Source organism: Arvicanthis niloticus, chromosome 20 (genome assembly GCF_011762505.2).
Source record: "Arvicanthis niloticus isolate mArvNil1 chromosome 20, mArvNil1.pat.X, whole genome shotgun sequence".
Taxonomy (NCBI): domain Eukaryota; kingdom Metazoa; phylum Chordata; class Mammalia; order Rodentia; family Muridae; genus Arvicanthis; species Arvicanthis niloticus.
In genome coordinates this window covers 35,059,869-35,178,544 of record NC_047677.1, presented here as the reverse complement: position 1 = coordinate 35,178,544, position 118,676 = coordinate 35,059,869, and the positions used below count along the sequence as shown (strand labels likewise).

General features: G+C 47.1%; 1 protein-coding gene and 1 long non-coding RNA gene across 2 annotated transcripts; one reads left to right on the top strand and one right to left on the bottom strand.

The window, feature by feature from the left end:
• Positions 1-9,471: 9,471 nt before the first annotated feature.
• On the bottom strand, positions 9,472-107,527 carry Ccdc6 (coiled-coil domain containing 6). Its single transcript, XM_034524492.2, has 9 exons — positions 106,798-107,527; positions 62,006-62,155; positions 47,737-47,865; positions 36,003-36,106; positions 33,743-33,903; positions 27,715-27,871; positions 19,738-19,838; positions 14,771-14,895; positions 9,472-13,664 (listed from the first exon to the last, which is right to left on the bottom strand). Exons 1-9 carry the CDS (start codon positions 107,077-107,079, stop codon positions 13,464-13,466), a joined length of 1,410 nt encoding a protein of 469 aa, XP_034380383.1. The 5' UTR covers positions 107,080-107,527; the 3' UTR covers positions 9,472-13,463.
• Positions 107,528-110,175: 2,648 nt separating this feature from the next.
• On the top strand, positions 110,176-113,818 carry LOC143435203 (uncharacterized). The gene is made up of 3 exons (XR_013105293.1): positions 110,176-111,382; positions 112,525-112,634; positions 112,745-113,818. It is a non-coding gene; the product is annotated as an uncharacterized LOC143435203 (long non-coding RNA).
• The last annotated feature ends 4,858 nt before the right edge of the window (positions 113,819-118,676 follow it).

Below are 118,676 nucleotides of genomic sequence, written 5' to 3'. Positions count from 1 at the left end.
GACCCCTTTGGGGGGAGGGTCAGGTTTCAGACATCCTGCATATCAGATATTTACAGTGTGATTCATAACAGTAGCAAATTTACAGTTGTGAAGGAGCAATAAAATAATAATTTTATGGTTGGAGGTCACCACAAGACATTTTTTAAAGAGGTGGAGCGTTAGAAAGATTGAGAAGCACTGCTTTAGACAGTGTCTACTACTTTTGAGACTAGGTCTCTTACTGACCTGGGACTTGACAAGTGTCCTAGAATGGCTACAGAGTCTCAGCAATCCACCTGTCTCTGCCTCCCCAGTGCTGGGAATACATGCACTGCCTCACCCCTGGCTTGTCCACGTGTATTCTAAAGACTGAACCTCAGGTTCCCGTGGTCATATTGCAAGCAGTCCACGGACTCAGCCATCTGTCCAGCTCTGTTATGGATTGCTTGAAGTTTGTTTACCCTCCCATCGGGATCCCTAAACAATCCTAAAAAATGTGTATCATAGTATTTGAGGTGAGGGAAAATGGATCTTGGGGAGGGGTGACACTACACCCACAGAGCAACTTGTAGAACTGATATGGTCAGATGGAAACAGACAAGGTGTGGCTTCTGGCTTGAGAGACTCTCTTATTCTGAAAATCTGTATTTCATGAATGTCCAGATGGCTCCTCTAAGCCCCTCACTCACAGTGGACATCAGATCCTCCAGATCAACAGCAGAGCAACTTAAGACCCAAGTTCCATTGAACACGACTGTCTCGAGTGTTAAAGGAGAACTTGCATTTACCTAACAGTTACTAGAGTATATTACTGCACTGCACCCATCTTTGGGGGAGTGTGCAATAGCTGCCTCATTCTTAAGGTTCCAGTTGTCTTTTATCCTAGCTCAGACCCCACAAACAGTGTGACTCTTCTGTTACCAATTTGACTGCACTTAGTGCCACCTAGAAAACATACTTCTGGCCACGGCTGTGAGGGAGTCTCTAGAGAGGTTAAACTAAAGTGGAACAAACCTTACTTAAAGTGAGGGATACCATGCCATGGTCAGGGCACACTGGACTAGAGATCAAGGGAAAAGAACAAGCTAACATCAGCATTCAGCTCTGGGCTTCATAACAGCGTATCCATCATTCATTGTGACCAGTCATTTCATGCCCCCGTGGCCATGGCTTCCCACCCTCTGTGAGAAACAAAACAGATACAAGCTTTCCTTAAATTGCTTTTGTTGACTAGTCTTTCTTTTTCCAACCAAAGTCTTCCCTATCAACTAGACACTATGTCAGGACAGGTGGATGGATGGTTTACTATAAACAACTCTGTGATAGCTGTTAGGTAGACACGTCTGGGTTCTGAGATTTCAAGTTTTCACACTGTGATCAGTTTAACAGTTATGAGCATCCATTGGATGTTATGTATAGACAGCTGTGTGTTCACAAAAGATGAGGTACATTGTCAGGTGATTCTGTTGCCAGTATACATGGCAGAGATGGCACTTACCCAACCTAACTGGGATAGACCAGTCACTCCACATAGCATCTAGATTTCTCAGCAAACATACATATTTTGCCTCTAGGGTTCACTATTGTTACCAGGGACAGCTCTCTCATTTTTTCCTTAGCCCCACCCCCACCCAAAGGAGTATTAGGAATACCAAGAATTATGTGCAATTAAGGATGAAAGCCATTTTCAGTGATTTCCCCCTCATTATTTAAAGATGTTAATTATGTAGTAATAAGCTTGGTGAATTTTGAATGAGTCAGCGAACCCACCCAAGCAAATCCTCAGGAAAATTCGAGATCCAAGCCACTCCTTCCTTCTCTCAGAAACCTCAGACTGGCAGAGAGAAAGTTCCCATGGCTTTTCCCAGACAGCGGCATCAGAGCTGGAGGCTTAGTTCAGGTGTCTCCTTAGCTGAACTCTCATGTGCAGAAGCCTCCGCTTGAGGAACAGACAGGCCTTCTGCAGGAAGACGATTAGCAGAATATGTAAATGAACATCTTTCACAATAATATTTACCAGGAAACCAACTTCCTGTCCTTAATCAACCTGATTATATATATACATTTTATAGTGATACAATCATCTTTGGGAGGTCGGGTACATAGTGATGGAATTTTAAGAAGTCTAGTGAAAGGCTGCACCTATTCCCTTCTGTCTTGTTTGGCTCAGTCTGGGCCCTGTTATGATGTCTGTGCCCATGGGGGAGGGGCAGATGATGGAAACATGGCTGATGGAAACATGGGCCTCAGGGATGAAGTGTTCTGCTCTGTTGCTAGACCTGAATGACAGTCATCTCATCTGTATAGTGGGGACTTGGTGAGTTAATCTTTTGCTAAGATTTTGTTAAGGCAAAGCATCCCACAGATGATACAAGATGAATACATGACATGTTATCTTCTTTTCTGATTTTTTTTTCCTTTTGTGTGGTAGAGTCTTTCTATGCAGCTGAGGCTGACCCCAAACTCTCCATCCTCCTGCCTCAATCTTCCAAGGGCGGGGATTACAGGCATGTACCACTGTGCACAGCCCAAAACGAAAATTATTTTCTTTGTGTGTATACAGAGGCATGTGCTTATGGTTGCCATGCCAACCTTTACCTCACAATCCTTTACCAATAACATCTTTCAAAAGAATAGAAGAAAGCTTTCTGGGTTCTTATTTGAAAGGCAGGTACAGTCCCATCATGGAGGCTATGTTATGGGCACAGGCACGTGTGGTGACTAGTCACACTGTGCCCACAGTCAGGATTCGGGGACAGATGCCCGCTGGCATTTCACTTCCTCTTTTTAATTCAGTCCAGGCCCTCAGTCCACGGAACACTGCCAGCTTTATCTAAGATAGGTCTTCCCTCTTCAGTTAAACCCTTCGGGAATCGGGAATTGGAATCAACCTTGCAGACACACCCAGAAGTGTGTTTCCATGGCAACTCTAAATCCCACCAACAGCAACAGTTTCCAAGCTTTGCATTGGATTACAGGTGTGCATCACTGCACCCAGTTGGAAAGAGAAACAATTCTTTAAAAGTTCTATTATTAGCCGGGCGGTGGTGGCGCACGCCTTTAATCCCAGCACTTGGGAGGCAGAGGCAGGCGGATTTCTGAGTTTGAGGCCAGCCTGGTCTACAGAGTGAGTTACAGGACAGCCAGGGCTACACAGAGAAACCCTGTCTCCAAAAGCCAAAAAAAAAAAAAAAAAAAAGCTATTATTAATCTCATCTGCAATATTCTATGCAGTGCCGAGAAAATCAGGCCACTGTTGAAGAACAGAACTATCTTTATGTTTATTTGCAACTTCATTAAAACTGAAAGCAGAGACTCAAGCTGCTATCTTGGGTCTGGAGAACCAGGGAGCACGGGTGTATCTACAGTCTTCAGTTCAGTCTAGAGGAATGTCACTCAGGGTGACACACATAATCCTTGCACAGCCTGGTGGAGAAGACAAAAAAAACAGATTCAAAGACACAGTGACAGAGGTCACATGCTCCTTTGGTTTTGATGGGACAAGGGACTGAGGTGCAGGCTTAACATATCAAAGCAGACCTGGCCTCTAGATTCTCCCAGCATCCCTCACTTCCTACCTGGCATACCCTGCCCCAACCCTGAACTTTCCAACCCAGGGGTTGGGCTACCCTTTCCTCCAGAAGCTCCTCCCTATATAATTCAGACATTTTGGTCTCTCCCTCCTTTTCTTCAAACCCTTTCTCTCCCCTATCCCCTGCCCCCATGGCCAGTCCTTTGGCCTCAATCCTTGGGGCCAGTGAATGCCCCAGAGAGCAGCTTCCCAATAAACCTGCCTTTAATATAATCTAATCTGTTTTGAATTGGCTCATTTCACCGGCAGAGAAATAACCTGTCGTCAGCTCTGGTAGCAGATGTTCTGGTCCCAAGAACCACGTTCCGAAGTCCAGGCTCTCAGAATACTCAAGTGTGTCTGCGGCAAAAGCATGCATCTTGGTGGTAAGATAGGGAAAAAGGGAAGGCAGGGAGGGTGTAGCCAAATGAATGGTGTATTCTGGTGTTTCTTGAAACAGAACCGAGGACACCAGATCCTGCTGAAATCCGTCTCACAAAACTAACTCTAGGTGCTTGGCATCAGTGGAAGGCACGTTCCTTTAGAGACATAACTAGGCCAATCCCAGCTTGACCAGAAATCCATGGATTCTCCATAAACAGACAAAATGTAACTCGGGACACAGGCTCATACACATTCTAGTTCAAGCCTGGGACCCCTCCCTTGCTTCAGTCTCAGAAGGAGGGGGGAGGGGTCTCTGTATAAAATGACCTGATAATATGAGTAGCCTTTGCTCTCTGAATGGCAATGAAATTTGTTCTTCCAACTGAGGACCTTATCGCCAATTAAAGCAACCGGTTTTTCCTAAAGCACACATAGTGTAGCATAAAAATTTTATGTTTCCTTTTTAATTGTTTTACAAGCGCATCTGCTCCTTCCGGCTTGGGCTGTTTGACGTGCCCTCCCATTAAAACAAGTACTGAGGTGCTGGGTTGAGAAAGAGTCTGAAAGCAAGGAAAACCAAGAACTTTTCTTCAGATTGTGAGGCAGAAAGTGACCTAAGAATTCGGCTGGGTACTTTCAGAACCCAACGAAATCTCCTCTCTGATGTGTCAGGTGTCAAAGCCTGTGGATGGTGAGAATGGCAGAGACTTGGGTGTGTGTGTGGGGGGGGGGAGGGAGCTGGGGGAGGTCTCCAAGAGACTTGGGGGTGAGGGGGGAAGGGGGAGGTCTCTCTGCCTCCAAGTTCTCCACTTTCAGTTTGCTAAGTTTAAGGACTAAGATGAAAGGTCATTGGATCCACACAGAACAGTGTCTCAGGATGTCAAAGATGTGTTGCCATGGGTGGGGGGGGAGGTAATTTATCGGGGGACAGTTCTTGTTCTTTGAGTGTCAAGGATCTGCAGTTGGATTTCCCAAAACACACAGACGTAGTAGTGTCTGTCTGGGTGACTCCAATATTTCTCTGAAAAGACGGGAGATCTGTGAGCACTCACAAGACAGCTAGCTGGGATACACAGTGGGGGGGGGGGGGATCAATGAGACCTTGCTTCAAACAAGACAGAAGAGGAAGATCAACATCCAAGGTCGTTCCTGAGCCTCTGCACACGAGATAGGGTTGATTTAAAGGAACGTGCTGCTGACATAATGTGACCAGTTAGCAAACGTTTCCACATTATTCTTCTGAAGTACTGCCCTAGGGGATACCGGCAAGAAGGTAGAAGACACTACAAGTGTCTGATGTGGCCAGCAGGACACTAAGTGTACCTCAGAGCCACAGCATCAGAGGGCTGACCTCTCACCCTGCGATCTCACCTAGACTGGTTTTTGTGGGTTTATTTTGCTCTTTAAATGGCTAAGATCATGTCTCTGGAACTGTTTGGCTTGGCCAAATGATCCCAAGCAAGTCATTTGAAGTCTGTGAGACGCAAGACAGAGAACAGGCTGAGGAGCTGCCAACACCATCCAGAACGTCTCAAGTCCAGAGCTCCTCTGACTTGCCGGTTAATTAATGTTCCTGCTTCAACAGCTCCTGGCCTCTTGTCCTGGCCGAAGCACAGGATGATGGGAAGGGAAGAAATAGGCAGGCAGTGTGGAAAACTGGACGTGAAAACCATACTTTGACACACAGCCAGAGGGATATCTTTGCTCTTGGTACCCGAGACACTTCCCACATGACAGCTGTCTCAGGGTCCTGAGACTCCCAAGGGAGTCCCAGTTCCCTGTGTGTCCTCTGCCACATTCATTGCTAGGCTTGCTCCAGGCCAGCAGCTGTGCTTGGGCTGTGTTAGCTTCCCATATAAATCACTGGCCCCCAGTCCTCCAAGCAGTGTCCAGAAAGGGAATCACCAACCATCAAAGGTTACTGCATGCCCAGACTTTGTAACATCATGGTGTCCCTCCGTCATCTATGAAGTGGACACTTGAGAACACTGCTGTGAGGACACAAACCACTTCCCCAAATGAAATAAAAAAATCATGCTTAAAGAAGTTTAAGATTTTCTGTTGGGCTGCATTCATAGCCATTCTCGGTCATATGCAGTCACATGTGGCCAGTGGGCCAAGAGATGGACAAGCTTGCTGGACAGCGGAGCCTCTACTGACCTTAAGCCCAGATGTGCTGGGACGAAGCCCATGAGAACCAACTATTAGCATCTAGGAACACAGTGATCTGGCTGTAGATCACATAAACACTTGAAAATTAAATTATAGGATAAAAATCACATACTAGCCGGGCGGTGGTGGCGCACGCCTTTAATCCCAGCACTTGGGAGGAAGAGGCAGGCGGATTTCTGAGTTCGAGGCCAGCCTGGTCTACAGAGTGAGTTCCAGGACAGCCAGGGCTACACAGAGAAACCCTGTCTCGAAAAACCAAAAAAAAAAAAAAAAAAAAAAAAAAAAATAACATACTAGATAATGATGATCCTCAAATACCACACTTTTTAAAAAATTTATTCTACTTTTGTTTATTTTGAGACAGTGTCTCATCTATTCCAGGCTGGCCTTATACACACTACGTACTGAAGATAACCTTGAAGTCCTAACCCTTGTCTGCTGCCTTCTGGTGCTGAAACTGTAGACATGCATAATCACTTCTGGTTTTGGGGGACCGAAGGGGATGGGGGACCCAAGGCTGTGTGCAAGCTAAACAAGTACTATACCACTAAACTACACCCCCAGCTTGTCTCTTCTCATGTTCACCAAGTTATTTACAGCTTACATGGCCACACGGTAAATAAAACTATGGACCCTTACAGCTTGAAGTCACTCCTGAATAGAATTAATTTACACCGAAGAAACTGACAATACAAATCAGGGCCGTTCTTATAGATGGAAAACTGAGACAGGGGTCTCACTGCACAGCCCTGGCTGGCCTGGAACTCACAGACCATCCTTTTGCCTCTGCCTCCCTCTAGTGCTGGGATTAAAGGTGTGCACCAGAACACTCCAGAGAACCGGGACTTTTATAAACAAGCTGTTTTTGGATTTCTCTATAAAGCTAGACCCGTCTCAGTTCAGCCTTCTGAACACACACACTAAGTTAACCATCTTGCCAACATATGGAACACATCAGATCAGTGGTTTTCAACCTCCCTAACGCTAAGACCCTTAAATACAGTTCATGTCATGGTGAGCCCCCCTCCAACCCTAGTTATTTTTCTTGCTACTTCGTAACTGCAACTGTTACTGTTATAAAATGTAACATAAATATCTTGTGTTTTCTGATGGTTTTAGGTGACCCTTGTGAAAAGGGTTGTTCCACCTCCAAAGGGGTGAGGCCCACAGGCTGAGAACCACTACAGTAGACGATACAACAGCTAAGAGAACTCGGGAACACCTGTTCTACTTTGTTCTACTTTGTAACTTGAGACTCGTTTATCAAGGTCCTTCCTTCCCCCCCCCCCCCCCCCCCCCCCCCCCGGTACGTTTAATTCTCTGATTATCTGTTACAAGTTCAGGAACTTCTGGTATATGCCTCTCTTCACACCAGGCTCTTATTTTTGCTCCTCTTTCCTGGGAGCAAAGACAAGAACTAGCTGGGCTGGACTTCCTGTATTCATCGTGTGCCTTCTCTAAGTAGGTCACAAACTCAAAAGCCTGCAGGTCCATGCTTCAGCAACTACAGTGGTGGTCAGAGGGGCTGGGAAGAGGGTTAGGCACATCAGGGCCTCAGCCTGGGATGACAGCACAGCCTTCTAGCATGTAACTTTTTCTAAAATAATAATAATAATGATAATAAATAAATAAATAAATAAATAAAAAACAGGAATCATTTTTGGTCGATGGTGGGATTGTTACCCGCCACCCCAACTATCTGACTTCATGTGGTGACGTGTCACTTGCCATAATCCCTCATAAAGCATGAAGTAGACATTCATGGCTTTGCCACCTCACAGGACTCTGGAAACAACACAAAGAACCTGCATGCGGATGGAGAAACCTTCCCAGAGTCGCCTTTATCCAACGGGTCAAAGGACCAGGTGGCACTGTCTCCCTTGGGAATTCCCACTGGGTATCACCCATATAAGCAGGCAATTTGCTAACCCTGTGCTGACTTCCTTTCAACCATGGACCACTTCCTGAAGTCACCAATTGGGATGGAGGCTCCACCCACCTGTTCTAAACTCTGCCTAAAAGTCAATTCTCTGATCCAAGGCATATCCTCGTATTTTAAAAATCGGAGTTGGGGAGGCTGGGATAGATTTAAATGACTTGACCCACTGAAATGGTTATCAGGAATTCCTAAAGACTACATTCCTTAAAAGATACCACTACTGTGTAGTGTCAACCCCAGCCTTAACAAAACGCAGAGGACAAGCCACACACCCAACACATGGGACGCTGACCCCAGATATTCCTACACAGATCATCCCAGGTATTATTTTTCTGACCTGCTGAAGCAATGCAGACATGAGTTTACCAAGGCAGCTGCTGCTGTCATACAAGCTGTCATTAAGAATAATCTTGTTATTACCTTTCATTAATTTTGTGTGTGTGTATGTGTGTACTGAAGGGCTGTGGAGGTCAGAGGACAATCTGCAGGAGTCGGCCCTCTTCCCATCACACAGGTCTGAGGGTTCAAACTCGTTGTCAGACCTGTAGCAGATACATTTATGTACTGGGCAGCATTACTCGTATAAGGGTAAACTTTTCAGTAAGTAGGAATACATTTATAAAATCACCAGTGACTACATACAAAGGATGAGTGTTTACATAGGGTTGACGTCATAGGCTGATCCAGACCAGGCTACATACATGACCAACATACAGCATTGCATGACAGCCTTGCTGCCCAGGTTATTGTAATCCTCCGGGGCGACTCGTGGACTTCATTATCCACGAAATGTCCTACGGCACATGCCTGTGCATATGAGACATTTTGGGGTTGTAGCTTCCATTTTATAACCCCCTAGGTTTACTGTTTGAACTTGAAAACACAGTTCCATTACAAGTTCAACATCAGGGTAGGTAGCCAGTGGACCGGAAAGCCTCAGTGGACCTGGATTCAATTTCTAGTACCACACGATGGCTCACAACCACCTCTATCTACAGTTTTAAGGGATCCAATGCCCTCTCTGGTTTCCATAGGCATGCATGGTACATAGACATATACACAGGCAAAAATATCCATACATTAATCCCAGCACTTGGGAGGCAGAGGCAGGCAGATTTCTGAGTTCGAGGCCAGCCTGGTCTACAAAGTGAGTTCCAGGACAGCCAGGACTACACAGAGAAACCCTGTCTCGACAAACAAAACAAAACAAAACAAAACAAAAATCCATACAAATTTTTTCTCCTTATTAAAAACAAACAAACAAACACACAAACAAAAAAACAGAAAAGAAAACCACACTAGCCCTATTTACAAGCACTTCCTCCAGATGCCTTTAGAGTTTGTAATGGAATTTGGTTTTGTCTGTTGGAACCAACACCATCACCAGGGACCAGAAAAAACGAGACCAAGTTGATGGTTCAAGGAGTGCGTTTTAAAAAATTATCTTTATTTAGGTTTTTCTGATTCAGCACATGTATTAAAGACTGATCAACATAAAGTAAATAAGACATTAACGGGACGTCTTACATCTCTCTAAATTCAACAGAGAATGTCAGGATTGCCACCGTTACCTGAACTCCAAGCTAGTTAAGCTGTAGACGAGCTACCTGAACGACACACGGAGCACACACATATGCAGAGGCAGAGGGCATGCTAGCATTTGGCTCTCCCCTCTTCCTTGTCGACATCTGCCCAACTGACAGTCGGCTTTCTTTCCAAAAGAAGTCCCAAATAAAGTCCGTGGAGACATCTCAGGGTCCATCCGAGCAGACATTCTTCCAAAGGAACGCGTTTCAGCCTGTGCTGCCTGCAACCTTTTTTTTTTTTTTTTACCAGAATGAAGTTCAGATCAAGATGCACAATACAATCTGATGATGGTGAGGACCAAGTCAAACAGCATAGCTGAGCAGTAACCCAAGTTTAAGGCATGAATGCACACACGCACACGTGCACACACACAGCACCCATGCTAGCACGCACAGAGGGTCCCACTGATCACTCCAGAAGAGGTGACCTGGGTGTGACCAGTAATCACAACTGCTGAGCATTCTGGGAGATGCTCTCCAACACATTAGGCTAACACATTTTTATAAAAAACTGAGAGAGAGAGAGAGAGAGAGAGAGAGAGAGAGAGAGAGAGAGAGAGAGAGAGAGAGAGAGAGATTGATTTAAAAAAAAAAAAAAAAAAAAACCCTAAGCATCTTTTAGTCTCTCACGATGGCTCCTGAGGAAGAACCATGGAGCAGCATCAATGGCTGGCTCTTTAATAATTTGGAAATAGAAGGTTTACTATGCATGTCTTTGGTAGGCATCGCTACAAGCTCTCAGCATTGGTTAACCTATTAGACAAGTACTAGACAGAATATCAAGTCACAAAGGAAACTTCCTGCTGTGTTTTAAAAAATAAACTTTACGAAACGCGCTGCCATGCTTTTTCCCCCCCCGTCTTCCTAGACAATCTCTATAAGCAGGGCTGTGCACAGACTGAGCAGGTTCATGTCTACCTAACAACAGGGGAGGGATACACATGTTTTCCTACAACCGAAGGGTCAACACAAATTCACATTATGAGTTATTTCCGGTTTGAATCAGAAGCCAATGATGAAGGCACAGCAGCATGAGCCGTCAATACACATTCTGGTCACCCCGGGGTCATGAGGGGGTAGCTCAGGAATCTCAGAATCTCAAAGTCCTTCTGGTCAACAAAGACATTTAAATAAAATCTTAAACACTTCCATGTCTGCCAAAGGTCGAGAATTCTGTCTAGGATGCCAGCATGCCTGAAGAGAAAAAGCAGTTCAGAGCCCAGAGGTGCTGGGGTGCCGGGTGCATGGACTTGGTTCTGTACAAAGGCAAAGTCATGGGGAGCAGATCCCTGGCCCTGATTAGCAGCACAGTGGTACCCGAGGGTCTCTGTCAACAAGACAGGAAATGAAGCCACTGAAGGTACTGTTGCTCTCACTTGCTGAGGATGGCTACTGATTTTAATCTAGCGTTAGCCTGTGAGAGTAGGAAACTGAACCTATCGAAGCCACGTCCAGCCCATAGTAATGGGGCTCCCATCCCTAGGGGCTCAACATCTGGTTCTCTTACCTATCAATACGTGCTTCAAAGTGACACAAAACACCCTACGTTCAAGATCCTAGTGTTTGTTCTCTTGGTTCTTAAGTCCTGCAGGGACCGGTAACTGAACCGTACTGGAAAGAGCTGTTAGAAAGAGCTGGGTTTAAGGTGAAATGAAAGCTCTACAGGAATCCAGGAATCCAAAGTACACTTTCCAGGACAAAGTCTGAATGTCAAGGGCCTATCTCTCAAAGGCTCCACTCACTGTATGCAGGTGCTTTTACACTTGTGCTTCTAGGAGGTAACTTAACTGATGGATAGTGGAGGGAAGAACTTTCCAGAACAGACTTGTGTGCTGGAGGATAAAGCTGCTAGCAAGCAGTACTGAAATCTACAATTCCAGAAAAGATTCTTGTAAACACATACCGTTTTTCTCTCGAAAGGGGAAAAAAAAAAAAAAAAAAAAAAAAAAGACTGTACCGTGAAGGAAGAATTCTTCTGTCTAGCCTCAGAATTTCCCTGGAATGGTCGTGTACCAAGAGGGTTGTGGAGCTGCTGGACACACCCAGGGTTTAGTCTGACACTGAAAACCTAACGCCTTGACAGAGGTATCAGATGCTATATCCCGCGTCTGCTAACCGCACTATGGCCTGTACACCACACAGCTTATAAATAAAACTTTTATAGGCCGACAGTTTCTTCCTGGTTGCTGGAGAATAGCATTCTCAGTTTAGGGGGTGAACAAGAAGAGTGGAAGGTCCTATGGTTGTTCTTACTCTCAAGTTCTTAAAACGCTGTCAAACACTATTATCTGATTAACACTTTTCCATTCTGTTAACTCTTAAATATGCATTTGAAGGCAAAAATGGAGGTTTCTAGACTGTACAGTATTATCTACAATGTCACCAGGGTTTATTCCTTGCTCTCGGGAGTGTGTCCCATGAGGAGCTGCTGTCAGGGATGGTTTGTCACAAATGTGAACTCTTAAAAAAAAAAATTACCGATAAATTAATTTTTCAGTTCTCTGATTATATCCAACAGAGTCACGCTCCTCATCATAAAATATACATTCTCTAGTAAGTTATTTCCATCCACGGCATGTATAAATATGCAAACACGGGCAGGGGAAGCACTTGACTACTAAAGCACAAAGTAACGGCGGACAGAGACAAAGGTCACAAAAGAGCCACTCCGTGTCCCCACCCTACCCCACCCCCACCCCGGTGAAACTGAAACGAAGGATTTCTTTGTGCAGAAATGAATGGCGATTGCATTCAGAACCTTCTTGGTGCTCTCCCTGCTTAAGACAGGCAAAGTGAGCACCAGTCAAGGCCAGAGAGCTCCTTTGCTTGGTACTTCGATCTGCTCCTCAGCCGTCGTCACACTGGGGTGTCTGTCGCCTACGCTTCAGATGGTATTTCCTGACAGCATTTTGCACCTGGAAGATACTTGTTCACACCCTCAGTCTGGGACAACACAATGAACGGAAGGAAGCACTGGCTCTGTTACAATCTCACGGCCCCTGCAGCAGAGATCTAAGCCTTCGTTCTGGTTAGCCGTCAAGACCACTGGTGGGAAGGCATCTATCCACCCACGTCAGAGGGCACTGGCTTAGGTGGATTAACATTGAGGAAAATAAAAAAAAAAATCACATCTTAATAGGCAATAATTCCCGTCCCACGCATGTGGGGGAGATAACAGCTGTGTGATTTGTTTCTGTAGGCTGTTTTACAAGGGACGCGGTGGTGGTCGATTTACATCAGAAAACAATCTGTAAAAAGTGTGTCTGTAGAAAGCTCTGGACTACATGTTGTGGGCACCGGTTCATCTAGCTTCCGATCCTACAGTGAGTTAGGTCTGCAAAGGTCTGGACTGTAGTGCTGAATTCTTGGTATGTTCGGTAAACGTCACTGACCTGGAGAAGGAGGGTTTCTAAATAGCTCAGTAATTTTCCTGCAAATTCACAGAGAATACTTATAAAAAAAAAAAAAAAAAGATTTCCCTTCTTATTTTTACAAACCTAAAAGCCAAGAAAAAGCAGCCCTGGGGCCCTGGGGGGATAGGGTTTGCACACTGCTGCTCATTACCAGATACCAGACAGCAACGTTCCAGCCAGGGAAGGACAGACACGGAGATTCAAGTAAAACACCGGTGGAGAAAGTCGTCTGGTTAGTGTTGCGGACCCGCAAGATCGGCTGCGTTTCCGACGGACATTCACGACACGATGAGGAGGGAGGGCAGACAACCTCAGTGCAAACGCATCAGATCCAGATACGCCGGGAAAGAAGCCTTTGGCGTTGAGAAGGTGGCTCCATCAGACGAGTCCCAACTGGAAATTCTGACTAAGCTCATGCATTAAGGCTGGGAGGAGGGTTGCACCGGATGCTGCGGCTGCGAGGGCGGGGGCTGCGTGGTGGCTGCCGAGGGGACCGCAGGCTGCATGGGGGGCGGAGGTGGCGGCGGAGGAGGTTGGACCGGGCTCTGTGTGTTGGGAGATGGAGGTGGCGTGGGCCGTTTAAACTTGTCAGGGCTGCTGCTTCTCCGTGGCGATGGCCTCTGAGGGGAGACAGGGACACGGGGTCAGCTTGGGACATTGGGTCAGCTCCAACAAAGCATGAATCAGAGAATGGAACCCACACCAACACGGGTGAGTCCCTGAACTAGTAGGGGAAAACGTAAAGGAGACTGTGTTCACACCCAAGCCTCTAAAGATGTAATACAAAATGAAAATGCATCCTTCACAGCCAATAATGATGATGATGTCACATTATCCCTACTGGTGTGTCCCCAATCTCCCCCAACATTCAGCTTGTTCCTCATTCAAGAAACGTGATAACAACATTTTCTACCTTGACATCTGGTCCTTCCAACTTCCAAGACTTACAAGGGCACCCCAAGGAACATCACAGAGCAAGGCTCGTCTTTGAATCTTCCTCTTTACCATATTCCTATTTCTTGCATGTCTGCCTGTTCTCTCAGGCAACTGCACCGTCAAGGGTGCAGGGCAACTCTCCTGAGGAGACCTTGATGTATTTATTTTGTGTGTGTGGATATTTTGCCTGTAGGCATAGATAATACATGCAGACCATGCATGACTGAGGGGTTGGATCCCATGGAACTGGAGTCACACACAGCGGTGAGCCATCATGTAGGTGCTGGGGACTGATTCCCTAAATGATCAGACCGTACTTTTAACCACTGAGCCATCTCTCCAGCCTCCCTGAGGAGACCTTGAGAGCTGGATAAACTTGACTGGACCCTCCTGGATCCAGGAGAGGAAATCAGGAGTGGAACAAGAAGCCAAGGCAACTTAGGAAGGCCACCAAGAATCAGCGGTGAGAGACATTTTCAGATGCCATTGAAACCCCCATAATGCTTTATGGAAAACAGCTGGCCACAGCTCAGTGAAGACACCATCCAGACATCAAATTCCATTTCAGAGCAGGCGATGTCTGTAAGTGAACCTGAGTCTCGCGATCCAGGGGCATGAGTTTCAACACCAGGACTTCACGTTAAACTCATGGGAACAATCCATACTTGGAGAGAGGACCCAAGACACGAGGTGGCAAACGGCCAACAGCAGCAGTCCTCAGCTCACCCGAGAGAACAGCTAGTACCGAGTCGGAAGTGAGGTGCTGCCCGCTCCCGACGAGGACACTTACTGTGATGCCATGGGAGGCCCCCATGTGCTGAACGTGGAGGCCGGGAGAGTTGTAGTAGGACATTCCAGCTCGAGTCAGAGACGTTGGTGGCGTGAAGCCGACTGTGTGACTTGCGTACGAAAGACCTGAAAGAGAAAGGTGGCAAGGTTCGGTATTGTTTGCAGCCTGACCATCTGGAATCTTCAGCCAGCTAGGAAGATTCCAAAAGCAGAGGGTCTTGGGTGCACACACAAATAAAAACACACAAGCAGAGGGGTGGGTCCACTCAGTGGCATGCTGGATAGCAAGGGGCACAAAACAACAACAACAACAACAACAACAAAATCAAGCACCGGGGAGGTGAGGACAGCTAAAAGGCAAAGCAAACCAGGAAGCTCAGAAATGACCTTGGTCATATTCCATCGAATGACAAGAACGGTCTCTCCTCAATGAATGGTGCTGAGAAAACTGCAAATCCACAGGCTAACAAACCAACAGAACCCTTTTATGTTACACCAGACACAACCATCAAATGGACTATAGTGTTGAAAAGAATATTTGTGTTCAACAGTGAGTAAAACCTGCAGCGTGTAAACAACCTACCTGCTGTGTGCGCACATGTCTGTGTGTACGCACGTGTCTTTGTGCACAGGTGTCTGTGTGCATGCACGTGCCTATATGCACCCGTGTCTGTGTGCACAGGTATCGATGTGTGTGTACACGCATGTGTCTGTATGCATGTGTCTGTGTACACGTGTGCACTCGCGGTGTCTATGTTGTAAGTATGTGTGTATGCAAGCTTTGCAAACTGATTCAATACAGGAAACAAGAACCACACACACACACACCAAGGTTCTCTTTAAGGGCAATCAACCCTCTGCCTACTGCCAAGTTTGGCAGGCCCCATGTAGGAAGCGGGCCTCATATTTCCATAGTGCTTTACACACTTATCAGGCTGAGGAGACGGCTCACTCAGTGAAGTTCTTCCTGCACGTGCGTGAGCATGTGAGCTTGAGCCCATCAACCGTAGAACGTGCCAGGAAGGATTCCCTGGGATTTGGCTATTCAGTAAGCCTAGCCGAACTGGCAAACTGCAGGCCAATGAAAGACACTGATTCAAAACAAGATGGACAGCTCACTCCTGAGGAATGATGCTTGAGGCTGTCCTCTGGTTTCCAAGTACGTGTGCCCGCCCACACATGTACACACATGTACGCACACACACAGAGTGCACGCACACCACAGATTCCTATTAGATAGGCCTGGGGTAGGGTCTAATTACCCGTACTTGAAATATTCAGAAGTGAAAGCTGTACTGGTCTGCACAAATCCAGCTTTACACCTTGGACTCCTAAGCATCCAACTAGAAAAACCTCAAGGGTAGGTAGGCTCTGGCTGTGGCTTCAGTGTGCAGTGTGCACCTCACCATCAAGACTACAGATGCATGTGCTTGAATCTTAGTCTCCAACAGATGGCGCTGTTTGGGAAAGCTGTGGGGAACACTCCTCCCCCCCCCCGCCCCCCCCCAAGAGGTAGGGAGGGGTCTCAGAACTGAGTAATCAGAGGGGGACCTGACCTGAGGTCTCACAGCTCGGCCTCACTTCTGATGGGTACAATGTGAGCAGCTGCCTCAAGCTCTTGCCGCCCCCCAAGTTCTTCTCTGACAAGACAGGCTGTAGCCCACCCACTCTCTGCCCTTTCCTTAGGCTGCTTCCTGTCAGGAGTTTGCTCATAATGGTAACTAATATGGAGCCATACAAGTGGCTCAAGTAAAAAAAAACTAATAGAAAAAGGCTTGGACAGGGGCCAGAGTCACCACCTTCTTTTGAGGACCTGCAGGTGGCTAGTGGCCAAGGTGTATTAACTGTTTATTGCTACCTTGAATTATATGGGAACAAGAAGCTTCACTGTCTGTTTACATAAAGATATACTGAGAACCTCCTTAGAGAACCTTCCTGTGGCCTCCATACCAGATACTGAGGACTTATCTCCTGGCTCGATTACGTCAGTGGTGCTTTTTTGCACGATACATTTCCCATTTCCAATAGATTTTTTTTTTGTTGTTGTTTTTTGACTCCAGTTTACAAAGCAGGACTCTGCCTCGAAAAGCCAACCTCTGAAACCAAAGTGGTCATTTAATGTATTGTTTATTGATTAGCTGAGATTGGAGAGCTTGTCTTCAGGTAACAGGCTAGGAGGAGGAACCCTAACTCTACTTCTGAGGAACGTGAAAAGGCTTTGGGGCAGGGGCGGGGGCCTGTCTACAGGCATAAGGCCTGGCTCTGAACCCCACCACCAAGCAAAAACTAAACAGAAAAGCAAAGGAATAAACACACACTTCCCACTACTGAAAACCCAAGATGCATTTAGAAGAAAATGGTGCCTTAGTTTTAAAGAGGGTTCAAGAGATTGCTTTGGGGGCTGGAGAAATGGTTCATGGAGCACTGGTTGTTCATGTAGGAGTGAGTCCCCACACTCACACGGTGGCTCATAGCCTAGTTCCAGGGGACCCAACAATGACACACATACATGTATGCACGCAACGCATTCACACACATAAAAATATAATGCTTTCATGAAACAAAAAATGCCAGCCTATTTACTAGATTAATTTTTTTCTAAAAAAAATTTTTTTTTTTAAATTACGTTAAGTCGCCAAGAATCTTCAAATCTCTATTGCCCCACACTCCTCCTGATGCTCTAGGCCAACAATTCTCAGCAGTGAACATCAAGCCCTATGACTCTAACCCCAAGCCTGACCCTAAACCAAATCAATCAGGGGACCGGTGCTCAGGGGCAGCCCGTGGTGACAATCTCCGATTGCAATTCTGAGCCACAGGATAAATGACTGAATCTCATGTGCTACAGAGCCCACCGTTAGCAAACAGGACCGCTGTAGCATCCTCGGAAGATCACTGCAAGACTAAGTGAGTTATTAGTGTGCCTTCTTTAACTCTCTTCCCCAGGCCCTATTGATTATAATCTTCTATAATCTTGGTGGTCTAATTTTTATTCTTCCTTAAATCTTAATTACCATGCATTTCACCCTTTATCCTAGGGCGGGGGAAATACACACACACACAGAGAGAGAGAGAGAGAGAGACAGAGAGAGAGAATAAACAATAGTGAACTTTCTTGGAACTGGAAATCTGCATCAACTGCCTGCTAAACAGAACTCATTTGTCATGGCTTAAAGACAGGGACACTTTTTAAAAAATGTGTCCCATCAGGAATTTCAATGTGAGATAACAGTGTCCCCAAACAGCTAGGGGACAATACCACTAGGCAGTACTGTGACAGGAACATCACAATGCAGATAATTATATGGCTTTTATTGGTCACAGGGTCCTAGCTTTGGTACCCAAGGCTCCTGACTCTCTGTCATATCCTTACCATTGTGAAACCTCGCCTCTGACTGCAGGATTTTTTTCTGATCCCTTGGAAATGATATTTCTCTAGAAATTTTGTTTCCTTTAAACAGACTAAATAAGGTAGAGTTGCACTCAACATGACCTGGCTTTCCTACCTGTTAACGCTAACCCTCCCACTCTTACCCTGACTGAGGCCCTCTTCTTACACCAATATGTCAGAAGGTGAAATGAGACCATGAAGGGAAGAAGGGGGGGGGGGCAAAAAGTCTATCTGCAGCTTGTTCACCAGCAGGCACAGAAACAAAAGCCTCCAGATGCAAACCTTCTCTTTCTCCCCCACCACTCCTGCCTGCCTCAAGCCTCTGCCCCACTTCCTCCTCACCCCTCACGGTGGGTCACATACTCGCCCATCTACACGGGAGACCCAAGTACCACTGGTGCAGAGCCTGGGACCCTGAGGAGTATTTTGAGGTCAGATGAAGACAAGCATGCTGGGAAAGGAAAGGCCCTGGATAACAAAGGCAGCAGTGGAAGAAGCTAGCTGTCTTGCTTGCACAGGCAAGTTACCAGGCCAGCGAGGCTTGGCTCACAAACCACTGCAAGGATCAGGAGGCAGCTCGTGCTAGGGGGAGGGAACACTGGTTTTGTATAAAGAAGCCGGGCCTGGCCTCTTCTTGGCCCAGTGACCCAGAGCTAGTAACCCACGAATGATTACTGCTTCTATTTCACAGGGGAAGAAAATGATGCCCAGGTTATTATGGAGAGCAAAAATGAGATTAAGGCAGTTGGAATGAAGCGAAGAAACCCATAAAAGATACGGAAGACATCCTGGAAATCAACCCAGGGACCATGTCCATCCCTGGATACTAGTCACACACGCAATCTTCTAGAAAGGGGGTTTGAAGTCAAATTGAAGTTAACAATAATAATTATCATCTGTGCCTAAGGCTCATCGAGGAAGAGAGTGGCAGAGAAGATGAAATCCTCAAAAATGAAAGTTAAAAGAAATAAAATAAAACATTAAATAATAAAATAATAATTAAAAAAAAAAAGCAGAGTCTTTGTGTTTAAGGTCATCAACCAACACTCAGTACTGATGATGACTTAGATATAAGAAAACACAAAATAGAAGGGAACACAACCAGAGCTGCTGACTAAACATACCGGAAGAACTAGCTAAAAATCAGCAGGGAGCATTTAGCTAAATCTGTGTGGGCCCTGGGTTCAAATCTCAGTGTCACACACAGACACAAACAGAGAAACAAACAAACACAAACACACGAACACACACACACGCACACACACACAGAGCCCCAACAGCCATACACGGCCCCCTGCAGCCCCCCACAAACACACACACACAGCCCCATATACACAGCTACATATGCGTGCGTACACACACACGTGTGCACACACACACACAGCCCCAACAGCCATACACGGCCCCCCTGCAGCCTCCCACAAACATACACAGCCCCATATACACAGCTATACATGCGTGCTTGCACACACACACACACACACACACACACACACACACACACACACACTGCCACACACATGCAAAGTAAACAGCTGGAAAACAGTCACACCGTGATAGCCCGCAGAGGCACTCACCGGGTGATATAGGCCTGCTTGAACTGGGAGAAGGTGTGTAAGGGATTGGGCTGGACACAGTGCGAGGTCTTAATCCTTGTGCAGACATCTCATTAAAATACCTGAAAGGAGAGAGGAGGAGTGGTTTAAAGACCCATGTTCACATGGTCCTTAGAAGACACCCTACGAGTGATACTCTGAAGGCACAACCTAAGGTCAAAACCCCGGGAGTCCGAGAGGCTGGACCCAGGTGACATCTCTAGTATTGACTCCTGAGTCACACTGCTCCAATCTCACAAGCATCACAACCCCCAGAGGCTTGTCACAGCCATGACATCAGAAGGGACCTGTCCCGAAGTCCTGCCAGGGAACTCAGAAGCACAAAGGTAAGTATCTATGTTTGAATTGTTATTCGAAACTCAAAACCAACAAGCTCACTAATACTTAACACATTGAACGGCAAATATGGCCCTGGGCTGAGTGCCACGTCTTCACAAGGCAGGCTCTGCTTAAGACATGGTCACGTTAGAATTTAACAGAAGACACCGGTGCTGGGCACCCTGGGTGGGTCACGCTTGGTCACACCGGCCGAGTCTAGCTCACATCAGGCGAATGTGCTGAAGTGTGATAAAGGGACCACCAGGCTTTCACTCTGTGAACCGAGTACACAGTGCCGATGTGGGGGGAATTTCTGCTTGACAGACTTCCTGACAAACCGTCCTCCCTGGTCTTAAAGCTAAACAGCCATGAACTTTGACCTCAGAGCATTGTCAGCTCTGGCGTTCATTCACTGAGGGACTAACGCAGCCACTTCCAAGCAGGTTCATAAAGACTGACTGACACACAGCCCAATTAGATGCCTGTCTTTGTCTCCTTCCCTTCTTTAGGACAGCCCACCACAGGAACACCAGGTGGGATGTTTCCTTGTATTATACACACACACACAGGTGGTTTAAGATCATCCCTTACTGTCTCAAGTGTCTGATATTTTCTTTCCCAGAGATCCATCCCACTGGATCAGTCCTGGGGTGCAGAGTGCTACTTAATCAGGTACTTTAACGACTCCACGGCACCTTGACTCATTTACAAAAATAAATAAAGACAAGCAGGCTGGGGATGTGGCTCAGTTGGGGGAGCGCTTCTGTAGCACGCATGAAGGCTCGGCTTGTGCCTCCAGCACTCTGGTGGCATGCGCCTCTAATCCCAGCAATCTGGGGCAGAAACAGGAGGATGAAAACTCAAAGCCAGCTTAGGACTACAAGAGATCCTCACTAAAAACAAATAGAAATAAACAACAGAAAGAAAGCAAAACCTGCACAGTGGACAGCAGCTCTGGAGGAGGCGACCAGCCATCTGGAAGTGTGAGGGAGCCATATCTTCCGAGGACCTTTGAAGCCCAGCCTTGCTGCTTTGTACCCTAGCCTGGGTCTCCCCTGAGTCTTACAGTAGTTAAGAAAATATCTTAGTGAACTGCTTTGTGTTTGGGCTGACATTTTCAGTCAAACAATTTTTACTGAGAATGGGAAACTGTCAAGAACAGACTGAGAAACAAGGATCACAATTATACAATACAGTCTTCTGAGGAGAGAAAACCTTTTCAAGTAAAGGAAGCAGAGAGATTTTAAAGCGGAAAGCTTGTCACTCTTCTGTGACTTTTAAAGTCCCATTTATAACTTGCCATTATTTTAAAAATTCAGTTTTCTTGAAAGCATCCAGAGGTGGCGGTGGGGAGCTTTGGCGGTCCCCTTTTCTTTAGTGGACAGAGGCAGAGGGCTGAATAGCTAGTCACATTTTGTCCTCAACATATGGTACTCTCACAGATGTGATGATTTGAATATTCTTGGCCCAGAAAGTGGCACTATTAGGTGTGGCCTTGTTGGAAGAAGTGTGTCACTATTGGGATGGGCTTGGAGACCCTCCTCCCAGCTTCCTGGATGTCATTCTTCTCCTAGCTGCCTCAGGAACAAGAGGTAGAAATCTTAAGCGCCTCCAGCCCGTCTATCTAGAAGCTGTCATGCTCCCAAAGTTATAATAGACTGAACCTGTGACCCTGTAAGCCAGCCCCAATTAAATGTTGTCCTTTATAAGAGTTGCCTTGGTCATGGTGTCTGTTCACAGGAGTAAAACCGTAACTAAGATACCCCAGCTGGTACCCTAGGTCTCACACAGTGGGTGCCCAGGTATCTGAGGAGGCTCCATCTATCTTTCACAGTGAGATATGGCCCATGCCTGTCCAGAAATTTCATAGCTGCTGCTCAAATGGGTCTCTGTTTTATTTGGATCTGTTAGTTATCATCATGACTTCCTCATTCTCCAGTGCAGAGGAGAAGATAAAAGGAGAGGATATGACAGAGGTACCCATGCAGAGACCAGATGCTCTAGTTACCCACAGGATGCTCATTCTAGCATAGGAGACAGTGAAGTGCAAGCTAAAGACATAAAAAACACATTTGGTAAAAGCAACGCAAAGTTTCCCAGAACTAGGGGAAGAAAATGGTCACCCGGATAGAAGAGGCAAGATGAAAAAACAAACAAATGAACAACAACAACAACAACAAAACCCAAAACAAGACACCAGAAACACAGAACAATGAAGTAACACCAATGCTTGCATAAGACGAGCAAATCACAGACGGAGGAAACCCATCAGAAACAGCAGTCTATTCAAGAGAAACCCTAAAAGCCAGAGAAGCATCCAGCAATGTATCCCAAGCTCTGAAAAACATTAGCTTGGCAATCCAGATTAGACCAGCAAGACTACTCTTCATGGCTGAAGGAGAAAGAAAAGTTTTCCTTATAAACACAGACTAAAGGAATTCATAATCGCTTCTATGTAGCCAAGAGAAAGACAAAAGACATTCATGAGGCTCGGGTGAAGGGTGGTGAATGTACTAAATCAGCAAGAGAACAGACTGTGTGTGTGTGTGTGTGTGTGTGGAAGGCACAGACGCCTTCTAACCTTCAACTCTGAAGGTTAATAGTTGCAATTGTCAAAGCAGAAGACGCACTGGGAGTGAGCTGGATTAAACAGCAGGAGCCACCTGTTTGCTGCCTACAAGAAACACATCTCACTGGCAAAGGCAGACAGAGGCTGGGTAAAAAGACAGTCTAGGAAAATGGAAGGCCGGCACTGCTGTGTAGACATCTGACCGATGCAGACTTCAGGCTGAGAGTAGGAGACTACGATGCACCCAGTATCATCAGTGAACACCACGCGGTCTAAAAACACAGACTTAAAACACTGTAACAGGAGACCCCAGTCTCTATACTCCAAGCGACAGGCCACCCAGACCGGAACTCACAAAAGTATACCAGAGTTAGGTAACACAGACCAAATGGTCTAAAGAGACACCTAAGACGATCCCACTCAAATGGTGCAGGATGCATATTCTCAGCAGCAGCTTGTAGACTTTCTCCAAAACGGACCGCATCTTAGGACCACAGCAAGTCTTAACAGCTTAAGCTTAACTATTTCTAACATTCTACACCTGGTCACGCCGGAGCAAAGCTGAAGGTCAGCAGCGAGAGGGATCTCAAAACACAAAGAGCCGTGGAGGATAAACAACACGCCACTGGATGGTGAGACAGGCCGTGGAAGTCAGCAGGGAAATTAGAAATTCCTGGAATTTAATGAAAATGGGAACAAAATATGAGGACCCAAGGGGTGTAATCAGAGTGTTTCTAAGATGTAAGTATACAGCTACAAATGCAGAGAGAGAGAGAGAGAGAGAGAGAGAGAGATAGATCACAAATCAATAACTTAAAAATGCACATATCAAGGGTTTAGGAAAAAAGAAAACATGTCAAACCCAAAAATCAATAGATAGAAATACCAGACAGAGGCTAATAAAATGGAAATAATCATTAATAATAATAACTAATATTTTTATTAATGATAATAACCAATGAGAAAGTTGGCTCTTCGAAAAGATAACTCTGACATAGCCTCATTAGCCAAACTAACCCAAAGATAGACACCAATAAGATTCAGAGGATCCTCATGGCATAGTGTGAAAAACCTACATTCTAAAAGCTTGGAAAAGAATCTACAAGAAATGGATATGTCCTTTGAAGCACATGGCTCATCAAAATTAAATTGAGAAGATATAAGCAGCGTATGGACAGAGTCCATTACAAGCAATGAGATCGACTTAGTAATTCAAAATCTTTCAAAACACACACACACACACACACACACACACACACACACACACACACGGGGGGCGGGGGGGGGGGGGGAACGTCCCAAGGCCCAGGGCACTGCTGAGTTCTATCAGACCTCTAAAGAGAGGTGACACCACACTTCTTCAAACTCCAGCATGAAGCAGGAGAAGAACACGGCCACATTCATTTTTGAGAGCCACCATCACAGATACCAAGCCAGACAAGGACCCCGCAACAACAGGCAATTAGAGGACCATCTCTCTGCTGGACACAGATACAGAAGTTCTCACTAAAAGAACTTGCAATTGGAATTAACTACACGTTAAAACCAGTGTTTCCCCTGAGCTAATCAGTTTCATTCTAGGGATGCAAGGACGGTCCCAGACACTCCTGTCATCAAATTCACTGGCAGACTCCGAGTAGGAATCGCTTCTGCATTTCCACAGATGCAGAGGGAGTTTGACGGAGTCCAGAGTCCTTTCATGATAAAGCCCTGAAGAAACTATGGAAGAGTATACCTCATCATAATAAAGGGTGTATACGGCAAACTGACAGCCAAGGTTATACTGTGGGAAATCGTCAAAGCATCAGCCCCTATAGCAGGAATGTGACAAGATACCCACCTCCTCCACATTACTCAGTATGTCTGGGAAGTCTTTGCCAGGAGCAGGTGGACAGAAGAAATACAATGGTTACAAATAAGATGTTGAATAACTCTCATTTGTACATATGGTTTTATTACATTAAAAAAGGATCCTGAAGACTCTTAAATCAGATAAGTAATGAAGTGCAAACTCAACATCTAAAATGTCAGATTTTCTATATACCAACCTCGAAATTGGCAAGAAATAAATCATGAGAATCAATTAAACAGGGATAAAACTAACTTAGGAATAAGTAAAAGATCTTAATGATGATAAACTTAAAGACGGCAAAGTGGGGGGAAAACTGGAAAAGACCTTGAGATGGAAAAAACTCCCATCAGCATGGATAACTAGAATTAGTAGAGTGACTGTGGTCTCCATCACAGTTCCAAAGACAATCTTCAGAGACATAGGAAGGAAAAACAAAACAAAACAAAAACACTCCTAAAATTGATACCAAAGCACAAACAATTCCAGACAGCCAAAGCAATCCTGAGCAGAAAGAACAGAGTTCAGAGAGCCGCGGTGTCTGATTTAAGCTATACTACAGAGCCATGATAATAAAAACAGCACGGCACATCCACAGAGTAGCGGCTGTGGAATTAATCCATACAATTCCCTGACTTTTTGAGAAAAACACGAGAGACAGACTGGAGAATGGACAGACTCCCTGACAAACGGTGCTGAGTCCAAGGGAGAATGAAAACTGTACAGAGATCATCTCAAAAGGGACCGAAGACTCTGATGAGGCCCAGAAGCTTGAGGCTGCTGGGGGAAACGCTTAAAGATACAGGCGCTGGCAAAGGCTTTCTGAAGATAATTCCAATAGCTCAGGAAATCATACCAAGAACTGACAGGTGGCACTGTATGAAACAAAGGAGCAAAGGAGACAGAAAATGCTGAAAACCAATGGTCCTCAATCTTCCCAATGCCGTGACCTTTAACACAGCTCCTCGTGTTGTGGTGACCCCCCCCCCAACCATAATTTTGTTTCTACTTCGTAACTGTAATTTTGCTATTATGAATCAAAATGCAAATATCTGATCTGCAGGAGATCTGATATGTTGAGCCCAATGGGGACACGACCCACAGGCTGAGAGCCACTGCTGAAGAGGAAGCTCACAGAATGGCAGAGAATCTTTGTGGACTACAGACCATTAATAATACGCAGAATATATAAAGCCCATGTATAAACGTGGTCTTATAGCTTTAGGCAGGGCACTGAGAAGGACAGAGCAGAAATGCACGATCTGGCTCCCTCCCTTGTGGGCATGGATTTTTAAACCTCATAGGAACGCAAACAGAGGTGGTAGCAGGCAATTTAAAAAGGCAATACTAAAACACCAAACAAGTCCATCAATAAATGGGCAAACAGCGAACAGAAGAGCAAACAGGATGGATATGGGGGCACACGCCTTTAATCTCAGCACTTGGGATGCAGAGGTAGGTGGATCTCTGTGAGTTCCAGGACAGCCAGAGCTGCATGGTGAGCACATATTCTAAAAAAAAAAAAAAAAAAAAAAAAAAAAAAAAAACAAAAAACAAAAAAAAACTTAATAGAAAAAAGAAAAGAAATAAACTTACAAAAAAAAAAAAAAAAACAACAAAAAAAACAACAAAAAACTTTCAACATCCTTACGTATCAGAGAAATGCCAGTCAAAACTATATTGAGATTCTCCCCCTCGTTTGAACGGCAGCTATTAAGGAAACAAGGAACAAACGTTGGTGGGGCTGTGGATAAAAAGAAGCCCTCTCATGCTGCTGGTGGAAACCTAACTGGCCAGGCTGCCATCGACATCAATATGGAGGTTTCCAAAAAAAAAAAAAACTGGAAACGTCGTATGACTCAGACATGCCAATTCTCGGTTGTAAGGTACCAGAGGGCTTTAAGCCACAGAAGTACAGGCGCCTGTACAACTTTATTGTTAGGGGTCTGCTCCCTGCTCCAAACAGCCGAGTTGTGGGTCCTGCATGGAGGTCTGTCCACGAGGCACACGTGGTGTGCATATGCAATGGAACTTATACAGTTGAAAAGAAGACGGGAATGATGCTATTGGCTGGAAACCAAAGTGAGCAAACTGAGCCAGACTCAGAGACACGGATCACAGCGTCTCTCGTTCGTGGACTCTAGGGTTTGTTTTTCTTTTTTTTCTTGCAGGTACGTAAAGCCATTTACACGTGCACACACAGCATGAAGTCAGAAGGGAGGCTGAGGGATGGAAAGATGACGGATCTGGTGGAAGAACACAGAAAGAAAGGAATGGATGCAGGCGAGCACAGTCAACACACACAACAGACTTCAGAGGCCCTGTCTATGAAGCCCAGCACTATGTCAAGAAAAACAACAAAACCACACCAAACCCCAGCCATTACTCTGTAAGTCCTACCGCCTGGTGTCTTTCTGATTAGGATTGTGAGGAGAAGAGTTATTTCCAAAGGATTATCGATGCAGACAAGATAACTGGTAAACTCAGTGGGGTTTAAAACAAAGACATCAGAGTAGGATTGGCTGCTGGAAAGGAAAGACGTTTGGGGTAGAGAGAGCTGAGTCATAGGATAAGAAAAATGACCTAAATTCAATATAGTCATATTGAAATTATCAAGGAAAAATTTTTTTTGTCAAAGCTTGGCGTGGATCACTGACAAATAAGATAAAATTTTTTAAAAAAAAATTCCTAAAAGGGGGTAAAAAAAAAATCACTTGAAATGTTTGCAATTCAATTAAAAGCAGATTTGGAGAAAATCCTGCTAAATGTGCCCATGATGTTGGTATCCAAGTATGCGAGCTAATTTATTCCCACTACTAGAAATACGGGTGGCAGCAAATATATATTTCTCTAGTATTTTTGCTTACATTCCCTTTAAACATCAATGTTAAAAATTTAAAGGCAAAACAAATGTCAGCTCTTCCTCTCCGGTGCAAGCAGGGTGTTCAATCTCGTACATACCCTGCTGTGAGCATGCATTCTAACTTGGGAGATATTCTTCATCACAGTCCCAGTGATAGTTAAGCTTTCTCCTTCAAGGACAAATAAATTTTAATTTATGTGTGTGACTCTTCTGTCTGCAAGTAGGCCTGTCTACCACAGACATGCTGGGCCTCTGGCCGGAAGCCAACAAAAAGGGCACCGGATCCACACTGGAGTCATAGAGATGGTGTTCGTGGGGACAGGGGGGATGGGTGCAAACCTCTCATCATCCATCTCCAGGCTGGACTCGCTCTCGGAGAGCTGGCGACACAGCGCTTCCCTCCTCTCCATCTCCCTCTGGAGCTTCCGCTGCAGCCGCAGGTTCTCTTCCCTCATGTGCCGCTCCTCCTCCAAGTACTGGGCCATCTTCTCCGAATCTGGAAAGCCAGAGCTGGCAATCAAACTGTGCTTCACGCAATCATTACCCCACACTGCCCTTGCCCTACCGCGTGAGACCCCAGGATTTAAAATTTAGCCTAAGTATCAAGGTTTACAGGTGAGTTACAGTTAGCAAATATAATCTAACAGGGGTGGGGGGGTAGTGGGGGGCAGGGGGGAAGCATCTTCAGCCCATTCCGTTGCATTCATAGGTCAGGGGCTCCAGCTCCAGGCCCATACATGACACAGTTGGAGCCGAGTTTCATTGACTACCTTGTCAGACTTCCTTCTCCATCCACTGTGGGGGCTGGGAGAGAGCCCAGTTAGGGAGACAGACTGGCCCTCTGGTTTCCCTCTAGGCTGCCCGTCTGCTCTAAACAGGGTGGGGGTGGGATGTCACCCTCGTTAGCACACCCACCATGCACAGTGGAGTAACTCTCAGAAGTAGTGTGCCAGCGGACTACACTCAGTGACAGGTAACACTCTTGTAAAACAGGGTCAACAAAAACCCTTTCCCACCAAGTGCATGTAAGCCGTGTGTGTGTGTGTGTGTGTGTGTGTGTGTGTGTGTGTGTCACACACAACCTCTGCAAATGGTTTCACTCCTTCTGTCATATGGGCTCTGGGGGAATCGAACTCAGGTCCTCAGGCTTGGTGGCAAGCCTCTTTGCTCACTGAGCCATCCTGCCTGCCCAATAACTTCTGGTGACCATGACACTAGTGGACAACACCCAGGGAGGCAAGAGGACTTCCAATCCTTCCTGCTGAAATGACAGCTGCTAGGAATTGAAGATCCCCCATGTGAGCAGTAAGTAGCCTCAACCACTGAACTGTCTCTTCAACCAGAACTGACTCAGAAATTAAAATGCTCAGATTACTAGACACTATTATGTAGATTAAATACTACATCTCTCAGCTGTTTCGAATGAAGCTGGAAAACCCCAATGCCTAATCCACATGCAAAGTCTTTTTATTTGAAGTGATAGGGGCAGGGCCAGATACTTACAAAGCTCACTGTTAATATCAACAGCTTAAATTAAGTCTCCCCAAGTATACTTGTGCACATGATTGTTCAACAGGAATCACCAGGTGGCCCTGGGCAGACCTATTGTTACTCAGAGTCAGACAGCGAATACAGAGCAAAAGTTCCCAGAACTGAGGCTCCCAAAGGCTTCAAGAACAGTAATTTAGGAGGAAGCATTACATTTTCAGAGGAAACCGCCATTCAAATTGGACATGGGATACACGCCTATTCCTAGCACCTGGGGGTGGGTTAAGGCAGGGTGTTGAGAATTCGAAGTCTGCCTTGGCTACACAGTGAGACCCTGTCTCCAACAAGAACACACCGTAACGGAAGTCCAAGGAAAAGGTAAGTCGTTAGCTATGGAGACGCGGCAGAGGAATGCTAAGACAGTAACTCTGAGATAAGAATGTCACCATTAGGCCAGGTAAAAATGCAGGGCTTCCAGTGTTGGGACCCAAACATAGGAGGCTGGAGCCAAGGCCTCTCTTGGGCGCCCTCTGCTGGTACACTGTGACCCTCCTCTCTCACACAGCTCTCTGGTCCCCAGAGGCTATCATCACCCATATATTCCGCTACCTCCTGAAATGTAATCAAGTTGCCATCCGGTGAGGGTGCCATCAAACCAGCTCCAGAGTGACACTCTTATTCATAAGCAGGCTGTTTCCTGTCCCCTTCCTAGCACAGACCACATGAGGACTGAGCCCCATGGCAGAATTAAAGGCTCAACTTGAACTCAGAACTCTTGAGAGTCAGGGCTGGAGGCTGAGGGGCTCAGGAGAAGGAGGCCAACTGATACACCAAGTTGGAGACCCCAGGGAAGACGAGATGAATAATTAACACAGCTTCCTCCAAGCCAGCCGTCCTCAACCTATGGGTAGAGACCTTTTTTTTTTTTTTTTTTTGGAGGGGGGGAGGAGAGGGATGAATGACCCTTTCACAGGGTCACTGAAGACTGTCAGAAAACATATTTACATTAAGATCCTTAACGGTAGCAAAATTACAGTTCAGAAGTAGCAAGGAAAAGAATTTACTGGTTGACGGTGGGAGGTCGCCACAGCACGAGGAAGTGTATTAAAGGGTCGGAGCATCAGGAAGGGTGAGAACCACCGCTTTAAGCTTTATTGAAACCAGCTGAAGGATGCTGATGGCTTCCTTGAGCCATCCTCTTCTGTCCCGGGGCGGAGAGATCACCCTAGCATCCACAGCCTTTCCAAGACTAAGCCATGTGAAGTGCCAAGGGAGGAGACTAAAGAACCCTTCCCTCGGAGCCTCCTAGCCAAGCACATATGAGGAAGGAAAGGGAGCTGGGCTGGCCTGGGAAGAGGTGGAAAGAACTGCCTACCCAGCCCCAAACAAACTGGCGTTGCTCCAGAACGTTTTGATCTAGCTCACCCGGTTTCACTGAGCATCTACAGGCGGTTACCTAAGACACACCTCAGGATTACTTGGATTTAAAAAAACAAAAAACAAAAAAAACCAAAAATAACATTTCAGAGGACTACAGTCTAGTCCTCAGAGGATTGAGAGAACCACCCAGTGCTGGCAGCCAATGGTGGTGCCTACAGACTTAACACAACAAAGACAAAAAGGGATTTTGTAGGTGTGATTATGCCAAGGATCCAGGGGTGGTGAGATAATCCTGGATTATCAGGGTGGGTAGAAGATATGGGGGTGAGTCAGAGTGAAGGTGGCCAGAACTGGAGAGGACATGGGAGTTACATCCCCACAAGGGAGAGACACAGCAGAGGCAGGGATGGAGCCTGATGCTGCACACAAGATGGAGGCTCCATGGGTCAGACCTCTGGCCTCCAGAGCAGCAAGATAATGAATGAACTGTGTCTATGCTTGTTACAGCAAAAGAAAGAACATGTCATACTTTTGAAGCCTCCAGGATCTTGATATACCATCCAAGAGAGAGCACTCAACTACTAATCGGAATGCACCTTCAGTGGGAGCCTCAGACCATTGGTATATGGTCTACTGAGTGGGCTGCCCTGCTCAGGGATCTGCCTGAGGAACCTGTGCATAGAGAGACTCGTATTTAAGCTCGGCACAGCGACTGGGACACATCATCAGATGAAAAGGGTCCTTTGGAGCTGGTGAGATGGCTATCAAGCCTGCCAGACTGATCTGGATCCCCTCAACCTACACGGTGAGAGGAGACAACCTATCCCCATAAGCTGTTCTCTGACCAACACGCGAGCACCAGGCTGTGCGCACAGACGGTAAGTGAATAAACATAATTAGAATGTTTTGAAAAGGGATCCTTTGAAGGGACCATTTCACCTATGGGATAGTCGGCCTTTACAGAGGGTCCCAAGGTAGCTGTGTCGACAGCCTGGAGAACAACTGCGCGACGAGCCGTTTTTAACAGTGTTTTCAAGAGAGAATCATGTTCACTCTCACGGTGCAGCTCTCGGTACGGAAACAATTCTGCATGCAGGCAAACATCTGCGAGCACACGAGGTGCGCCTGCGCAGACTGCTCACCTGGCAGTAACGGAGAAAGGGAAGATCTTCCCCGGACAATAGTACCTCAAGGGGGAAAAAAAAAATGTCTGCAGCCAAACATCTGAAGCACAGCACACCCCTAAAACTGCAGAGAAACCTAGACAAGGCTCAGAAACCCAGAACCTTGATTGCTACAACACCTTGGCCTTTTCCGAAATATTAAGCATGAATTTCGAAAGCATCTGTCAGGCAAATGCCATGTGCAAATGTCATCGAAGATTAAATTCAGCAGGAAGGAAGGAAGCAGGAAGGCAAACACCCTTCACGGCCCTCCCTTCGTGGGGCCAAGGTGCAGGGGGGGGGGGAAGCGCTCCTGCAGGGGTTCATCAACGTCATACAGATAAACATGATCACAAAGGTCACCGAGGAGCCTGGTGACCAGTTTTAATTGTCAATTTGATACAGTCTAGAACTGTAACGGGCAGAGATGAAGAATACTCTGAAGAAAAACACTTTTGTCTTTTATTCTCTACCAGACTACCGAAGCAGTGGACACTGACAAAGCTATGACTTCCCCAGGAATCTCAGACTGGGAGAAGGAGCTGGGAGTAGGGGGTGGGGACCAGGCAGAAGGAACCTGTATCCCTGGAAGAGATTTCAGGTATACAAGCTGAGACTGAAATCTGGGCAAAGATGGGTCCATTGTGGGTGGGCGGGTCCACGCCTCCACCAGAACTGCTTGGATGTGCAAATCCTTGGCCCCTGATATAGACTTCTATCTCACTTCAGGACTGGAGGTTCGGTCTGTTGCTACTTATTGTGCTGCCAAATTCTATATCTGAAGATCTTAGGCCTACAAGTGAGTTCTCAGGTTTACAAGCTTGCTCCTTAAAACTACCGGTTAAATAAAAATGACTACAAGCCAATTGCTGGAGGGATTAAAGGTAGGCAGGATCTCAGTGATCTGGTCAAGGGTGGAGTGGAGAAGACCACGAGAAAGAGAGGAGGCATCATGAGAGATGTACCATGAGAACATGGCCAGGAGAAACAGCAAGTAGTTGGGGAATAGTGCAGGGGGTGGGGGTGGGGGTAGCCAGGTCAGCAGTTAGAAAAGATTAGGGGTTACACCCCACCCCAGTAATCGTCAAAGCCAAATAAAATAGCCACAGTCTGAGTCACATATTTGTAAGCTAGTCAGGGATAAGATTAAGTTGGTTCTATTAGACAGGATGAGAAACCAGACTAGAGGGGTTGCTGGATCTCTCTGTTGCCCTCTTCCCAGCATGGCCACTGACTAAACTGTCCTCTTCTGCTTTCCACTATTAATCTGGATTTTTTGCTGCCTCAGAGGACAGGCGGTCAGGCTGGGGTTAAAGTTTGTGACCAAACTCATCCAACTCCACCAGCCATGTCAGATAAGGGGATCACGTGGAAAGGGGTATAGGAGAGATTATCTCGACTGATGTGGGAAGGCATGAGCTCGCCGTGAGCAGTCCCATTCCCAGTCAGCTTTCCTGAGGGACGTGGCCCACGGCAGACGACTCTGCTGCAGTAGACAGGCCCACGCTTGTACACAGACAGCACAACTGGGCTTAGTGAACTAAGTAAGAAGCAGACTCAAAGCTGGGAGTGTAGTGGTAGAGAGTGGGCGTGGGAGGGATTAGGGGGAAGGCTGAACGGTGAACATAACCAAATACATTATATGGAATTGTCGGGAAAGGCACTGTATTTGTACATATTAATATATACCAATCATTCATATCTATATAAAAGTTATGCTGAATAGATTCTGTTAATAAGGTAATAAAATATGTAAATTACACTAAGACAAACTACATATACACATGTATTACATACAAATAAATATGTATATATACATGTGCATGCATATGTATGTGTGTATGTATGTGAATGTGTATATGTATGTGTACACAAAGACACACACAAACACACACGCACACACAAAAGCTAGCCAAGCACAGGTATCCACTCATCAACTGTTCTCTGTTCTCAACCATTGGATGTGACGTGACCAGTTCTCTTGACTTCCTGCCTCTGTGGCCTCCCTGCTAATGATGGGCTGTACCCTGTGTGCCAAATAAGCGTGCTCTCCCTTAAGTCAGGATTTATCTCAGCAATAGGGGGATGTGAGACACCTGGGCTCCTGCTCATTCAGGGACTCCCTGAGATTATCAAAATTATCTTCGGGAAGCATTCTAAACTGTGGGCCCTCCCGCCATGATGTGTCTGTTCTAAAAATATACCCCAGAGTAACGGACTCGTGTGCAAACGTCCATGCGTCACGAGTGACGCTGTGACTGTGGCTACTGCAAGTCCCTTAGTACAGCACAGGACTGACGTGGTCTGGTACAGGGAGGGGATGGGGGGCCACGTACGCTGTAACTGGGCGGCTCGCAGCTGCTTCTTCAATCGCTCCACTTCATTCTTTAAAAACCTGATATGCCTCATCATGTTCTCAGGAGAATCGATCTCCATGGAGATGTCTCTAGGCGATGGCGGTGCAGACACAGGCTGGTCTAATTTCTCCTGTAGGATTCTTCACAGAAAAGGGGAAGTGGGGGGAGAATACAGTAATGAAGAACAGTTTGCAGTATTAGAGCACACAATATCCAAGCTCAGGGCTCGCCTGACGAGTGTCCGAGGGACTGACTGAAGCCTCTGTCTCGCAACCTCTCAGTCCACCCTCGCTATTGTCACAGGTCAAAGGGCCGAGTGGCGAGATCTCATTCTTTTTGTGTTCTTTGTGTGACCGTCTGTCAGTCCAGGTGCACACAAACCACCCACACGCGGAGGTCAGAGGATAATCTCAGGTGTGGGTCCTCCCTTCTCCCTTCCCCGTTTGCAACAAGGTGTCTTGCTCTTGGCTGCTAAGCAAGGTAAGCTGGCTCCAGCTTCTGGGATTCTCCTATCTCGGCACAGCGATCACAGGCTCAAGCTTTACATGGGTGTTGGGGATCTGAACTCAGGCCCTCACATCTTGTGCAGGGAGCAGTACATCATCCCTGCTCCTTCTCTCTGAGTGACCCTGGCAGTCAGTTCTACCTGTGAAGTCTGTGTAAACACGTATCTGGTTACCATGCCCAGAGTCCAGCAAATACTCAGGCTAGGCTGACGACGTGGTTAGCAAGCCGGTTGCAGAGGATGGAAGGTAAGGAGAAACTCTACTCTCTTGTTGCTTTGGGTGAAATTTAGAAAGTGCTAAAGATTGTCCTGGAGGATGAAGTCACTTACAGACACTTTGAAACCCGAGCTTTGGAAAACCGGGGTTAATGAAACCGAGGTTTGGAAAACTGGGGTCAATGATGTAATGTTAAAAAAAAAAAAAAAAACCGATTATTAGGTCAGGAGTATTTAGTCAATAACTGGTGCACCCACCTTCCCTACCGATTCTCATTCAGGTAAAAGGCAGAAAACGATCAACAGCCTTTTACCTACGGAATGGCCATTTGGTACAGCTACACTCAGTAACTTAACACAACTGTTATGCACATAAAGCCTTCAACTGCATTGCAAAAAGGCAGGCCACCTGCAACAACTTACCGGTAGCTGTACTTGAGACAATTAACAAGTAACTACAGATGTGGTCACAAAATGACTCTATAATTCAATTTATTAGACCTGCTACCTTAGTCCTGTAATCCATGCTGGCTGGCTGACTGACTGTGGCTGGAGGATGTCTCCTAGACGTATCTTTGGTTTGTCTGCTGTTTGTAATTCTACACGTGAACCAGAACAGAGCAGAACTTGCACATCCAAGTGGACGAGAGAGAACACAGGCTGCTGGGAGGCAAACTCGAGATTCTGGGGCAGGGAAGTGACAAGCACCTTCAGGGGAAATTCCTGTTTACCACACGAAGCTCGGACAGAATGTTCCTGCCTCTCTGTCCCTGCCAAACCGAAAGTGCCAAGTGATTTAAAAACAAAAAACAAAACAAAACAAAACAAAAAACGAGGCCTGTGAGTGTCTGTGACGAGGTGACTTAAGGAACATTTGCTGTGGGGTAACACTTTACATCTGTGCCTGTAGAAAACCCAAGTATTGGAATACACAGATATTTGTTTACAGTCGGTTTAAAAGCAAACAGATAGTCACTCTTCTATTAAAAATCACCTAACTAAAAAGAAAAAATAAAATAAAATAAATTAAATTAAAAAAAAAACCCTAAAAAAAAATCACCTGAGTCAGCAAACCCTAGGGGTGAGCAGTAGCTGGCAGGTTGATGTGGCACCAAGGGTGACTCTGACTCGGCTTTGAACTAATAAATGAAAACAATCTGCGTTTGAGGGAGGAGAAAAGCCAGGCACAGAGAGAAGACTGCTGCCGGAAAAGTCAACACTTTTCCTTTAACAAGTTAGGATGGGGGACGGAGGGGAGCACTGACTGAGCTCTTCCAGAGGTCCTGAGTTCAATTCGCAGCAACCACATGGTGGCTCATAACCATCTGTAATGGGATCTGGTGCCCTCTTCTGGTGTGGCTGAAGACAGCGACAGTGTACTTATATAAACAGAAATTATTTAATTAAAAAAAAAAAAAAAAAAAAGTTAGGATGGTATGTGTTAATCAAGCGATTCCAACGCCCCAAAGCCATCCCTAGTTGACAGACACGTGCGGGCACACGCTCACACCAACAAACCTCTTCTCAGCTTCCAGCTTATCCATCCTCTTCCACAGCCGATTTACCAGCGCCTCCTGTTCCTGCTCCAGTGTGTTTTCGAGGTCAATCTTCTCCCGTCTCAACTAAAGGAGGGAAAGAGGAACAGCTTTACTGAGAATGAATGCCTGGGCACCGGAGCATCCTTGACTGGCTCTCACCGTGACTGTGAAAAGAGATGAGCAAAGCTGGCCCAACAGCTTTGGAAAGACCGGACACTGGATCAAACCATTTCCTGCAACGGTAACCACTTCGGCAAGACAGCGAACCCAGGACCGATCGCTTCCATAATCAGTGTCTCTCAAAAGGCCACTAAAACTAAGTACTTATGCATCACAAACCTTGAGTCAAATACCTGGGTTCGAATCCCAGCTCCGCCAAGGGTTAGCTGGGAGAATGGGAAGTTACCAGTCACCACTTGTAAAGCGGAAGTGTACTTCTGACTGAGTTTAAGTGCCTTACCTCAGGCATCATTAATATGTGGCACTTAGAATGTTGTGCTCAACACTTGTCTCTGTCTCTGGTTTTATCCTGTTCCAGCCATCTAGGACATAACTCTCCAGGCCTCTATCCTCTACCCCCTCCAGTAATGTCAGTATCTTGGTTGTAACAGCATATAGACCTCTGTGAGAAGCTAGTTCCTTCACTTTTATTAGCCAAATACCTTATTACAAAATAAGGGGCTTTATGATGGTATCTTCACACCTGCGTGTGATATGCTTTGACTGTATGCATTGCACAGCACCACCACCCCTTCAGTCCATGCCTCTCCTCTCCCCTGTGTCTAGATTCAAGAACACGTCATCAGTTCTGGACAAGTGATGGAGCTGGGCTCTACAAACAGGAAGCATTCCTTTTGCATAGTGGGATGTGGGATTCCCTGAAGAACAGCTCAAGGGCAAGAAACAGCTAGGTAACTGAGTGCGAATACTTCAGAAGTACTTGGTGGAACAGCAGGGAGCTTTGTGAGGTCCAGGGTGTCTTCTCTGCCTGCTAAGACTGGCTTCTCAGTCTGGAGGGAGGGAGGGAAGGAGGGAGGGAGGGAGGGAGGGAGGGAGGGAGGGAGGGAGGGAATGTCCAGAGAGGGTACTTGTCACCTGCTCCCAGGCACGCTTCAAAAAAAAAATACAAACACACTAGTCTGCCTCTAACTGTCTCCCTCATGTCCCTCCTTCCTCGGTTTGTTTATGTAGTCTTGTTTTAAATTCAGAGTTCCCTCAACAGGGACCCTCTCACCCACCGCCAAATATCTAAGTGTCAGACTAATCCAACCACCAAACCCCTGGTACGCCACCACCACAGTTACTCTGCAGCCTGCAGGGCCCATGGGTACAGCTGATGAGCAGAGTTCATTTCCAAAGCTGCTCTCTAATTAAGTCTTTCAGTGGCAAGCCCAAGTCCTCCCTGGTGTTCCGTGGCGCGGGCTCTATTCCTTATTTTGGGTTAATTAACGTCAGACTCAAGAGTCCTACCATACATCCCAATTAAGCCTGGAACTTCCTCAGACTTCCTTGGTGGATAAACAGTGTATCCCTGGGTCAGTAGACCTGTGTCTGCAGGCAGAGAGGCCCAGCTCTGCCTTGCCTCCCTCTCTCTGTTCACTTCCCCTGTTAGAGCTGACGGAGCACACCTGTGAGCCCAGCACTCAAGAGGCTGAGGCAGCAGACCCAGGGTATGAGAGCCAAACGGAAATAAAACAGGACGGGGAGTAACAGGAGTCTGGGAAGGGAACTGGGGAGGGGACAAGGAAATCGGTGACACCCCCAATAAGAATTCCACCCCTCCCATCAGGCTCAGCTGTGAGACTCTCCGGAAAGTTGTTCCAGTGCACTTGCAAAGGTTTATAGCCTGAGCCCAATTTCATCAGGACCACTAAGAGAAAATACACTTTGAATTCCAGAGATCAGACGACACCCCCCTCCCCCCATAATGTTGGGAAAGAGGCCCTTGAGAAACCAGACATTACCAGTGTACACATAACAGAAGAAGCTGACAGGAAGGCTCCCCTACAAGGGGTTACAATGGAGCTTCTCTCAAAGCCACCTGGGGGCCAGCAGGATAGAGGACAAAGATGCTTGCAGCCAAGCAAGAACCTGGTGCTTCCAGGTTCACTCCTCTGGACTCAAATGTCGTAGGAGAACTGATCGGTAGGTTTTTGTAGTGACTGCCACGCACATGCCATGGCACACGCTAGCTCTCCTCAAATAAGAAAAAAATTGTAATTTCTTTAAAAAGAGGGAAGTTGGGGCTGGAGAGATGGCTCAGCGGTTAAGAGCACTGACTGCTCTTCCAGAGGTCCTGAGTTCAATTCCCAGCAACCACATGGTGGCTCACAACCATCTGTAATGGGATCCAATGCCCTCTTCTGGTGTGTCAGAAGACAGCAACAGTGTACTTATACATAAATAAATCTAAAAAAAAAAAAAAAAAAAAAGAGAGAGAGAGAGAGAGAGAGAGAAAGCATTAAAGGGGCCGGGAGAAGGATATTTGACTTCAGGGAATACCACATCCGTGCAACATGGCGGTCTACCTGTAATCCCAATGCTTAGGCAGTAAGGGAGGAGGTCCCTGCAGCAAGCTGCCTAGCTAGACTGGCCAAATCAGCAGGCTCCAGAATCAGCAAGAGGGCCTGCCTCAGTAAACACAGTGGAGAGTGGCTGAAGAGGACTCCTGATGCCAACCTTTGGCTTTTACACGCACACACACACCCCTCATGAGGTGTGAGGTGTGCACCGGTGTGAAGCCATCTGTCACCGCATAGCAAGAACCCACCCACCCATGCAAAGGATATAGGGAACATAGTCTCTTCAAATATAAACCCTCCGTCAACCAAACACTTAGCCAGGATTCTTTTATTCCGGCTTACTGAGAAGACGACAAGGACTAAACAAACAAGAGGGGATGGGGGTTGCCACCCCCAAGCTCCCTGAGAGTGGTTCTATCGGAAGGTCGTACGGGCTCAGCCCGTTCCTATCACTATTCCTTCTAATATCATGGATGACCAGGTATCCACAACGCTGACCTGGCGGTAGATCAGAACCACCTGGGAAAGGAAGTGCAGCGGTTAGAACAGAATCCACGCAAACCAGGCACGAGCTGTGTGCACCTTCAGTGCTCGGCCCGGGAAGCTAATCCAACCTTTGCATACACATCAGAAGAATGTAGCTCAGAGGACTCAGGAGGCTACAGAGGAGGCCTTGCTCTGCCACATACCCACCCCTCATGGTTTAAACCTGCAGAGGCAGCCAGAACCCAGGCACAGCCTCTGCGGGAGTCTGCCTGATTACTCAGCACTGCGACTCTCCTAGCTGGGAACACCTCTGGCCCTTGCTTTCTGTAAAACAGTCCTTAAAATTTTTTTTTAAAAAATAAAATAAAAAAACAAAACAGAAACACAAGCAGTCCGTTTGTGTTAGGCTGGATTAAGGTAGTTTCCCCAACCCCAGGTGATTAAGCCATCAGCAACTGCTTTCAGAACTAAGGACAGATCCTAGGGTGTCCCCCTGAGCTCACACATAGAAGTCAGGCAGCAAAGAGATGGAGAAGGGAGGATGGTCACTGTCAAGTCCCAGAGGTTATAGCTTACATACGCCAGAAACTGGAAATGTTTCTGTACTGAGGGGAGGGGGAAGAAAGAAAGGCTTGGGAGGGGGGATGTAAAGAACAAGTTATGTAGCATGATAAATAGTCTTCTGGATAAAATGGCTGTCCCCCTGCCATTTCCTGCCTTACCTGATTTTTTTTTTTAATGAACATCTATTTTTTTTTTTTTGTCATAAAAAAAAAAAAAAAAAAAAACCTTTTAAAAGCAGTGGTGGCAAATGCCACCCACCGGCACTCAGGAGGCAGAGCCAGGCGGATCTCTGTGAGTTCAAGGTCACTCTGGTCTACAGAGCAAGCTCCAGGACAACCAGGGCTACAGAGAATGACCCTGTCTCTAAAAACCAAAAAATAAACCCAAAAAATAAAATAAGAAAAAAAGAAGGCATCTAATTTTAGAAACCTCTAATTTCATCATGAAGTAACAACGCAACCACCATAGCAAACCAGTAATAAACCGGTATTAATTTATGTGTACTAGGCACCTTTAAGGGGATCAATCACTTCCCACAAGGATTAAAACTGAGCAAATATTCAGCTCCCTGGGAGATATCAAAGGAGCCCAAAGTTAGCCTTCTATAATGTAACCTACATCTCTTCTTTTAAAAACAAAAACAACGCTGGCTTCTGCCTTCCAAATGCTGGTGTTGAAAGCATGAGCCACAATCAGCAATGGGAGCGTAAAAACAAGAGTACTGACAGACACACAGATCTCCCTTCCTCTCAGACATGAGCACCCTATCACACAAACTAACACGCTGGTCCTAATTCTCCAGGATGCCCCCACCCCTGGACTACGTAATTACTGTGGATGGTAAGCAGGTTACAAAGCACTGGGTACATGTATGTACGTCAGGAGGGGCAGGGACCATGGCTCAGGTATAAGGGCACTTGCTACTCAGGCGTGAAGACTTGAGCTCAGTCCCCAGCCCCCATTTCTGATGGCTCACAACCCCACACCTACAGCTGCAGGGGATCCACAGCCCTATTCTGGATTCTGTAAGTCACTCCACACACGTGCGCATAAATAAATTTAAATCTTAAAAAGTCCTCAGGGAAATCACATGAGTAGGTATCAGTTCATTTTGTGTTGGGGGCTGGGTATCAAAGGACAACTGGCAGGAGTCCCTTCACCATTTAAGTCTGGGGGTTTAACCTGGGTCATCAGTCTTGGCAGCCAAATCCTTGTAACTGAAAGCGAACTTGCTAGCCCTAAAAATAATGTTAAGAAAATAAAATCCAAGGGCTAGAGAGATGGCTCAGCGGTTAAGAGCACTGGCTGCTCTTCCAGAGGTCCTGAGTTTGATTCCCAGCAACCACATGATGGCTCACAACCATCTGTAATGAGATCTGGTTCCCTCTTCTGGTGTGCAGGCATACACACAGGCAGAATGCCGAATACATTAATAAATAATTTTTTTAAAAAAAAAAAGAAGAAAAGAAAATCCAAGATGCACTGCATCCAAAACTCAAGTTTCATTTCAAATAAAGCCGACTGTTGCCACACTGGTCCCAGCACCGTGTGTGGGGCTGCTGAAATCAGTCCTTTGTTCCGTTACTGTGTGCTTCTCTAAGCCAGCCGACATCATCCATTGCAAGGAATCTCAGCAGATACTTGATGCGCTCAAAGGATAAGCAGGAAATCTGGGATTGGGGGCTCTTTTACAGCGTTCAGCACAGCATCTCAGTGTCACTTAATGGGCAAAGTCATGCCCCCCTGGCCTGCCCAGACAACGTACACCGCTGGATGATGGGACGCAGCTTTTCCTATACTGGACAGATGCTGTCATGGTCCACTGTGTAACAGCACCTGCATGAATTAACCCACATGGAAATGTCACCCAATTCAAATGAGGACTGCAGCCGAGTTTTTGTTCTCCGTTGAAATGCAAGTGCATTGGGGGCCAGGTGTCCCTTTCAACTGCTACAGGGCACATGCCTCTCCTCCCAGACTCTCTGAGGCAGGGCCTGGAGACCTCCCAGTTGACATTGCGACAACTTGGCAGCTCCAGGGGACAGAACTAATGAAGTTACGGATACTGCCCAAGGCTTCTTGAGAAGTTTGCCTGCATCCAGGGCACCAAATCCTACGTATTCTCCAGCATGGCTGAAGGCTTCTTCCCCAAACCTCTCCTGAAGGAGCAGTGAATGGGTTTGTCTATTGTGGCTAAGCTTTGGAAATAACTGAGATAGCCCCCCCAAATTTGCCATCATCCAACTTCAAAATGATATGCTATTGCTTTAGGGAGGAAGGAGGAGGAAGAGGAGAAAAAATTACAGCAGCTGGGGCGGGGATGAGACAGAGGTGGGGGGGAATGTACACGTGCAGTCCCGGTAATATTTTTGTGTTGTCATTATGTTTTTTCATACCCGTTTTCCAAATTTTCTTGGGAGGGCAATGGATTGTCATCCTAATGCAAACGCTGAGTTTAATGCAACGCTCGAGACAGCCACTCTTTGTGCTATCAGAGCACACAGCAAGCGGCAGATGCCACGGGCAGGCTCTCTCCTGACAGGGTCCCTTCCAGCTGCTGGAATCCACAAGGATTCAGTCAGTGTGAAAGGATCCTAAGAGACCCCGAGTGGCCCTATGGATCCAAGAAATACTTTGTTCCCCACCAACCAAACAACAAACAAACAAAGAAACAAAAAAGACTCTATCCGCTCTTGTGTAAGTCACACGGATGTGCTGGCCTCTAGGTGGCTCGCGCTACAAAGCATGCACTCTGGTTGGTAGGTGTTCGAGTCCTGGGGCGGCCACTAGGTTTTTACTGTGACCAAACTGCCTTCCAGACAACATAAAAGGTGGTCCAGGGCGCAGGAAGAATCCCAATACCAACAGGAAGAATCCCAAACGTAAACTTAAAATCTATTAAACATAACCTGCTGGGTTCTATACAAGAAATTGGCCAAGTTACAAAAAAATCAATAAAAAACACTGAAAACAAAACCTTTTCCCAGGAACTGAGAGTCTGTGTGCCACACTGGCCCAAGCAGCTTTCTGTAACTGGCACAGGAGGCTAGGGCACTGTCCTTAGAAGCCCCTGTGAGCCACCTGCTAGGACTAGTACCATGGGACATTGTTAGCACAGATGCCTGGCCAGGCCCTGGGACAACTAAATGATGAGCAGTAAAGACAAGCCTATGCCTTCTCAATCCTGCTGCCTCTCCTGGGAGGAGAGGAAGAACCCATTTACCACCTTCCCCAGAATCTCTGTTATCAGTGTGGCTTTGCAGAGCCTGCTGACACTCTGGCCTGGAGTATCCTCTCCCACTTCTGCCTGCCAACTCACCTCTATTTCCCTGAACAAGGCTGGCCGTGGGTGTCTCTGCCATCTTTCCTGGGAGACACTGAGTGATAAACACATGAATTCACACAGGCTCATGCTGTCCAACTAGCACATTGCGATACAGGCAAAAACAAAGTACGAGGAGACAGAGCCAGGTCACAGTGACCTACCAGGAGAGAACTCTTAGAACGTGAAGCGTGGACAAACAGGCCGAGGAAGGAGCGAGGCATCTGTTGTTCATGTTCCTGGAAACATGGAGCCCCAAACTCCCCAGAGGCACATGTGATAATATTTTCCTTTAAGAGTCATTTTATTATGTGCGGCTACTCTTACGTCTGTGTGTCTGTGTTGTCGTACTGACCTTCGTATGTGTGGGTGTCCATAGAGGCCAAAAATGGGTTGCTGGATCCCTCAGCTGGGGGTACAGGGGTTTGTGACTTAGTTGCCTTTGTGGGTGATGGGATCTGAACTTGGTCCTCAGGATTAAGCAGCAAGGGCTCTTGACTGCTGAACCCTCTCTCCCTCTCATCAACCTTGGTTGTTTAAAGGCACCTGCTGTGATTCCTGGAGGGAAATTGTCACTGCAATCCCTGGATGAGTAAAGCCACTGCCCCCTTGACACTCTATGGAGCTTATGCTACAGAAACAACTGAACCAAATGAGGACTGTTACAAGACACCCGGACAGCACATGCAGACGCCTGCCGGACTGAAGAACAGACAGGGAGGCCTGACAGTGTTCTCTGCAGAAGGAAGAGGCCCCTGAAAGTTCTGGAAACAGCTTCTGAGACACCAGGGTCCATTCTTCCACCTGTGGGTCACAGCCCGCTGCTGGGTGGTGAAACTGGTCTCATCTTTTATGACCCGTATCTTCCAGAAAATGAGGCAGGATTGAAGAACCAACACTCACACTCCAGGCCCTTTATTGGGTTTATTGGGTGAACTAATTTCTCCTGCATTGGGGGTAAGAGAGTCTCCATCCACAGGGAGTGCGAGAGAGGTGGCGAGCGGAGTGAATGCGCCCCTAACCCTATGAATTAGATATTACAACTATTTCACAGAAGGGGTCAAACTATGTGCCTGGGGTTACAGGGCCCATTCCAGAAGGGAAGGTGACTGGACTCCAGAGAAAGTCTGTACGTTACTTTCAGTGGCTGGAAAAGCTAGTATTATAGATTAATGTTAATGAAATCAAATGACTTTATCAACCCAGACTCCGCCCTTCTCATAGAGGTTTTGACAGGGTGGAGACGGCACACATAAGAGGACACTCAGAATCCCATGAACCACCGCTGGAATTGCATGGGGCCAACTGTGGGAGGGAGGGAAGGAGGAGGGCAGGCAGGCATGCAACTGTGTGTCAGTCAAGTGTGAGCAGAGTTGCATGACTATGAATTCCCTCCACTATTTCCCTGCTTTGTTAAATGTCCACTCTGGCTGTTGAGCAGCCGCTGTGTCGTTTGCTCTCTTTGACTGGTCTGTTTTGTGTTCCTGTAACAAAATGCCCAAAACTATGGAGTAATGAGTGTTTATTCAACATACAGTTTTGGAGGCTAAAACTCCAAGACCAAAGAGGGCCTCCTTGCTTACATCTTAACATGGTGCAGAGCATCATGGTCGAAGGATACAGGACAGAGAGAGGAAGCCAGAGATTCAGGATTAGTACTCGTCTTGCTGTTTTGTAACTTGGTCTCTAACACAAGAACCACACCACTCTGAAGGCAATGCCCCCCAGTGACCTAAGTCCATCGTACCAGGCCCCACCTCTCGATGCCGCACTCCTAGGTGATGGACCACACCCCCAGCACTGCGTTTCTTATGACACTGACACGGCTTCCCAAGCTAAGTACAGAGAAGGCCCCGATAAACTGGGGAGCTGGGCTTCATCTCAACGGAACTATGCCTAAATGGGGGTGGGGCAGCCTGGGATAGCTGTGCCCACTTAGGATGCAGGAAGCTGACTGCAACAGCATCCCATACCGACAGACACTCAGGACCCACCACAGAGCTTCTCAGGGGATGCCACGGAAACTCAGAAGGAACCACAACATCCCTCCAAACACCGGCTAAGAGTATATGTCGTGAAAAAAAAAAAAAAAGATACAGTATGGTTCCTCACACTTAGCCTCCCAGACCTACCGGGACCAATGGGAGAGAATTTATAACCAATGTTCCATTTCTCTACCTTAATTAAAATATAATCCTGACATGTCTCAGCTCAGACTCCCTCCCACCAAGAGGCTCTGAGGAGAAGGCACACTCTATTGGAGGCTCCTAGTAAGCTGCATGTTCACAGAAAGAATGTGCACCTTGGTCTGTTACTAAAGTATACAGAGTCTAGTCTGATAGATGGTGGGTACCCTCATCCCTGCCCATCCCTGCTCCAGTCTTGCCTCCCTCAAACCCATTTTTGTCTAAGTTTCCTCAAGGATTGAAATATTCCATCCTCCAGGAAAGCTCTTTAAGCACGAACTTAAGCAAACAACTCAATAGTTTCAGGAAGTCCCTGAAACTGACCCCACTCACTCCCTATCAGAGTAAACAATGGAGAGTTCCCCTCAGAGGATTCCCTCTCTAAGGGAACCCTGCTTCAAAGAAGACTTGAGACTAGTCCAGATGTCTGTAAGAAGCAGAAAACTGCTGACCTGCCTGGGAGAGGCAGTTTGGATCAGAGTCACTTGGAAAGAACAAGCTGCAAGCCTGTTGAGCTGCCTGCAGACTGTCAGTGTGCTCCAGGTTCCCAGCTTTTGTGAGCTGTCACCCATGCTGGGGTAAATCTTGGCGATCAAGCTGTCTTTGAGTTATTTCTGCTCCCATAAGTAACCCCTCACTCATAGTCCTGTAAACAACTTCTATAAAATTCAGTAAGCCACCAAGGTGGAAGCTGGTAATATCAGTGTTTTGGTCTGCCCTGAGTTCCCTATCTGGGCTAAGTGGACAAGTGTGTTGTGTCTCCATGCCCTGGAAGAGGTCTGTCACACAATACCACTTTCTCCACCTCCCCAGAGCCTGTGAGGCCACAGCCCTTTCAGGCTGAAGTCAGCTCTCCGTCTCCACCTTGTGGCCACAACTGGAGAACCAGGTCATAGCCTATAAACACACAAAGGGCAGATGCTGCTTTAACATCATTCAACATCATAAAAGACCAAGTCTCAGTACAATACAAATACAGTGAGCCCCCTGCTGAGCCCCCTGGTGTCTCTCAGTTAAATGGCTTAGACGCCTGGAATTTGTATCAAGAATTAAAACACAAATCCTCACAGGTTTACCTTGCAGGGTAGCTTGTCTTATCGACAATGCTATATAGGTGAACAGCAGAACCCAGCATTTTCAAATTGGGGAAATGAATTTTCTAAAACTTACATATTGCATCTCAGTTTGAAAGATGATCAAAAGAAACAGAGTGCTCTAGGTGCGCTTACGAAATAACTAACCCTTGGAAACCCAATTTAACACAGAAGGGACAAGGACATTTTAAAAGAAACCATTCAGTACCACACAACCCAGGGACAATCAGTCTCCTCTGGTACCTTTGTGTGTGGATAAGAAGACAATACACCCAACCTCCCATTCCCAGCCTGGTTTCAACTCAGGCAAACTGTTCTATCTAGAGCTACAGGGGGCTGGAGAGATGGGTCAGTGGTTAAGAGCACCTGTTGCTCTTCTAGAGGATCTGGGTTCAGTTCCTGGCCTGGCATGATTCTTCACCATCTATAATTCCTGTTACATGGACACAATGCTCTCTTCTGACCTCTGCAAGACCCATGCACATGAGCAGCACAGGGACACGCATGTGAGGAAAACATCCCACATGAAGTAAGACAGATGAATATTGAGAGCTACAGTGGATGGAGTTGGCACAGGGATGGACAAACAGAAAAGACATTAACTGAGATTGAAGTGCTCACTCAAGAGGGCCTCGCCAAATCATTGCATGGTACCATTCAGCATCATGGACAAAACAGAGTTGCGATGTCTTAACCCACCTGCTCAGCTCCATGTGGAAGCCCGCAGCCACACACCACAGATGGCCTTTAATAATTCATCTTAAGGAAATGTCTTTTGAGGCTACTGAGGGAGAAAAAGCACCAGAGATCACAATCCCAGGGACACTGCAGCCTCAATGGAAGAATGATGGCCGCCACGGCTATGTTTGACAGGAGTGGAAGAACCAGTGTGTGCCTCTGAGGCTAGCTCCGGAACAGACACCCACACCAGCTTGTCGGGCACACTAACGCTGGAGCCTGACTAGTTTTGTACCTCCCAGTCTGCCGCCCCCAATTTCAGTCCTCCCTGTTGTGTTTGCCAATGGAGACTTATATCTCAGAAGAATGACCACAGCCCCATCGGGTCACACACTACATAGACTGACCCTGGTAGGAACAAGTCTACTGCTTCATTATCTGTCTCTACAAGGCTGGCTGAGTGGAGCCTGTTCCCGTGACAACGATGTGGGAAGATGCCCATCACTTCTTCTGAACAACCCTTGAAAGAAGCTTTTGGTCCCTACAAGCTTGCCGTTATGTAGGACTGACACTGAAAGCACTCTGGGGTTAAGACATTCCCCACTTTCACCCCCTCAGTCACTTTGCAGGAAAAGATTTCCCGCTATATATCAGAAGCTCACCCGAACAGCTCCTGGAACACCGACTGTGGCTAAAGACAGAGAGTGTGAGAATAAACAGGGGGCTCTGTGAACTCACCAACGCTCACTCGGAAAATACAGTCCCAGCTAAGGGAGGGAAGAGCAGGAAGGGGTCTCCCCCTTCTACCCCCTGGTGCCTCCCAAAGTGGCTTAAAGAGGAAGCCGAGCTCCCTCTGGCTCACCTGCTCTAAGGTGAGTTGCTTGGAGATGGTGTCATTCTCTAGCTTTTTGATCTTCTTCATCAGCTTGTTGACCTGAAACTCCTGTTCCTGCTCCAGGTGCTGCTCCAGCTCGGCTTTCTCATGCTGCAGCTGGAACAGAGGAAGGGAGTGGACAGTGAACGACCCAGAGACCACCAATGCTGCTGTGCGAATCCATGCTTCCAGAGGCTGCACCACTAGGAAGCTGCTCATAATAACAGCAGCGCCCGGCTTGTGCTCGCACGTGAACAACTGGTGGCTGCTTTCGTATAAACGGCCGGCTTCAAAGAGCAAACATCAAACCATAGTTAAACACTGATATCTATTCTAGAAGGGTTATGGGGATGTCTCTTCAGAGAGGAACTGGGAATCTGGGTAACGGGCAAAAGGCACACTTTGGAACACGCACTGCGGTCTCTTTTAAGTTACACACCACGGACAAAAAGACTAAGAAGTTTGGGCACGCGCATGTCAACGGCGTGTGGAAGTCAAAGGACAACTTTCAAGAGAAGGTAAGTTCTCTTCGTCTACCTTGAGGCTTTGGGATGCAGTGACATCACCTTGCTTTTGTGACAAGGGCCTTTTGCCCATTCAGCCACCTCAGGAATTTTCCAGGTTGAAGCTTCACACCGCCAGTCATTAAATTAACTGTGATCTACTCGGAGCTGCATCATGCCTGCAGGACGAGATGCCACAACCCAAAAATACACTTAGCAAATTATTCAGAATTATGCCATTTCCCAAGGTGTGTGTAAGCCGGTGTTGGCGAGAATCAGCAATGTTGGTTCTCTTTGCATAATGAAATCATCCATCATGCCGCCTCCTACCGTCTTGCTGAAGAACGGGGGGGGGGGGGGGGGGGGCAGAACCTCATATATGCAATTAAAAATTAAACCTATGATGTTACAAGTAAAAAGTTTACATAATTTATATATGAAATCAACTTTCAAAACCAGAAGGAAATTAGAGAAACCGAGGAAGTCACAGGGGAGGCCAGGGTTCTCACTAATAACCAGCATGATTTCCAACTAATAACCAGCCATGTTTTCCCACCCTCTTGTGGGGGTGGGGGTGGGGGTGACGGGACACGGACACTAATCACCAGTGGGAGTTTGCTCGCTGCTTCAGAACTCAGGAGAGCAGAGAAAAGGGGGATAAAGGCAGTGAAGTCCACAGGTTTAACTTTTTCTTTCAATGTACAGTACATTTTGCAGAAGTGCCTGTCACGCTCACCCTTGTATACAGAACACAACAGCCCACCATTAGGAGGACAAAACACTGGAGCACGAAGGAGCTTGGGAACTGTACTCTGCTCGACCCCAGACCCTCAGCAAACCTGAGACAAACCAGGAAGGCTGTCCCTTGATGCTGCCCCCAGCATGGTGCCTACTCCAGAGTCAAATATTAAATCCAAGTAACAGTAGGCCAGTCGCCCTCCCTCAGGAGGGGGTGGTGGGTGACCCTAGCCAGATCACCCCAAGCGGATAGATGTTCATCTTTGGCAAGAATTCTGCTACTCAGAGTGTGTGCTCTGTTTAAAAGCACCTTTCATCCTGAGGTCATCTTCTAGCATGGGACATGTTGACTAAAACAGCTGATGTACCCCCTCCAAAATCAAGCTGGTCACCCTTGCAGAGACCCAGACACACAACAGAAGGAAGATGTGAGGAGTTGCTTACAGTGATTGGTCTATTTTTAGCTCTTGAAAACGCAGGTTCTGCAAGGCCATTCGGTAATTAAAACTACGGGGGGGGGGGGGGAGGGGGGGGACGGACACACGACTCAAGAAGAGCATCTGAAGTTGGACCCAGAGGAATTCCTGAGCAAAAAATAAGCAAGGGCCACCTTCACCAAGAACTACCATTCTGGGGATGTGTGGTGTGCAGGTATGATGCCGGTGATAGGTAAGCCCACCGTTAAGGACTAGCAACATTAGGTTTGTCTATGAGTTAAAGGCAAGAGGCACTTGAGTTGTAAGCCATTAATCTATTTGCATAAAGGTGTTTCTAAATATATCTTCCGACACATTTTCAACTGCCAACATTTTATTAGCTAGAAACGGCTCCTTTTTCTTTTCCTTAAAATAGAGAGAGAGAGAGAGAGAGAGAGAGAGAGAGAGAGAGAGAGAGAGAGAGAGAGAGAGAGAATGAATTATTGCTTCTGCCCCAGGTCATTTAAAACAATAAAGAATGGAATCTAACTCGGGAAAGGATTCTGGCCCAACAAGAATCATCTGTCAGAGAATGTTAATCCGAGAACAGAGAGGCTCTGGCTGACAGCAGGAAGTCGTATTTAGACAGATGTTCTGCTGCTGCCAATAACCGGGGAGGTGTTTCCACTAACAACTGCGGTGGACTGGGGACAGAGGACGTGGTGGCTGTGCAGCTAAGAGCTATGCCCTACGGAAAACAGGACAAGGTCCTCAGGTTGCAATGACCATTCGGAAGCTGTTGAGCTACCCTGGGCTGAACTGTCACTGTCCCCCAGGGAGAGAGCAGAAACAGCGGCCTGCTTCGGCTCCCTTCTGTCACCTCTCAGGTGAAGGGCAAGTTAGAGCAGGGCACAGAGTTTCTCAGTAGAGAAAATGGGAGAGAAAATACAGTCAAAGAGAAGCACAGGAATGTCCTATACCCTGATGTGATGTGGGTTAAGATGAAGTGGGGAGAAGGGAGTGGGAGAGGAGGTAGCAGGGAGTGGGGAAGGGTACAAGGGGGGAGGAGGGAGCAGGGAGGGGGAGGAGGGAGCAGGGAGGGGGAGGAGGGAGCAGGGAAGGAGGAGGAGGGAGGGGGAGGAGGGAGCAGGGAGGGGGAGGAGGGAGCAGGGAAGGAGGAGGAGGGAGGGGGAGGAGGGAGCAGGGAGGGGGAGGAGGGAGCAGGGAGGGGGAGAGGTGGAAGGGGTGCAGGCAGTACTTCTAAAGCACTACAGTTTGCCTCAGATAATCTGCCTGAGATAAAAGTTATAAATTCTCTGTTTCAGGCACATTCAGGCTGAGTACTACCAACCTAAAAACCCTCAAATTCTTCAAAATCTGAAGTTGAGCGCTAACAGAACCCTACCTGTAGAAAGCTTCATATCTGCCTCACATCAGAGCAAAATCACAGGTTTACTAAACACTGGAACCACACGCGAGCTGTGTGTAATGTGCACACCGTGCGAGGACAATTCAAGGAGTCTTGTGTTTAGATGTGCGTCCCCATGTCCAAGAATGCCTCCATGGGGTGTAATCAGATAATCCAAAGTCCTAAATGTCTGAAATTCCCCCCACTTCATCTCATAAGCATTCAGGAAAGAGACACCCAACCCACCTTCCTCACGTCAATCCAAGCCAACCTGGGCTTGGTCAGACACCCCAAATCCACTGCTGGTTCAAACCATTGCCCAGGACACTACCATCACCACTTCCCCCTATCCTCCCAGAGAACCCTGCTGGAGGCAGACCTGAGACCTGCCACCAGAAATAAACTCCAGGGTCCTCTCTGTTCTGTCTCCAATAAGGGCGAAAATTTCAAATCCATCCTTTTCATTTCTAACCTGATGGAGCCCTTCACACATTGCTAGTAAGGTGGGCAATTCTTACCCAAAGATAAAACAATGCCAAGAGAAGTTAGCAGGCGAACTCTCCGAGTGCCTGCTTCCTTAATTCATCTCTACTGCTAAGAGGTTGAAAAGGGTCGTTTGAAGTTTAGAGGCTGAGACAGCACAGCAGTTAAGACCGCTTACAGTTCTTACAAGGACCTGAGTGAGCTCTGTCCCCAGCACCCAAACAGTGGCTCTGAACCAACTCCAATTCCAAGGGATGAGGTGCCCTGTTCTGACCTCCCCAGGTTACGTGTGCATGTAATACACATGCACACACTCAGGTGTGTGCACACATATGCATAAAGCAATTTTTCATGATCAAGGGTTTAAGTAGACTCTGTATAAGGCAATCCCAATGATTATGGAGTAACTCATAACACTTAGTTGTGGTGTATACTGTTAATACTGACAAGAGCAAATCTATGAAACTGGAATCACAATACATACGAATGCTTGCCTTGCAGGTTCCACGGTAAGATAGGGTCCCAGTTGCTCAGGTCAGCTTTGAACACGTAAGCCTCCTGCCTCAGCCTCTTGAGGAGCTGGGTGACAAGCATGCACAACCTTGTGCTCTCAGAAGAACTTGCTGCAACAGGATGAAAAGCTGCAACCACTCCTCCTGGGAATCACATGCCACACGTGTCCACACAGGCTGCAGCTGGCTAGCCCTCTATGTGACAGTGTTCTCAGCCAGGTCGAAGGCTGCACAGCAGTGATGTGGGTATCACCCTGTCTCCAGCCTTCACCAGCACCTGAGTGCCACCCAGCTTCCTCAAGGAGACCTGAGGTACCACACTCAACGGGAATCCCTCCGCTTTGTGTACAACTTCCTGTTCCCTACCAATACAGTGGGCTGGGCAGATGGCTTCGTGGCGATGCAGTTCCTGCCCAAGGGTGGGGATCTGACATCAAATCCCCAGAACCCATGTAAGGCCATCAAGTATGAGTCTCCAGCTGTAATCCTAGTGTTCCTGAGAGAGGTGGGGGGCAGATGCAGGAAAGCCCTGGAAATTCAGTGTACACAGCAGCGGACAACAGAGACCTTGTCTCAATCAAGGTGGAAGGCAGGGGGCAGTATGTACACACACACACACACACACACACACACAGAGAGAGAGAGAGAGAGAGAGAGAGAGAGAGAGAGAGAGAGAGAATATAAAGAAAATGGAGAGCTTTTGAGGGAAGTATCAGATATCTAATGGAGACAACCCTGCACCTGCACATACATGTACACATGCATATACATGTATCCAAACACACATACACAGAGGCGAAACTTCCAGGTCTTTTCCTGTAGTCCACATTATAAAACTGGTCTGGTTAAACACTCTTGGAGTTCACTCAGGCCTAGAGGTAAAGGTGGCAATGTTGCTAGTCACACAGGCCAGTTCCTACCCGAAAGTGGCTCCACTCTCACCCCAAGTACCTGCCACCTTATCCTTTCCTGCAGAACATGACTCCCCCATGCCAAATCAGCAACACCGGGGGACGGCTCGACAGACTTCCATGGTGCCTCCCCACGTGCCCCCTCCTCGCCCTGCAGGCAGCACACTAGCTATTCCGGTGTGTCTCAATGACAGCTGGTGTCAGTCTTAGCACACATCCTTCTCGAAGCAGGGAATCTGCATGAGGGCGCCCTCACATCCTGACTTCCTGGGTAACCTGCTCTATTTATTGCCCTCATTTGGCTTAAGAACTGTGACCCTGAACACTGCACGGGATGGAAGCTTGCCTTCGCTGGCAAGCAGACAGCCAGAAGCCCTGCAGGTAAGGGGGAAGGAAAGGCAGGGTTCCAGGCAAGGGTCTCTACCTTCAAACCTTTTGCCCTTAGCCCTGGTGTAAGGCAGTGATTCTCAACCTTCGTAATGCTGGGACCTTTTAATACAGCTCCTCGTGTTACATTAAACCATAAAACGATTTTCACTGCTACTTCCTAAATCTAACTTTGCTACTGCTATGGCTTATAATATCCTGATAGGCGGGATATCTGATATGCCACCCCCCAAAGGGTGATTGATAACCACTGACATAAGCTGCCACCTGCCCTGTGTACCAGCCTTCCAGGACTGGACGCCTGCAGACCGGGACTCTTTACTCCAGAACACCTAGAAAGCTCACACAGTGGCCGTATGAATGGTGGCACCTCCACTTTGTGTACCTGTCTGCCTTAGACTAAGCCTTAAGATTGAGTTCAACAACTCGGTCTGTACGAAGGACACCATAATGAGGGTGCCAAATCACTACCAAGAACAAGATGGTGGTGATGGTGTCAACCTTCAATTACACAGCGTGAGGCTCACGGGAGTCACTTCCTGTATCTATTCATCTTTTCTTTTTTTCTTTTTTTTTTAATGCCTGTATATATTTAGATAGCAGCTTTGCCTGACTCTGTGCTCTTTCTACCCAGCTTCCTCTGCTCAATGTACTTATGACGAGTTAAACCTCGGCTCTCATGTCCTCATCACGTTGAGCGGCAACTCGCCGAGTAAGCAATCCTCATCCTCTGCTGGTCACAAACACCGAGATCCTCCTGGTGGGTGGACCTCAGGAGAGGTAGACAACAGAACCTCTTCTCCGGGGCTGGAGTAAACACACCGACACGTGCAGCCCCCAGGCAGGAACAGGCAGGAACGTAGCTGCTACCATTGTAGGGAAGTGAGATTTCCGGCTTATTTAGGAAATGCAAATCCTTTCCAAAGACACCACAGCGGTTTCCCTACTCTGCTGGGTGGAGTGAGATATGAAGTTGGCATCCTTTCCTGATTACCGGTGGGTTCAGGACTTTCTCACTTGGGACTCATTTTAGCTGTCTACCAACGAGAGCACTGTGGTCCAGTTCCTTGCTCTTTCGCCTCCCAGCTGTCTGTCTGTACTGCAGTTCCACAACAGCTGTGTGTGTCAGACACCTTGCCCCCCACTCTGTGGCTTTCCCACTTTATCTTCTGTGGTCTTGGACCCTCTTCTCTGGGCACATCTCCTAGCAATGGTGTTGATTCCTATAGTAAGTTCTAAGGACAACAACCCCGCCCCTTCCTTACTGTCTCTCGGCCAGATGTCTCCACTGAGCCGGGCCCTCTGCCCAAAGGCCTGCTCTGTCCATCCAGAGTCTAGACATCTCAACTCTGCTTCCCACCTTCTTTCTACGTCAACCTACTCTGCCAGCTGCATTCCCACTTTCAATGACAGGAACTGCTTTTCCAGCCATAGGGGCCTGTGCCTGTGGGTCTCTTGGGAGCCTCTTTGTTTGAAAGGTGTTCCTACTGACCGCTCAAGCTCATCCAGAGACGGGTCAACTGTCTGTCACGACACAAACTTACAATTTCAACTGGGAATAATGATGCTTCCCGCCCCCTCCTGAGTCCAGCAAGCTCTTGCCCTGGCTTTACCTAATAATTTTTAGTTTCCTTTGAACCTTTATTTCACCGCTGAGATCTACTCTACCTCATATTTGATGTCGAAGGCGGCACGGAGCCATCTGACCCACTTGGCGACTCACCGCACGCGTGAAGACACATGCACAGACTTTCAGGGAAACCTGTCCATGTTGGGTTTTTCATTTATTTACGCGTTGTCAACATGTGTGTATATACGCATAACACATGTGTTCAGTGCCTATGGAGGACAGAGTGAGTTAGATCCCCTAGAACTGGAATTGTAGGTGCTTGTAAGCCACGATGTGGGTGCTGGAAATCGAACCCAGGTCCGCTGGAATTGCACCCAGCGCTCCGGCCACTCTGCGATGCTTTATTACTTAAGAGCTTTGTCGGTTTCTCTAGTCCTGAAGCTGATCCCATTCTGCTGAGAGCTGCCTGGCATGCTATTTACAGGGGAATTAGGATTTATACTTTGGCCACTGGTGGGTCTGTGGCATTTCAAATGCAGTTTAAACAATCCGGCAGCTCCTTGCAGCTGTTTTGTGAATGGAACGTATTTTAAAAAAAAAAAAAGACCTTCGCTCCATGGAAGGAAATGAAAACCAGACAGAGCGGAGAGTCCCGGAATGGGAAGTGACTACGAAAACAAATCTTCCAACTGTTTTGCTATAATGTGAAAGCAATCTCCCCTTGGTCAAGTATTATCTCTGAACACCACTGGGCACAAGGACCATGGGTCCAGTCCACTTAATGAAAGACATACATCAAGGCTTCTTCTCCTCCCTCACAGGAGGTGAAGTTGTCATCTGAATGGATGCAAAGACATTCTTGACCTTGGTGACACTGAAATTAACAAAACAGTTTCCTGTAAGCATCAGTCTATCGTGCAACTTAGCTGTCTGTCTGTCTGCAGGAACCCAATGGAATGCATGACCACCTTCGTGGAGCTGGCAGGAAATGCCTCAAATCCTGGTGTGCATCTTTGTAGAGGACGGGCTGGAGTCTTTGCTCATGCCCAGTGCTTGTGGACACACCAGGCTATTCAGAGGCACAAGGGTTCTGGAAAAAAAGAAATACACCCATCTGGTGGCGCTGGAAGGAGACACAGCCTCTCTGTGGGGGAGAGGAAGGCATGGGAGCGAGCCCAACCTAATGCTTTCTTTTGTAAGTTGCATGGGTCACGGTGCTTTGTCTCAGGGGTGGGAAAGCAAGTTGCCTCTTCTCCCTCTTCACAACTTGTCCCCAGCGACACACTTCCTCTAGCCAGACCGCCTTGCTTCCCAAACAGGTACCAACCAAGGATCAAGCATTCAAACATAAGAGCCGATGGCGGCCATTTTCATACCAGCTGACACAGCAGTGCTATCTGTGCCAATGAGAACTCCTAGGTACTTCTGTCTCCTTCCCATCTCCGTTCCCTTGTAAAGACAATGGAAGGATGCTGCGTGGTGCCAGTCTGAAGTGCTCTGGATCCATCTTCTGCATGGTTACCGTCTGAAGCACTTGCCACCATCTTCCCCGAGATGTCCATCTGAAGCACCTGCTGTCAATCTTCTGTGAGGTGGCCACACCCACCTAAGCACTTGGACAACCTCCTAGTCCCGGAGGCTTCATCATCAGTTCTGCATGAAACTTTCATCCATGTTCCTAGAGATGACAGGAAACTGCTTCTACTGCTTTACTTCTGGAAGGTATTCTAAACTCAGGGACCAAGTCGGTAACAAAATTGACATATCAGAGGCTGCAGAGATGATGGTTCAGCAGTTAAGGGCACCCCCAGCTCTAGCAGAGAACCCAAGAGCAGTTCCCAGCACCCATGCTGGGCATATTCACATGCACGAACACGCACTTAAAACACACATATACAGACGTGATTAAAAAATAGAAAGACTATACAGTCAATTCTAGCTAGAACACCCACACTTCCCCTGGGCCAGATTCTATTTCAAGTGCAGATCAAAGGTACAAGACCATAAACCTATTTGTTATTTTAAAGTATACAACTTGAAAACTGCAATAGGTCTTAAAAACCAAGGGTGTCATGGTTTGTATATGCTTGGCCCGGGAAGTGGCACTATTAGGTGTGGCCTTGTTGGAGTAGGTATGTCACTGTGGGCATGGGCTTTCAGACCCTCCTCCTAGCTGCCTGGAAGCCAGTCTTCTGCTAGCAGCCTTCAGATGAAGATGTAGAACTCTCAGCTCCTCCTGCACCATGCCTGCCTGGATGCTGCCATGCTCCTACCTTGATTGATAATGGACTGAACCTCTGAACCAGTAAGCTAGTCACAATTAAATGTTGTCTACGAGTTGCCTTGGTCATGGTGTCTGTTCACAGCAGGAAAACCCTAACTAAGACAGAGGGATATGTAGTATGTAGCATTCCTTACTACCCTCAATTATTCTATGGTGAAGGACCGGGACCCGAAATACTCTCTGACTTTTTGTAGCATCCTATTTACAGAGAGTAGTGAAGGCAACAATCAGAAACAGGGTGACAGACAGACAGACAGATGCAGACAGACAGACACAAGCATACACACAGGAAATGAACCTGATGCATCCGGTGGGAGAGTTGCTAAAGCCAAGCCAACCAGGGCAGTCAGGAAGTTTGCTTTTAGCAATAGAGGATCAGCCGAGTGAATCCCACCAGGCATTCCGAATACACTCACTCTTGATGATGGGAGCCAAGTGAGAACCTTCTACTGCCCACGAGCCAGCCTGACCCTGGGGCCTCAATACAACTCCTGACCTCAACAGCAGGGCTCTGAGGGCTGAAGTCAGGGGGCAGGAGGAGTTTTCAAAAGGGCCAGGACATGCAGCTGACCGAACTTTTAAATCCCGTTCACAAAGTGTCTAGCTACAGAAATGCATGTAGCTCGTATACAGTAAGAAAAGACGCACACAAGCGATGACTATAGTCTAGCTGGGTATGGTGGTGCGTGCCCGTGGTCTCAGCACTTGAAGGCTGAGGCAGGAGAATCATGAACTGGGGTACAATCAAGACCCTCCCTTGAAAGTTATCAAATTAATAAATAACAGACTGTGTGCTCAGCACCCAGCAGAGGTACTGCTGACATTTTGGAGAACTGCCTTTTATCTAGCATAGCTCATATCAAAGTCTGGCCTAGAGTTTGCTCATGAGAACATTGTAAACATTTTAACTGCAAATATTTGACGGCCCCTTTCTGAGGGCAGCAGAGCAAATTAACTCTGTATCCTCCCCCAGATTACTTTTCTTATAGGTCAGTCTTTTACGGATCAAAAAGCCAGTCCCACACTTTGGGCTCAGGAAGATGCAAATTTCCTAGAATAAAGCTTTCACAAGATGTGGCAGAGGTTAAAAGCACTTGTTGCTCTGACAGAGGACCCAGGTTTGGTCCTCTGTTAATTACAGTCACAGGGGATCTGGCCTCTGCCTCTCTCACCTCCCCAAGAGAAAAAGAGCTACCTGCTGCAGGCTGTGTGTGTCATGTGTAGCTTGCTTTACTGAGGATTTAGCTTTATCTGCTTTTCCCAGGTTGGTAGTCTCAAGGGCTGTCACCTACAATTACATGAACTGAATTTTGTTTTTAAAGGCATCTCAGGACCAGATGTAGTGGTGACACTCCCTTCAACCCCTGGAGGTGAGGCAGAGGCAGGCAGATGGCCACTGGACCTCAACTAACAAGTCTCTTTTGTTCTCCGGAATCTCTTTGAAATATGAATTTTGAAAATGTCCAATCACCACAAAGAAGCCACACTGTCCCATAAATGGGTGTCAAGTGGCCTTCGGTGAAACACACTAAGCACAATAAATTCTGCCATGCGTCTGTCAACGGCGCCGACACCACCATTCCCCTTAGCCAGCTTTTTATTTCAAAAACACCGTCAACAGAAGTGAACACCTAGAAAGCCATATTAAATTAATTACACAGTTGGAAAAGCCTACTGGCATCAATTACCCTAAAAAAACTTCCAGATGGAAAAAGTTGTTTCCACATTGGGTGGTTTCAGAGTCTGCGGATTCCACAAAGGACCGGTTGAATCCATTAGGATAATATGTGCCAAAAGCCTGGAGAGTGGGGTTCAAAGCCAGGCAGCACTGTCCTGTAGCTATGAATCCGCAGAACGACCAACCATGGAGCAGGTTCTTGGGCATCTGTGTGCTTTGCTCATTATTTGCTATGATGAAACGCCTGGCTCATGGTTTGAGGGAGATCCGTCCATCATACTGAAGGGTGTGGCAGTGAGCGTGTGGAGAAGCTACTCCCGCTGTACCTCAGGTAGAAAACAGATTTAATCTGCTACTTAGTTCACTTTCTCCAGGCCCATGGGGATGACGCCAACCAATCAGGGGAGGTCTTCCCGCCTCAGTTAAGCCTGTGTGGAAATGGTCTCACTGAGTATCTCCTATGCTCATTCTTTTAAAAATTACTTACTTATTTTCTGCATGTGAGTACACTGTAGCTGTCCTCAGACACACCAGAAGAGGGCATCAGATCCCATTATAGATGGGTGTGAGCCACCATGTGGTTGCTGGGAACTGAACTCAGGTCCTCTGGAAGAGCAGTCAGTGCATTTAACCGCTGAGCCATCTCTCTAGCCTCTCCTATGCTCATTCTAAATCCCGTCAAGTATTCAACTAAGACCAACCATCATGGGTGATGTCTAACAGGACAGGTTTTTAAAAAACCATAAAATGAACCCCACTTGGAGATGAGCCAGAGGCATCCACCATCAAGCAACAGGCTACTCAATGCCTTCAAAATCCCAAGAGCCGGAAGAGGCTGAGGCAGTATGGTTCATGGGTTAGGAGTTTCAGTTTGAAAACATTCTGGAGATGGAGGAGACTGATGTTGTGGGGTGCTAAGGTGTGCAACGCCTCACAGTGTTGTTCACAACATTAGGCAAGCAGACAACAGACTGCCAACTACAGGTCTAAAACCCAGGCCAAAAGCTCTTGAGAAAGTGTCTAGGAACATGCTAAGTACCTCTCCAGCCAATGGGAGAGTCGGGCAGTGTGCTCTGAGACATATCTGCTGACCACGCTCTGCTGTGACTGAGGGTGGACGCCAGACACTCCCATATCAAGTCTCAGGCCCCACACTACTTTGCAGGGCAGACAGCATCAGTTCTGGGGGCATGGGCTTAGTTTCTTAAGACGTGTGTATTTAGATTGAAGGATTGTGAAGACAATCACCACCATTCTCTAGGGTAGAGTTGAGTTTGTAAAACGCTGGGAGGTCGTGTCTGAGGTCCAAGCCATTTTGTGCCTGGCGTCCCACTATGGCCGCTTCCCACGGCTCTTATATTTACTTTTTTTTTTGTATCTTGTCTGAAGAGCACTAACGTTACCGGAAAGGCAGTGAGCTGTGGAGGGTCAATAGGAGGCCAATTACAAACACAGACGTGAGTATCTTTAGAGAAAACAAACTCAATAGCCAGCTTCTCACTGTTAACACAAGTCAGCCAAATTCTAACAGTGTAAGTTCAGTAAGAAAGTGGGCTTCTTGAATTGGTAAAAATGGAGACGGCTGACGGACACAGCTAAACACAGGAGAATCAAACTGTAACCGTGTCCCTACACGTCTAGAAACAGCATAAAGGATAAACCGTCTACTATTGACAACATGGGTCACAGCAAGTCAGATTAAACTCCCCTCTCTTCTATATCACGATGCAAATGAATAATGTAAGAAAAATTGTGCAAAACATTCTGCTACGAGCATCTGCTAGTCACTGTTCCTTGGGTATCTGTATCAGGCCCCGATCAACAGCTACCACTGGAATCAAACTGTAGCATTGTCTTTAATTGATGACCAGGAAAGAAAAAGCAAGAAAGGGATTTCCCGGATCTTAACGCTGAAGCCTCTGCACACCAAAGCTTCCTGGAGGAAGCTCTGTGAGGAGGTAAGAACCCAGCAGGGTGACAAGCCACCGAAATCTTCTTAGGGAGGACCTCGCTTGAAGCACGCTCTCCGTCTTAGTGAATGCAACCTGCCAGTGGTGCTGGTGAATGGGAAATACAAGCATGTTCTATTCCCTGTATCTCCACATCTTATGTATTCTTTTATTCTTTTTCTTTTTCTTTTTTTCTTTTTGGTTTTTCAAGACGGTTTCTCTGTGTAGTCCTGGCTGTCCTGGAACTCACTCTATAGATCAGGCTGGCCTCGAACTCAGAAATCCACCTGCCTCTGCCTCCCAAGTGCTGGGATTAAAGGCGTGCGCCACCACTGCCGCCACCACTGCCCGGCCTTATTTATTCTTAAACTAATAGGAATTAGCATACACACTGTCTCCAAAGAACAGTGGTTCTCAACCTTCCTGATGCTGTGTGTGACTCACTGATATAGTTCCTCATGTTGTGGTGACCGACACCCCCCCCCAACATAAAACTACTTCCTTGATAATTCATAACTGTACTTTTGTTACTGTTATGAACAGTAATGTAAATGTCTGGTATTGCTGGTAGTCTCAGGTGACCCCTGTGAGAGGGGTCGTTCAGCCACAAAGGGACCCCCACCCACAGGTTGAGAACCATAGTGGGATCAGTGCCATAGAGTTTTAGTTATATTCTGGTAGTAACTTCTGTGATACAAACAAGCAGGGAGGCGGAGGAGTTCCTAAGGCAGACCCAAACCCACGTGTGTGTTGTGCGTGGCTTCACTCTACGACTAACAGCAGCAGCATGACCTGATCAATAACCCACAGCTCACTGGGCGGTGGTGGCGCACGCCTTTAATCCCAGCACTTGGGAGGCAGAGGCAGGCAGATTTCTGAGTTCAAGGCCAGCCTGGTCTACAGAGTGAGTTCCAGGATAGCCAGGGCTATACAGAGAAACCCTGTCTCAAAAAACAAAAACAAAACAAAACACAACCCTCAGCTTGCCCCTTAGAACACGCCCTCAGTTCCTATCTGCATATCTGAGTACAGAAGACCTTAGGCTAAGGAGACCTAAGGCTAAGTAGATGTCTGTGAATCAACTGTAGACGCAATAGCAACACAGAAAGGAATCTTCCCATGATGCTGAGCTCCGCAGTTCCATGACACCACACACTACCCATGCTCAGCCTCACCTGTACTTAGCTGGTGCACACAATCTTGTGAAGACTCAAAAGAACACACTCCCACCCTTCCTGAGCAGGTGGGCTCCAGAGCCACTGTCTGAAGGATCTACTCCCTGGTATTTCGAAACTGCACCAACCCAGATGACAACTGCGCCGGCACATGTAGATCGAAATGCTCTATGATGCCGCTTCTCCTGGAGAGGGAGAGGAAGGCAAGCGTGGGGGGCAGAGAAGATCAATGAGACCCTTTACCTGCATCAGTTTCCGGGAGAGCTCATTGGTTAGAAACTCCTCTTCCTTCTCGTAATTCACGGCGAGGGTTTCTTTCTCCTTCTGCAAGGCCTGGATTTTCTTGAATAACGTGTTACTGATGAATTCTTCTTCCTGCTCAGCCCTGGCTTGCTGTTTGGAAAAAATTAAAAGAACAAAACAAGAACATGGTGAGAACACAGAATTTTCCCGAATGTAGCACACAGCTCTTATTTCCAGAGGTGCCTATTTTAACGAGAGCTCTATTTTTAAATGTGAACCTCCCTACAGACAGAGCAGAAGACTTCAGCAGAGGCACCAGGTACAACTTCACTAGGAGCCCAGGGGCCTCCGTGGAATGCGAAGGATCCTTCTTCAAAGCAGCAGGTCAAGTTACCAAAGACTGGATTTCACGAAGTATCCCAAGATCAAAACACAAACAGGCAAAGTCCCTCCTAACAGCCTGTGCTGTGCCTCCGACTAGCGAACACTCTCCTCCCCGAATGCCACCATCTTGAATGGACCTCAGCACATCTGTGTGTTCGTGGAACTGTTACAGAGGAGAGACACCGAGTCCTGAAGAGTACTTATCCTCAGGTGGTGAAGACCAAAGAGAACGCTCACATTTTACTTTCTGTGCTAGGAACTCGGGTGGACGGTGGGGTGCTTGCCAAAGCAGGCATTACTGAACTGAAAACACACTGCAAACACTCCACCAAAAAGGGCCAGGCATGATGTACTGGGTTGATAACAATGAGTACATCTCCCCAAAAGCTTTCATAAACAGCAAAAACATTACCATTCCAGGAAAATCCCTTGTAGAAAGAAACAGACACAAAGGAAAGGACATCAACATTTTAAACTACTCCACATTCATCCCTTTAGTTGTTTTGTTTTTTTTTTTTTTCTTTTTTTTTTAAGTTTTGATGTTGTCGGTTTGTGTGTATGGGTGGGTGCTCGCCTGCGTGGATGTCTGTGTCGTGTGTGTGCAAGGCCTGGAGAAGCCAGAAGTGCTGGATCCCCTGGGACTATATAGACTACTGTAAGCTACTGTGTGGGTGCTGGGAATCAAACCAAGATCCCAGGGAAGGGCTGTCGGTGCGCTTAACTGCTGAGCCATCTCTCCAGCCCCTTCCTATTTCAAATAGACATTTTAATTCTGTTGTTGGCATTTGTAAGCAGAAAGTGCATACAGCCAAGTCCAGGGAGAGAGATCTGCATAAATCCCACACCTCTACTGACACCAGACAGCCAGAAGGAGAGGGAAAGAGTCTGGCACTAGGCAGCCACCGCCTTCACCCCGAAAGGGACTACAGCCGCCACACTCCACGCCCACCACCACCTAGATACCAGCTTCCCCATACCAGCGTCCCCAACACACACGTCATGGTTTCAATGGCAATACATCCTCGGCTCGCCATCCAATCAATGACCCTAGAAAAGTTCTGCCAGATACACGCACTCTTATTACTCAAGGCTGAAACTCAGAACTACACAAACGCTAGGCACTCAGAGACCGTTTTAGCATGAAGTTCCTGGAAAGGCTATTGTGAATAGGGTCAACCAGCTATAGAGCCCATGAGCAGCGGAGGACACCAGAAGCAGACCCCGAGTCCTCTCTGGTTCCCTTACATGCCTCTAACTTCACTAGCTTTTAGCATGATCTCTCCCTCCTGCAACAGGCGAGGAAAATAGCTAAAAACTCAACTTCTATCTTTTCAATCAACAGCTACCCTTCTCCCAGAAGCTTCAAGATCTCCTGCTCAAGTGATAGGCAAGAATCCCAAGTATTTGCAGACCTAGATATCTGAGACTATCATCTACAGTGCTACTGGTTCTTCTGGCTCTGACCAACCCAGGTCAGCTCTCAGTATTCAGTTAAGGGAGAGAAAGGCAGAGGGGACTCTGCTCAGCTGGCAGAGCTGATGCTGGGCTTAGATTTCAAAAGGGTATTGCCACAAGCCAGCATCAGCACCAAGCCCACCTCTACCACTTACACAAGATCACACGTTATCTTAAATGACTGAGAATTTCACCACAAGCAGTAAAGGAAGCTCCAACCGGGCTGGGCTGACCAGCTCCTCTGTGCACGTGGCCTACAGCTGACAGAGCTAATGTAGAGGCTTCCGGCGAACACTTCTGACACTGGCCACCAGCCTTCAACCTTCGTCTGTGTGGTACCCTGTCTCATCATTTCGTGTCAAGTTAAAGGAATGACAAACTGCAATACCTTGTAAATGAGAACTCTGAAGATAGGTAAGGGCCTCGAGGTTGCCAGAGTGGGGAATGGCCTCCACTGTGCCCAGGTTGCGTGCAGAGCTGAGGAATGTACTTTGAACTGGACGGCACCAACAGTTCTTCTGAACATACTAGCAGCCACCAAAACACACCTTCTACAAGGGTGGAGTCCTCTGAATACATCTAAAAGTCCTTTTGATTAAAAAAGGGACTCTCTTTAGCAAAGAAAGTTTTAACAATTAACAAAGGATGTTTTTATAAGGTTGTGTTTTCTACACAGCTCTCCCCAGGCAAGGGAGCAAGGTTTTAAGATGCAAGCAGTGGGGAGTCAGAAACTGGGTCTGTGGCAAATAAAAGTATTCACTGTTTCAGAGTAGTCAGTTTTTCCACGGGAAAGCCAAGTAGTAGAAAATGCTACTCTGAAACCCTGCTTAAAAATGAAAGACTATCCCACCGAAGATTATCTGAAGCTGGGTATCCTGGTGGTACATGACATCCCAGCATTTGGGAGGCTGGGGCGGGATTATAATGAGTTCAAGGACAGCCTGAGAATATGCAACAAGACCTTGTCTCAAAAGCTGGGTGTGTGTGTGTGTGTGTGTGTGTGTGTGCGCAGAGCTTATGGAGAGTCCCTTCAGCTAAGGTTTCCTGGCAGTTCTAAGTTCTAGTTGTGGCCATTTGACTACATGGGTTAGGAATGAGTTCGTAATTGAAGATTATGTATTATATTGTTTGTAAGTATGTATGTATGTATTGTAAGACGTATTCAACACTGCCTGAGAACAATGTCTGACATGGCATCCAGCATCCTGACGGTATCACGTATGTATAGGTAAACCAGATCAGGACGGAGGCTGCACATCACAGAGAGCACATACATGTCCACCCAAAACTGCAGCGGGCTTTCACCCAGTGTGTAGCATCATCTCAACTTTGGTCTTCCCTTTGTTCTTCACATCCCAATCTTAAAAGGCCCTAGTACTTAATCTGAACGCAGTCATCCCTGCAATGTGTTCCCTACAAGGGGGTGGGGGGTGTGGAACGGGACGGACAGACAGACAGAAAGCAGCATGAAAACAAAGAGCAAGCTGGGCAACTCGACCCTGGAAGACAGAGGGAGATAAATCAGGTTCCTGTTGAAACCTCATCCTTTGGTTATATCAGCTATTTCCCCTGTAAATCAGAAACGCTTGAAAATCTCAGTGCCCTAAGTGTGTGTGAGTTCAAAACTGCATCTCAAAGCTGGACAGATCAAGGTTCTGTCACTCTGTGAGTCTCAACTCAAAATGTAAATAAGCACGTCAGAAAATGTTGCTTTGTGCGTTTGTAGGACTTTTGTTGTTATTTTTTTATTTACTTTCAAATGTTGTCCCCCTTCTCCGTCTTCCCTCTGCAAACCCCCCATGCGGTCTCTCTCCACCTCCCCCTGCCTCTATGAGGGTGCTCCCCCACCCACTCCTGCCTCACCACCCTAGCATCCCCCTACGCTGGGACATCGAGCCTCCTCAGGACCAAGGGCCTCCCCTCCATTGATGTCCGACAAGGCCATCCTCTGCTCCATATGTAGCTGGAGCCATGGGTCCTTTCATGTGTATTCTTTGGTTAGTGGTTTAGTCCCTGGGAGCTCTGGGGGGTCCAGTTAGTTAATGCTGTTCTTCCTATGGGGTTGCAAACCCCTTCAGCTCCTTCAGTCCTTCCCAGAACTGAGAACTACACTATTCCGTTTCTATAACCAGTAGGAACCTAGCTGCTTAGAAATGAGGGCTTCCGAGTGATCAGCCATGGATGGGGCTGGGAAACATGATGGCCTCGTCCCAGCTGTGAGCACTCAAGTGTCTGTATGTTAAAATGGACCACACAGTCTCTTCCCACCATGATTTTCCTACCCTATCCAAAACAACTCCAATGTAACAGCAGTGGATACAAGGGGGGGGGGGGTGTTACCAACTCTGCAGGAAGAGCAAGCCTGGAGTGACCCTCAGATGGGATCTTCCCACGTTACCGCCGCTTGGGCAGAGATTTGACAGCAGTGCTGCAGACAATAATAACTCTAGTTCCAAAGTAGATCCCTACAAGCACCAGGCCTACAACTGCTACACAGACACACATGCACCCAGAAAGAATAATAGAATTTCAAATTTGCTATCCTGTTGTCTAGTCACTATTGATCTAAATTTAATCTCGGGGGGGGGGGGGGGGAGACGACTTATGCCCTGTCAAGCTGTATGGGTCAGAGGCCATCTTTGTGGGAGTCCATCATCTGAGTTCCAGGAATTAAAATTCAGATTGTCAGTCTTTTTTTTTTGGTTTTGGTTTTACAATCAGATTGTCAGTCTTAATAACATGCTCCCCTGTTTTCTGAGCCACCTTGCCATCCCAAGATCTAAGTTTTAAAAAGCTCAGCAGTTGGGGAACTAAACATGGGCTACATAGTGAGATGAGTTCCAGGCTATCCTGGGCTACAGAGTTCTGTGTCTCAAAAGATAACAACAATACCAACTCCCCACCCCCGGCCAAAAAACAAAAAAACAAACAAACAAAAAAAAAAAACCCACCTTAGTTTGATTGGCATCTGATAACATATCGTTAGGTCAGAAAGAACAACTGCCAGACAACCGGGTAAAACCCCATTCTTTCTGAACTGTTATGTGTGAGGTGCATCTTGCATTTATTGACTGCCCCAGCAGATGCTCAGAATTTAACCGGGATCCCTTGCGACTGACAGCTGGCGGGTCTTATGGGATTAGCTTACAAACTGGTTATACCAATAGGTTTATCAACACAAGCCACTTTTCTGCAGAAAATCTGTTTGAGTCTGTCAGTGACACCAGACACAGGCCAGATATACCGCCATTCCAAGGCAATGCTCAAAGAGAAGATTCTGGTTTCCACACTCAAATTACGATTCCTCGCCTGTCCTCCTGTCCGCCTGTCCGTGGCGGCTGACGGACGCTCCCTCCCTATCCTACCTACTAGCCTGCAGCAAAAGCAACCGACAAATTAAAGCACTAATTAATTCTATTTCAGGACACACACAGAAAGACCGATGAATGGACAGACAGACAAACAGACATGCAGCTACAGTGCTACTATGCTCAGACTCCATCCCAAACCATGGTCCTAAGGACTGTAGGACAGAAAGACAGACAATGCCCATGCTTGCTTTCCAGATATCGAGAACTCTCAAGATCTTGAGACTTAAAAAAAAAAAAAAAAAAAAACTAACAGTTTCCAAGTTTTATCAGCCTGTGGGTGCTTGTCAAATGAGCTACAGAGAAAGGCTAGTGTCCCATCTCTATGAATTCAACACCATCAAATCTACAAGTGACTCAAAATGAGATCCTGGCTTACCTGTGTGGGTGCATCATGAACCTATGAACTGGACTGGTCCAACAGATGAGTGACAAGCAGACTTTTGGGGAGGTTCATATTCCGTGCGAGACCCTAGTCCGGCCACCTGCTTCACAAAGTAGGTATGTGTCCTCTTCTAACTGTGTGGCCCCAGTGGGGTCAGGATTCCCTCAAGGCACTGTTTTCTCCTTTATTAAGTGCAAACGCCACCTCCTCTGCCTGAGGTGGTTTGCAGACACACAGAGATGATTCGGCTGGGCTGGAGAGATGGCTTGGTTGGTTAAACACCTGCCATACAAACTCAAGGACTGGGCTCTGCCGAGCCGGGCACCCACATAAAAAGCTGACCACGATGGTATCTGTCAGAGTCTGAGACAAGAGGATCCCTGGGGCTCCTCTGACAATCTCATCAATTGGTTAAGATGCACGTTCAGGGAGAGAATCTCTCTCAAGGTCGAGCAAGGTGGATTTGGACCTGGTGGCTCACACCTCTTAACCCAGCCCTCAAGAGGAAGAGGCAGGTGTATCTGTGAGTTACCAGGCCGGACAGGTCTATGATGCAAGTTCTAGGGCAGCCAGGGTCATATAGTGAGACCCTATGTTAATAGGTAAATAAATAAAGTGGCCCGTGGTTACATACACACATAAGCCACCTGGGGGACAGGCAGGGAGCTCTCTGCTGCCCAAGACTTGACACAGAGTTTTGGTACCAGAGGAGGAGGGCAGCAGATACGTGGAAAAGGCTGTTCTCCAGGCTGCACCTCCCAGCACTCCCCGAGGAACCAAGAGCCAGACTCAGTCTTCACAGTGTGCCCAGCCACGAGGAGCAACCCACGACGATTCAGTCTCCCCAGACATTACAGGCCAGGTGCACGAAGACTCCCAAAGCTTAGAGATGGAACCTGAGGCCTGGGAGGGTGTGTGCCACAGGCCCTGGACACGAGAGAAGCCCTCAGCTGAAAGAATCTACAGCCTACAGGGCAAGGAAAGATACAATCCTGGCAAACTGCACCATTCAGCCTTAGCTGGATGCCCAGACAGAGGGGGCGGCACGGTATGAACGATGCCGGCTCCAGCGGGCACAGGCACAATGTTTACCGTTCACTCGGGAATGACAAGAATCAGAAAAATCCAATTACAGAAACCAAGTGGTAAAACTATGAGGAGAAAAAGATTTGGATGTGATCTTCCAGATTTAGGAACTGCGGAGTTTGCGACAGCAATGACAGAATGCTAAAAGGTGGGGCTAGCGAGAAGGCGGGGCAGCTAAGGGGTGTGGCCGGCTAAAGGATGGGGCAGAAAAGAAAACTGTAAGTTGGAAGCAGGCAGACCTCATGTGACAGAAGGAAACAAAAATTCATAGAGAAGACTAGAGACAGTTCCCCAGAATCAGAACCAAAGAGCTTTTCCACAGGGGTCATTCATCCACCTGGGGTTCCTACCCACCTTCCCAGGTTACTGTTAAGAGCAACTTCAGTAGGGAAAAAACGATCGAAGTAGGCCATATTACCGACGACACGAAGGACCAGTTCAAACAGCCACAATCGTCCTCCAACACAACTAACAACGTACGAATTAAGACCACCACCTGCACACTCTAGATCGGTGAGAATTAAGATGCTAGATTAAAATAAATAAATATATATATATCAAATCTTGACAAGAATACAGATCCATAAGAATTCTCCACTTAATACAGATGGCAGTGTGAAACGGGCCAGGTGCTCTGAAAAACTAAATATTGTTACTCTCTCTAGGGCACCAAGCCGAGTCTGCATAGCTGCCTGGAAAAATATTGCCTTGTGCAGCAAGAAATAGCTTCTCTGTGACCATGAACCCCTCAAATACCTAGTCAGATTCAAACGAACCAGAAGGCAGTTAAGTCCAAAGAAAGCTAAATACATCATGAACCAACCTAAGAAACAGTGCTGAATCAAAAACAAACAAACAAACAAACAAACAAACAAAAAACTACAAGGGGATGAACTGATCTCGAGAGGGGCTGGAGAGCCAGCTCAGCAGTTAAGAGTGCTTGGTTCCTGCAGAGGCCCTGAGTTCCTAGCAGCCAGGTTAGGCAGTTCACAACTGCCTATAGTCACAGGAGATCTGACACCCTCTTCTGTCTTCTCCAGGTACTGCAACCATGTGAGTGCTCACACCCACTTAAAAAATAGATTTTGGAAAGTAACTGACTTAGGTATCTCCATGTGGAATAAAGGGTGGGGATAACATGGGGTATTTCAGAAGACAGGCACCCATGTCTGTGGGAACCATCGTGGCTTGCAGACCAGAGAGATCCAGTTCTTCTTGTGCTTTGAAACTTGCACGTGTCTTACAGTTCATTTATTTTGTCTGAGTAAAATACTACATAATAAAAACATTAGCCAAAAGTTATATAACCATGGTGAGAAGGCTTTCCCCTGGGTATTGAGACATATTATAAAATGAATAAATCCAAAACAGTAGCATACATAATAGAAGCCTAACAGAATAGATCACACATTACAGAGACCTGGGGGAGCTGGCTTGAACTGACAGTTCTAGAAACTTACCGAAAACAGAAAGCCTGGAAGTAGAGAACCAGGTGAGAAATACAGGGATCAGCTGAGTGGAAAGTGCCAAGAGAAAATAAAGGGTATTACCTAAAATGCATTTCAGACAGGCGTGTGGGAATGTCAGAATTAATATATGCACTCTTACTCAGGGTTTCCATTGCTGTGATGAAACACCATGACCTAAAAGCAACTTGGGGAGGAGAGGCTGCGTCTGGCTTACGCTTCCACAGCACAGTTCATCATTGTAGGAAGTCGGGACAAGAACGCAAACAGGGCAGGAACCAGAGGCCATGGAGGGGTGCTGCTTACTGGCTTGCTCTCCGTGACTTGCTCAGTCTGCTTTCTTATAGATCCCAGGACCACCAGCCCAGGGACGGTACCACCCACAATGGGTTGCCCAAATCACTAATTCAGAAAATGTCCTACAGGCCTGCCTACAACCCAGTCTTATGGAGGCATTTCCTTAATTGGGGTTCCCTCCTCTAAATGACTTTAGCTTGTGTCAAGCTGACATAAAACTAGCCAGCACATATGCTAGTGAAAAACTTAAAAAAAAAAATCTGTCAATATATTTGTTCTAATTTCATCTTTGTTGCTGTGATATTAGAAAGGCAGCTTGGGGAAGGAAAGATCATGCTCTAACACCGAGGAAGTCAGGACGAGAGCTCAACTAGGAACTGAAGAACAGACTATGGGGAAGTGCAGCTTACTCACTGGCTTGCACTTAGCTGGTTTTCCTGCACAGCTCAGGACCACCTGCCTAGGGAATGACACTGCCTACAATGGCTGAGCAATCCCATGCAGACAAGTCAGCAGGCTACTCTGATCTGGGCAATCCCTCAACCAAGACTCTCACACAGGTGATGCTCAACACTTAAAGCCAACTAGGAGACTACTTTAAAAAAAAATTCCCGAACCCTACACATTGAATGCACAAACTTCATTTTATTTAAACAAAAGAGTACAGAGCTAATGTGACACGTGTAGCTACAAAGGGCGCCAGAACTGTCTCTAGGAAGCAAGTGAATTCTTTGGTCTACGCTGTGGCTCTGGGCTGGACTTGAAATCCTGATCCTCCAGTGCCTCAGACCACTGAGAGCTGGGATTACAGGAATGCACCATCACGGCCAGCCTGTGCCTTTTGTTTACATCAAAAGTGAAATAACGTTACGCCACCTCAGAACAGAGAGAAAGAGATGCATATTTCATAGCATAATAAAACATGAAAAGGTTCTAGCTTCCTATCGTTTTGACAACTCATGAACTAATATAATTATTAGACTCGCCTGATAGTCATCATCCTGACACATTTAGATGAACGGCTAGCCTGTGCTTCAAGTATCGTCTCTTCTATGCTTTAAGGCAAACTCCCTCTTAGAAATGCTTGGCAAGTTAAGAATGTTCCAGTTTGTATGTTGGTTAGGATAACATTTTCTGCTGCAATAGAATTTCGATTCAGTTCCCTAGGCCAGCTTTCAGAAGGGCATCCAGGCCACAAAGTGACTAAGGATGGTATAGAAACAAAATGGCCTGGGTCTCGGTTTGGGAAGCAGGGGTTCGCTCTGTGTGTGTGGAGAAAGGGAGCCTTTCTTCCTCTTTAAATACACACCTACTTACTGCTACGTGTACCTGCCAGACAGATCACTGCTTTAGTCCCTAGCAGATCTTCTCCTCCGAAAACAGTCAAACTCCTTCCTCAACACAGCAAATGCTGGTGGCCCTTCCAGCTGGCAAGAAGCTAATCAAACCGATCCACATTATGCTACACTGTGAAAAGCTGCCCAACCCCGATTATGTCTGAGGTGTGAAGAGATAAGGTGTCACAAGATCTCCCCCTACACACCTGAGGGTTCCCCCAGAACCGCCCTATCTGTATCATCTCGCTTCCTAACCTCACCCAAGATCTAAGTAACAGCATGGCGATGCCGTGAGCTGGCCCCTGCTCCCTTTGCCGACAGCACGAGCTCTGCATTCAATTGCGGCAAATGCAATTACCCAAGTGCAGGAAACATCAACTTCTTGAAAAGAAGCCATATTGACGGCAGATGGGCGAGCAAGGGACAGCGATGGAGGTGGTATTCATCTCCCTACTGCTGGACACTGTAGTCATTTCCAAAGCGTCTGCCATGCTGTTACCAAGACCATGCTGAAAACTGGATCCTATACCGTCCCAGCCGATCATTTTGGCCCTGGTTATGCATTTCAGCCCATAGCTTCTTGCTCTAAGTGTCTAGGAGCGTGACAATTAAGAGAACTGACTTCCAATGGACAGTAACCCCTCTGACCTCTGCTTAACAGACAGCTGGCTGGTGTTCTGTGGATATGTAATGATCTTTTGAGCCTCCTGAGGGAGAGGAAGAAAGACTATAAACATGAACCTTGTTCACAAGCACTCAAGGTTTTCTTCTGCTTGGACACCAGGGTACAGGGGCAAGACTATGTCACCTCCTTGTGAACCTCCGTGTGTGTGTGTGTTCCATCAGAGTAGAGCATCCCAGATTTAGGAATGGAGAGTTAACAGAGAGTAGGAAGACCCAAATCTTTCCTGAAGGGGCTTCCTAGAAAACTTGCTGTCCAGTGCAATGTATTGCAGTGGTCTTGAATCCTGTAAATACAGTTCCCCAAAGACTGAAAACCAAGAAGTACAGCCACTTGGCCAAGAACCCAGCCAAGTTGCCTGGCACCTTAGCCAGGCTCTTGGCCTTACCACACTTCCTGAGACTATTCGTTCACAGCTGTGTCTGAAGGCTCGGCTGGGCCAGCCCAGCATCACATTATCGGTCCTGCTTGCTCGGAATTCTTTTCCACACTCCACACCAGTTATGGGATGAAGTGGGTCCCTCCGGAGAGATAGGTCAAAGTCCTAATTCCCAACGACTGACCAGTGAGTCGTGAGGGTGACCTTATTTGGAAATAAAGTCTCTGCAGATAAAGCTAAGATGAGGTCATGAGGGTGGACCCTATTGTAACTCCTGATGTCCTTAACAAGAGAAACCAGAAACGCAAGGAGGGGTGGGGGTTGACAGCAGCAGCATTACAGCTAGAGATAGGAACTGAAGTGCTCCAGGCCAGGAAAACTCCTCGCTGGGGGGAAACTGGAAGAAACTAGCAAGGATTCCCTGAAGGCTAAGAAACTGCCCTGGCCAGTATCTGGCCACAGGTTGTCCAGCGTCCACATCTGCGCAGAGAGTGAAGATCTTTTGTAAACCCCAAGGCTGGAGAATCCAAGTCTAACACTCCTTGGGCAAGTAGTTTACTCCCCAAACAACACATGTACACACACACACACACACACGCACACACACGCACACAATCCTCTAAAACAACTCACATGTAAGAAGCTACAAAAACATATTTCAACATCCCTTATCCTTAATATTCCAAAGAGACCTCCGGGCTTCATTCAAGATTTTACTGTAACTCTGGAGCTTCTGTAATAAACTGAAGAAGGTCTGTCTAGCCTTCAAAATTAGTAAGGACAGTTACCACCGCCTAAGTGCCTCTTCATTTTCAGAACTAATATTCCCCAACTCACTGGGATACAGCCTGTATCCAACATGATGCAGCTCCTGGCTTGCACGTCAGAAGGAAATAAAGAGGCAGCAGTTGCTGGCAAAGTACACGTGTGTGTACACACTCATCTCCTTACACACTTACCAGGCAAATACAGCCAACAAATTAACCATACCACAAGCACAATCGCACAGTAAAAGGACACGGAGAGGCAGGACATTACACTCCTACTAGAAGGGTGACTAAGACATTAGTGTCTGATGAAGATAATATCTCACCGGCGGTCAGCTTGCCTCCTGTTCTCCAACCCTGCCAAGCACAGGAGCTGCAGTCATTTAGACATGCGGGGGGGGGGGGGGTCATGTGTGGAGTTGTGGGTGTGGGTGACACTGGGTGTATTCCCTGATCACTCTCTACTGAACATGTTGGAACCCAGAGCTCACCAATTCAGACAGCCTAGACAGCTAGACTGCCGCCCCATACAAGCAGGCCACCATGTCCCCCTGGCCCTGACATGACTCTGGAGATCTGAACTCTGTGATCTACTCACTGAGTCATGCCCTGAGCTCTCTCCTGTTTGAACCCGCTTAATGTATTAAAAAGTAACCATTTTTGAAAAACATCGTTTACAAAAGTGACCCATGGTTTAAGCAGCAGAGATGGACATCCAGTGTTCTCAGAAATGTCATCCACTAGAATCTACACAACCTGTCCCACCAGCAACCGGATACCAGCTACGAAGGGAATGGTCACAGTTAGGGTTGCTGATCTATCAACCCAGCTTCTCTGGGTGGGACTGGTGCTGCCAGAAACCTCAGATTGGAAAACCAAGACAGAAGAGGTCAGAGTGTCACAAAGCCTCGAGCTGCATGGCTAACTTTGAGAGGAAAAACGGAGCCAGCAGCAAGGGATTTAAGTGGCCTCTGGAAATTAGACAAGAGATACTAGACCAGTGGTTCTCAACCTGTGGGTCAAGAACCCTTTGGGCGTGGGGGTGGCATATCAGATATCCTGCCTATCAGATATTTACATTATAATTGATATCCTGCTTATCAGATATTTACATTATAATTCCTAGCAGTAGCACACTGCAGTTATGAAGAAGCAATGAAAATAATTTCATGGTTGGGGTCAGCACAGCATGAGGAACTGTAGTACAGGGTCACAGCATTGGGAAGGTTGAGAACCACTGCTCTGGAAGCTACAGAACTCAAGCCTGCCACACTCTGCTGCCCGGCCAGTGGCACCCACACTGGACTTTACTGACAGAACTTTAATACAATATTAAGACACTACATTTGTGGAGCTCGGTTACAGCGAATGAATCAATGCAGACACCGGGGAAATGATGGCTGTTCTGACCAGAAAATAGTGTCGCTATAAGTAAGAACCTGTCAACAGTGTTCAGACCACTGGTGTTCAGCAGGGAGAAGGTAGCCTGACAAACACAGCAGGATCCCAACTCCTTTACTGAAGAGATTTGGGTCATCCCTCAGGTACGCTACAAGACACTGGAACAGAGACCAGGTCAGAGGTGCTTCCGAGGAACGTACTGATGACCAGCCTTCAGTAAACCAGTAAACCCGAAGTGTGTATTCATCAGTAAGAGAAACGATGTTTAGAGCCACAGAGAGATCCTGCTTACCACGCAGGATCCGAGCTGAGGCGCCAAGACTCACTTGAACCTTGACCAAGAAGAAGGTATCTGTAATGTCCATACTCATCCAAGATAGGGAGTGCAGGAAAAAAAAATATCTTTGGAAGCTCTCAGACCAGCTAGCCTGATACATGCAGCCACTAACCGGGTCTAGAAGGCAAGGAAAACACGTCTGTCTTGTGATCAGATCTCCACGTGTTCACTGTGACATGCGTGCAACTGCATACACACAAATACGCACATCATATACACTCGAAGACACCATATAGATTGACTGATGGGTTGATAAACAGATGGAAAATGAACAGGCAGACAAGATAAATCGAGTGATTCTAGATAGATGGGCAGGCAGACAAGATTGAGTGATTCTAGATAGATGGGCAGGCAGACAAGATAGATCGAGTTATTCTAGATAGATTTTAAGAAGACAGTCCGCTAGGGTTCTGCTTGCCTAAAAGAACTATGACAAGCTCCCCAGGACTGAGCCAGGAGATCTGAATCAGATGGACAAGCTTTCTGTGTGGGAAAAATCCTACCGAGGTGGCAGAAAGTCCTGAGATGCATGACCACAGGAGCTTCCTACCTCAGAAGGCATTCCAGACACTGGAATTACATTTTCAAGTTTTCTGTGGAGAGCAATCCTAAGTCGTCCAAGCTTGTGTCTCTCAGGGGAAACCAAACACTGGTTAGAGACTCTTGTTATGACACCACACAGTCTGAGTAACTGTCTGCCGCTGCCTCCTGTGCCTAGCAGCTCTGGTGTATCTGGTATGTGGTTTTCTGAAACCAGAGGTCGTATTCGGGCAAACCCCTGGCTGCTTCTAATTTCCTGTTTCAGACTGACTCGGTGGTACTAGACTACAACCAACACCTACCACGCAGCAGGAAGGAACGCGTTCCCTAACATGCAAAGGGTACGGTTAGATTGAAGAAACTTTGGCCTACACACATCTGCCTAAATAGAGGAGTCGGCTCTGCACTGCGCCCCCGCCCCCCCCCCCAATCATTTTAAAATTCCCAAGATGCAGTGCGATCCACAATGCCGAGCATGATGTGGACAAGCCCGTGATGACAGGCTCCTTCCTGTAGGCGGCGCAAAGCGGGACTCGGTGCTTCGGAAAAATGACTGGAGAAAGATCCAATGCGGGTCCCAGGGGAGATGTCTGAGGAGAGGGAGAGAGGAGCTGGAGTGGGGTAGGCTCAAACAGCCATGTATGAGATGATCAAAGAATAAGTAAGAGACATCAAAAAATATATCCCGAACTAAATACCCACCGACCTCCCAACTCACTCCCCACCACTCCGGCCGGCACCTTGGGCATCTTGGTGCAGTGAGTCCTGCCAAACCTAAAAATGGCCGACACGTTACATAAACTTTATCTGTTAACTAAAGGGAGAGAAAACTGAAGCTACCCAAAATAACCTTGCGTCTACTCTACACAACAAGAAGAAGCCAGATGCCCTATGTATAATTTATACATAAAAATCTTGAATAAAGATATTTACCAGAGCAGGTCGTGTAGAGGACTCCCCTCATCTGTGGCGCCGAGTTTGATCCCCAGAACAGTAATAACAACTTTTTAAAGTATTTTATCAGCATTTAAAATGTCCTCTTTAATATCCAACCTCAGAAAACTGGTCTACAATATGGAGACAGTTGACCATTCCATAAACTATATCTCCCGATGCTGAGATTTTAAAAATACACACCTAAGGGTAGAAAGCATGGGTCACCATCTTAGTCACAAGAGCAAACAGAATCGCAAGTGCTGTGTCCCAGGTGCTTTCACCAGACAACTTTACTGGGGCCCTCCCAGAAGAGTTGGAAACAGGAGGAGGATGCCTGCTACTGTCCACATAGTACATGGTACAGAATGTCCCAGCCGAGGCAATAAAAACCGGAAAGCAAACAGTAAGGGCTTCTGATGTTAGAGTCAGGGCCCAAGGTCAGCATGGAAGTGGATCCTGGCAGAGAGCTGGGCTTTCTTTGGTCATGGTATGGCTGGGGTACAGTTGGGGAGGAGGACCCCAGAGGATCCTATTCTATTTGTTTATTTAAAAATAAAACAAACCAAAAAACTGTTGTCAGCAGAAAGGAACAAGAAGCCGCTGTGGGGCTCAGTAAAGCTCCTACTACATAATCCTAAGAATCTGAGTCTGAACCCCAGAACCCCTGCAAAAAGCCAGGTTAGTGTGGTGACTGCATTCGTCCCTGGGACTTGCTAGCTAGCTAGCCTAGCCTAGCCTAATCAGTAAACCCCAGGTCCCAGGGAGAAAATGTCTCCAAAAAAATTAGGTGGATGGTTTCTGGTTTCTGACAAATGCTATCAAAGGTTGACCTCCGGACTCCACATTTACAGGCATCTAAGTGCACAGGTCTACTCAGGCCTGCATGCATGCATGTGTGCGTGCACACACGCACTCGTACAAACTGATGCTGGCAACTGGAGTAATGTGATTAACCCAGGGCTTGCCCTCAGGGAGTAAGAGACAACAGGGAGGCCAATGCAATTACTATCTCTCTCCTGCCTAGCCGTTGTAAACACCAGCATATGTCAAGTTACACATATGATACGTGAAGTTTGGAAGGCATTACAGAAGAAGGAGACACGAGACACAGACTTACTACCCTCAAGGAAAAGTACCCACACCTCCAGCCCTCCCCTCGTTCATCTCAACTGCCTACATTACCTTGGACTTTGAATCAACGCCCCCCCCCCCATCCCCACCCCGCCCCAAAGCATCTTCTAACTTCTTCCTCTTCTTTTAGATCTCGGGACTGCATGCACATCACAAGGTAAGGCTCATCATTTCCACGTACTGGTTTCGAACTCCCTGAAACCAGAGAAGCCGCACAGCTGCAGCTCACAGGTAAACACAGGCACAAGCACCCGTGCACCACGGAAGGAGGTGCCAGAAGGCAAATGGCCGAGTGTTGTCAGAAAGCAGTACTAGGAGGTGGGAGCTCGGAGCTGGTCATGTATAGTGTTTGTGAAACTCCACCCCTTGCACCCTCATAAATAAAAGCCTGACATGGTGCCGTGTACACCAACAATGCCAACACCAGGAAAGCAGAAACCAGAGGACTCCTAGCCAGCCAATACAGCCATGCCATATATACACACCTTCACACGAGCGCACGTGGACACGCCCACATAAAGAGATCCACACTGGGAGAGCATGCACATCTAAAACCCCATTCTCAAGTGTAAGTCAGAGAAGCCTGGGATCTGAAGGACACAGAAGGATGATCCCAGATAAACCACGTTTTCCACTTCTCCACATTCTAAAGTTACCAACCATGCGTTAAAGATGCTCACAGCCCTGGCATCTAAGTAGATTTCCTGGGCAGTCCAGGTCCTGAGATCTAACAGTAACCCAAACCATGCATTCACCACGGTATGGTTATAGGCCTGAGATCCTACCTCAAACAGGTGAAGGGAAAACAACACAGAAGATTCTGAGGGACAAAGACTGAACAGGGAAGAGAGTGTCCTGTGTAACCCAAGTGTGGTGTGGCCACTCTGGCAGAGATGACAACAGGAAGGGCAGTGTCCAGGGTCCCAGGACTTCTCCGTTTTGTGACCTGGATACAAAGCATAGAACTACGTCTACTCTCTGAAGATGCACTGAGCTGCTAACACATCACCTTCGTACATGATGTCCGCTGCACGACAACCTGTTCTTTCAAGGAACAGACGTAGCAGCCATGTATCGAAGGGTGACTCCTGTGTCTAACAGAGGCTCTGCGGGCAGTGTGTGCCCACTGGTTGGCCAGTTCTGAGCCTCCCTCTGAGTTCAGTTACCTTCCACCAGTGTGTGAGCATGGCTGCTTACATAGTTCTCAGGATGGTCCCCAACCTTAGCTTGATGCACACACAGCATGGGCAGTCAACCAACTGGGTAACATCCTCCCCGCCACCCCCACACACCGTGAGCTCTGCAATTGTCCTCTGTGCCACTCAGCAGGGGTGCTGTATGGTGACACCATCAGGGGAGATGGCTCTCTTACATTAACCAGGAAGAGAGTAGACCAATGTCCAACTACCCTTTGCTATACTCCTTTTCTGCCTCCTCCCCCTGCCTGTGACCTCGAGCCTGTTCAGCAGGTCTCGGGAGGCTCCTCCCACTGCACCTAGCAGCTGCCCACCCTCTGTCCTCAGTATGATCCCTGCAGACAGGGTTTTCCTGCCTCACAGTTCAAAGTACAGGCCTCCATGGTAGGCAAGTCAAGAGAGTAGTGCTTTCAAACATCTCAAGAAACAACCATCAATGCTTGCCGGTGCTCTGTTACATACAGTCTAGAGCGCCTTGTCCCTCACCCCCCCCCCCCGCCACAGCCCCCCCACATACAGTCTAGCAGGGACTTGTCCTCCCCTTACCCCTCCACCCCCTTCAAGATCTGTCTTTCCACATTAATTAATTCAAGATAATCCCTGCAGTTCTGGCCAGGGACGGTCTTCCAAGTCATTCCAGAGTCTGTCAAGATGACAACGCACACACCGCAGTTCCCAACGTGCACACACACACCACAGTATTCACCACCCGATCTAAACTGTAAACCAGCGATTGGCAGCGACATCGTTTATCCAACATCCCCTGTCAGTGTGTCAGTCAAATAAGTCCCCGTCGGCTGTTTCCGCTAGCTGACATGAGCAGAATACTCAAAGGAGCCAGAGGAGGGGCTAACGTTATTAAGAGCAAAGTGGAGCCGGGGCACCTGGAGTATTATGTGTCCCGTAAGTCTTCAGATGAACATCAACGCAGCATATTCAAGGTAGAAGGAGTACTGGGGTCTTAGATGAGGGAAACTCTCCCTGAGGAACATGATGAAGTAACGTGTCTCTGAACTTTCTCTCTCTCAGGAGTCAGCCTAGGCCTATTGTAGATTCAGATCCATTCTGGGCAGGATGTATACACCGATGCATACAAAATACACTAAGATAGTTCTCTGAATACACAAGTAATCTTAAGGATGAGTAGACATCAATGATCATGAGTACAGGAGGGGGAGGGGTATAGAGAGAATCTCTTATTTGAGCATCACCAGTCGATAAAAAAGGCAATGGCCAATGAGCTGAGGCAGGAAATAGGACGTGGGACCCTGACAGGAAGAGAGAGGATTCTGGGAAATAGTGGGAGACTAAAAGGAGACAGAAGGATGTAAACCAGAAGTAGCCGAACTCAGGATAAAACGATGAGAGATTAGAGCGAGATGCTGAGGAGAAGTGGAAGAAGCAGGAGGCCAGGAATGAAGGAGAGGTAACTTAACCAAGTGGTAGACAAAGAATAGTTTGAATAGTTTGAGTAAGTTACGAGCTAGTCAGAGAACGAGCCAAAGCTTACGGCCTAGGTATTTAGTACTAAATAATTAGTCTCAGAGACACCATTCTGGGAACAGGAGCTAGGGAAAGGAAAACTTGGGAGTTTAATATTTTTTTGTACAAGTGGGGAGGGAGGCCAAAGCAAGCCCCAAATCAAAATTACAGAGAAGTTAATCAACAACAAAAGTTAGTCAAACAGAAAACCTGGTTCTGAATGTCCCCCTAACTGGCAGTCTACTGCTTCAGCAAATAAAAGAACTTTACTTAAGGCCTAGGAAAATACTTTCTTCTAAAAAGAGGCATTACAATGGTGGGTGGCCAACTGTAAGATATCCTCACTTCCCAGGTGTGTCACAGAAGATGCAGGAATCAAACAATATGATATTGGGGCCCTATTTTCAGATGGTTAAGCAAAGGGATAGGAAGAGGGGTGCAGAGAGGGGTCCTTTGGGAGTGGTTGATGATAAACATCTGAATTCACTCGAAGTGTATAAGGACATTCACATGGACTACTTTTGTCTACATTTTAACTGAGTTTTTATTTCAATAGAAACTAAGAGAGAGAAAGGCACATTTTAAGCACCTGTTTGTAGTAAATTCTTCTGACTTAAAACACATCCCAGAGGAAGGCATAGGTCTCAGGAGGTAAACAACTCACAAATTCCAGGAACTTCCTGAAACTTACCAGACTCACAAGGCTGGCCCTTCTCTCAGGTTATACAACAGTAAAGGTGGGTGAGGAAGAGACTCTCCAACCTGTCCTGCTGCCTGTACATTATACAGAGTGTTCCAGGAGCGCAGCTTCTGTGAGTCAGCTCCCAGACTATGACCTTTTAGGGATGCAGCTGCATTTGAGTCATCCATGCGGCAAGTAACTCACACATACTCCTATAAATTGTCCCAATAACTAACTGGGTCACAAGCTGGACTTCAGTGGAGTCATATCTTTGATCTATTGTCTATGCCCTAGTTAGGGTGAGTAAACTAGAAAGTCTTACTACAAATATGCTCAAACTGCAAATCTTATCCAACTGAACAGCAATGTTAAAAACTTGTATTCCTTGTTTGGCTTGACTTACACAAACTGGCACAGACTCAATTGACTGTATAGTTAATGAACAAATGCACTTTGCTCTAAAACTGCCTAACATATTTGAGAACAAATGGCTAAGACTGTTTTCGAGTGAACTGGCACTGGTTAGGGCAGGTCCTGCTTTAAGAAAGTCTGACATAGTACACACCAAATAAAAGTTCAGTGGCCAGCCAGAATTTACAACCCTCACTTTTAATATAAAGTCCCAAACTCTGAGCAAAACTCCTAACAGATTTAAGACTTTTCAAAGACCACTACCCTCCACAGTGATGCTCACTAATGGAGGATCACATTACAAACTGCACAATGTACAGGCAGCTAAACAGGTTGGTAAGTCTGTTCCTCACCCATTCTTACTGTTGTATAACTTGAGAGAAGGAGGGACACTGTGAATCTGCTAAGTTTCAGGGACTTCCTGGGATTTGTGAATTATTTACCTCCTGAGGCTTAAGCCTTCCTCTGGCATGTGAAATATATTTTTTAAGTCAGAAGAAATTACTATGAACAGGTATTTAAAATGTGCCTTCAATGATTTCCAACCCCTAGTATTTACAAACGTGAGGTTCTTACTGGAAGAGTATTTGGTGAAGAGAAACCATATTATCAGGCTCCAATTGCATTTGTATTAAGAAGTAGAGTAAATTCTGGGGAGAAGGTATGGGGGTCCAAATCGAAGCAATGCAGCAGTTTTTCTAAGTAAAAGCAGTCCCTTCCAAACTGAAAAGATGTTTCTTCCTATAAAAAGACAAGGTGAGGTGGAAGGGAAGGGGAGGGGAGGGGAAAGGAGGGGAGGGGAGATGAGGGGAGGGGAGAGGAGGAGAAGGGAGAGGAGGGGAGGGGAGGGGAGGAAGGGGAGGGGAGGAAGGGGAGGGGAGGGGAGGCCAGCCGAAGGGATGGCTTGGTATGTAAAAACTCTTGCCATGCAAGCCTCAATAATCTAAGCATAATCCTTGGAACACACACACACAGATGAGAAATCTTAAATCAGTAATCCCAGCACAAAATAATGGAGACGGACAGGAGAACCGTCTGGAAGCTCTTGACCCAGTTAACCTAGTCCCTCCCTCCCTCCCTCCCCCCCCCCCTCACACCACATATATCACACATACACCACACAGACACACCACATACACACATACACAAACACACACCACACTCACACAAACATACAAACCACACACACCACATACATACTCATACATCACACACCCACACACAGACCATATACCCCCAAACAATCACACTCACACATACATACCACATACACCACATACATACACAAACACATACACATCACGTATACCACAGAAAACACACACATACACACACACACACACACACACGGAACTGGCACTGGCATTTCCACTCTAAGCTGCTCCCCAGGCAACACACACCATGACTGTTGATCCATGAAATGACTTTAAGGGGATGAGTATGTGACTTTATCTGTGGGACGCAGCAGACTGGATACAATAGAGGACGTACTTCTTGCAGCAGTGACCTTCCGCGAGACACTGCACATCCAGCCTTTGACGAACAACGCTTTGCCCAGCGGAAGGATAAACCCAGTGTTCTTTAAGTGGAGGGAGGGACAACGAGTACAGTGTGTGCACATTCATAAATATCTTTTTAAAAGGACACGGGGGACACTTCTATCTGCATAAAATTTATCTTTATAAAAAGCCAAAGATTAAGAACAGTGGAAATGTGACAAAGACAGGGAGCCCATCCTTGGTTTTGATCCGGTCTCACATTGAGATGCAGCAGTCCTTCACTACGTAAACCTGTCCTAAAATACAAAAACTATCTACATTGTGTACTTGTGATGTGGTCCCAGCAATATCTATTATGGAAGCGGGTGTGTCATTCTGCCAGTGCAGAGCAAGTTATAGCACACAACTTGGTGTGGGGACAGAAATGAGCAATAAATCATATTTAATGATAAGATGGCATATCAAAGGAACACGGGATGTATCATGGGAAGCCGCCAGGGGATATATCTGCTTGTCTTCACCTACAGACTCAAGCCGCCTCTAAAGCACAGAGCAATCCACTAGCATGTCAGAGAAATACACACGCCATACTTAGAGACTCCCTGCTAGTGACCTCTGCAGAGAGGCACGCCATCCACAGACACCCAATTCTTAACCATGTCCCTCCCTAGGTGGCTGACCTATAATGAGGTCATTCTCTCACACCTAATATGAGCTGCTTCTCCCTGTTTGCCTTCACCTATTCTCCAGGCCCAGACTCTGACCCACCTTTGCCCCAGTTTCAGCAAGCTGACTTTCTCTCCCAGGCTTCCCTTCCTACCCTAATGTGCTGGCCAAAATTCAAAGTGTTGCCCTGAGTCATCCTGGAAATTATACTGCACCAAGAGAGGCTCCACCAGATAAGAAAATCTGGCCTGATTTATTTGGGCTGCATAGACAGGTTCTTCCATGGTCAGAACATTCTAACACTGGAGTCGGGTGAAGAGTCGGCCAGGAAAGCCTCAGACACAACAGCTGGGGGATGATGCTGTGGTTAGGGGAGGGTATGCTCCTCTGACTGTGCACACACAATGAAAGAATGGCTGCTTGCTCTTCTGCTTAGAAATGGAGGAGAATGAACTTGCGGATGCAGGGAGACGCCCATTTGGGCTGCACCTACAGCAGGCCCTCCCTCCTCCATCTCTTCGTCTCACACCTGGCCGCTGCTTTGCTTAACACCACTGCACCTTCCTGCCACATCTGGATTTGAGAGCAGGAAGAAGACCAGCACAAACATATCCCAATTAAAAACTAAAAGAGCCAGGAGGCTGTGGCACATGCCTCTGACCCCAGCACTCAGGCGGCAGAGGCCAGTGGATCTCCATGAGTTCGAGGCCAGCCTGGTCTACAGAACGAGTTCCAGGACAGCCAGGGCTACACAGAAAAATCTTGTCTCAAAAGCAGAATGAATGGAGTACCTGCTCTGAATCTGTTTGAGTCAAAGTTCTATTTCAGTGTAGCGCCTGAGAAAAGAAATACATGAATAAATGAAGACCAACACCCAACTTGAAAGGCACCCAGGACAACACTACTTTTTGAATTGGATGCAGGACTGTGTGCCAGGTCGCACCGGCCTCTTGCATCCAGATCTGCCTTAGGCAAATCCTGACTGCACCCACACACACTTGTCTCTCAGTTCCCTCAAGTGCCAAGCTTCTGACATTCTCAGGATATAGCCATTGTATGTTCCCTTGGCCCAGAACAGCCTTTGAACCAGCTCTCTGCATGCCTAGTTTCTTTGTTGTTCAAATTAGTTACAGATGATGACAGAGTCTGGTGTTGCTTCAGGGACAAGCTGAGAGCTCAGTCCAGTCACGTCCTCCCAGGAGGCTTATCTAAAAGTCAGCTGTCTGGTGTCTGCCTTTCTCTGGAGAATGTCAACCCTAAAAGAAAAAAAAAAAAAAAAAAAAAAAACACCAAACCTGTCCCCCAAGCCCTGACACACAGAACAGCTGCAGGAAGACAGCGCCCATGAGGTGAGCAAAGGGTGGTTACTGTGGAAGAAGAGAACGTGGCTGGTCATAAAGCCCATGGTAAGGAGGAGACATTGAAAATACTCCAGAGCAAATTAACCTCACTAGATAAACAGCCTGAAACTGCCCAGGATGCAGAAAGAATGCCAGTTAAACCAGAGATTAAATAAGCTTCTGGGTGGAGGAAAAAAAAAAATCACTACCATAAAAGGACCTAATGCAAATACCACAGTATCTCCTCAGCCGTGGGTTGTCTGCCCCAAGTCAAGATCTTACAAGAAATACAAAGTACTACATTGGAGAAAATGTCGCAGAACGAACGTATTCCTGGAGAAACCAAGGATATCCTCAATGTAATAAAGGAGCTTTACAGGAAGCCTGCAGACAACATCAACTTAAACTGAGAGAAACTCTAGGCATTTCGGCTTGAACAAGACAAGCTGGTCCACTCTCCGTACCTATTCGACACAGTGCTTTAGATCTTGGCTAGAGAAAAAAAGACAACTGAAGGAGATCAAAGGGATACAAATAGGTGGGGAAGAAGTCAAAGTATCTTTATTTGTAGATGATATAAGAGTTAGAGAGGCCCTAAAAATTCTACCTGGAGTATCCTACAGTTAACAAACACCTTTGAGTAGCCTTCCTAAATACAACTGACAAATGAACTAAGAAAGAAATTAGGCAAACAAGACCATTCACAATAACCTCAGATTTTAAAATCTCTTGGGGTTACTCTAACCAAGCAAGTGGAAGTCTTACAGAATAAAAATGCTAAAACATCGAAGAAAGGCACTGAAGAAGTTATCAGAACATGGAAAGATCAACAGGATTAATATCGTAAAAATGGCCTTCCTCCTGAAAGCAATCTCCAGATTCAACACAATCCCCATCAAAATTCCTCACAAAACTTGAAAGGGTAATTTTCATTTCTAGTTTCATATGGAGACATAAAAGATCCAGGATAGATAAACCCTAAATAATAAAAGTACTGCTGGAGGTATCACCAGCCCTGACCTCAGATATATTACAGAGCTATAGAAATAAAAACAGCATGGCATTGGCACAAAAAACGGATACGCTGATCAACAGAAGACCCACTGACCAAACTGAAATCTCAGACGTAAGTCCACCCACCCATGGAGGACATCTGATCATTTTATAAAGAAACCAGAAATACACACTGGGAAAGAAAAAGAAGAGACAAAAATAGCATCTTTAACAAGATGCTTTAAAATAGCATCTTTAATAACATCTTTAAGTGGTCACACTGGACGATTATATAGAAGAATCCAAACAGATCTAACTACACTTTTCACCCTGCTTTTACAAACTCAGCTCCGAATGGATAAACGGCTCAACGGAAGACAAGATACACAGACCCTAACAGAAGGGAATATGGGGAATAAGCCTGAACTCACCAGCACAGGAAGACACTTTCTAAACAGAACACCGGTAGCACAGGCACTAAGAACAACTGTTAACAAATGAGACCTCCTGCAGCTGAAAATCTTCTGAACAGTAAAGGGCACCATTGTTTGGACGAAACGGCAGCCTGACGGGGAAAGATTTCACCAACTATGCATTCGATAAAGGGCTAATATCCAAAACTCAGAAAACTGGACATCAAGAAAACAAGTCATTCGACTGAAAAATGGGGCACAGATCTAGACATGGTTCTCAAGAGAGGCAACACTGAGAAGCACTTAAGGAGATGCCGAACAACCTTAGCCCATCAGGTAAACGCAAATCAGAACTTTTGAGATTTCACGCTATACCAGTCACAGTGGCCAAGATCAATAAAACAAGTGACAGCTTATTCTGCTGAGGATGGGGAGGAGGGGAGCATTCGTCCATTGCTGGTGGAGGGCAGAGTTTTACATCCACTAAGGAATGAGCATGGCAACTCCTCAGGAAGCTAGAGATCCACACATCGAGATCCAGCTAGACCACTCCCCAGCGCGTATCCAAAGAACCCTTCGTCCTACTACAGAGATTCTAGTTCAGTGCTGCTTGACTCATAATAGGCAGAAATTGCAAACAGCCTGGATGCCCATCAATGGAAGAATGGATTAGGAAAAAGAAATGAAGTCCTGAAATAAATCACAGGTAAATAGATGGACCTAGAAAAAACTAAATAACCCTGAGGTAACCCAGACCCAAAAGGACAAATACGGTATGTATTCACTTACATGAGAATGTTAGTTGTTAAATATTCAATAAATAGGTTACAATCAGTATTACCACAGAGGTTAAGTACAAAATAAGGGACCAGGGCAAGTGGAGTCGGTCTCCTTAGGAAGGGAATAGAATATTGTTACAGACGGGGGGGGGGGGGGGGGGGGGCAAGTGGAGTCGGTCTCCTTAGGAAGGGAATAGAATATTGTTACAGACGGGGGGGGGGGGGGAAACACGGGACCAGAACAGGAGGAACAAATGGGGGGGGCGGGGAGAGTAAGGGAGGGAATACAGGGAGGGACAGGTAAACTAAGGGCCATTTGAGGGGCTGTATGGAAACAGTACAGTACCTGATATAGAAGAAGCTTCCTAAAATATATACATACAGGAAGAAATCTAAACAGGAGAGACAAAGCCCCAACTAGACATCTCTTGTTATGAAATGAAATCTCCAGTTCCAGGAATAGGTTACATCTGAATTGCCAGTCAACGGAGCCTCATGGAAAACCCCCAAATAACTATTCCAGGCTATTGTCAAAACTTTCAGTGGCCCTCCACAAACTAATGATTAGGGGTTACTGCTGAAGCCAACACCTACACAGCTCACTGAAAACAGAGAAGTTGAGATGACGCCTACATACAGAAGACTTCACCCCTACTGACTGGTCCTCATGGTAGGCCTCCAGGAGGAACACAAACTCCAACCCAGCTACAAATCCTTCCATCTACAACGGTGAGTTGCCTACAAGATACACAGGTGCAATGGTGGCAGAGAGCTTATGGAGTGACCAACCACTGTCTGACTGAACTGAAGGCCCACTCCATGAGATGGAACCCATTCCCAGTACTGCTCAGGTACCCAAGAACCTCAGACTAGATAAATCAGGGTCCTGTGGAAATCCAGTATTAAAGGAATGTAGCAGCAAGATGACTCCTGTTGGCACTCTGACATACTCATAGGGCAGTGCCTTCCTCAGCCATCATCAGAGAAGCTTCCACCCGCAGCAGATTGAATACAGAGAGACCCATAGCTGGACAATGTGCAGAGAGTGAGAGATCTAAAAGGGATGTCTTCCGTCAGATTACTCCCTTCAGAGCTGAGGGAACCTTGGAGAAGAGGAGGCAGAAAGATTCTAAGATCCAGAGGGGATGGCAGACACCAGGCAAACGACCGTTAACCACAGCAGGACTGAACGCATATGAACACAAACACTATGGAAGCATGCACATTCCCCGCACAGATCTAAGCCAGACAGGATCTCAGCAGTGAGAGGGGAAGTGGACACAAGCTCCCATGGCTAACCCAAAAGCTATCTCCAACTGATAACCACTCACAGAAGACAACTTAGTTCTTGCCAATGGTGTCTCACTAGGTATAGAAGCCACTCTTATGGATAGACACCCATGCCTGGCAGATAGACAACTGCAAAAATGAACTTAGTGGCAACTTTGGAGATTTTTTGTCACGTAATGCTTTGTCTGGGGTTGTTTTTTTTTTTTCTTCTTCTTCTTCTTCTCCTTTTTTTCGCCCCATACAGGTCTTCTGCATATGTATTACAGTTTCCAGTGTTGTGTTTCCATGGAATTTCTACATGTGCAAAGGTGTATGTCTCTATGTGTTGGTGCACTTTCTTTGACTCTTTTTCTCCTGGTAATCTGTTTGCTTTGTCCTATTTTCAGAGTGTCTGTTTTTATCTTATCTTATTTTATATTATTATTAATTATTATTATTATTACTATTTTAGATACCTATTTGTAGTCTGATGAGAGAGAAAGTAAGGATGTGATTTGGGGGGACAGGGAATCAAGGAGAATCTGGGAGGAGCTGGAGAAAGGGAACCATAATCAGAATATATTATATGAAAAAAGAATCTATTTTCCATTTTCAAAAATGTTCTCATTTGGATTGGTGGGCCATGGCTCAGTGGATAAAGCATTGGAGTTCAGATCCCCAGAACCCACAGAAACACCAGGAAGGTGAGGCTGCCCACCAGTAATTCCAGTGACTGGAAAGCAGAGACAGGGAATCTCAGGGGAAACTGGCCAGTCAGACTAGACCAACTGGTGAGCTCTGGGTTCAACAGAGACCCTGCCTCAAAGAATAAGATGGAGAAAAACTGAAGAAATCTCCAGATATCAACCTTAGGCCTCCAGATCCCAACCACAAGCATGTGCAGAGAGACAGAAAGACAGACAGCTTCCACAAGCGATGTAAACATACAGATACACACACACACACACACACTCACTCACTCACACACTTTTTAAAAAGCCCTTTAACCTGGGTAGTGGTGGCACATGCCTTTAATCCCAGTACTCAGGAGGCAGAGGCAGGCGGATCTCTGTGAGTTCAAGGCCAGCCTGGTCTACAGAGTGAATTCCAAGGCAGCCAAGGCTACACAGAGAAACCCTGTCTCAAAAGAACAAAAAACAAAAACAAAAAAGCAATTTGGAAGCAGTTGAGAATTTTGGAATCCAACCTCTCTGTTTTTAAGTGCTGGCTACACCCCACACGGCCACACACTCCCTAACCCCCGTACCCTCATAACCCCTACTGACAGAGAAGGGACCTTGTCTTGGGAACATACTGCCAACCTTAAATATTCCCAGTTTGGCTGTCAGCACTGTTCCATGACAGGTAACTTAGTAATGCTTCCTTCCCCTGTGCCCCAGATCCCTTACGCTGCCCCCACAGCCCCCACAGCATACTGGAGGCACCCAGAGATGACATCATCCACTGTTATCTCCCAGGCAGAGATTCTGTGCTGGGACTACTTACTTTTCTACCTACTCCAGAACCTTCTGTCTACACATGCTCCCCTCAGCTTCCTGTCTGGTTCTCCTCAGCTCCTCTGAAGCTTTGAACACCCTCTGTCAGACTTCTTGGAAGGCACAGGTAACCAGACTTGAGGGTCCCTGTCAGACACTGCGCAGCTAAAAGCTCCCAAGACACCATCCAAGATGCCAACTTCAAACGCCCGTAAGTGGAGCTCCAGAAGCCAAGATCCCTGGTTCCACAAGCAAGGTGCCTGGAACACTTACTGCTGTGTGCTGGGGTGCCAGCTGGCTGGCTGACTGAACCAGGGCTGAACCAGCATGCCTTGGATGCTTGGGGGATTGCTAGCAGAAACCAGGGCATCAGGCAAAAGGCCTTTGAACCTGTTGTCAACAGCTCCAGGGGGAAAGGAGAGAACAGGGGCCAACAGCCTCAGCACACAGAGGTGAAAAATCGGAGCAGAGAGGGGAAAGGATAACACACAGCGGCCCAGAAATGCCTGCGCTGCTTGACCTCCACACACACACACACACACTCCCTACAAGGCTGGCTATGTACCCATTAGTCCTTAGAGAAACTGGGCATCTGCAGTTCACACCATCTTGGGGGCATGCTTGAAATCGTTCACAATAAGGAGTTTACTACATGTAAGGTTGGAGAAAGGTCTCAGCGGTTACGAGCATTTGCTCCTTGGAGAGGACCTGGGTTCTCGGCCCTAACGTGGCAGCTCATAGCCACCCCTAACTCCAGTTCCAGGGGATCTAAAACCCTCTTCCAGCCTCTGTTGGAAAGAGATATGCATGTGGTGTGCAGACATCCTACAGGAAAACACATTCACGTGCATGAAGTAAAAATAAATATTTACAAGTTTACTGCAAAATTCATTACCATCATAGGGCTGGGGAGATGGTTCAATGGTTAAGAGCACTGGCTGCTCTTCCAGAGGTCCTGAGTTCAATTCCCAGTAACCACAAAGTGGCTCACAGCCATCTGTAATGGGATCTGATGTCCCCCTTCTGGCATGCAGGTGTACATGAAGATGGAGCACTCATACACATTAAATAAATCTTTTTTTTTTTTTTTTTTTAATTTGTACTGCTTTTCTATTACAGTTCCCAGCCCAGTGGGTCACAACTGCCTATAACTCTAGTCCAGGGGATCTGACACTTCTGGCCTTCTTGAATATCTAAACAAGAACACACACACACACCCCTACACATGATTAAAATTAGCATCCCAGAAACTAATTTCACGGTAGACGAATTTGAGGTCTGTATATATCCTAACAGTGTGGTCAAAGCAGCTGACATGAGACAAGTCCCCCAAGGGCACTGGGCTGGGCAGCCATCTCTCCAGACACTGGCACATGGAGAACCACAGAGCTTATGGGAAGTATCACCATGCTTGTCTATGAACTTCCCCTCAGTGTTGCTGGGGTATCGAAAGCCAAGCGGTATGAGTTAAATGTCATGTGTCAGGAGCAGCTGGCCTGTGAGACAGACATCCATGTGCAGAGCCTCCCACAGGCATCCCCTGAGAAGATCCACAACGGCCAGGAGTGACAACATGAACCCAAGTGGAAGCGTTCCATCACAAGGTCCTAAAGGACAAACAAGACAGCAAAGAGCCTAGGCCCCAATCCTGCCATCTGGGGCTTCCTAGGATGCCAAGGCTTTGTCTTCACGGTTGCCTCCTTGGAATGCCTTGCCTGCTTCTATCCTCTTGAGAGAAGAGTCTTTAAGTCTTTTAATAGTCTCTCATCTGCAGAACATTCTGTAATGGCCCAGGGCAAACCCAGCCAAGCCCATCTTCCTTTCATTTCTCTGGTCTCTAAAGCAGGGGTGGTCCACAGGCAGCTAAGCTCCAACAACTATGTTCTATGGTGTGAGTCAGTAACAGAGAGTGACAGGGTGAATCCAGGCTGTGTCTCCCCTTCCTTCACCTTGCCTGGCCTTCCCACTGTGGAAGCGTTCTCTTCTGGGTGACAGAAGCTCATAGGCTAACAAAACCATGATCTGCCTCCTGCATCCTTCAGAGAAAGCGTGGGAATCCCGGCCTCGCCCTCCATGGGCTCACTGCCTGATACCTGAGTTCTTTGGATGGCTGATTCCCAGGATCTCATTCATACCTGAGAGGACCAACCTGTCTCGCCCTGGTAATCACACCATCCCTACCTGTTCCACCAACAACCTAACGCCATCTTCACTGATGTCACAAAGTCAGTGGATGGGCAGGGCACCTGCTTGTGGCTCGTTCCCTGACTTACTTCCAAAAAGGGCATCTCAAAGCTTACTGCTAACACTCTCCAGATGTCCAAAAAACTGTCCAGTTAAACAGTCACTTAGGCATCTCAGCATCCCTAAAAGCTAAGCAGGAAGGCCACAAGACACCAACACTTTTACAAGCCATGTTTAAGGAACAGTAAGGTTAAAGAAGTATTTATCTAGAAGGATTCACTGTCCAACCTATAAGGTAAGCACCTGGATTCATTTTAAAAATATTAACAACAAAACCTTTTTTCTTAATGTGCTTAGCACCAATGAGAACTCTCGAAGGCCCTCAGTGGCAGGTAGTCACAGAAACTTAAAAGTGCTTAAGAACAAAGGCTCCAAATGAGCAGTGGTGGCACACACCCTTAATCCCAGCACTTGGGAGGCAGACACAGACGGATCTCTGTGAGTTGGAGGCCAGCCTGGTCTACAGAGCTAGTTCCAGGACAGCCAAGGCTACACAGCAAAAACCCTGTCTTAAGAAACAATCCAGCTGGAGAGACAGCTAGCGGTTAAACACTGACTGTTCTTCCAGTGGTCCTGAGCTCAATTCCCAGCAACCACATGGTGGCTCACAACCATCTGTAATGGGATCTGATGTCCCCTCTTATGGTTTGTCAGAAGACAGGTACTCATATACATAAATAAATCTTTAAAAAACAAAGAAAACAATCAAACAAAACAGTAACAACAAAAAAGGCTCTTAGCCAAAGCTTGCCAAATCCTGGTTGCACCATAACCAGGAACATCTCCACACTGTACTTGATCTCCAAAGCTGCAGCCACCATGTCCCACAATTTCATTTCAAGACCCGATCCAAACAGAACACCCTAGTTGCCTTCCTTTCTCTGTGCATTCTACATTAAAAGTCTCAGACTCAAAGGCCGTCCGTCAGGGTCACAGCAGTGCAGGTAGGTCTGAGGCCTGCCTAACTCATCCCCTTGGAAAGGACTTTCAGAACTCAGAGGAGGCAAGCCACTCACTCACCTGCTGGCCAAACACAGGCGCCTGAAGCAAACTCTAGATACACCTCAGCGCCCTGAGAAAAAAGCTGAGACCCTAAGAGGATATATATTCCCAAATGGAAAGAGGCCAGGTCTTCCTGAACCATCACAAGCTCCAGAGGAAAAGAAAGCCATTGGGGGGGTGGGGGTGGGGGGTGGGGGACAGGACTGGACAAGAGGCACTATGCCCATCAGAAGTCTCAGAACCCAGTGAGAAAAGAAAGCTCACTGGGTGGGGCTGCCTCCTGGTCCAGAAGGGAGGGAAAGAAAACAGGCAAGAGGCAAACACAGAGTCACTGAAAAACAGGAAACGCAAGTGCCACAGACAGGTCCTGAGAGCTTGCTTTCCTAAGTGAAGTCCATAAACCTGGAGAGGTGAGCTGGCCCAAGGTCCGAAGAGCAGACTAGGGATGAGAAGTCCGTGCAGAGCTCAGAACTGCCAGGCAGAACACCCAATGTCCAGTTAAGCACAAGCTCAGGCAGACAAACAATTTCTAAGCGTATATTCCATGCAATATTTGAGGTGTACATAAAAAACCTTTTTAAATATATGGTAATGTATCCTATTTTGTTTGTAACCTCTCCTGGTTTATAGGTCTCTTCTCATTATCCAGATTTCTCTCAAAGAACAAATAAAACTGAAAAGAGGGTTTACTGACAGAGCTCACACCTGTACATAGCCCCGCCCATGCCTGCACATTGCAAAGATTTATGGTTTTGGTTTCTATTCTTTAAATCAGCACCTAAACAGAAGTGGCACTAGGGTGTTGCCTGCCAAAGTTTACCATCAGAAAGCCCGGAACAGGGTGAAAGGCCACACACACATCAGAGAAGCTGACAGAACAGCCCTGTCTTTCCATAGTGCTAAGGTCAGAAAACAGTGGGAAGGTGCGCTTGGCTTTATTCTCCAGGAAGGATATAAAGAGCTCCTCAACCCTGGGGGTGTAAAAGGGATGGAGCCGCTCTGAAAGCAGGCTTGCCCCCATGCTCCTGCAACAGCATAGCTCCAGGGGCTAGTGCAAGCCTGAAGCCTGGCTTCCACACCCCATTTCCTAGTGTCAGGGAAGCATGAGCCCAAAGAAACTGAGCTGAGGTGAGGTGCTCCCTAGCCTGAGGTGAAGTGCTCCCTAGCCTGAGGTTTCCAGCTTCCACGTGTAGCTCAAACTCCTCTCTTGGTTTTTAAAATATCATTCTTTTTTCTACAGTCAGCTTGGGGGATGAACTGGAACAGGCTTGTTTTTGAAATGTACTCTAAGTGACTGCACTGGGCTGAGAGGATTAATGTCTTAAAATCCACACTGAGGCCGGGCGGTGGTGGCGCACGCCTTTAATCCCAGCACTCGGGAGGCAGAGGCAGGCGGATTTCTGAGTTCGAGGCCAGCCTGGTCTACAGAGTGAGTTCCAGGACAGCCAGGGCTACACAGAAAAACCCTGTCTCGAAAAACCCTGTCTCGAAAAACCAAAAAAAAAAAAAAAATCCACACTGAGGACAGGACAGGGCAGGACAGGGCAGGACAGGACACATAGTAGATGCAGGGCCTTCAGAATCCAAAAGGCAGAAACTAAAACGGAAACCTGACAGAGTGAAATACCCTCCAGCAGTAAGAAATACCCAGTCTGCACCCAGCATGGATGTTGTTGAATACTTATAACAAAGCTAGGATTTACAGAAGCCAAGTTGCAAAAATATTTTGTGTAATCCCGACCATGTGAAGTCTGGCCATAAAAACGAATGTTTACTAGGAAGAGTCAAAGACCACAGGGCGGAGGTGGGGAGTAGGGTCTGATCTGATGGGAGAGAGCATGCAGCTACCAAGGTGCTGCTGATAACTGCTATCCTGAACCGGGCAGAAGCAGCATCTGATGTTTCCTTTCTAAATTCGCCACACCACCCGATCTGCACTCCACAGTAACTACACCATGCTCCGCTCAAAGGTTTGCACAGCGTAAGGACCAGCGCTGCCCCAAAATAAACCCTCCATACCATGTTGAATAGCTGTTGTTAAGTTCCTAGTTAATAAAACTAGTCTTTCCCAAGAGCAGGGTCTTCACAAGCAGGTCATCATGCAAGGGCCTGTCCCAGCACACAATGCCATCAAATGTCCAAACACCCCTATACCTGTGACTGGGAGACCGGACACCTGTATGGTGAGAAATGTCCAGGCACAAATGGGAAGACAATCCACTGTGTACCGTAAGCAGCCAAGGTGAATATCTCAAAGTCAGGATGCCCTTACCTTTTACCTGCCTTCTCTCTCCTCCCATCTCCTCAACAGCCATGACAGAGGCCACGCAGAAGCACCCATCGGCTCCCCTCTCTCCTCCCAAGGCATTAATGTTTTGGCTGGGGGTGGGACTTATCTCTCCTCACCTAAATTCAGTTTCTCCCTCATGTCTTGGATAAAAACTGCCCTCCTTCAATCTGAGTTGCAACCCTGAAGGGGTCATATTTACATTGCGATTCATAACAATAGCAAAATTAGTTATGAAGTAGTGACAAAAATAACTTTGTGGTTGGGGATCACCACACCATAAGGAAGCATACTAAGGGGTGGCAGCGTTAGGAAGGTTGAAGCACTGGCCCGCATCAAGCGTGGTGATACTTAAAGGCACAGTTGTCGGACATAGAACAGGTCCTCACTCTGTTGGGGGAGAGGCTCCTTGCCCTGTGCTAATCGGACTATTTTTAAGCAGTGGCTGTAACATAAGCAAAGTAGTAGAAACTGACTCCAGCCTGGGATGGGAACCAAAGACACGGTGTAGGAATGGAATAACCACAGTGTACCGGGTACAGGGCAGAAGGTGGAAGAGACAGAAAGACAGCAGGACAAGCCCCAGACACTGCATGAAACCCTCTTTGCAGTGACTCCTTGCCACAGAGTCCCCTGCCTTGACAACATCCCTAGGCCCAGCATCCTGGGAACCTGCTATGAATGGGGCAACCCTGATGACCTCAGTAAATGACCAGATCTGTGTGGAAACCAAGAGCAAATGCTTACAACCCGAGGAAGACGAAACCACCCCTAAGTTAACAGACTACCCTCTCAATGGCTGTTACCTTGTGTGCTTGGTTAGAAACTAGACCCAAGTTCAAACCCTGGCATCATTTGAAAAGCATGAAAGCACCACCCCCTGAGCCCTGACCCCCCCAAATAATGAAATCTTGGTTCATCTGTTTGTGGTTCACAGCTAAGTGTATGAGAGGGACTGATCCACAGATCACAGTGAGGATTCAACAAGCGATGGTGATATCAGAGAGGTGGTTCATGGGTAAAGGTGCTATACACCTAAGCTTGCTGACGTAAGACCCATCCCTGGCCACTCACATGGTGGGAGAGAACACACGCACGGGTACTTACACACACACACACACATATGAAATGTAAATGAGGGTGCATGCAAAACCCCAGCCTTGGTATCTCTCACCCACAAGAGACTGGAGAGGTGGCTCAGTGGTTAACAGCACTTGACAACTCTTTCCACAGGCCCAGCATTCAGTTCCCAGCATTCACGTGGCAACTCACAACCATCTGTAACCCCAACTTCAGGGAACCCAACACCCTTTCTGACCTCTGGGAGGACTGCGTACACGGTACACACACATACATGCAGACAAACTCACATACATTTAAAAGAAAAGACTTGGAAGTGGAGAAATGTTGGTAAGAATTCTGTAAGCTTTTCTTTGTTCCTTCACCCTTGAAATGACAGTTTGCTCAACCGATAGGTCAGTTGGTGAAGAACTTGCCTCAGTTCTAAGGACCTAAGTTTAGAGCCTCACTGTCTTAGTTAAGGTTTCTTTTGCCGTGATGAAACATCATGACCATAAGCAATGTGGGGAGGAAAGGGTTACTTCATTTGACAGTTTCTAGTCCATCATCCAGAGAAGGCAGGAACCTGGAGGCAGGAGCTGATGCAGAGGCCATGAAGAGGGGTGGAGGGATGCTGCTTACTGGCTTGCTCCCCATGGCTCACTCAGCCTGCTTTCTTATAGAATCCAGGTCCACCAGCCCAGGAGGGGCACCACCTACAAGGGGCGGGACTCTCTCACATCAATCAAGAAGATACACCACAGGTCACAGGCCTATCTGGTAGGGTCACTGTCTCAACTGAAGTTCCCTCTTCATGTGACACTCGCTTGTGTCAAGCCGACATAAAACTTGTCAGCCCAGTAGAATCCATGTAAAACACAGGGTACAGTACCAGGGTTTGCATGTTACCCCAGTGCTGGGTATGCAGAGGCAAGAGGAGCCCTGGAACCTGGCATGAGTCTAGTCAACAGGTAAGCTCCATCCAGGTTCTGTGAGACCCTGTCTCAAAAGAGTCAAATGGAGAGCAAGACAGGAAGACCCCCCCCCAACATCCACCTCTACCCCCACGTACACAAGTTCCCACACGGGAACACACAAACACACACATAAACATATAAACAAGTAATTTAAAAAGAGCTGACTCTGTCACACTCAGTAGAAGAGTCCTGGAATGCTGAAGACCATGATTTTCTACTCGGTATGCCACAGACAGATAACACAAATAAATAAATGATTATTAAAAGTCACCACAGCTGGAGGCTGGAGAGATGGCTCAACAGTTAAGAGCACTGGCTGCTCTTCCAAAGGTCCTGAGTTCAATTCCCAGCAACCACATGATGGCTCACAACCATCTGTAATGGGATCTGATGCACTCTTCTGGTGTTTCAAGTACAGTGTGCTTATAGACAATACAATCAATCAATCAATCAATAAAAAAAAAAAAAAAAAAGCTTTCAGTTAAAAAAAAAAAAAGTCACCACAGCCAGGCAGTGGTGGCGCACGCCTTTAAGCCCAGCACTTGGGAGGCAGAGGCAGGAGGATTTCTGAGTTCAAGGCCAGCCTGGTCTACAGAGTGAGTTCCAGGACAGCCAGGACTACACAGAGAAACCCTGTCTTGAAAAACAAACAAATAAAAAAACAAACAACAAAAGTCACCACAAATACAGCTCACACAGGAGGGAAAACTGAGACACTAACGAGTGTAGCGTTCCCACTGTGATTAGTGTTGACACTACACAGCGCTTGGGAGTGCACTTGGTGCCCCAGTCTTACACTGCCACCTGGTTAAGGCAGCAGAGTGCACTCTGAGAATTTAATACATAAGGAAAAGTTACCAGCCTCTCCTCTGAGGGCCTCACACAGCTCCTTACGTTCAAGGCTCAAAGAGGTGTGTGAGCCCCTCTTATTTAATCTTTTAAGGCCTATGCCGCAAAAGAATCAAACAACGCGTGGATGTTCCATGCAGGCAACTAGGTTTCTGAGCTGAGGCCCAACCATAATCCACTGTCTTCTCCCATTTCCTCTTTCCCTCTTGGGAAAGCTCTTTTGAAGGGTGACCTATGCAAGTGAGGATGAGCCACCTCTGCTCCCCGCTCCCCGTTGAGCATGGCCCCACGTGATTCCCCAGTGCCCTGAGATGCCCTGTGGGTGTTAAGCAGCAGCTGGAGACTCACCTGGCCTCCTGGGGGGCGGGGTCTGGACTGATCTGAAACACGTGTATGAAAGATCAGCCTCATCCCCTATCCAGCAGCATCCGGCTTCTAACTCGCTGGGATTCAAACCTGCCCAGAAAATCCTCTCCCTAATTAAGCTCACCTTAGGTTGTCTTTTGCTTTCCCACAGTTTTGGATTTAAGAAAAAAAAGAAAGGAAGGAAGGAAGGGAGGGAGGGGAGAGAAAAAGAGAGAGAGAAGAGAAGAGAAGAGAAGAGAAGAGAAGACAGACAGACACCGTTGACAGTCCCATCCCACCAACAGTATTCCGTGGAAGGAAGGTGGGTGGGACATGATGGGGTTTAGCCTGCTGTGCTGACAGACCCAAATCACAAAACTTAAATATCACTGACATTTCAACTATCAGCAAATTAAAAAAAAAAAAAAAATTTAATTAAAATAAAAAACAAAAGGCGCCAGAGACATCTCGACACGGATAAACCGGACAGCTCCCCATTACAAGTTAAAACTACTAAGAGCTAAAGACTGTGAGGCGCTCTGACGCCAAGCTCTCCCTGCAAATGCTTACCAGATTGATAAACGTCGTTTTTTAGAAAGGCAAAGGGAGAAGTGCCATGCTTCAGAAACCTGGAAGGAGTCTGTACTGACTTCCTTTCTCCCTTGCATGGGGGGTACTGGGGATGAGACCCTCTGGGCTGGAGGTGAAGCCACAATTCCCCCGGCACTCAGCTGCCTCCAAGGCCCAGCCAGGGCCAAGTCAGTTGTGGTCCTGGCTGGGCATCTGAGGAGCCCCCAAACTGCCTCTGGTTATTTCTCAGTACCTGGCACACAGGAAGTCCGCTGCGGGCCCTGGAGATTGACCCCTATCTCTTTAAGGCTGTGTTTACTACTCCCCGCTATCTTGTGCCTTTCCGAGGAAATAAAAGATAACCAGTGAAAGGGTTATGGCTGAATGTCCTGCCATCAAACAGGGAAGCATCCTGACTCTCAAGAACAGAGAACACACTCCACGCAGGAGGGTCAAGGGAGGTTGAGCATGGTCCAAGCATGACATACCTGGACGGAGAGGTCCTTATGAGACCCACCGGCGTGTACAATGAACGTACACTGATTAAACACAGGAGTAAAAGGCTCTCCGCACTGGATCTAGACACACGAAGGGAGCAATGACTCTAAATAACCACCAGTCACACTGTGGACCGTGTGCCCTGATTTCTCAGTATTTATTCCCTGAAAGAATTAAAGCGGTGTTTACTACCCACTGACCTGGGTGTAGGGATAAACTTCACACTGCATCTGACAACCATAATAAACATGTAAATGTATGTGTACACACACACACACATACAAAAACACTGCACATGATAATCTCTGGAAGGCAAGAAGAGTCTCCAATCTTCCATTCTGAGATCCCAGCCATTGTCAGTGTTTTCTACAGCATCCCTTCCTGTCAGGAACACACTGAATCTGTGAGCAGTTACTCTGCTAGCTTTGACAATAATTCAATATACCTAAAAGCAACTGGCGCTGTGACTGAGGAGAAAAAAACGCAATGCCCCCCCACTGAGGAAAAAAAATTACGCCGAAGGACAAGAAAGATGGTTTACTCCTCCTCACTCAGCCCTGATGCATTTTAAATGCAAGCATTAACATCTCTAGGTGTAAGCCTGGTTACAATCCTGGAGGCAGGATTTCAAGGGGAAGCAAAGCACGAAGAAAACGCATCTACAGACTGCACAGAGTCACTTGCTTCCACTGGAGTATCACCAGCGATGGACAGCTCTGGACTGAAGCCTCCCAATCCTGTTCTCAACATCCATCCGCAATCTAAGACCCAAGTCTCCACGATCTCATCACCCTATGATGACTGTGAATGTTTCCCAGAGGCGTAGGTGATTTTAATATAAAAGAAGCCATAGCAACCATCTGGAATGATCAGTCACCATCCACCTGAACCTGAGTGCTTAGGACAGGTCCTTCATCTTCCTCAGAGACTCAGCCTGAAGACACTTTGTCCCCTCACAAATGAAATGTAGCAGCAGCATCCAGGTCGGTGCTACAAGGTAGCCTGGCAGGCAGAGACCAGAGCTTGGGGCGCCTGTGGCCACTGAATCCCCACAATATACAGTGTATCCACCATCTACCTATCCTATCAGGTAAACCAAGAAAATGGAACTTGCTGTGGTGGCAGGAGTGACCTATGACCTTAAAGTGCAGGCGACAATACCCTCAACCCAGAAAAATCAACATGAACAGAGCACCCCACCACACAAACTCACCAACCCTCGAGTGCCTCCTGTTATGCCAGACTCTGGGTAACAGGGACAAAGAAGGAAAACCCTGACCCCATGGGGAAACCCACATCTCCTCCAGATGGGGGTGATGGCAGATGGGTTCTGAGTCTGTCCAGTTAATACCTCACAAAGCATCACGGCCGGGCACACCGGCCGGGGAGACAGCCCAGGTTACTAGACTCCTTGGAAAGGGGGAGGGTGGAGGCGAGAAGAGCAAAGCAGGGTAGGGGTACAGCTAGAGGGGAGCTAGGGAACTCAGTCCAGGCCTGTGTGGACTCAGAGATGCACATGGCCGGCAGATCAGGGAAAGAGCATGATTGAGAATTTAGTTCGGTGACACAACCTGGGAAGCCAATGGAGAGCTGACTGGCTCGGGAGAGAACAAATGAAAAAGTCTACAAAAAGCTCTGGTGTGGGGCTGGAGAGATGGCTCAGAGGTGAAGAGCATGGTTAAGAGCATGGACTGCTCTTCCAGAGGTCCTGAGTTCAGTTCCCACCAACCATCTGTGATGGGATCTGATGCCTTCTTCTGGTGTGTCTGGAGAAAGCACAGTGGACTCACATGCATAAAATAAATCTAAAAAAAAAAAAAAAAAAAAAAAAAAAAAAAAAAAAAAAAAGCTCTGGTCTTTGCTCAAGACTAGTTTTTGAGGTCTTCAACAGCAGCCCCACAAACCCAACACTCTGGATTCTCTAACTAGGCCCCACCCCTGCCAAGATGGCTGACAAGAGGATTACAGAAGACTATGATGACCTCCTTCAGGGTTGGGGTATCTTGTAGGAGACACCCAGAAGGCACTCACAGATGTGAAACAAACGGAACTTTCAGTGCAGAATACTCTGAGAGCTGTGTGCAGACAGAGCTAAAGTGGATCACCTGTGTCCCTAAGAGATGTGTCTTAAGTGCATGCATCCAAAAGAACCTAAAAAAAGTCTTTTTTTTTTTTTTTTTTTTTACACAGAAGGGGAAAAAGAGACACTCCATCTTTTTCTGGAGGCCATTTTTAAGTCTTAAAAACAGAAAAACAGTATCTGAGGCTGCCCAGTCAATCATCTTACACACACACAATGAGCCCTTGGGTAAGGACACCCTTGCTGTTGAGCAACCATCAGCATTTCTGAACATGCCCGCTGGGCCACTGTTTTTGGCTACAACTTCGGAACACTTTTGTTTTGAATCTGAGAGATGGGTCTGAGGTTAAGAGCACTAGCTGCTCTTCGAGAGGACTTCACTTCAGTACCCAGCACCCACATGGCAGCTCCCATCCATCTCTCGATGGGCTCCAGCGCCCTCTTCTGGCCTCTGAGGGCACTGCACACACATGGTGCACATATATGCATACAGGTAAACAAATATAAATAAATCTTAAAAAACAAAACAAAAAACTTTTATATGTCTGTACTGACCTAAACTTCTATAAAGAAGGCATCTATTGTATAATCAGGAGAGACGCTTAAATCTTAGTGCTTACAGGCCTTTATTTCCAAACTAAAGGTATCGAATGTCAGAGCCTGCAGGAGGCAGCTTACACACTCAGTCAGCCCAGCAGCTGGCTGAGAACTCACGGGACTGCCCTTCGACTATGCTCACACACACACACACACAGGGACCAACCATCCAGCCCTGGACCACCCTCAGGCTCAGAGTCAGACAATCAGAGAACATGCCCTTCCAGAATTTGCCACACACTAATCTGGACTAACACACAAACACTATTTGAGGGGGTGAGTTAACATTTGGCTTATTTCCCCCGCTCAAAAACAAAACCACACCATCTGTAATCAGGCAGCCTGCCTCCGCTGCTGATTTCACAGGTAAAATTGGACAGTCACTCAAAACATCTCTGATCCCACTGAAGACTAGCTTCAACTTCTCCCCCATGGGATGAGAGAAGAGGCCTAAAACAAGTCATTCTCTCTCTCCACAGGCGATGGCTTCCTCTTACTATAACAAACACTGAGGAAACAGAAATAATTCCCCCCTTCTTGAACTGGGAATTGTGGTGGAAAGAGATGCCCAGGCTATACTAGAAGAGACAGAATAGCTCAATGGCTAGAGCCTTGAACCTCACTGTGGGGGTGGGAAAAAAAAGTTCCAACGGAGAAGTACCACTACAGACAGGCCTGTGAGAAAGCTCAGAACCCAGGAAGCACAGGACCACATTTTGTGAGGAGGGAGAGCACCCCAAACTTCACTTATCACCGGTAGGAATGAGAACTCTTCCGGGCACTTTGAAACATGGTTTGGCAATTTCTCTTCTAAGAGTTAAACACTCAATTACCACATAGCCCAGCAACTCTAATCCTGGGTATTTACCCAAATGGGCTGAAATCTTTCGTCTAGACAAATGGATGTGCATGCTTAACGCAGATTTATTCCCAACCGCTGGGAACTTGCAAACAACTAAGATGTCCTGCAGTAGACAAACGATCCCATCCAAGCCCTAAAAAGAAACAAGCCACAAAAATAAATCCTGTAGAGGGTCAGTGCAAAAAGGCACCTGCGGTAGAACCAGGCAGACCCGGTTCCGATTCTCAGAACCCATGTAAAAAGCCATCAAAAACTAACAACCTAAGCAACCAGCTTGTGATCTCAGCGCTGGGAAGGTGGAGACAGAGGAGACCCTGAGCAAGCTGGCTAGCTAGACCAACCTCATCTGTGCAGGCTGTGGGCTCCTGTGAGAGACAAATCAAAGAAAACCATCTCGGGCTTCGTCAAAAACACATGCATGCCAGGCGTATGCACACACACGCACACGAGAGAGAGAGAGAGCGAGAGAGAGAGAGCGAGAGAGAGAGAGAGAGCGCGTGAGGGATCCTTCAGTTCATTCTACTAAGTGTGACAGAGTAAACTTTTCCACACTCAGAGGAGATCCCCGGAGAAGTAAAACAACCGTGATGGCTCAGTGGTTTCCAGGGCTTATGGGAGGAAGAAAAAAAGGACTAAGGACCACTACAGAGGCAGAATTGTGTCAAGTGATGTCTTGACACCTTTGTCCAAGGCCATGGAATACAAAACTCCAACAGTGAGCCCTAATGTAAACCAGACTATGGGTACACGTGAGACCCTCGACTTTTAACAACTGCCCCACTCTGGTGCTCTGGAGGCTGGCGATGGAGGGAGGTGTGCCTACAGAGGGTATAGGAAGCAGATGGGAGAACTATGCCAGTCCTTACCATAAACCTAAACACACCTTCCTTTAGTATCTAAACACAGCCTTCATCACCTTTACTGATGGAATCGACACAAAAGTGAGTATCACAATTAGAAGAGCCAGAGTGAGTTACTCCTCTTCCTGTCAAATTAACTAAAACTCTGGAAAACCAAAACCAAACAAACAAACAAAAAAACCAGCAGAGCCCTGGGTGGACTACCTTACCCTCATCAGAGTCTTCCCAGTCGGGTTTGTCAGGAAGTGCACCGCTTAATGGACTCTCCAGGCATAAACCAATTCAGAGGTGGGACCCTGCCCCCCCCCCTCCAAATCTTCACCTCAGGTGAAAAGCCTCTGACAATCAGCCCCTTATACACCTGCCAAGAGCAAGGTACCCAGGTGGGCCACTTACACATTTATCTCCCTGAACACATTAGAGAAAGAAAAAAAAGAAGAAAACCAACTTTGAGGTCTGCCCCACACTTGCAAACTGTCAGCGTGAGCGATTTAACCTTACTGGATAGGACTACAGAACACTTAACTAGCACGAGGGCTCTGACTGACTGGGCTCAGGCTGAGACTGGACGGGAGCTGCAGCTAAGAGTGAACAGAAGAATCAAAGTTTCCCCCACCTCACCCACTAAGTACTCAGGAGGCTTCTGGCCTTGCTTGCCACAAACAAACATGTTTGTCTCTGCAAAGCCAGTGTGTCTGTGTACAGGTAACAGACCGACTTACGGGTCAGCAGGTCAAACAGGTTAACTTTTTCTCCGGGTTTCCTGTCTCCACACACGTTGACCTGATGCTCTCTCCACACAACAGAGTCCAGAGAGGTACCCCTCTCCTATTAAGTTTTGCTCCCTTCCCTAACTCCAGCTCTGCGAGAGATCGAGAGATCAACGCTGTCATTTACGACACATTTTAAACAGTGTTCGTGTGCATCAAATTTGAAATAAACAACCTCCACTGTCCCTCTGTTCTTCAACAGAAACTCTGCTGAGTCCTCTCTTAGCCCAGAAAAGACTTAAGTGGTCACCTCCACAGATGGCTTTCTTTTCCTATCAAAAAGCCAACCCAGTAGTAACCTGCGGCCGTAGGTCCGGCTCCACCGAACGGGACCGGGTAAGAGCAAGTAAGATGCCTTTCTACAAAACCAACTGCTATTTTGGTTGTCAATCACACTGCCTCCCTAGCGGTTTGTGCTATCTACACAAACCAAGGCAACCATGGAGAAGCCAGGCACAGGGTACGTACGTACACACACACACTTTTTCTTGGCACAAGGGCAGCTTAAATTTGTCCCGTCCTCGTCTCCAGGATGTGACCCCTGACCCACCACCAAATTTCTTTTTCTCCACGGGAAGGTTCCGTCCTAATCAGCTGCGTGCAAAGCGGCTCTGGCAATTTATCCTCCTTGATTTCTTGACATTTTCTTTCCGTGCTGCTGGCTGGGAAACTGTTTTGATCTGAATAGGGTTGTCTGTGGGGGATTCTGCATGTTAATGATGTGGAATTGGCAAGGATGGGAGGTGAGAGCACAGCGCGTACTTTTTCTAGTTACGTTTCGCCTCATCACCGCTACGGGGGCCTTTCCACTCTGCTTCACCCGGAGGCTGATCGCAGACTAATCTTACTCTCTTCCAGGGGAGCCTCGAGGGGCCAGGTAGAAACAGAACAGATGGCCTGTGTTCCCGTCAAGTACCTAGACTCACAGGCAAGTACTCCTAAGACTCTCGAACCAATGAAGGAGACGCACGTACATCCTTGCTAAGCCAGGCAGTCCCAGCGGCCACCCTCCATCCTGGTTTCTCAAGCTCCAACCCTGTCCCAGGCAGGGCCAGACGTTACACTCCCCACTACTCTGTACCCGCCCACCCTCGGGGGGCCCAAAAGGACGGGGATTCCGAACGGGGTGCTGGTGTAGCCTCAGTGCCCGCCCTTCCCTTTCCATCCTGGCCAGAAAACTCCACTTCCCGGATTCCGGGCCACTCTCTCCCTCCCCCTGAGCCGGCGATCCAGCAAATCGCCGTCCTCCTGCCAACTGGGGGCCCAGCCCAAGTGGCACACCCCGTCTCCCCAACTAGCCCCTAGACAGACCCCAGCTTCGTCCACTCACGGGGACTAGGAGAGGGTGTCCCTCGATTCGGAGCCTTCAGACACCCTAGGGTTGAGAAAGTCCCACCCCGCCCCCCCAAGCCACGCCGCCAGCCTCCAGCCCTGCCTCGGAGGGGCCTCCACCCCGGGCGACGAGGGGACGTGGGGAGTCTCCCCAGGCGCCTCCAACACCCCAAGAGAGGGAGGGCGCTTGTGACCCCCAAGGCCCGCTCCCTGTCCCCGCAGGCCCGCACGGGGGCGCGCACTCGGGGGGAGGGGGTCCCCCTGGTCCTCGGGGTGCACTCACGATGGTCACGCTGGCTTTGCGCAGGTCACGGTTCTCCTCCTGCAGCGCCTTGCACTTGAGTTTGTAGGTCTCCAGCTCGATCTTGAGCACCTTGTTCTCCTGCTGCAGCGAGGCCAGGCGGTTGGTGAGCTCCTCCAGGCGGAACGGCGAGATGACAATGCCCCCCGACTTCCCGCCGCCGCCCCCGCCGCTGCCGCCCGAGGTCGCCGAGCAGGACGACTGCATGGCTGCCGGGCCGCCGCCCGCCGCGTCCGTGTCGCTCTCGCTCGCGCTGTCCGCCATGGCGGGGCGAGTGGGCGCGGGGGTGGAGGGGGAGCCGGGTCGCGGGAAGCCGGGGCGCCGAGGGCCGGGCGCGCGGAGAGTGGGCGCGCGGCGAGTGGGCGCGGGGACCGGGCGCGCGGCGGCGGCGGCGGCGGAGGAGCGGGGGAGCTCAGAGCGCGGCGCGGGCGGGCAGCAGGGCGCAGACGCGCGGCGGCGGCGGCGGAGAAAGAGAGGGCGCTTCCCGCGGCCGCGCGAGCTGCTCCGCCAGGGAACAGAGACCCCGCCCGGACTCGGGCAGTACTGCAGCGCCGGGACTCTGGCGCGCTCGGCGGGGCTGTCCCCGCAAAGCTCCAGCCCCAGCGCTCGCCCAGCAGCTGCACACAGAACGCTCGCGCCCGCGCCGCCTCCCCGCGCACGTGCTACCGCCCGGGGGTGGGGGGGAGAAGACTCTGCGTCCCCGGGGCCCCAGCCCACCCCCACCCCCGCCGCACCGCCTCTTCCGGAGAAAGGCGGACCCCACGCCGCGCCAGCCCCGCAGGTGCCGGGACTCGTGGGAGGGGCAGCCCGGCTCCCTGATCCACCCCACCCTCCCACCCCAGCCGAAGTGTAGCCTGGCACCTTCGATCGGCGCCGGAGAGCGTGGCTCTCCTTCTGGGTGCCCCGTGCAAATGCTCGCTTGGGGCTGGGAACAGAAAGTTCCCCTGCAGTGGGCCGAGTGTGTGTGTCTGTCTGTCTGTCTGTCTGTCTCTCTCCCTCTCTGTGTCTGTGTGTCTCCCTCTGTGTGTATATGTATGTATGTATGCATGTATGTATGTGTCTTTCTCCCTGTGTGTGTGTGTGTGTGTGTGTGTGTCTGTCTGTCTGTCTGTTGGCATGACAGCAGCCACAGGTTAGTCTAGTAAAATTCTTGAGTAAGAATTTTGCAGAAGCGACAAGGCCCTGGTGCATCCAGTTGTTTGAACCAGGCGCAACCCCCTCCACCCCCTCTTTCTCTTTGCCCCCTGCAAAGACTCTGCACGGGTCGCGGGAATAACATTTAAGAAACCAAGATGTGTCTAGTCAAGAAACGGGAGCTTTTTTTTTTTTTTTTTAAAACCTCAGAAGGGTTGAAACACACTTCAAGTACCAATTTCCCAAAGTAACTGCAGACACAATGCTAAACAAATCGCCACGATTAAGTGAAGGGAACTGTATAACCATTACCTACTGCTCTCCGAGGTTAAAAAAACAAAACCGTAATTACTACTGTAGAGAGCCAGCTTCAAAGAATCAGAAATTCAAATACTGCTAGGCCCCTCCTCTCTCTTAGGAGGGCTGGCTTGCAGGAAACAGGCCTAGCAGGTGAGAAGGGTCTAAACCCTTCACCCTCCTGATACAAAACAGCTTTCGCTTCTGGGTTAAAAAAATTGGAAAGTGAAACTAACCAGACGGGTTTTATTATCCAAGTTTAGTCAACGGAAGAACAAAATAAGGGAAACGAAATGCCAAAAAGAGGGCGGGAGGGGGGAGAGAAAAGTGTTTTCTGGCTGTCAACTGTTTTATAAAGCGCTTAGTATGACTATATCGCTTTCCTGGTTCACAATGAACCTTGTCTTTAAACCTACATTTGAGCCGGTGGTTAGGTTTCTTCGACCCCACGGCTAAACAGGAACTGGCTTCACCTCGGAATAAACTTAAACCTGCCAGAGGTGAAACCTTGACCTCATGTTTACCAAGATGGCTGCTTCTAAGGCAACAACTCAGAAATGCTAACTGCGGTGCCCCCTCCCCCAGACCCCCAAAACTTCTAAGTAATCTTGAGTTTAGTGCTAGGGAACTTCTGAACACGGTGATGTTGAACTTAATTATACAACTTAAGAATCCAGGGTGTGGGAGAGCCTTTGGCTTTCCTCTCCAGGAGCAGCAAATCGCCAGTGTAAATAACCCTCTGCTGAGGGAGCCACTTTGTCACTTAAGTTTACTTGGTTCCTCGACTTTGCCATGTTGGGTCTGGGACAGGAGACACTCGGCTCCTTCGGTTACAGGAAGCTTCTGGAAAAGCGACTCGCAGGGTGAGATGGATGGGGTTAGGGGAGCACGGCCGGGGACTGGGATTTAACTGCATTCTTTCCGCTTTATTCAGGGCAGTCTGGGGTGGGCGTGGCTTCCATACTTCACAAGTTTCTATTGTTCTTTTCCCACCCCACCTCCAGACTGTGGGGTTCGGAGGGCTTACAGCCTGGGGAGCACTCCCTCTTGGGGGCGAGGGGGGATTAGCTCTCTCCTGTTTATCTCTAAAACTAACTGCCTTGGGAAGCCGACCTGCGGGCTTCCAGTCTGCAGAGGGGTGGAGTTAGAAGTGCCTGGTTTTCTTAAAGGGCCCATGTCAGGCTAAGCTTGAGAACGTCTTGGTCTTCATTAGGGGAACTACGTTTTTTTGACATGGTATCTGTAGTTAATAATCGGTTTGAGAAGATGTTACAAGAAAATGTTCATCTTCTAAAGCTTCCCTGCTGATACAGATGAGAATAAATTGGAAGATTTGCCCCCCCCCCGTCCTGGTTTTTATTGTTACTGCAAAACAGAAGCATATCTAATTTTCTACTTCTTGTAGAACTGATTCCTCTCATAAACAGACGATTTGTCACGACGCTGGTTCTGTAATAGCATTACAATGGAAACACCAGATACAAAGCAGATCGGATCATTATAAAAACTCCTCAGCTGTCCAGGGGAAATGAATCAGAGGGTAGAGAGTAGGCTGAGTTCCCTGGAGGAAGAAGGGGCAAGGGAAGATTAGCACCTCCGGTGCAGAAATAATGAAATCAGCTTCACCCTGAGCTTAAGTCACAAGGTTTATGGATAAAGGAAAGTTTGCCTTGCAGTTGAGGTGCGAGGGGAGGGGACATCTAAATCTTTGTTTCTCAAATACAAACATTTTGCGATTTGATTTGCTGGGTACCCTTTAAACCTTAATGTTCTCAACGAAAACATAAAAATACATAAAAATGCTGGTGTGAATGCTGGAAGGTTTTTATTACTTAATTGTAATGACCGTGTGTGTGTGTGTGTGTGTGTGTGTGTGTGTGTGTCTGTGTGTCTGTGTCTGTCTGTCTGTCTGCCTGCCTGTCTGTCTGTCTCTATGTGTGTATATATGTGTGTGTGTATATATATGTGCACACACATATATGTATACACACATACAGTGATATATATACATATATATGTATCATCATACATCACTGATTCCTTCTCTATAGGATCCATATGACTTCACTCAAACTCTCAGTGATTCGATGCATTCAGAATGCACTATTAGTCTTAAACAGATTTGAGGTGAACTAAATGTAGGCTGACCAGAGGTAGAAAGTATTCAGTGAAAAAGCCCATTCAAGAAAGATAGTTCTGACCATTTAGAGCCTGTGTCTGGCCCCGGGGCCGTTTAAGGGGGATCTGAACATTGGCTACTTCAACCCTTGGGCCTAGATTTTTGTCACAGTGAGCTTTAGCACATATTTTAAGATACTTATTTTGTGTACCAGCATGCCTGCCTCTGATCTACCTGCCCCATGCCAACCAAAACAATGTCTCCGGACATTGCTAGGACTGCCTTCCCCCAACCCCACACCCACCACAAAAACAGTTGTTCTCCTAGAGAGAGAAGACACCTGAAATGATAGAAATGACAGCTATAAAGGGCTTCCTGCTAGATTTGCTCAGCAGGTATTAAGTCACACAAGTGGAATTTAGCTTAAGAAGCACTGACTCCAAAATACCCCCCAAAGATAAGTAGGGTGCTAACCAGGCCTGTTAGAGATTAGGAAAATTTAGCATGCTAGGATGTAAACGTTTGTTCACCAGGATTGACCTCCACTTAAGTCTCCACTCCTATAACCAAAGGAGATAACCCTGACTTACCAGCCATTAGGCCCATACCATAGCAAAGAACATACCTCTGGGGGGTCATCTTAAGGGGTCAGCACAGGGTCACAGCCACCATTAAGCCCATTAAGTCCCCTGTGCTCTTATCAGGGAAAGCGTAATTCCGTAATTCCATTCCGCCAAGTGGGCAAGAGGACCCTGGGAAACGACTGTTGGAAAAGGACAAGGATGGTGTACTTAAGAAATAATTCTGGCAGTACTTCTGCTGTGTAAATAAGGCTTCCTCTGCCCAAGTGGCCACATGAGCTTACGCCTGTCATTGTTCAGTTGTTCAAAGTGCACACCGGGGCTGGGTGATAGGTCTTTATGGAGTGCATCGGCCTGCCGTGTATTCAAAGTGAGTGAAATCTTCTCTTCATGGTTGTCTCCTCTTCGGGCGTTCACCGGAGCCAGACACACACTGGTAAACAGCTCTTTTTCTACTAATATCTAAGCGTGCAGCATGTTTGCCAGTTGGAAGGCATATTAATATTAAATCTAGAACAGTAATAGAACAAGATTGGGATGCTTTTAAACCAGCAACCCGCCGGGCGGTGGTGGTGGCGCAGGCCTTTAATCCCAGCGTGTGGGAGGCAGAGGCAGGCAGATTTCTGAGTCCAAGGCCAGCCTGGTCTACAGAGTAAGTTCCAGGACAGCCAGGGCTACACAGAGAAACCCTGTCTCGAAAAACAAAAACAAAAAACCAGCAACCCATCAATGACCTACCACAGCTACCACCACGACTGTTTCCTCCAAGCAAGTGGCAACTGCCCTGGGGAGTCTGTCCCTAAACACACTCATGTGTGTCCACTCACCAACTGGTGTTTAGATGTGTACTTGGGATGACTTACATTTCTGTATAAATGTCCTACTTCAGTAAAATACATGAATACATACATACATTGGAAAGGGATGGAACTGAATGAAGGTGGTCAGTCTGGGGCTTGAACCTGCAGCAGCAGCAGCGGTATAGGGACCTGGGAGCCACAGAGTGTGTTTGGGCATAATGTCATTGCACACTGTGTAAAGATTACCCTAGTATTATTCAAATGCTGATTTCTATGTCCCCATATCTGGTTGCAATCCGGACATGGCATTGTAATGCTTGTTTTAATATCTCCTGTCTCAATGTTATATAAGCGTTGCTCCCAATTTATTCTCCGATTTGTCAATAAAAGCTGATTAGCCAATGGCTGAGCAGAGAACAGCTGGACTTCTGATCCCAGGCAGGGGAGGGGGGAGATCGGATTTGCTTGGAGGAAAGTGTCCAGGAGACATCTTGGGAACACACCTGGAGCAGAGAGAGCCAGATCAATACTAAGATGCAAGTATCTCCGGAATTTGGGCTAGGAGGTAGCCAGATTACCTTTGAAGATTAGAATCGACTAATAACTGCTCATCTATTGTGCCATAAAGCTTGATTAAACAAATCTTATAGTCTCGGTCTCATTTATTTGGGATCTCCTCAGGATAAAGAAAAAAATTATCACTTAAAATTTTACTTACAAGTTTGTTGTTGCTTTAATATCTTTGGGGACTTTTTCCTGTGGATTGACACCTGTGAAGAGCCAGAGTCCACACTACAGTCTCAGAGATAACTTGGTATCCTGCAAAATGGCTTTGAGCCTTCAGACAATGGATGGCCACGGGTATCAGATTTCATCATATTTAAAAAGGTAAAGCACACTCTGTGTAAAATATGACAAAAAAAAAAAAAAACCAAAAAAAATAGTTTGAATATTTTTAGAAATATTTGAATATTTTAAAATATCATTTTAAAAAATAGTTGGCACCGGCTTGCTGATCTCCTTGGGGTACCTCGAAAAGACAAACACAGGATTCAGGATACACTCTGGAAGGACCCAAGTTCACCATGAAGACTCGATTGCAATGGAAAACCACACGATACACAGACACGCAATCCACTCTGAGCAAACAGCCACAGGCAAAGAAGAGCCGGATGGCACGAGCTTCTGTCAACAAGAATATTGGAAAGAATTAAGTTGTATAAAATGGCTTAAAATAATCACAGCTATGAATATGGGGTAGAAATCACAGAGAGACTGCTAAACATAAAAACAATTACAGATGAGGCAGAATAGAAAACAAAAAAACACCCTGCAGCTGGTGTGTTTATGAAAAGATAAAGAGAGGGGGGATATGTTCTATGAAGGTGTGGTAAGGTGTGGAGGAAGGGAGTGTCCCTGTGGGGCCAATGCCTAGGCATCCCTTCCCCCTGAGGGACCAGCCACAGGACTATGGTATAGTATAGAATAGAGTTTATTCAGGGCATGGGGAAGGGAGTTAAGAGGGTAGTAGAGGCAGAGAGAGAAGAGGAGAGGCCCACCATGAGGACATGGGGGTGGGGGTGAGGGGTAGTGAATGGGGGTAGAGGAAGCAAGGGAGCAAGAGAGAAACAAGACACCAAACAGAGAAGACAACGAACACTGGCTACAGAAATATAAACAGATGATAGGTAAGGTCTTTTTAATCTCAACAATCCTAAAAAACGACCTGTTTCAGGGAGTTTTAAATCCATGTAAAATAACAAAAGAATGACGGGGGCGGGGGGGGGATGAGGTTAGTATCCTGAAGACTGGAGACTCTGGAGTCCAGAGTGAACATGAATTGCCGTCATGGACATGGCCGTGTCAAGGACCACTATGCCCTGATCGATGGGAATGGCAATGCCTTCTTCCCCTGGTCCAAGTACCAATGTGGACTGTGCAGAAACCATCAATCATGGCTGCCTCCTCTTGATGAACTGCTGCCTGAGACTGTTCCTCTACAGGAATCCCCTTCCAAGGCTTGTTAATCCACCTCCTCTTTCTACTGTGTACAATAAATTCTCTGAGTTGTCTAGCTGCCTCTGGTGTGTCTCCATCAGACTACAAGGCACACCTGAGCCCAGCTTTGCCCCACATGTGTCTGTCATCTCTTCGTTCCCCTTCACTCCAACAAGGTCAATCTCCAAGCCTTTGCAGGTCACCCCAAAAGAAGTTTTAAAAAGAACGAAGTAATGAAAATTATTCACTAGTATTAAATACTTTGTTGGATAGTTTATTTTAAAAATTTAAAGGATGTTGAATATATGTTTCCCAGAAAGACATACAAATTTATTTATTTGTTTATTTATTTATTTTTAATGTTTGAGCTAGAGTGTCTTTAAGTAGGCTATGGTTGTTCTGGAACACACTATGTAGACCAGACTGGCCTTGAACTCACAGAGCTCCACCTGCCTCTGCCTTCTGAGTGCTAAGATCAAAGTTGTGTGCTTCTACACCTGGCTGCACATTTCTAATGGGAAGTGACAAAGGTGACCACCTGTTACTTTCAGGGAAATACAGACGGAACCCAAGAGACCCGTCTTTCAAATAACTGAAAATAAACAGACATTGTAAGCTAATGGGGAGAATGTGGAAAAAAAATCTTTTATCATCTTCATACATTATTGGTTGGATTCTAAAATTGGCAGCCACCTTGGAAAAGAATTTGGCAACTTCTCAAGATGTTCAACAGAGAATCTTGTTACTCCTCAGTCTGATTCCTAGTATACATCCAAGAGAGGTGAGACCATCTATTCAAACACTTACACGTAGGGGGAGGGAAGGAGGAGAAAAAATCTTACATGAAGATATTTCTAATCTTGTTATTCAGAATCACTTCACAATCATTATAAGAAAGAATGACTCATCACATAGAGCACATGAGCCTCTCAATGCTATCCTAAGTGAAAGACGCTAAATCTGAAAGACACCCCTTATGTGGCTTCAATTATGCAGCTGAAGAGAGGACTTAGCAGTAGCTAAGAGCATCTACTGCTCTTGCAGAAGACCCGAGTTCAAGTCCCATCATCCTCACCGATGGCTCACAACCATCTGTATCTCTAGTCTCAGGGGGAGGGATCTGACTCCCTCTTCTGGTCTCTTCAGGCACTGCACATACCTACATACATGGAAGAAACACACTCATACACATAAAATCAAATATGATTATTAAAAAAAAAAAAAAAAAATTTCACTTATGAGAAATGCCCAGGTTTGGGCATCCATACAAATAGAAAGTGGATTTGTAGTTTTCAGAAACTGAGGATGAAAGATAAGCCATAAATCCAATGGATTTCCCTATAGGCAAGAAGGAATGCTTCTTGTGTTGTTTTTAAGATGCATGTTTGCATATAATGAAACCCAGTGCGTGAAGCCTCACAGACATCCTATCTGGATGTGTCACTCCTTTGTCTTCCTTCTGTGAAAATTAATCTTCATTACCTACGTGGCTGGATTTAGAATCTGCTAAGAGACAAACCTCAGGGCCTGTCTGTGAGGATTTTTAGCTGAGGTGAGATTTGCCCTGGATGTGGGTGTGGCTCCATTCCTGGACATGGGTCTCTAAATATAAACAGAAGAAACAATCTATGCACTGTCTTCCTTCTCCTCTCTCTCTCTCTCTCTCTCTCTCTCTCTCTCTCTCTCTCTGTCTCTGTTTCTCTCTCTGTTTCTCTCTCTCTCTCTCTCTCTCTCTCTCTCTCTCTCTCTCTCTTTCTCTCTTTCTCTCTCTCTCTCTGCCTCCAGGCTGTGGACACATGTGACCAGCCACATCATGCTCCTGCCACCATCTGCCCTTGATATAGTCGTTGTCTCTTCAAGCTGCAAGGTAAAATTAACCCTTTGTCTTAATTAGGGTTTCTGTTGCTGTGAAGAGACACCATGACCAAGGCAATTTTTGTAAAGGAAAACATTTCATGGAGGCTGGCTTACAGGTTCAGAGAGAGGTTCAGTCCATTATCATCATGGTGGGAAGCATGACAGCATCCAGGCTGACATGGACTGGGGACAAAGAAGAATGTTCTACATCTTGATCTGCAGGAAGCAAGGAGGAGACTGAGAGACCAGGCATAGCTTGAGCATATAGGACCTCAAAGCCTGCCCCCACAGTGACATTTCCTCAAACAAGGCCATGCCTCCTAATAATGCCACTCTCTAAGGGCCTATGGGAGCCAATTACATTCAAACTACCATAGTCTTCTTCAATCAAGTGGCTTTTATTTGTTTTGTTTTAAATATATTTTGTTTATCCTTTGAGAATTTCATGTGTATGTGCATTGTATCATTTAATTTGATTCTTGTCAGGAATCTGATCACAGCAACAGAAAAAGTATCTAATATATAAAATCGGTACCGGGTTAGATTGGCCATGCTTCAGTGAATGGCCTCACACCCATGAGTGTACAGGTAGCGCAAATTACAATCAGTAGATAGTTTTTTTAAAAAGGAGAGTATTGGGAAGGGTGGGTGTGGATCTGAAGAGAGGAGGGGGAGAAGGGTTAATATAGTTTATATTGTATACTTGTATGACATTATATCCCCTATAAAAGAAGAATATTATATTTTTAAGAATTGGTACCAGGAGTGGGGATATCACTCTGATAAATATAAACACCCATGTTGTAGTAGGCCATGGGGATATTCCATGGGAAGTTTGGAGCTTCAGATTGGGGAAACTCCAGTGCAAGAGTGGAAGGGGTAGAGCAATGTGCTGTTTAGTAAGGAGAGTGTGAGAAACTCTGCTTCTGTAGGCAAAAAGAGGAGGCAGAGGCAGGATCTGCAATTGCTAAAAAGATTAGTGTCATTAAAAAAGAAACAGCATGCTCTTACTGAGATAGTTGGGAAGGTGTCCTGAGGACAAGAGCCCCAAAACGAAAGGTTAAAACGGTTGTTGAAAAAAAAAAATGCATGTTTGTTTGAAAGGAGAGCCTGTGGGTGCTGTTGAAGGGTTTCTCTGCTCAAAAACAACTATCTGGGGAGAGTCTTTTCTCTGATCCTGCCATCAAGTTGCACAAAGGCAGAATGGCAGAACTATGGCAGGTGGGAGGCAGGTTGCATCCCAACCTGAGGACAGAAATTTGTTTGTTTGTTTGTTTGTTTATATCCCAAATGTTTCCCCCCCTCCTAATCCTCTCCCTCATAGAGACCCTCTCCCAATTCCCTCTGCTCTGAGAAGGTAGAGGCCCCTTAGGTATCCCCCCACCCTTTCTAGCACATGAAGTCTCTGTAGGATTACATACATCCTCTCTCACACTGAGGCTAGACAAGGCAGCCCTGTTGGGGAATGGATTCCACAGATTTCCATGGATGTGGAGACTTGCCTTCATTCTTTGCTCAGTTAAACTTTTCAGGTTGTTCATTGTGAACACTTTCTTTTTTTCCTTCCTGATTTCTCTCTTTTCTTCATTTCCTTTTTTTCTTTCTCTTTCTTCATTAAGGACATCAATTTCAAAATAAAATTTTCTTTTAATATTTGTGTATTTATTTTATGTATATGAGTCCTCTATCTGCACGTACATTGTCGCTGTCTTCAGACACACCAGAAGAGGGCATCAGATCCCATTACAGATGGTTGTGAGCCACCATGTGGTTACTGGGAACTGAACTCTGGACCTCTGAAAGAACAGCTGATACTCCTAACCCATGAGCCATCTCTCCAGCCCCCTCAAAAGACATTTTAACAAAATTGGCTCATCACTTAAGAACCCCACCTCAGCCCATTATTAGTCACAATTTTTAAATGTTTTTGGTTCTTAATCCCCCACTCCCACCCCCGAGAAGAAATTAAAAGATATACTGGCTTACTTCCCAAGTCTCCCAAGTTCTCAAAGTCAAGTCTCAACTCTGATTCTTTCCGTCTTGGGTTGAATGTGTGTGGCTCCTTCCGGTTCTTCCCTCCCGCCTCTGAGGCTCCTTCCGGTTCTTTCCCTCCCACCTCTGAGTTTTCTCCAGACAAGGGCGTTTTCATCAGTGCCTCGGCCTTGAAGCAATTCTTTCTTTCACTGAATATTTCCTGGTGCTAGGATCACACACATCCTTTTGGGCCTTTCACTGACCTAACCACCTGGTTTTCTTTGCATGTATTCATCCTTCCAATTCCTTTGGGTTACAGCAACTCATACTCCTTGCAAGTTAATTCTTCATGATAAGCCTGTGCCACCTGGAGTCAGGTAACTTTGATTTCGGTTTCAACTCCACCTACCTCTTGCCACAATCATGAAATAAAGCAGTGTAATATATAAGTAAAGTCAGCTGTTCTCAACAGAAAGCTGTTTTATCTTTTGGGTGACGTTTGACACTGTTTGGAAGATTTCTGGTTATTATAACTGGGGGTTGTTATTAGAATCCAGTGAGAAGTAGTCAGGGGCTCTGCCAAACATCTTACCATGCTCTAGACAGCTCCTCACAAAGGAAAAATTGTCTAGTCCCAATAGTCAAGGGTGCCGAGGTGGAGGAACCTCCCCTCAGGTGCACATTTGTTCTGGTGTGTTTCCTCAGCAAACTCACCTTGTGAAATAATACCACCCCCTGTGAATACATATCCTTGTTACATGTTAGGTTATCTGTGAATTTGATCACCATGCCATGTAATCCTCACCCAAACTATTTATCAAGTGGGGTACAGACTGCCAGAGTCCTCTGTGAGGTCAATGCCAGGATAGCGTGGGTAGCCACGGAGCCTTGGCCATGACTGGAATCTGCTGACATTCAAATGCCATCTCCACTAACAACCTATTGTGTCCCTGTGGAAATGTTATTTGATAAACATGTGTTGTAGCTTCTCCAGCTGTTAAAATGAGTCAGAGCTATACAGTTAACACTATACAGTTTAGTGAGACACTTAGAGCCCCAACACTCAGGCAGAAGGATCACAAGGTTGAGATTAGCCTGGGT

Bases quoted from the DNA above. Each gene is read 5' to 3' on its own strand.
- Ccdc6 (XM_034524492.2), bottom strand. From the start codon at position 107,079: ATGGCGGACAGCGCGAGCGAGAGCGACACGGACGCGGCGGGCGGCGGC. The intron at 62,156-106,797 runs GTGAGTGCACCC...TTTTCCAAACAG, and splicing joins GCAAAGCCAGCGTGACCATC to CAAGCCAGGGCTGAGCAGGA. The intron at 13,665-14,770 runs GTAAGTGTCCTC...GTCTCCCCTCAG, and splicing joins GGGCCTCCCATGGCATCACA to AGGCCATCGCCACGGAGAAG.